Source organism: Nymphalis io, chromosome 1 (genome assembly GCF_905147045.1).
Source record: "Nymphalis io chromosome 1, ilAglIoxx1.1, whole genome shotgun sequence".
In the NCBI taxonomy this organism is placed as follows: Eukaryota; Metazoa; Arthropoda; class Insecta; order Lepidoptera; family Nymphalidae; genus Nymphalis; species Nymphalis io.
In genome coordinates, this window is record NC_065888.1 from 8,942,614 (window position 1) to 9,086,792 (window position 144,179).

The window sequence follows — 144,179 nt, forward strand, 5'->3', positions numbered from 1 at the left end:
GGTGTCAGTGCCAAAAAACCTCGTCTTCTGCTTTTAACATCGGTGCTAACAAAAACCCCGCTGTGGTGAATTCCCTTCATTAGTTTAGTGCAAATTAGAAGGCGGTAGTTTGGAATGCATTCAAACTAGCCATATGCAAGTCATTATGCAGACGATCATTGAATTAACTATGCGAATCTCACGAAGGTGGTATAAGACGATAGTTTAACGACGCTACGTACTTCACTTGATGTTAAATTAAACGTAATTTCATGTCATTATTACTTATGTTTTTTTTCTTCTAAAAGAAAATTTTTATGCAATATAGTTTTGCTTAAAAATAAGTCTGGTGTGAAATAGTAAATTGATTGTCGTGATCCAACCGAGTTTGCATGTTTAAGTGTAGATAAGGGTTGTTACATTCTCTGGAACACGACTAGGCAGGGTCGACGTTGGCGGGCTTGGCGAGCTGCGGAAAGCGGGTGGATTGGTGAGGGTGGGATATATTGAGCTGGTAATAGTCTTTTTTTTATGTTGCATTGAAACCCATTTCGAAAGTGTTTTTTTTTAATCCTGCAGTAACAACATCTCTTATACATAACATAGATACGACGTTAAAGATGCATTCGTAAATTTTATGAAGATAAGTGATGACACATGAAATAAAGAATTTGTGTATTATAATGAAGAAAAACTCGATTTCGATGATTATAATTATGGAACAAGAACTATCCATTTGTTCCACCGACGAAATATTTTCAAATCTAGAACACAAAATATTTTATTATATTTCCGAGTCACCAATACTGAAATTTTCTATAATTTATGTATTTATTTAAAATTTATTTACTGCTATAATTATTACGATATGCTCGTCAAACGTCTATGTACTTTCTATATTAAACAATTAATCAATTATAACGATTTTAAATAAAATATTATTATATTTTATTATAGCAGTTAGGCAAAGGAATTCTTCCCTAATCACGGTACAAGTCACAAAGTTTTATTTATTTTATTTTCGGTTGTTCTATTTTTAATTATTTTAAAATACAACATGCGTGAAATGTCACAGTAACCTTGCTATTATAAATTAATAATAATATTAATAGGTAATACCAAAAGAAGTCTGAGACGTGAGCATATATTTTCAATAAAATAATATTATATATATTAATAGTATTTTTCTTTATAATTTTCTTTCATCCTTCTTGTTCCAGTCTTATCTAAAAGGTCGCCTTTTGTACATTATACTGGCTTGCATTTTTTTTAAGTTTCATGAGTGTACAATTAAGAGTATTTGTATGGTATTGTACGTGACCAAATAATATATAAATCAAGCAATCCTTTGTTCTGTAGAAATTTGAATAGTAATATAAAAATAGTTCATATTTCTTACTATTGAGTGTGTATATAGCTTTAAAAAGACTTCCTCATTCATCGAAGGTTTTATCCTGAAATTGGTTTACTGTAACGAGGTCCTAAGGACGGAAGCATGATAGTATCTCGGCATTGCGTCCGACCGATAACAGAATGTCTGAAGAGATACCGCGCGTTCATTTGCTTATTGCTCTCTGCCTGATGACTTCTTTAATGATACCAGAAGTTTTTGCCGTGCCTAATCTGCCTTGTAAATGTAACTAGTCTTGATAAATTGTTCCATTTGATTTGACATTTATTGGGTTGTACCTACTGAGTCCGGCTTAAATTATTGATTTTTACTTAATACGAACGAACATTCTATATTGTTTCATTTTAGAAACGGTTTGTAAAGGCCCATCTCGTAACTGGTACTGGAGGAGGCACAGTTGTTCTTCCAAATAGAAATACTTTGTAATACTGTATTCTGATTTAAATCAGTGAATCAGTGTAAATTGTATCTGTGTATAGTATAATCTGTTATGTGAGTCAAGTAACTGTTTCACTAAATTATTAGAGTTTTTTCCAATCATTTTTCATTTCATTTCAATACAATCAATATACTAAATGGTATTTGTTAAAAATGGCCGCCAAATAAGTTTTTACTTTTATTGCATCCTTTTTTATGTAGATATAAAAAGTAAAAAAACAATTTTGCAACGTATTTATATTACATTAAATTGATATAACTAACAATATTTTGCACTGCTTGCATAAACTGATATAACTTAATAATATAATAGACACGTTAAAGTGATTAAAATCGAGTTTGAAGTGCAAGCAACTTCTTTATAAGAGATCGTTTTATGGTTCAGACGGTATTCTTATGGCTTGGAAGTCAAGTCAATAGTAAATTGTTCATTATCTTCAACCAATTGTCCTTATTCGTTAGAAAAATAAATTAAATTTTACTTCGAATCTCTCGTACAACGTATTTAATCAGACAAGGATGACATACTGTCTTTATCATTTCGTGTCCCCTTTTGGCTTGCTCTCAGTTAGAGAGCGTCCATTAAAAGTTTAACCCGCCCTCCCGAGCAATATGTAACGCTTATGTGACATAACTAATATCAATAGACTCATAAAATTTTTCTATCAGTTAAAAAACAAAAAAAAAATACTTTACGCTTGACTTATGTTTCAAATAAAACTATAAAAACCATGAAACGAATATGTCAGGTTATGCAACTAAAAACTAAAAAAGGCTTCCATTGCCTTTATGGGGGGGGGGGGGGGTAAAGTTGTAAGATGTTAGGTAGCTCATGTGTAAGCTTATTAGAATTTCAATACAATCAATATACTAAATGGTATTTGTTAAAAATGGCCGCCAAATAAGTTTTTACTTTTATTGCATCCTTTTTTATGTAGATATAAAAAGTAAAAAAACAATTTTGCAACGTATTTATATTACATTAAATTGATATAACTAACAATATTTTGCACTGCTTGCATAAACTGATATAACTTAATAATATAATAGACACGTTAAAGTGATTAAAATCGAGTTTGAAGTGCAAGCAACTTCTTTATAAGAGATCGTTTTATGGTTCAGACGGTATTCTTATGGCTTGGAAGGTGTAGTATAAATTGTTCAAGATAATTACAGTGGTAAAAGTTTACAGAAGTAATTTATAAAACAGCGCTCACAGAATATTCATGATAACTTTGTTATGTTAAGCTTATGTTATACTATTTTAGCACTCTATTTAAAGCGTTAAGGAGCTTATAACAAGCACTAGGTAGGATTTGACTATTATAGAAAATTATTGTCTTTACATTTGTACACACACTCTACACACACACACTAACGAAAATAGTTTTCTTTTGGAATATGAAGTGTAGAACTTGTATTTTATTTAAAGTAATTTAATAACAGCCAAAGTAAGCCCAGGTATCCCAATGATTAGAACACATAAAGCTAATTCACACTTATTAACACAACTAACTTTTCAAGAGCTTAATTTGTGTCTATAATAATAATAATAAAAACATAAATGTCTTGTAGGTTTACACGTTTTGGATGAAATTTTGCCACATGTGTATCCATCGACGCGCATTGGAGTAGCATGGTGTATTAGGCTCCAAACCTTCTCAAGATATAAGGAGGTCCTTTGCCCACCAGTCATATTTACAGATGTTATTTTTTTCAACCCTTAACAGCTTGTTAGTGTCGCATTAGTGGCTAAATGTCAATTATCCTATTAAACATAAGGTTATAGATTTTGTGTGTTTTACTGCACATTAGCAAATTGCCTTCAAATTTACAAACAAAGTTATCATTAAACCTACATAACGAAATATAAACACAAGTTTAGTTAATCCTTAAGAATAGTCTATAGTATTTACCAGAGTCTGAATCCATTACAATTTATGAAACATATAACCCTTATGAATTACTTACAAGTTAATAGTAAATTGTTCATTATCTTCAACCAATTGTCCTTATTCGTTAGAAAAATAAATTAAATTTTACTTCGAATCTCTCGTACAACGTATTTAATCAGACAAGGATGACATACTGTCTTTATCATTTCGTGTCCCCTTTTGGCTTGCTCTCAGTTAGAGAGCGTCCATTAAAAGTTTAACCCGCCCTCCCGAGCAATATGTAACGCTTATGTGACATAACTAATATCAATAGACTCATAAAATTTTTCTATCAGTTAAAAAACAAAAAAAAATACTTTACGCTTGACTTATGTTTCAAATAAAACTATAAAAAACATGAAACGAATATGTCAGGTTATGCAACTAAAAACTAAAAAAGGCTTCCATCGCCTTTAAGGGGGGGGGGGGGTAAAGTTGTAAGATGTTAGGTAGCTCATGTGTAAGCTTATTAGAATTTTATTCAAATCCTCCAATCAGCTTTTCAATAGGATTACCACGTAATACTACGTTTGTCAATGTTTGGTAGAGGTTATTTAAATAAAGTAGTTTTTAAATGTGAATAATTTGTAAATAAGCTTCGTTGAAGGTATCTGGTTTTCAGATTTCATTATATAATGCATACGGACATTACAATTAAAGATGTATTTATTTAATAATAATATTTAATAAAGTTCAATATTATCACGATATGGAAATTATATATGCTTAATCTACCACTATAGCGCTAATTATTACTGCTGTGTTCCGATTTGGAGGGTGAATGAGGTTAGCATGTCTCGGCTTCCATTATACTATGACCGTGGCGACTACTTGCCACCGTGAGGTAGCAAATTTGCCAGTTCGATTACTAATTAACAGTTATTCCATAGGCTATAACCTAGTAGCAAAACATTGAAAATATTTACTTTACAAATATAAAAATGCTCATAATTATTGTACTTTAACAGTAAGCGGATTTTTATAAAAATCATTTGTTAGATCCCTTGTTTCGTAACACTCACTCGAGATGATTTTTAAAACGTATAATAAAAGTGTGGGAGTGATCTCAACTGGTCCCAAATAAGCCCCTTGATCTGTTACTGTGACGACGATATTCCCTCGAAAATTACTTTTCTCGCGTGAATTCCTGATAAAGAGTTCCTTACTATCGGGTAACCCGAAATCCGAGCTTGAAAATAGTCAATAACAAACAGGGTGAGCTTCTTTTTTATGTAAATCTTAAGTAACAACGGATCCGGCCGTACTAAAATTAATTTGGTTAATATTTTATATAGTGTTACTTAATTTTTGTTTTTTATCCGTCTATTTATGTTAAATTATTTAGCGAAACAAATAAAAATGATTTTTATGTTTGTATTTTCAAAATAACTGAATTTTTAGTCAATATGGAAATTTGCAAGTTACCAAAACTGAAACAACCATTTTTTTTATTTTTGAATATCTGTGTATTGTTCGGTGTAAAAATACATGTAAATATGTATTGTAATATTGGACTTTTACAGGTAATATTTCAAGGTACCGTTTAGTTATTATTTTATCAAAATTAGTTGCGTCTATCTATAGTTTTTTTTTTTTGTTTTTAAAATAAACAAACTCACATTCGCATTATAATTCTGTCGGAGGAGCCTATTTAGAAATCTACGTGATTTATAAAACAGTTCGAAACAGTTTTTTTTAAATATTACCTATTTATTGTGTACGAATCGTTTAGTCGACATTAAATTCAACGTTCGTTTAACGTACATAATTGAACGTAATTTAATAACTATGCTTTAACTAGTAATGCAGTAAGCGTACGCTTGATAAAGCAATAAAGCGCTGTTTATTTTAAATATTTATTATGTGTATATTTTCAAATGTCTAAATATCAGATAGTAAATGTTTTTTTCTGAATAGGTCTACTGAACTGTTTACGTGTTGGACTTTGTGCAAGCCCGTCTGGGTACCACCCACTCCTCACATATCCTGCCGCAAAACAATAATACTTAATATTGTTGTGTTCCGGTTTGAAGAGTGAGTTAGTCAGTGTAATTACATGCACAAGATACATAATATCTTAATTCCCAAGGTTGTTGGCGAAGTATCGAATAGTTAATATTTCTTACAGCACCTATGTCTATGGGTGATGGAGACCACTTATAATCAGGTGGCCCGTTTGCTCGCCGCCTATATATTTTACATATAAAGTAAAAAAAATATAATATTTTTAAGCTACATATTTTTACACTTTTCTATTTGATGAAGTTCGATGTAGAAAGTGTAAATTTTAATGTAAGCCTTAAAAACTGTATTATTAATTTGATGCTTATGTGATATGTACATTGATTAAATAATATTAAATAAACAATATCCAATTACATGGAAATAATAGAAAGTCAATAGTCAAGTCATGCCGTACACCGTCACGGCATACGAATATGTCGTATTCCCAACGGACGCCATTAGATGTTTCAAGTGTAAAGTACAAAGCTATCATATAGTCTAACTCTTTGTTTATAAAATATCAAAATCTAAATACATATATCTAAAATTAAATTTCACAGTCAGCTACGTACAATTAATTTGATACACATTATATCCTGTGTGATAATAACTTGTATTGTGTAATAAGTCTTACTTTGACCAGGAATACTTTCCACCAAGAAGGATGTATTGTTTTTGCGGAGTCGGAAACTTGTTACAAGCTTATCTATTATACCCTATTATAGTACCTTTATTTTTCGTTTCAGATTGTACCCGATTATACAAAAACATTTATTTTCTTGTGAATAATAATTATTTATTGTACCTGTACATAATAATATCATAGTGAGGCTTATTTAATGTTTAGCTTCTAATTCAAAATATTTTATCCGAACCGTATACTCAGTAAGCTATTTATCAAGTGCATAAGTTCTTGTATTTTCTCGTAAGTATAATATAGGAGCTTCCATGGCCCGATGAGACGTATCATTACAACTAAAAGGAAAGGTTGATAAATGACAAACGCCTGTATAACTTACCTCATCTGCCTTGAGCGTGCACCAGTTTCATAACCAGGGGAGCACTTCCGCCTCGGTATGAATTACTAGCGAACTCATTAACCCATATAAGCTTCCATACTTAGATCACCAAGGCATTAGCAATTAAACGAGGCGCACGAGCGATATTGCCAATTTAAGTCTTATGATGGATATTTTAGTAAAATATGTTATTAATTTTACAATACGTTGTATAATATTCTTTACATCTATTTAAAATATTGAAAAAATGCATGCTAAAGAAGGTTATATATGTATGTTCACATACTTGTTTCTATAAAAGTATCTCTAAATTATTCAATTAATTATCGCTCATTTCTGTTCTACGCAAGAATTAAAGTACGTTGAGTACCTGTTTCGTACTTGTAGATTGTCAGCGATTTTAATAATTTACATGGCAACCAATTATGTGCTGCCATTAAACGGACTCGGTCGTCCGTTGATTGAGTCGTTTTATAAATGTAAATTCCTATTAAGTTGTTTTGGTTTAATTTACGTACGAATAATCCGAAGATGATTTGGGTACATTTAATTTATACTAATACTTAAGTCGTGAGTAGAAATAATTCAGACATGTATATTAATATTAAGGCTTTATTATTTATTTATTAAATAAAACATTTTACTCGGTGATAGGACTTTGCGCAAGCCCGTCTAGGTGGGTACCACTCAGATATTTTACTGTGAGTAATACTTAGTATTATTGTTTTCCGGTTTGAAGGGTTACTGAGCCAGTGTATCTAACTAGGTACTAGTGAAATAAGATCTTCCAAGATTGGTTATTTTAAATTAATTAAAAAACAAACACTAAAAAGGAACCCTAGTAAAAATAACTCAAAAAAGGTTTAAATAAACAATATCCAATTATATGGAAGTAATAAAAAGCTAATAGTCAAAACAGAATCAACGGCTACCCACGTAGGGTTTTGTTAAGGTGAAATGAATAGCCATTTATTTCTATACGCTCTTCAGAGACCGCTTCAATCAATCACTTTGAAATTCGTGAAGTGGGTCATTAAGTATAATTATTAATTTTGTTAAAAGGAAAATTCAAATTAATGCCAGTTATAACAAATGACGTATTAGACACTGATGCCATTTATTTACAAAATATTTGTAAACGTACAAAACGTTCGTTTTAAGGTATTATTCAAACATTGTCTTGTATCTTGCTTTTATGTTTATTCATTTGTTTGATATATATTTAACAAATTCAAGGTTTCACGTTGTTATTAGCAAATTTATTATATAACAATTGTCAACAAGTTTATGCGACAAACAAAATCAATTGTTTCAAACAGAATTCCGTATCCGAAATCGAGAAAATCAGTAACCCAAGTAAAACTCATGCAAGGCTCGAACCGTCAATAAATAAAAACTGTTTTTAATAAAAGCTCTGCGTGCAGCGGGAGCGATCCGCAGGCATATTGCATCCGAACGTATAAATTCGCTAATACGCCTGAACTTGCACGATAAAGTCTAAAATCGCACAAGTTATTTTACTGCCGGAATAATTCTTGGGATTTTTGACAGCGCAATCGAAGTTTGCCGGTAGGCTTTGCTTGCTTTAATTAAGAGCGATACCTCCGATACCCTTACCACCTACGTGGGTATCGCTACGAGGATTGTCGGTTATCGGTTACGCTTTCCCATTAAGCTGGCGCTTAAAGGGTATCAGGTTTTGACTTTGTCGAGTATAAAGTAATAGTCTGTTATAACTTATATCTCCTGGGCATATCATTTTCAGATTGAAATAATTTTGCAAGATAATTACTTTTACTTGTACGAATAACTGTATAACATTATATTTTGCGTTTGATTTAAATTTTATTAAGGTACGTTCATAATACGAATAAAAAGAAAAACACAACACTTTTATGCAAATACTTTGGTGAATTCTTGGATATTAAATTATCACAATTAACAATTTGTATTCATTTAATGTAAACGAGCTGCTAGAATTGGGCCGAAATTGGTTTGATTATACGAAATGAATCCCGTATAATCGATGGTCGAACGCCTGAGAGTACAAATCGTTTACAAAAAGGGAACGATTACAGTAATTCGGTCGAATCGCAACGTGCACAATCAGCTAAAAAGGAATGAAGTTTTTATCGGCTGTCCGAGGCCCGTGTCCGGGCCGATTCTAACGAGCTCATTGGAAATTCAAATCGGCTGGACCGCCGCTCCCTGTAATCAATAATATTACATGTACGTGTTTCCTGAAGCCGTGGCTTCAAGACCGTTCATCGCATTACACTGAAGTGAACGCAATGATACCATATAAATATTTAATTATTTAAGTTTGTACAACAGATATGCTGAAATACTTTTCAAGACGCATTTGTGAGGTTTCGATTACTAACAATTGGAAGTATACACATTATTAAAAATATTAAATATGAAGTACACCTTTTTTATTTATTGATATACTCAATAAATAAAAAAGGTGTACTTCATATATTTTTATTCAGTATGATATATATGGAATTAAACCAGTTTTTTTTTTGCTTAAATAGTATAACTTTTCTTTTTTATAAAAATAATTTTAAGCACACGAAATTCGTTCTACCGCTACGGGAGTTAAATCTGGCGTATTTACTGAAGTCTTTTTATTGGCATTGTTCCAGAGCCGATTGAGTTAATAGCTTCAGAAGTCTTTGACAAGGTTTCAGTTTTTAACAAACGATTTTTATGTGTTACTGTCATTAGGTTATTAATTTTACTTTAAAAACAGTGAATTTCCATTAAATAAGCCGTTATATCGTGTAAAATATGTATATGAAGAGTAATAAGCAATTTAAAATACTATGCATGCATTTATATAGCTTCGTATAATCAGTGGATTTGCAAAGCAGCCACAACGCTAATGATGTTTTATCAACCAATGCATTATTAATAGAGTAACATTGGAGCCGTCCCGTTAAAAGTATCTGAATGTACATTTCATATCACAGAGAATACATTATATTACTTGGTAGTCGCGAAACACAATTTTATTAAGAATATGACCGTGAAGAGACACATTTTTGTCGATTAGCATTACATTAAGAGGTGTTGAGGAACTTACTTATCTTAACGGATGTAATGAATTGATATTTCTTATAGATCGTGTATTAAGAGTTAATAAGTTCGATTGATATGTAAATTTGAATGCGTTTTCTGTTGAGATTATGTATCTTAAATGCATATAAGATGCCATTTTGATATTTTTTAAAACGGTTTTAATTTTCGTAGCTTACCCAGGTAATCTAACTAAAATTATTAACTGTTGCTTTTAAATATTATATTTTTGTTAATGTTATGTATGTATGTGAAACTAAAAAACATTTTTTTACTTACTTAGTTAACTAAGAAAATAGATGCACTCGAAACCTCTGTTATCTACTGTCATCGATTACACAGCCCTATGATCATCAGGTCGATGGATTCTGTGTACGCAACGTATACCCACTAAAAAAACAAGTGGTAACAACTTCGTAACTCGGATGGAGTTATGAAATCGCTTGCGCACGCTACCGTGACGCCCCGAGCCTCCATTTCTAGGGGTATTTTATTATTGTAAGCATAATTTATCAATGAAAAAAAGTTATATCACTGAATTTCTTTTGTTCCTTTCGAGTCTGAGGTATTTTTTTAACCGTTGTTAATCAATTTTAGGCTTGAGCAAGAATTTTGAATTTATATTTTGACTACATAAAAATAGCAAAATAAAAAAAGTTATTTGTGGATATTGTGAAAGTTTATGTTTTATAAAAAGAAGTAGTTGATGGACTTGTTGAAAATAAAATATAAGATTTACTTTTAGGTATGAACTATTTTACCTTCAAAGTTCTCTCATTTATGTAGTCTAGTCTAGGACTGTTGAGTATATTTTACAATTTGCATAATAAAATACAACGGTGTATTAAAAATATAAAGACAACAATTATATTAAGGTCGGTAAATTATCGCTAAAGAATAGGTTTAACAATGTTAATTCTAGTAGTCGCTTATTATGTATAAAGCGAAATACTCTTGCTGAATTTAATTAATACCTGTACAATTATTCTACAAGACGAGCGTAACGAGACCGCAAAGCGGAGGTAACTGTACTGCTTATTATCAAAGTCCAGCGAAACTTGATTTCCAAGACCGATGCCAAAAGCAATTATTAAGTATTATTCATTCCGCCCGTAACGCTCTCGATTCGTGTATAGGACGCGAAGAAAATTGCACTAACTAATGATCGTATCGTTTCTTGAATACGAATTTGAATCTTTCAGAACATAACGTTGGCCTATTACTACTGTGTTACAGAGTAAATTGAAATGGCGTTATGATTTATAGTGGGACTTCACGAACTAGTATTACGGTCAGCTTTCCGCATGTACGTGACATGAAATTAAAACGCTTGCTCCAAATTATATTTGTTACATATTATATAATAAGGAGGTATCAAAGCAATTTTAATTAAATAGAGCCCAGTTATTGTGTTTTATATTTTTTAAATATCACGTTTTTTATCAATTTGAGCCGATTATGAACGATAAATGTCTTTATTGATACTTAAAATAATTTTAAATACACAATAAAAAACTTGTATTTTTGAACTTAAACAAAAGAAACATCATGTTATTCTCTCTTCACAGACATTAAGTAACTATTAAATAAATTTATGATTTTACTCAGTGTCGCTAGACACGCTTCATTCTACAAAAAAAATGGACTAATTTAGTAGGTAAAACATAGGTTTTAAGCCAGTCTGGGTAGGTAGGTACCACCCTGTTATCAGATATTCTACCACCAAATTTGGTCAATGGAATAGTGGTTAATATTTTGAACATCGCCAATGTTTATCAGCGGTGGTGACCACTTACCAACAGGTGGCCCAGTTGCCCGACCGTCCGAAAAAAAAGTAAAAGCTCTTAAGGCTTCTCTGGTAGGCAAATATCTCTAAAAGCCAGGACGAGACATGGTTACCATCGTATCATTTCCAAGATGTGCAATCATCATCAAGGATTTACTAGTAGTGTGATAAAATTAATCTTTCGCACAAAACTTAGATATCTAAGCAAAATGATGACGTCATTATTTAAAAATTGAGATGAGCTTGCATAAGCTGTTGTGAACCCTCCCAAACGTAAAACTAAAATGTAAAGAGTCAAATATAATAGAGGGAATAACTATAATAATAAATTAAATAATTAATATTTTTTCTAAGAATTATTAATAACAAAAACTTTAGTAATTAATTCAAAGTAATTTTCTTATACGATATGTTGAGCCCAAAACTGAAATTTACCTTTAATATTCACACTTTATAACTTATAACAGTAAGTTTTCTTCTCAAGCAGCAGAGATTTTTTTAATTAAAAAATAAATAGAATGTATTTACCGGGTTAACGTTAGGAGTCATTAGTTTAGTTATAAGCCTGCTTGCCTTTTCTCTACCTTAATATTTCTCTCTAAGCTGGCTCAAGTCGACGTAATAACATAAGTAAGACACTATTTGTTATTATTAGGTCTTATCAAAAATTTTATCATTAGACTTCAGGAAAGCTTGGGAAGGTTAAAAAAAATGTTGCTTACATATATAAAAATAATGTTGGTTTGGTATATGTTTGAGACAGATTTTGACCGATTGCCATTAAAATATCTGATGTACGTATGTTTTCATAGTGAACAATTGTCCCAACTTCCAAATGCTTAATTAAATATAAAAACCTATTTTAATAAAAGTTCATTACTGGGATATTGTATGGCGTCGATATTTATGTATAACATATTTCCGAATTTTCGGTAAAATGTCCTTACGGAATTTTTATTGCATGTATTTTTTTACGCACCAAATTTTGTATTTGTTATTTGGTTTAGTTTAGCTTAATAACACCGTAAAAAGGTCTTCTTAAGGATTTGGTTATAAGGATTAAATGCTTAGTGCAGTGGATTGTGAAAAACTGTAATAAAACTAAGTAAAGTAAGTTAAAAAGAAGGACAAAGATACATTTGACGGGAGTAATACGAATATTTGATTTGTAAATAGTAATAGGAGTTACCAATGAAAATTTTCGATACTTAATCCATTAAATATATATTAATATATAATACCATAGTTTGTCAATTTTACTATAATTACCATGGCAGTAAATATAGCTGAATTTACTTTAAAAGTTTACTAAACTAAGATAAGCAATTTCTGTTAAAATGGTACAATATGTATTTTTATGTATGTAGGAAATTGCGAATATATAATTTAACGATGATAAGATACAGATTTGTACAAAAAAAATGCTTTTAATTTACACATCAATGTTATGAAAAACGAAATGATTTTTGGAATACTGGATTATTGGATGGGGGTGTACAACGAACAACATACATTATATGGCATTTAGTGACGGGTTCGAATGTATTTGCTATGAAGAATAAATCAAAAACAGTCATTTTATACATAGGCAAAAAATCACTATGGGAAGCATCCTTTTCAATATCCTTTATCCTTTGAGCCGGTTGGCGTGGTTGGTAGAACACTTGCCTTTCACGCCGAAGGTTGTGGGTTCGATTCCCACCCAGGACAGACATTTGTGTGCATGAACATGTCTGTTTGTCCTGAGTCTGGGTGTAATTATCTATATAAGTATGTATTTACAAAAGAAAAGTAGTATATGTAGTATATCAGTTGTCTGGTTTCCATAGCACAAGTTTGTACAAGCTTAATTTGGGATCAGATGGACGTGTGTGAAAAATGTCCCAGGATATTATTATAATATTAATAATATATATATATATATATATTGAAAAGAAGCCAATGTCTTTAAATTGTGAGCTATGAACATTCAAAATGCCGAGATGGCCTGGTGGTCAGAACGCGTGAATCTTAACCGATGACCGTGGGTTCAAACCTGGGCAAGCACCACTGAATTTTCATGTGCTTAATTTGTGTTTTTAATTCATTTCGTGCTTGACGGGGAAGGAATACATCGTGAGGAAACCTGCATGTGTCTAATTTCATTTAAATTATGGCACACGTGTATTTTACCAGCCCGCATTGGAGCAGCGTTGTGGAATAAGCTCCAAACCTTCTCCTCAAAAGGGTGAGGAGGCCTTAGCCCAGCAGTGGGACATTAATAGGTTGTTACTGGAACATACAAAATTAAGCAACCAAATTATTATTCACAAGTTTTATTATAATAAATATGTTTGTAAAATACAAATTTAACTAAAGTATAAAGTAAATATTAATTATTCATCGTCGTCGAAAGCCAACGAAACCAATTGGACAGAGTATAAATAAATTATTTTTGTTCATAGTTGATTTCGCAACTTTAATAATGCCAAAGTTGTTAAGGTTTTTCTAATCTGCCAATTCTAATAGTGCATAATAATATATAATAGATTTGTCTATTATATCGGGTTATCTGACGGTAAGTCGCAACTGCTAATAGACATTGGTAGCGTAAGAAATAATTAACCATTTAACCATTTCTTACATCTTCAATGCTTCACCAACCTTGGTAACTAAGATATTATGTCCCCTGTCCTTGTGGTTATTCTGGCTCAGTCACCCTTCAAACCGGAATACAACAATATTAAATATTCTTGTTAACTATTTGATGAGCAGGTTTCGTTTACCCAGGCAGACTCGTACAAACACTTACCACCTACTAAATAATGAACGGTTATAATAAAACATCTATACATTAAGTGAAAGTCTTATAATGTCTTATAATTGTTATTTTCACCAGGGAAAAAATTGAGAATCGAATCATAATACTTTTAATTTTATCGAGACTTAAAAGAGAAAATAATGAATATTTAAGGGAAAAATAGTAATTGTAATATGTGGTTACATAGGCTGTAACTGATAACGTCTTTATACAATTAAAACTATATACTACAAAATCATTGGGTTCTTAATAGCGTTTGAAAATGTGGAGTTTATCTGAAAATATGCCCCGAAAAGGTTCGGAATACGAAGAGGCTTCTGTCGACGTGCTCTTAGTTTAAAAGTCATATTTAGCTAATTACGCTGCGGCCTGCGGTCGTCCGGCTGCTGGCGGCACTGCGAGATAATTCCACTTAAAATTGTCACCGGTTATACATAATACCCACTATAATTTAAAAACGCTGTCATTCCCATTTTATATAACACGTGTAATAAATTGCATGAATTGACAGAGGTCTGAAAAAGTTATGGTGTTTTTTGGCAATGTACGATGCATTTTTTTTCGACGTTTGCGCGTGTGGATAATTGATACTTCATGGCGGTATAGACAATTTTAATAAACTGCATATGCCGCATACATTTATGTTTATAAAAAATATTTATTGCTTGAAAGTATCTGTTAATTTCAATAAATGTGAATCAGTTTGCCGCCGGCAGCATCATATTTAAGGAATGCTAAAAATAATACTTTAAAATTGTTTTTAATTTCATTTAATGTAAATACTATCATTACACCAAGTTAAATCAATAAATAAAATATGATCGGACTTAATTGGTTAGAATGTATAAGCATCATTTAATAAGTTAAATAGTAATATAAAAAACATTTAAATGTCCTCAAATTATGTAATAAAGTATTAAATTATAGCAAAAAATAAAGAAAAGATAACAATTTTTTATTATTTAATTCTGTACCTGGAATTTCCTTTGTAAGCTTGCTACGTAAGCTTTTTATTAGATATCAAAGCCATCTAAGTGAGCGCTTCAAAAATTGTAATAATGGAATGGAATCTTCAAAGGTTGAAGATTCGAGTTATGAAACTATCATTGAAAGTAAAAATTGTGAAACTTGTGATTACGAGACAATTCCTGTTATTTGAGAAACGAAATGACGCAATTGTAACATGTGAATCTTAATGGATTAGCTTAAGTTTATAATACACTCTAGCGCTTGGCGGACAAGATAAACATCGTAAGACGTTACATATGTATTGGTATATCTACTAAACTGATGAGAGGGGGGAGGCTTTTGCCATTGCAATTTAAGTACCTTTACTATGACTTGTGTTCGCTCAGTGGTCGAAATTTGACCATCAAAAAAACGATATGAATTTACATGTTTCGAATTTTTCTTTTGTCTAATTACAATTCTTTATTTTTGATAACACTAAAGTTTGTTAGTAGCTACCAAACATAAAAAAGTAATTCGCTTTACAAAAATTTTATTGGTGGGCTTTATGCAAGCCCTGGATAGTTACCAGGTACTCATTACCTATTCTACTTATTTCTCAAGATTGGTGGCGCGTTTTATATAAAAAAAGAACAGAAAAATGTACTGAACTGTTTTGTTTCTGCCTATTTATATACAAATAGATATAGCGATTTTAATATTCGATAGCTTAAACAAGTATGACCGTAATAGTCGGTTACCTTACGAACGCACCTTATTGCGGTACTTGTACAAGTGTCTAGAGAAACTGTAAGCTGTTATTACACGAAATTTATGGGTTGAATTGTTCCTGCTAAGTTCCGAATTTACCGTAAACAACAATGTAGAACTTAGCCTGTGTTTAGGCGGCGCCGACCTAATGTGACACGGAAAATGGAAAGAAATCCACGTTGAAAAATTTGTGTAACGCTCTGTTATGAAACTTTATTCGCCGTTTTATAAAAGTTTTCTTCGTGATAAATTAAAACTCTACTCCAGAATTTCGAAATATGGTGCCTATTTTTAGGTTTACATTATAATGTTTTGATTTTCATCGGCTTAATATTATATTAAAGCAATAGATGGATGAAAAATTGGATGTATTTTATGTTAGTATAATAATAATCTTTTAAACAAAACATAAAATTCTTATCAGGGAAAATCGATAGAACTCTTGCTTTATAGATGAAGTACTTAAATGAAGTCACTAAAACAATCTCGTGTTTGATATCGTAAATATACTATTCACATTTGAATCCCTTATCAAATATAACAAATGCATTGCCGATGTTACATTATTAAACCCATTACTAGCGTAGCAATCAACGGCTTAAGCGTGCTGAACACGCCATTTAACAATTAGCTATTCTAACTCTTCACGGAATGTTCAAACGATGATATATTATGATGTCCCTTGTCATTTTTTACCAAAGCGCTGTTCTATTAAATTATGTTACGCTGAAATTCGCGACGGATACGTTCAACGACTCTAGTGCGGTTTCTTATATGAATAGGTAAATCAAATTACGCAGTTTTATAGATATGGAAAATCAATATTTCTGAATATTATGTTAACCTGAAAGAGCTTACTCGATAGGCCAACGGAGACTGTTCGAAAACGCCCCTTCTGTCGGTTATTAATTGCACGAGAACAAAAGCAAATGACTCGATGGTGGTGATCCTGTGAGGGAGGGTCGACGTTATCCATTCATCTACCAGACGCGGAAGAGAAATGTTAATTTAAGATAAGAGAATTTATGCGTATGATTTTTGCGATATTTTCACACAGTTTTCTCGCCAACCCCGTTTCGTGAATAGAAAAGGGTCGAAGATTGACACTTGAACAATTCGTTATTATTGCACGATAGTGCCGAGTGCTGTTGTCACTATTCAGCTTCCATCGACCGTGCCGAATTGATATAGGATCCGGACAAACACGAGTGCACATTTACATACTGTTCGCGTTTCAGTGATCGTCAAACTGAAACGTACCGGCAGTGTTTAAACGAAATAATATTTTTACTATAAATTATTTTATTACTGCGGTCTATTGAATGTATTGAAAAGTGTTTATGAACACTTTAAAGTGCATTTATCAAAATCAAAATAATTCAGTTGGGAAACATCCAACGCAAAATGATTACGTACTTGTTGTCATCACATTGTTCGCGCAGCAGTGCAGCGGCAGTTAGGTAGTTTTATCTCACACAATTTCAATTTTTCATCTGCAGCTGTCAGCTCGGCAGCGGCAGATAAGTAACGTCCGCGTTCGCGTCGCGTCCCGGCAGAAAAGTTTGTTACCCGCCAGTTTGTTCGCTCTATTTCCTTTAACAAACTTTTTGTATGAGTCGCTACCCACGCGATATCAATAATTCTTACTATTTCTGCTGCTTTTCAATCGATAACGACCCACCCGCATTCGTGATATTAAAAGTCCAACTATATAGAATAATATAGTAGTAATGTAAAAAAAAATGTCTTAACAGTCTGTAAGTTTTAATGTTTTATCTAAATACTTATTAGGACAAAAGTAGTATGAATTTTGATGTATTTTTCAGTTATATATAATTAAATATAATAAAAACATCTACATCAAAATCAAACGTATTCACAAAGTCACATGATACAAGATAATCACGACACACGATTTACCTTACATATATTTATTTGTATAGTGAGGATTATATTAAAATGTATCAAATACTTAAACAATACCCGATCCCCTATAATTATAGTGGCTAGGATATAATAGGTTCAATAATGTAATAAATACGTTGTTCCGTATGCCATTACATATATGTCGACGTTCAAATACCTACAAAGGCTAAAAGTAATGGTTGAAAGTAAAAATTCCTAAAAATTAAAACGTGAAAGAGAACATGGTTAGCTTGATGCTCAAAAATACGTTTAAACAATTGTGTGACAAATGTCTATGAGAACTGTTCTGAGGAAAAAAAATCGCATAAAGATATTATTTATGACTAATGAAACATGTACTAAAGAAAGGTAATTTAAAGTTTGTCATTTTAGAAATATTGAAGCGACAAGTCAAATTTTAATCGAAATTGTCAAAAGGTCGAAAACTGATAATATTGCTCGTTTAAAGTTATCGAATCTTTATTTGTTTGTCTTTGGTTATTTCACGGACATTTAATTAAAGCTGTAGGTTCTTAGTTTATCTTGGCCGAACTTTACACCGATAACAACATTAATGAAAACTCGTCTGGATTTGGGCAAGTGGCGGTGACAGAGGAGGAGGGCAGGGCGGGCGGGGGCGTCGTAGTACTTGCTGCCAGTCCGCGCCGCGCTACGGCGACGTTACGTCGACGCTACGCAGCCTTCCGGCGATATCGGGACCGCGAACCACATGTCATTAGCAACTTAATTTTTAACCGAAGTTTCCGTTGTCATGATTGTTATGGGGGCTCTTAACAACATGAGTACAGTATGATGGACATATGTGTTCAGTGTTTCGCGTGGAAGTGTTTTAAGTCATTATATGTGAAGTCGCAAGTTTCGTTTATATGGGTGCATTGGTTGATTACCCGATGCGGTCCGTCACTCACTTTCGATTATTAGTATGACCTAGTTTGTGTTACTTAATGTATCTACTTATATTGTGGTAAATATTATGATGCTGTTTTCGTCAACGCGAAATGAAACATACCCCTCTAACATGAGTTCATAAATTCCTGTACTTACTTCCCAATTGTCTTTAGGGTAGTTTAATTAATGTCATACTTTTTAAATCGCATGTCTTTATTAATTTTATAATAAGATCTAAAAATTAAAGAAATTAAAGAACTTTATAGGTTTTATAAAATATTGTAGATTTTTCCGAGAAGAATCGGCACGAAAGCTCTTAATAGTTACTCCTTTTCTCTTATTAAAGAAGTAAGTATATACTTTACATAATACTTGTATAAAAATCAACGAATACAAACTCCACACTTTATCATCTATATATCTTAATATCGTGTAATATATATTAACGTTTTTAACATAAGATTTAAATTTAAGAACTTTAAAAATAGCTTTGAAATTTCATCACAGATATATATACCCCATAATTATTGTAATTTTGAAATTCAGGTTGTTATTTTAATTAAAAAAAAACAATTGTTATATTAGAACCAGGAAGGATAAATAGACTTTTCGTCAGACATTAGTGTTATTAAATTACTTTTACTTTTCGTATTTATAAAATGATTGTAGCTGATTCGAGTTAAACTGTTTATATTATTGTAAATAATTATAATATCCTTGTAACCATATCATGACGGAATTGTAGGAATTGCTACTTTGTTAAAATCATTTCGAAGACCTCCGTTGCGAGCTCGAAGACTATAAATGAACAGAAAAATAATTATAATTATTTTTAAGCTATTTCATGTTAGTGCTATGTAATTACTATAAATTTTAAATTTAAATACAGCACTAATAACATTATATCTATTATTGTTAAATAAAATATTAAATAAAAGTAAATTTTATACGTACTAAAAACATATTTGTTCAAATATGTATCTTGCATTAAAAATTTATATACCTATGTTTAAAAATAGGGCGAATTTAACGACACGAACAAATAAAAAAAAATAAAGTTATTTTAAATTATAAGTCGATTTAAATTTTGATTTATATTTTGTATATACTTTACAATAGTAAATATCTAGGTTGATTTTTAAATAATCAAGAACCATTGTATGCTATAATGATATTCTCACACCAGCGTAGGGTTAGGTTTTCTCTTTACTTTTTGCCCCGCGGCATTTGCCTCATCGTATTTTCTGCGGGAAGTTACATAAATAACTTTTAAACGATATTTTTTCTACTTTAATTATTTTAGCTTAACTTTATGTAATATATTCCTTCTCAAAAACAAAAAATTAAAGTATGTCACAATCGTCGTTGTTACTATTTCTTGATATAACCACGCTATTGATAAACAAACTTACGTTCAAAACGTAAGATATATAAGTCGGCTTTATAGTCTGATTACACTACTGTAGAGCTATTCTGTAAGAACTCACTTCATTACTCACCCGTGAAATGTGGCCAGCCGACTTATGGTGATATAGACGAATCAGTACAAACACGAAACTCGCCACAGAAAACGGTTTTGAAATATAGAAAGTAATATAATAAATAAATAAATATGCAACATTGACCATAATAATTTTAGCATATAAAGAATACATGCATCAGAAGTTAAGACTCACAAGTTCTAACCACTGGGCAATCTCAGCTCTTAATTATTGTATTGTATTGTGGATACAATAATTAAGTTTAAAAAAACTTAAAAAATGAGTCCCTGTTGAAAACTGATAATAATAATTTGGACTAGTCTTTTCAAAAACATTATGAAGACAATTAATACAACGTATAAGATATAAACGAGTACGGTATTTTCGAACACTGCGGGAGGATAACCCGCGAGGCCTCGATACAAAATGAGAGATCGCTTGGAACAATACACTATAATAGGAAGGCGGACGAGCATATGGGCCACCTGATGGTAAGTGGTCACCAAACGCCCTTAGACATTGGCATTGTAAGAAATGTCAACCATCGCTTATAGCCAATGCGCCACCAACCTTGGGAACTAAGATTTTATGTCCTTGTCCCACCCTTCAAACCGGAACACAACAATATCAAGTATTGCTGTTTTGCGGTAGAATATCTGATGAGTGGGTGGTACCTACCCAGACGAGCTTGCACAAAGCCCTACCACCAGTAAACACCACCTCTCCACCATATATTAGAATAGTACAAAATTTATTGCAGGTACAATCAAATGGATATATGGAGTAGGTATAATATAATCTGTTATAGCATTGGAATCATAAGGCAAGAAATTCAGGTAATCTGCTTCATCAAATTTCGTACAGATCTTTTGTATATTTTAATCATGGAAACAATCGAATTAATATTTTATGGCAACAATATTAAAATTTCTAACTATTCCTCGAGTTTCGAGCTTAATTAAGTATAATCATAAGTTGAAACCCCATAATTACTGTAAACACATTTTCTTTCAGTTTTGTTTTGTAACAAGCTGGGTTACATGTTTTAGCTTCTATTGTTTTAATTACAACCAAAAGGAGTAGTTACGTATTTTGTATTCTAAATTGTTGTATTTTAAATAGTATACATTTTGAGAAACGACTCATCATTCTTCAATACGGACGCAATATTTTACGAGACATGTAAGATTATACAAGAGTAAAACGTACCGATTCGTTGGCTTTAAGCCAGATACATGCGACATTTTTATATGTATATTTTATATTTTTATTGGTGTGTATGTACACTGAAACTAAATTAAGTATTCATGGGATATATTCAAGCACTACAAATATAAATTGAAAATATATGAATATAATATATCGACGTACAAAATATACTTGTAATCAAATGATGACATTTAAAATTTAAGATTATATTTTTACATTACGTATTACGGTCGTTTTCGTATGTGTGACCATTCCTGTTAATTGCCTGCTACAATAGGATTTTTTTTAAACAAAAAAAAACCTGATACGGTATAATCGACTTTAATAATACATTTTATTAAAATGTAATTCGGGTGTGATTCTGTAACAGTCATCTACACACATGGGACATTAAAATCTAAATAAAATACTTGTATAAATTGCATACTATTTCTAAAACATATTTCAAATTAAGTAATTATTATAGCGGACAAATACAAAACGATCCTAAGTTCTGTAAACAAGAGAATTATGCGGAGTTTAGTGTTGAATTATAGTCACATACGCGTTTCACACAATAAGTAACTACGTGCTTATTTAAATGTTTTGGCTATTTGCATACATTTACACGTTCAGGTGCCGGCTACCGATCGTTCTAAAACACGTCTGTGACCCAAACCGTTCCGTCGAAACTGCTGAATGGTGCGTTATTCCCCTACTTTATTGACTTTACGTCACCGCCTACTAGTCTTATTCAAGATAATATTGCTGACTGAAGTAAAAATGGGGTATTTGAGGACCCCTTTTATGACCCTTGGTAGTGAAGGAATACAAAATACTTTTATTTGAAGAATTAAGTTATATAAGTGAGACCAAAATAACCAAAAATTGAGAAAAATAATTTTTGCTGTTGTCTTTAAGAATTTATTTTTTAAGTATATTTGTTTCTTTTAATCGGTATGAGTATTGTAAAAAAATACGTTTTATATGTTTGAAAATATAAGAGGCTGAATTTATTGGTTAATCAGATAATCAATTGTAAGCTAACTAAAAGTAGTCTAGTTTTTCTCACCTGTTACTAAAGGCTCGAGTTATATGTTTTATGAAAATATGTTAAGGAAAATATAATCGGCTCCAAACCTTACAATTATGGATATTTAATACATGTAGATTTTTATAGTCCACCCAACACATCAATTTTGATTATCCACGAACTTTGAATATCATTTAGGATATTTCTTTTTTAAATTTTATTTAATAGATTTTTTTAGAAATCGTATCAGAAACTATTCTTATAATAACTACTAGTATACCGTCAATATATGATATTATGACGAGCCGGTTGGCGTGGTTGGTAGACACTTGCCTTTCACGCCGAAGGTTGTGGGTTCGATTCCCACCCAGGACAGACATTTGTGTGCATGAACATGTCTGTTTGTCCTGAGTCTGGGTGTAATTTTCTATATAATTATGTATTTACAAAAGAAAAGTAGTATATGTAGTATATCAGTTGTCTGGTTCCCATAGCACAAGCTTTGTACAAGCTTAATTTGGGATCAGATGGCCGTGTGTGAAAAATGTCCCAGGATATTATTATTATTATTATTATTATTATTATTATTATCAATAAATTGTTAATTTTAATAATTATATTTGGACCGGGTGGAACCTTGTTGCTAAGCCTACGTCGCCTTTTCGTTTATCAGTCATAAGTTGTATCTCAATCTTGATATCTAACCAAATAACATTTTCACAAAATACTTGCAATGATATATTGATAAATAATAACACAATCGAATAAATAACGTCAGTTTTTAATTGTCACTGTTATGTACGTTTAGTTTAAAAAAAAAGTTTAACTATAAATTGTTTCTAAAAAATACTAGCGCTAAAATAAGAGCCGTTTCCATATAAAAAGAATCTGGACAGACGTTATATCATACACATTGTTGTGGCGCCGGAACCTTTAGACAGTTTTTCATATAAATTTCAACATTTTTTAGAGTTGAATATATATATTTTTTTGTTTTATTGTTACTGGCTGATGGACGAATAAAAGAAAAATAGTAAAGTCTTTAAATGTCCCACTGCTGGGTTAAGATTTCTCATTTTCGAGAATTAGGTTTGGAGCTTATTCATATACACTAATCAATGCGAGTACGTTGATACAACTGTCGCAATTTTTCATCAGACACATACAGGTTTCCTCACGAGGTTTTCCTTCACTGCTGAAAACAAGATGTATTATAATAAACACAAATTAAAGCCCATGAAAATTTCAAGCACAAGGGATAAAACTTTTTACATACCTAGATTGGTCATTCGTCGCATTGGCGATATTATAAGTAATTGATAATATTTTTTATAGTACCAATGTCTAGATATTGGTGTGAACTTCCCATCATCTGGAATCGTATTCATTCATAGTCTGTCATAATAAATAAATTGTTTTCATAAAAATATTAAAATAATAGCTTAAATATAAGCAGCATATATAAACAATAATAAAATGTATCTTATATGAAATACGTTTTAGATAAAATAGTTCGCTCAGTAATTGCGCATAAAGTGTGAAACGTGTAAACAAGGCACTAGAAAATAGCTCTTGCGGTAAATAGGAGGTGGCTTCAATGTGCCTCTTTACATGTTCAACAGTTTAGTCTTAGAGGTGTTTTGCATGGCTTTGCGTGACCTGCTCTAGATATAAACTGAAGTAAGATAGAGAGAAACAGCTTAGCCATCGCTTACACAACATTGTCATATATTACGGAATTTAAGTTATCAAATCTATATATTTTTTTATTATTTTTAAAGCAATAAGATCACCCATCTCATATTTTTATACATTTAATAAAAATATTAGCAAACGTAACCAAAAGGTTTCTCGATGTAAATTTGTATTCTTTTAATTGTATATAATATTCGATATATGCTTTTACATTTACTAAATAGCACTTTACCCGCGGCTTCGCTCGAGTCAAAATTCAGAATTGCTAAATATCAATTTACGTAGCTCTTTACAAAAGAATTTAATATAAACTTTCATCCCAGTAATCACTACCATAGGGGTTAAATTAAAAAAAAATCTTTCTTTGTGCTACTACCTACTGTATAAAAGAACCGGTATGCAAATTTTCATGGTGCTAAATCCAGTAGTTTGGGCTGAGCGTTGATGTCAGTCAGTTATTGTTTTATATATTTCTTAATATTTTAAAGTTAATTTTGTAAAAAAAGTATTATTCAATATCCTATATTGTCCAATAATATTATATAGATAATAATAACGCGTGGAGTTAGGATTCGTTGTTGTTATACAGGATATGTAGGAATTAGGATTATTAAAAAGAGTAACTACTAAGTTTCCGAACCAGCGTGGTGGTACAATTGCATTACAATTATATATTCGTTTTGATGGTTGCTTGAGCTAGTGTAACTACAGGTACAAGGGACATAACATCTTTGTACCCAAGTTTGGCGCATTGGCGATGAAAGGAACGTTTAATATTTATTACGCCACAATAACTGTGCCTGTTATACAAAACACAGGTACGGTCTTGCGTTGAATATTGCTCGCACCTTTGGGATGGCTCCGCTAAGTACCTACTGGAGGCCTTGGACCGGTTGCAGCGACGTGCGGTACACATTATTGACGACGTAAAGGTCACAAACACCCTTGAACCTTTACAATTGCGTCGTGAGATAGCAGCACTGAGCGCTTTCTATCGACTGTATCACGGCGAGTGCTCTGAGGAATTATTCTCTCTAATTCCTGCTTCCCCCTTCCTTCTTAAGTCCACGCGAGCTGGTTCTCGATGTCACCGCCTAACTGCGACATCAATTCCATCGCGCACAAAGAAATTTGGCAACTCCTTTCTTTGTCGCACTTCCAAAAAACGGAATTCCTTACCAGCTCACGTGTTCCCCTCCTCTTACAACCCGGGTTCCTTCAAACGAGGCGTGAAGAGGCATCTTGCGGGCCGGCAAGGCGGGGACGGCTAATACAGAACATTCTGCCCGAGTGTACTGGCCGTCGTCGCATTTGGACTCTACTACCACTTACCATCAGGTGGAGTAGAGTCATTTGCCATCCCGGCGCATACAAAAAAAAAAAATACAGCGACAACGCATACGGGCGTTAGTGACCACTTACTATCAGGTCAGATGAATCGATCTTATAAAAAAATATTAAGTATGAAAACTAGGCAATAACATGTATATCGTTTGCATAACTTTAATTTCAAAATCTAATATTTATTTATAATTGAACTAATTAATGGTACGAGTTAATACACATATAGTACCGTAGGGGACTCAATTCGCCTAACGTACCTTCTCAGTAGGACATGAAGCTAATCAGCTTATAGAATTAAAGTAAATATTGAATTACGCCACCGTATCTCTAGTTTGTGTAATCTAAAATGCTATATTTATATTAGTTCGTCGCAGCGCATTTGTTACATATTTATTAAAATAAGTTATTTGTTTTATACACGCCCTATTACAATCATTGCATCAATCAGTACAGTATCAGTACAGTAACAGTAACAGCCTGTTAATGTCCCACTGATGGGCTAAGGCCTCTTCTCCCTTTTGAGGAGAAGGTTTGGAGCTTATTCCACCACGCTGCTCCAATGCGGGTTGGTAGAATACACATGTGGCATAATTTCAATGAAATTAGACACATGCAGGTTTCCTCACGATGTTTTCCTTCACCGTCAAGCACGAGATGAATTATAAACACAAATTAAGCACATGAAAATTCAGTGGTGCTTGCCCGGGTTTGAACCCATGATCATCGGTTAAGATTCACGCGTTCTAACCACTAGGCCATCTCGGCTTTTTTGCATCAATCATAGTAATATTATTTTACTACTAATAAACGTTGTATAACAGCTGCAATAGTTACTCATAATGCTTTGTCTTCTTTTTTCGAATGGCATATTACTGGTGATAGTAAAAGAGAAAACACGCTTCTAATGTATACGTTTGTTATTAAGGCCGTAAAGTTTCGTTTGTCTTTTTTTGTATTCTTGTATTGACTACTAATCCAACTGATATGTGATCAGTTTATGTAATTTGATATAGTTTGAGATATAGCTTATTATGTCACCGTTGTACGAGAAACTTGTCAGTACGGTTTGTTTATATACGAATGTTGTAAAAGATTTTGTAAAAAATCTAGGACACCATATTTTATTCATCTCTTATAGATACAGAACAGTACCCCAACAGTTTTGTCTTTACTATTAAAATTGGAGAATATTTCAAGCTCGTTTTTTTATCTGACAGCATTATGTCTTATCAAAGCAAATTTAACTAGTACATTTGGAACAAAGGTTAAAAATCTTTGAAATAGCCCATAATAGAAAGGTTCGAGCTGCGCTACGTCTTTAAACGTATTGACCAAGTGAACTATTTAATTTTTCACTCTAAATATAGATTTACTATTATTAATTCACTTAGAACACATACATATAATACATATGAAATTTAACTTCCTTGTAATATCTCAATACACTTTTTAATTTTTTAAAACTCTGAAGTAAATTTATAGGAAAATTGCTTTAATACAAAGAAATTCGTTTTCCATTCATATATATGGTACGCGTTAAGCCTTAATTTTTCAAAACAGAAATGAATTTACTCAATCGTAGAGTATCTTTCGTGTATAACTAACGCAAGCAGCGATAGATCCCTTTATGGAACTAAACTACAGCTAAGCGTGAAATGTTACCGCTTCAAGAGTTTGACCGTAACAGTGGATACGGTCAGTTTAGTGACTGAAGCAAATAGGGTAGCGTGAAGGATGTAGGTTAGGAAGATAGTAATTATGCAGCTTTAGCGCTTTTTAGCGCTTTTTAGCGCTTCATTAGACTAGCTGCGTTCAGTGGAGTAGCTTGCGATATAGATCTATTTTGAAAAATAATATTTGCTTATTACAATGTGAATAAAATAAAATCTAAATTTTAAATTCAGTAAATATTTTCTCTTTGTAGTAAATAATAATTAATACGTTATATTACATGTATGTTTATACAAACATAAACTAAGTTAACATCTAATGTTTATTATATAAAACCAAAAGAAAATAAAATGTTACACAAATTAACGAATGGGACGAGGTAAATTTAATCTAAAAGGATTTCCTGTAGCAATTTACTTACAAGGCAAATACTTTTAATCCATGTCAAGTCTCGCTAAGGAGGTTTTAATTAGGATAATTGGTAAAAGGATTAGAATATAAATATTATTACGATCAAAGCAAATATGTCTTTGATAAATAAATATGTTTACTAATCTTATTAGGATGAATCTTGTTGGCTAATTGTAATAATAGTGGTTTGAGATTCAGGAAAATATAGTAGAATGTTAGTTATGTTGTCTTTTATTATTTATCTTAATCATTATTTACAAACTTTTATGTTTATGGTTTATCTATAATTTACTTTAATAAATTTTATTAATAAATCTACGAAATAATCCTACATCATTCAAAGTTAATTCCAAAAATAAATTCCAAGGAGTATATTATATTTTTAATAAAGATCAAAGACATTCTCGCAGTCAATTTTCTAAATATTTTTAGTATGATTATAATATTATGATACTAAATTAAAATAGCAAAGAAAGAAATTTAACTAAAAATAATTATTATTTATGTATTTTTTATTAGTTTGTTTGTCTATAATTTACTTAAACAAATTCTGTTTATAGCTCTACAAAATAATCCTACATAAAAGATAAGATTAAATATTATAAAATAGAAAAGCAGGTCAAAAGCATTTTCTTTTTCAATTTTCTAAATATTTTTATTATGGTTATACCATTACGGTACCAAATTAAAATAGCAAAGAACAAAATTACACTCACTAAACATACTAATGTGTTATTTAAATTCACGTGCTTGTTATAATATTAGTCTGTAAAACGCAATCCAGTTTCATGTTACGACTTTGTTGACTAGTTTGCTTTTAATTTAATTAATTATGACAGGACGTACTATTGACCGCAGGGATTAACACTCCATTAAATAATTGACTTAGCGGTCTAACTAATTTTTATTAGCCGCGAATTAAAATCAAATTTTAAAATTATCGTAGACGAATGATAGTCATAATTTAACGAACTATAGTTACTAAAATGTTTACAATGAATAGTTTTATTTATATATAGTCAGTAAACTTCTAAGAAATATTTGCTCACTCTGCTACTCCCTTGTTCTATCTTATTCTGTAGCGGGTGAGGAAAGGGGCGTTTGTCCTAACACAAAAGATAAATACCACCGCTGAACAAGAGGAGTAATTGAGATAAACAGATGTGTATTCAACTCTATAACTTTCTGCCTCCGAATGTAACACATAACAAAATCAACAAAGTTTGTGTTCTAACTTATATTCGCCTTTCTATCGCCCCGATTTCATATTATATGAATACATTTTCGTATTTACGTATTCATATTTTATCATAGATATGACGCTATTTGACGAAAAAAACATTGTAATATTTATCAATTCATTTATATATTTTAGACCACTTATACAACCAGTGAAAGTGATGTTGTTTTGGCAGAAAGTAAATTCAAATGTGGCGGATAAGGACTGAAGATGAACAGGTCAGGCTACGAATATACCGTGCCTGTATCTACAACCTACTACGCAACGAATTCAAGGCCTCCGCAATATGATCGAGGGTACGGACAGCTTGCGCCTATACCAGTTTACAGTCCCTCCTCTCACCCCCTCTCAAACTACGCAGACGTTTACGAAGGGAATAACGACACTACACTTAGAGCGGAGGAGAGGCACTGGTATATAGAAAATCATAAGAACTTGCAAAATTATAGTTCGAATAATGATACCGTATCACAAGACAATAAAATTAAAAAGGAGGAAGAGAAAAAAGTTGATGTTCATATCACGAGATCTGATGCGGCACAGATTAGGCAAAGACGAAAAGAAGACCGATGTTCATGCGAGTGTTGGCCTACATCAGACAATAATGGCGCGCAAGATAGTGGAAACGATACCACGAGGTCACTTTCGGGAGTCGATATGGTGGCATCGTATGGAGTGTATGGTCATTCACAGGATGAAGATAGCTCAGGTTTTGCACGCATATCTGAAAAAAATGCTACATACAGTCAGAGAAATGAAACTCCGGTGCAGGGTGTGATAGTTAATCAGCAAGGAAACAGTGCGGTCGTGCGGCCTACGAATCCATCAGATGCGACATGCAGGAAGTGCTGTTCGTGGTCTTCAAATGACCAAGCAGCGAACTCTGAAGACTATTGTTGGATTCATTATTGCAGACCAGCACTTATAATTCTTCTGCTGTTATTTTTTTTAATATTGTTGGGCGTTTCGACAGGGTTCTTATTGACTAATAACTGTAAGTAATGCTTTATAATTATTTACGTAGTAAATATGAAATAGTATAGATGCAGTTACTTTAATAGTATGAATTTAAGTTTATTCTCTGAGCGATTACTAATCGTGACAGAAATATTATGGTGGTGTACATAAATAAGGGAAAGCTTAAATCGTGCATTGCCAAAGCAATATAAATGATAAGTACCGTTTGTATGGCCTACGCCCTTAATTCGCAGTTGATTCTGTTGAAATGAAATAGTGAGGTGAACGAGTGTGGGGCGCGGGCGTGGGGAGTAACGTTCCGCTCGTTTTTCTCTCTGACAGAACATTTATTTTAGTGGCACTTGGCCGCCATGTAGAGGATTTTCAAATTGCGATGAAACTATTTGGTGAAATTTAACTACTAATCTGCAAACAAAACTATCGATTTACTCTAAATTTTTTTTTTTAAATGGAATACTAAAATTGAATTTATGAAAGTAATAACCGAATTAATTATTATGGAAGGGGATATTTATTGGGATTTGATAATAACTTTATAAAACAGTTAATATTATTTATTAACTGAACTATTTTTTGAATCTTTATTTTGATAGCTTCAAATATAAAAAAAAACTGAAAAATATTTAAGATTGATATTTTTGTCAGAGTTGATATGTTGATTTTGTCATCATTTCAAGATATCTGTTGAATCCATGTATAAATCTTTTTATTTGATACAATAAAACATACTGATCATTTTTATATATGTCATAAATCTGTTCACTCTGTTTCATTTGTATTTGCAAGTATATTTCAATAAAAAAAGATACAAATCGTACTTTGAAAATTTGTAAATTGCGGATATATTATCAAAAAAAAAAAAACTAATAAGTGCATAAAAAACTATAATGACGTCCGACAGATTGTAATGTATCTCGCTGAAACCACTGAATGTATGTCATAACCTGAAAACAACGATCGTTTTAGTAATACGGTATTATTCACATAAATTGTATAACCGTGAATAAACCATATGATGTAATCGGTGGTACCAACGTACAAGGGCAAATTAATAAAGTTATATTTATAGTATAAAAATAATAAACATAGTCAATTATATTCGACCTTTGTGCTACTAATTATATGCAAACGTCACTTTTTTATTAAACAATACATAAGGTATACCAACATTTAAATAAGCAGCGAAGAAGCCTTAAACTAAGATATTAATTGGCTGCCTATACAATAACGTCGTTTCAAAAAAATTAATGTTCTACTTTTAATTGATATTGTATCGAGACATTTTAGGGGTTCTTAGCCATAAAAATAAAACCGGAAGACTAAATCCAAAAAATCTGTCACAAGCTTACAAATTAGAACTTTGGGAAGAAATAAAAATATTAGTAAAAAGCATCTAATTATACGTATATATATAGTGGAATATTTTTATTCAATACTTGCAGATTTACTCGAGACCTTTTCCCTTACCGTGGAGCTCTATATAAATTATACACACAAATTAATCACATTCAAATTCACTAGTACGTACTCAAACTTATGAAAATATAAGCAAACGCTTAAAAACTTTTGGTAGGTATCTAATTCAGTGTCATACATAGTATATAATACGGGACCATCAGTGTTCGTTATACACTTGACCGTTTTTTTTCATTCTCCGACATAATTAATTTCTACCGGCAGTGCCTGGGGACTGATTCACGGGTCACGTTCAACCTTAGCTTCGGAGCGAATGGCTAATCGATCGATTAATTTTCACGCTGCTCGAGCACAAAATTCTTCAGGAATATATGAACTGGTTTGAAATATTTAGTTCACTAGAAAATTCAATTTATGCTTTTAAATATTACTGCAGTCATCGTTACGTACCATACAATTTTTCAATCTTATTATTGAATTTTATGAAATGCATCTGATGTTTTTAAATTATAAAGTTTTTTTATATATTTTAGTATTCAGAAATCCTACATTAATATGCAATTTATTTAAACTTTCAGTCTCATAGTTTCAAAATAGATACAAAATAGTGTTATAGTTATTTATATTAAAAAAAAAATATATTTTTAAGATATAACATTGTAAAACAGACAATTTACAATTTATAAAATATTTACATTAAGCCTAATTAAGATTTTATTAATTTTTAAGATATTCGTTAAAACAAATACTTAGTTACCTTAGTAAAAGCGAAATTCTTTTTCAACAGAAAATATTTGAAAAAAATATATGTTAAAGGTAAATTATTTAATAGATCATATTAATACTTTTTTGCCAATACTCATTACTAACGCAATTCACCGGGTAATGATTTGATGAATGAATTAATGAATCAATAAATATATTTAATTATTTAACTAAACAGTTATAACAAGTTACAAGGTAAATAAAAAACGTTTAAATAATAAAAGTAAACATTTATGTTGGAGCATAAATTTTTAGTTGGCTGCTCTGTTCATAAGGAACATGCTATAGGCTGTTTTTGTATACTTGTTTGTGAAAATATTATTGAATTCATAGAATATAAAAATGTTGGGATGAATCTGTAAATAACATAACTGTCTAATTATTGTTTGCACACACAACTATCATTTTAGGTGGGTTATATACATTATTTTTATAATTATTAATTATATTTCTTTTTTAAATAATTTTTTTGATAAAATACGAAATGAGTTAAAATGAGTTGTTGACACAATTTAAGCTCATGGAAGCTCAATGGTATTTGCCAGGATTGGGGCGCGCGTTCTTTAGCTAAAATTCACGTTCTTTTCATTAGGCCGTGCAAGCTCTCAAATGATGCTTCAGCTATTAAAAATATTTGCTAAAATTCCAATTTTGGTTATTAAGTACCTTATTACGAAAAAGTAATAGTTGAAATACTATATTAGGAATATTACTGTATTTATAACAACAGATATATCCCAACAAAATAAAAAAAAAATTAAAAGATTATTAACCAGTTCAATGACCTTACGAATAAGGTTTTTCTATTATATTATTTAATTTAATACAAGCTATGATAATATCTGTAGAATAAATGTTCTATAGTTTGGGTAAATTTTAACAAATAGTTATTCATATAATGAAACCAACGCGTTTATTTTTGTATCATTAACAGACTGACTCAGTTTAAGGGTAAAGTCTCTGAATCACGCACACAGCCACACTTGTGTCCTTTACAATAATTGAGTATAATTTATACAAAAATGAAAATGAAAAACGGTAGCTTGACACGCAAGTTTTTAGACTAATAAGTAGCGTCAAGCTACCACTTTTTAAACGGTTAATATATTTTAGTTTTGCATAATGTAAACTAGATTAGATAAATATATTTATTTTTTGTGAAACCAGTTTTTCGCCTGCTTCTTCCTTTTGTACCCCTTAAAACGTGTATGTATAATTTAATAATGATCAGTTGAGTAGTTAAAATGTGACAACGCAATAAACATACTCACTTTCACATTTATAATATAAGTTTTGATTTCACTTGAGGAAGTAACAGCAATAAATAAGCTTAGATCGTTCGGTTGTAAGATAGTTAGGTAAATATATAAAATCAGTGCAAGTTAAAGATCTGAAGATATAGATCGCACTTAGACCTGCTGGTGCGTGATTGCGCTTGACACCCGTAATATCCGGTAGCTGCCCACCGATGATATCAATTTCAATTTGTTGCGGCGCTGTACCGGCCGCCTCGATTCCTTGTAAATCGATACCACTTCAGTTTCCTGTTGCGTCCCTACCGGATTTAATCTCGTACTCGATTGAAATGCTCTATCTGATATCTTTTTAATTTTACATTCAACTCAATTTGATAATCGTTGGATTATTATTAAAAAGTATTTGAAATTTATTGAAAGTGATTAAAATAATTAAACGAATAAACATTACTCAGTACTGTTTGAATGATACATCGATTGTTATATACAGATACTTTGCTAGATTTTATTCCTCTAACTACAGATCTTACGAAATAATGAATCAGTATAATTTTAATCAAATCGTAGAAAGATAAATAACAGCCTGTGAAAGCTCGACTGCATGGATTAGGCTTCCAATTCTTTTGAGGAGAAGGTTTGGAGCATATTTAAGCACAATGCTCTAATACGGGTTGTTAGATTCACATTAAGATATATTATAAACATATAATTAAATTATCCTTGGCCGGTTTGAATCTTCGCCTTCGACTTCGATTGATATTCACGCGTTCTAACTACTGGGTCATATCAGCTTTATTAAATTGACTTCTAATTAACGACTGTGCAATAATTATGAAAACGAAAAGTTAATATTACTCTTTAATTTATACATGAAGTTAGTTGCACTACGAACAGTTTACCTTTTTGGCAAACGTAGAGTATGTTTTTAGATTGCATGGCCACAGATTTGAACGTGGAATTGAGTTTGATATTTGCATAACGTTTTTTCGAACCTTAGTTACGTGTCATGAGAGTCGATGCCCGTTCTCCGTCTAACATTGTGCAGCGATTGGATTCGTTTAACACGTGACTGGGCACCGGTCGTAGTTTAATAGCCTCGTATATGTAAAGGACAGGCGCGGTACATCCAACCAATTTGCAATAAAACAATATGGCGCTCAGCATACCCCGGCCTATGACCGCACGTTTTGCCAGCCTCTTGTATTTTATATTTATCCGGACTGCGAACCCATTAGGCGCGACCTCTTTGTGTCACATTCCGAAATGTTATGTTCCGTGCTAAGGTGGTGTGTGTGCGTAAATTAATTCGTGTGGACTAAAAACATTTGTGTTGGTTTTGTTCAAGCACGTGGTAGTTACAAAGGACATTTTTAAATTACTATTAATTATTTTTAAACGCTTTACACTCTGCAATTAACATGCCCAGACCTAATTCACTTGTTAAAAGTAAAATAATTGTTTATTCATGTTGCAAAAATAAATAGCTGTTATTTTTTTCTAGTTCCGCTTTGAGTATTTGTTTAACGGTGTTATTAAATAAAGAATGAGCTGCTTGAAAATATATGGAACAATCTACTACAAAATTAGACTAAGCTTGGCTTTTCTGTTTTAACTTTAAAAATAAAAGTATTTTCTCATTCCTATTTTGTAAACGCTGTTTGGTTAGTTTTAAAATCACATCACAATAAATATTGTTAAACAAAAGAGGATTAATTGATGATAAGGTAGTTAAATAGTTTATTTAATTAAACTATTAATTTAACCTAAGAAAAATTTACACATAAATAGGCAAAGATAACAATTTAGTACGTCTCCTTTGTTTATCAGCCGATTCGTTTTTTTTATTTGGTATCTATTAACGAACTTAAGTGTTACCAGCAGAAATAAGACTAAGAAAATATACATTCGATACAGGCAAATTCTGATGTTTTCCGCAAATTTTCAATAATTGTTTTTGTCGAATTTGCACACAAGAAAATGTCACAAAACACAGTGTAAGTATGTACCGGCAAACTGGTACTACTGGTAATACTCGACAACATTATTTATTTGTTTTATGTACAAAAAAGAAACAATTTGTTTGAACTCAAACTAATATATCTTTACAAAACCTGGTTCCATTCCAACAATTCGTGTACATATTGTTCTGCCTACAGCCTCCAACGCAAATATATCACATTTAGTACCACTAAAAACTATTGGAGCATAGACCGTGTAAAGTTAAAACATTGTGGCGCATATGCACGGGCTTAATAATTAGATTATTGTGGCTTCTGCTCTAAATAACAATCCGAATGGATTTACTAAATGAACTAGGGGACGGAAACAGTTATTTTGGATATTTAGTAGCTGTAATAATGCTTTTTTGATTTAATTACACAATTCTATTTACATATCGAATATTCGTTTTGAATTCTCGCAATTGATTGATTATTATTAGAAGTAGAATTGATTAAATAAATTTTTGAAGCTTCATTCTTGATTATAAATCTTTATTGGATCGGGATTCATTACTAATTTCAATTTGAAATGATTGAGACTACTCTTATTTACTTTTATTTATATACCATATATAATGATAATTAAAGAACTATTTTTTTATGTTTCAGATTTACACTATCAACCAAGACCTCCCGCCCCCGAAGGTAAGATATTTTTATAATTATATATATCTGTGGTAGCTATCTGAAGCTAATTTCCGTGTTTCAGCATATAGTGTCAGTTTAATTACACCACAATGGGCATGATATCTTAGATCCCATGGTTATGCGCATTGAGAACGGAAGAAGTGTAATACATACTTAGGAGTAGTATATACTTCTTGTATGACCAGTTTCAAGGTCCTACCCCCAGATGACGTATTTTTTCAACTACCATCTCTAAAAATAAAAAAATAAATTATGTATTTACCTATTTCAATAAAATATTTGTTATCACGTTGTATTATATTGAAAGTTAGTTCCTAAGACAGCTTATATCACAAATTCAGATCAATCTTTTCAAATTGTACTCCTTAACTGGGTTTGAGTTTTCGAAGCTCTTTCGTCGAGTAAGTATTCTATTAACATAAATGGCAGGACTATTTGATGATGACGACTACATTGCTTAAGGTTCTATTCATACTAAGCGATGAATTCTGCGTTCAATGGCTGGCGTTTTTAAAAGAGAAACTTCTGTATAAAAGATTTTTTAATATAATTAAATATAACTTGAAGGCTTTGCAGCTTAATGATTGCTTTATGTTAAAATTAAAACTACTTTTAATTATCATTATAGATATTTACATTTATTTTAATAAATTGCGATAAATGGTATCTACCATTATAATTTGCACGAGATGAATAAATTAGCAAGTTTCAAAAAGTTGTAGAAAACTCTTACAAAATGTAAATAAAATTTCAGTGAAATTGTAATACCACTGAGCATATTTAGTATCAAGGTAAATAAGTAATCATAGATAAATATATCAATGGTAGCAACTCGCCCGTTTTGATTGGTCGATACCTTTATAGTAACTGTACCCATAACTTGGTTACATAAATAATTATGTAATTTGAACATCGCACTGTTTGATATACCCATTTTTAAGGAATTACTAATATTTCTATTTAACTACTAAATAAACGTAAAGCTTAAAAGTATTAGGAGTGGGGACGACAATAAACCAAGTCCTAAGGATCAAATCTGCGACTTTTACATCGTTAGACGGCCCATGAAACATTGCGCTATTGACGCCTCAAAATATAGTCAAATAATAAATACATTTATTCATAATATAACAATGTGTTCAGTGAAATTATAATTTAACTGGTAGTATTCGTAGTCGTTGATTTTGTATGAAATCGAAACGATTGGCAAATTATTGTGTCATTATGTCACTAGAAAAATGATTATTTCACGGCTTCGATAATAATCCTGCGATGTAAATGTAAGGTACATACGAACGTAGCAAATGCATTAACCTAAATATCCGCCTAAAAATAGACATAATTACACTATTCCACAACTCTGTTCTGTTTAGAACTTCGCATGCCTTATCTTTGGTCCACACGTGTACATTGTGCGGGTGACATGCCAACTAAGTCGAGAGCCAGCAAAATTGCTTTGTTCAGACTTTGAGAGGGCGCGTCCCGCATTAACCTCCTAAGTCCGCACAATATTATATTTTAACATCCAGTACTATGTCAAACTTAAAGTAATTATTCATGATTTTCGCTTAGAGTTGACGGATTAATATTTCGATACGTTTCACCCAAGGGACTGCGAAACAAATTTGTTATTGAGCAATAAATCATGAAAAAGGTAGTCTAGTGCCATATAAATGTGCATTACATTGCTTGCTAGTGATTTATTTCGCCCTGTTTTTTATTAACTCGATTGAAGTTACAAACATTCAATAAACATTTTTTTAACGAATAAAATATCTCGGTGAAATTTAAATTGAAACTTTATTTGTGAAATAATTTACCGTCGAAAGTTCCTATCGGAGTAATTGAGCGTACTTGTATATACTTAATTATATTTATAATTTTGGTAGTCAAAGCAAGTTCAATGAATATATGAGATCATATTTTACGTTATCATAAATTTAGATGAAAGTGTTTAGTTAACAAATTTCCTTTAATGAAAAATAAAGAACTGTATTTTATGAATGCCTCCTTAATTTTCAAAAATGAAAAAAAATATCCTTTGACTATTAATGTGTTATATATCGGTGAATTTTTCGAATGGGTGGACAAACCTGGTTCTTAACCAATTTTAATTCCTTGCGAACCACGGCATGACGCGTTGAGACGTGGTTTGAGCAAACAGTTAACAACCATTTTGCCGAAACTGTTATACACCCGTTTAATCATTATAATCTTTTTAACATAATATGTAAAATACTGTTATTATAAATTTAGTTAGCAAGACGTATCAATCTATAGATTGTAAAAACACATACAGTAATAGTTCGATTGTTGCAAAATATTGAAAAAAGCAGATAATAGATAGTAAAACCTATTTTATAGAAACAAGGTTTCGTTACAGTCACAATTTATGTCTATATTTGTAATTTATATTCGTCCGTGTGCATATAATTTACAAAAAACAGCGAGTAGCGAGCTATTTATCGATAATTTAAACAGTTCAAGCGAGGCTGAAAGAGCAGCGCGGTGAATATCCTAATTTTGCCTCAATTCACGAGGCATCCGCCATCATTTTTATCTCCCCTCTTGTCTCCATTTATATCAGACGTCTACAGCGATTCGCGTTCTAGAATTTTGTTTGTTTCTTTCGAATTGTTATTTCCGACTGCTTTCGTTTCTTTAAACGGATTCGTCTACAGCCTTTATAAAAGTAAAGGAAATGAATTCTTGGTTAATATACCAATGCTTGATCTCATTTTCTTTTGGGATAAATCTTGTGTATTTGGTGTGAAAATAATATTTTCAGATTAATCATAGAAATATCTTTGTCAAATGTCAGTTATCTGCCTTAATAAAAGAAGATTTTTAACCTCATATTTATAAACTAATAAATAAACTAGTTGCCTGCGTGTTTTTAGGTATAACGTATCCTTGTCCTTGTATCATGTATGATGTTTTATGTACACCTGACATTTTGTATGCAAAATTTCATGATGATTGGTTGACGTGATAGCGTAACAAATAAAAAAAAATACTCACTTTCACATTAATAATACCTATTAGTAAGTATTTAACGAAGGCTTTTTATTTTGTATAATATTTTCACTAATTATTCGGCGAAATAGTTGGACCAATTTTGATTATTGAAATCATTTTTATTAGATTGTCAATGTAGGCTTTTCATGGATTTTATTTTATCTCTCGATAAAATGACAACCGGTTTTTTTACTAAACTGCGTTATATGATAGGGATTTGGGTAGAACATAAACATGTAATCATACATGGCTTAGTATTTAATATATTATATATTGGTAATATTTACAGACATACGAATACTTTGAAATTAGTCTGATTACTGATCACGTAAGTTAAACGAACAAGAGTTGTGGAATACAACAAAAGCATTTTCAACTTCAGAATCGAGAAGAAAATTGTAAATTAACTTTTGCTAAAGCGTTGTGTGACTTCGCGCTCGACAATCTCTGCTCGGAATTTTAACTAGGCGATATAGATCGGTAATCCCAAAGCCTGCTAACACAATGCGGTGGAAAAGCGGATATTCGCATCTTATTTTAGATGGCATTAATAATTTAGTCACGGACTTCGTTTTTCAGGTAGAAAATTGAGAATTGTGTGATTTTTCAGGGTTAGACCTTAATCATGTATTTGTTCAGATCACTATGTTTGTCTTTAAGTTTTAATGTTATACTGGAAATTGAACTTTTATTTCAAGGCTATTTTGCTTAAACTATAAGTATTATTAATTAAAATATGATTCTATTTTAGAAGCATGTGAGAAGACATTCTGCAGGTGGGGCGCGGAATGCGTGTCACTAGGCGACGGTCGTGCCCACTGCGCGTGTCCCACCAGCTGTCCGTCCTCAGCGGCACCCGTTTGCTCCACCGCTGGTCGAACATACCGCAACCATTGCTTTTTGCGTAAAGAAGCCTGTGAAAGAAGGCTGAACTTAAGAATCAAACATGAGGGAGAATGTGGTAAGTGACTCGTCAAACACAAATTTAAGCATTTAGTTGTTATATTTAATTTTTGTGCTTACGTTAGCACTTAGGAAAATGTAATCATATATTTATATTTATTTTTCGAACATGTTACAAATGCAATTGTACGTCTACAAATATTGCAAATATCAAACAAGCCTTCCTAATTGCTTTTTAATTACAAATTAAAAAACCGAGATGGCTTAGTGGTTAGAACGCGTGATTCTTAGCCGATGACACTTGACGGTGAAGGAAAACATCGTGAGGAAAACTGCATGTGTCTAATTTCATTGAAATTATGCCACATGTGTATTCTAATAACCCGCATTGAAGCAGCGTGGTGGAATAAGCTCCAAACCTTCTCCTCAAAAGGGAGAGGAGGCCTTAGGGCAGTAGTGGGACATTAACAGGCTGTTATTGTACTGTACACATCAAAAGGGTAAAGGGCAAATATTTATTTCAACTGTCCACGCTTTGTCGTACATAGTGCTTTACGCTTAATTCAAGGTGTATACATAAATACCAGGAACTCCTTACAAAAAGAGCGATTATTATTAGTCTGTGTTTTTTTAAACGTCATAGTAGTTTATAAACATAACATATTGTATGGTTTTTATTATTTTAAGTTGTATCAATGTTACCCTAAGTATGACTACAAAAGACTTATTTAAGGATAAAAAGCGAAAAATATAGCGCATTCTTGAATAAATTTCAACGAAAATTAGTGTAGGAGGTAAATAACAAAACATGAATAACCCCTTACCCCAAGTCATCTCGTAAAATATGTCGTCTCGCGACAGCAATTGCGAGTATTTTGCCACGGTAAATTGAACTGAAGTTTTAGTTCATTTAACATCTCGAATAGGATTTTTAAAAATACTCTTAAAGTTAGCGTTGCAGGCATTTTATTTATGCTTGCATTATCTTTGTTAATACACCTCGTTTGAAGTTATGTGGAAATGTATGTAGTTTTATTTTTATCTATTAAAGTAATAAATAATAATATAAATAAATAAATAATAAAACTCGTTTCTTAAACAAATAAATTATAAAAGATTGCGAGTAGTTTCTGCAATTACTAATGTTGCTAATTAATAACTATACTTTTGTGTATGGTTGAAATTTTACCATTCTTGAATATAGATCTACCAATCGGTTGTACATCTATAATAATAATAATACTATATGATTTTAAAGGTATTATTATATTCTAATTTTATAATAAACACAAAAATTAATAAATATGCTTATTAAAAACAAACGAACTGCTGAGTGTGTCTTAGTTTATATACTAAAAATAACATATTTAAGTTTTTAGGAATCTAATTACTATAATAATAAAAACCAAACAGCTTTCATTATATGCAATACAATAATAATAGCCTATAATCAATAATCATAGCCTAGCCTTTATTAATATTTCAAAAATTACAGCTTTCTTGCAATTTTATTAATGTGAAATATATATTAGCGCACCTCGGGGTTAAGACTGATTCTGCTGGGCATGATGTTTTTTATGCCGCCTTGCTCTCTTTCCACGGCCGCTCTATATGTGTGGCACGTATACTATATAATATACTTAAAAAAATATTTATTTCACTAACGAATCTCTATGTTTTATTAATTTTTTAAACTGCTGGGCATGCCATGATGGCATCGTTTATGTGTAACCAGTTTTAAAAAGTGGGCTGTGGGCTAGCTTGAAAAGAGGTGTTATGTATAACATAGCCAATCGTTGCTTGTATTATACCAATCTTCATCAAATTCGGTTCAATAGCTTAGTCGTGAAAGCGTAACAGACAGACAAAGTTTGTATAGATTATGTTTATAGATTAAGAATAAAAAACCCTTTATCATAATGCACTCCGATTCAATAGAAGCGGGCGATCCATGCAGCGCCGTGACATGTCCAACGGGTGCCAGATGTATAGTAACCTATGGCCAGCCCGAATGCCGGTGTCCACGGAGCTGTCAAAGACGCAAGACTGTTTGCGGAAGCGACGGTCACGAGTATCCATCTGCTTGTCATCTCGACAAACACGCTTGTGACAATCAACTTAACATAACTATCAAATATCATGGAAAATGTGGTAAGTAGATTGACAAACCTTTGTTTTAGGCATATAAATGTAGCTGTTATTTGGCCTAGTGGCTACGTTGTAGCTTCAGATTACAAGTGTCAGATTTAAATCTCGGATCGTGATATAATGCTATTGTTTTATGTCTAAAAATCGGCAATAACTGCCTGTTTAGAAGTTTTCAGTGCAAGAAAGTCCGAGGAAAGAAATAATTCGTTAGAACTACGATATACGAGAATAAGGGAGATTAGGTTGTATCTATAATTGCACATAAACTAGTGCACTTTAATGTGATATCTGCGTGTTTTTTTGGTTGGGAGGATATTATTGTTTATGTAAAGGTTGAAAAGGGAAAATAATCCTTTGTTTTTGTATGAAATTGAAATATTTTTGGACAAAGTGTTAATACAACCGTAACAAATAAATACTGGAGATTAACGTTTGTAAAGGAAATTATTCAAAACAAATGACTTTATATTGTTCCGTCTCAAGTTTGAAAACGTGAATAAAACTCGTTAAGATGAGGTCGTTATTAATGAAAGGAACGGAGTACGTAAAAAGGGTCAACATATTTTTTGTGCGTGTGTTTCATAAAGATTTGATCAAAATTTGTCCATAAGAACAGCGGCATTTGTTTTTTAAACATAATGAGGGATTATTATTTTGATGTTCAATGTAAACTTAATCTTGTTTGATATGAAATAAGACCTGTAATTAGATAATAGGCGAGAATGAGACGTAGAATACATGAATCTATACCGAAAAGTACCGTGGAGTACCGGCTTAGAATAGTACTCCCCCAATCTCATCCCGTGGGTGTCGTAAGAGGCGACTGAGGGACGGGGAAAAGGGGGGATGGGCAGCAGCGTCCCCCCTCCCATAAACATCTTACCCCCTACTGCGCTCGCCAACACGCCTGCCCAGCGCGGCGAGTATGGGCAAACCCCTCCCTTAATGGCAGATGCGCCCAAAAAAAGGCCCCCAGTTACCGGCAAGCCCGCTAGGCCCGACCAAGGTAGCGGTCGCGGTATCGGCAGGGCAGGGGGTGCTAAGAATCACCGGTTCACGGCAGGCTACCGTATAAAACGACTGAAAATGGCAACGTATAATGGACGCTCGATGAGGCTGGACCATCACCTCGCCGAATTAGAAGTAGAGTTAAGTCATATAAACTGGCATATACTGGGGTTATCTGAAGTCCGAAGACAGGGGGAGGACACGATAACTCTAGAGTCCGGTAACTTACTCTACTTCCGCGAAGGTGATAACCTCTCCCAGGGTGGTGTCGGTTTTCTAGTCAAAAAGGATCTCATTAGCAGCATTGTGGAAATCAGTAGTGTGTCGAACCGGGTAGCGTACCTTGTCCTAAAACTTTCCGACAGGTACTCCCTGAAGGTTGTACAGGTATATGCGCCAACTTCGACATACTCTGATGATGTGGTCGAAGCGATGTACGAGGACATCGCAAAGGCCCTCAACGACACCTCGAGGGCCCACTACAATGTTGTTATGGGAGACTTTAATGCTAAAGTGGGAGTACAAGATAGCGGTGAATCGAAAGTCGGACCTTACGGCTTGGGCTGCAGAAATCACAGGGGGCAAATGCTGGTAAACTTTCTCGAAGCGCAGGGGCTTTTTTTGATGAATTCTTTCTTTCAAAAGAAGCCTCAGAGGAGGTGGACCTGGCGAAGCCCCGATAACGTGACAAGGAACGAGATAGACTTTATCATTTCGAATAAAAGGCACATATTTAGAGATGTTTCAGTGATCAACAGGTTTAATACCGGAAGTGATCACCGCTTGGTTCGAGGCACTCTAAATATCAACTTAAAAGCCGAAAGATCGAGAATGATGAGGTCTACTCTCCGACCTACCATGCTCCAAGCTGCTCAAGGCTCCGAAAAGTTCCAAATGGAACTTCAAAATCAATTCACCGCGTTGGAAACCATAAGCAGCATTGATGAGAGAACCGACACGCTGGTCAAAATACTGCAAAACACATCCCGCAAGTGGTTTCCGCCACAGAGAAGAGACAACGCACCAAAACTCTCTGCTGAGACACTCGAGCTCATGAGAAAACGACGAGAACTACCATCGTTTTTGTCAGATAAGGCCTTAAACCGAACAATAAAAACGCTGACGCGACGCGATCTCCGACGCTCCAATACCCGTGCCATCAAGGCTGCGATTGAGCAAAATCGGGGATCGAAAGTGTTCGCTCGCAAGTTTGGGAGGCCGCGTCTGACAAAACTTAAAACTGAAAATAGTGGGGTCGTTACCTCTAGGCCTGAGATTATCGGAGAAGTAGAGAGGTTTTATGGGCAGTTGTTCTCTTCAAGATCGGATAAACCCGTGGGAATCAGTATTGATGACCAGCGCGCCCCTCTTATGCGCCATTACTCCGAGGAGCTCCCGGTCGTTGACCAAGGAGAGATTAGGGCGGCTCTAGAACAGCTTAAAAACAACAAAGCTCCGGGAGATGACGGAATCACAACAGAGTTGCTTAAGGCAGGCGGGACTCCGGTCCTGAAAGAGCTAGCAAGCCTCTTTAATTCCGTCATCCAACATGGCAAGACCCCGGAAACGTGGAGAGGGAGTGAGGTGGTACTGTTTTTCAAGAAAGGTGATAAAACCCTCTTGAAAAACTACAAACCAATCTCCCTCCTGAGTCACGTGTATAAACTGTTCTCAAGAGTCGTCACGAACCGTCTCGCCAGACGACTTGACGAGTTCCAGCCCCCAGAGCAAGCCGGCTTTCGATCAGGCTACAGCACCGTGGACCACATCCATACTGTTCGGCAGATTGTGCAGAAGACCGAAGAGTACAATCAGCCGCTGTGTATGGCATTCGTGGACTACGAGAAAGCCTTCGACTCCATCGAAACCTGGGCAGTGCTCGACTCATTGCAGAGATGTCATATCGATTGGAGATATATCAAGGTAAGGTAGGAGATGTCTGTACAACGCCGCTACAATGACTGTCCACATCCAGGACTGTAAGACGAAGGCGATCCAACTGCGCAGAGGGGTGAGACAGGGGGATGTAATATCCCCGAAACTGTTCACCAACGCGTTGGAAGACGTTTTCAAAACGCTGGATTGGACTATGTATGGAGTCAATGTAAACGGCGAGTACATCTCACACCTTCGATTTGCCGACGATATCGTCATCGTAGCAGAGTCGCTGGAACAACTCACCGAAATGCTGCGTAGCCTAGGCGAGTCTTCCCGGTGTGTCGGTCTCGGTATGAACTTGGACAAGACCAAGGTCATGTTCAATAGGCATGTCGTGCCGGGACCGATATACGTCGAGGGGAAACCTCTCGAAGTTGTTAGTGAATATACCTACCTAGGACAGATAATACAAGTCGGTAGGAACATCTTCGAGAAGGAAGCCGATCGAAGAATTCGCTTGGGATGGGCAGCATTTGGCAACCTTCGTCAAGTCCTCAAGTCGTCTATACCGCAATGTTTGAAGACGAAAGTCTTCAACCAATGCGTCTTACCTGCCATGACATACGGTGCCGAAACGTGGACACTAACTGCGGGACTAGTCCACAAATTCAAAGTCGCTCAGCGTGCTATGGAGCGAGCTATGCTCGGAGTATCTTTGAAGGATAAGATCAGAAATGAGATTATCCGGAAAAGAACCGGAGTCACCGACATAGCTTGCAAAATTAGCAGGCTGAAGTGGCAGTGGGCTGGTCACGTATGTCGTAGGACCGATGGCCGTTGGAGCAGACGAGTCCTAGAGTGGAGACCGCGAATCGGCAAGCGCAGCGTAGGGCGCCCTCCAGCCGGGTGGACCGACGACCTTAAGAAGGTGGCGGGCACCAACTGGATGCGGAAGGCGGAGGACAGGGAGCTTTGGCGCACCTTGGGAGAGGCCTATGTTCAGCAGTGGACAACGATTGGCTGTTGATTTGATACCGAAAAGCACGACTAATTTTTCATTTGCTTAATTTGGATTTTTATAATTCATTTTGTACTCGTTGGTAGAAGTACCTCGTAAAAAAATCAGCACGTGTTGGATGAAAATTTGCCACATTTGCATCCGCCGATCCATTAGAGCAGCGTGGTGGAAAGCTCAAAAACTAAGCTCAAAACTTTTACTTAACAGTAAAGGAAGATCAGTAGAGGAATAATTTTAGGCTACAACTTACTGTCTCTTTATCATCATTTTGATAATATTCTAAAGTCTATATTACGACATGCTCAGTTAAGCATACGAGTGATGGTCAAAAAAACACCCATGACTTATATTATATATTTTACCCATAAGCTTATATTTTTTTATAACTGTACTATTCGTTGTGTTTGGTTTTTGCTATTTTTAGGTTAATCGTATTAAATTATTTATACTTATTATCTATTAACTAACCTTACCATTGACTATTTATATAAACATCGATTATTATCATTACTTATAAGAAATAAAATAACAGTAAGTAAATTATTCAAGAATGAAATTACATTACGAAAAAAAGTTGCTTTTGAGTATAAATAAATTCACAGAAAGTCTTTTCTTTGAGAGTAATTTAATCTCTTCTACTCTATCTACGTACGTTTTGTGAACCCTTTTCACAAAAGTTGTCCCGGAACATTCGATCTGGACTGAATTTGTACAAGACCGAATGCCCGCACATTCCAACATCCTTTGTGAATTTTACTGTGTACTTTACTAGCTCACTTTGTTCTTATATTAAATTGTTTATCTTGAATTTTGCATTCCTCTTAAGAATATCAAATTTTAAATAAATGTAATATAATTTTAACAAGGAACGTGGAGTTAATTTTGTTTGATTATTACAAGCTAAGTCATCTAAGGATTTATGCCTAGGCCTAAAAAGCACCGGCAAGCCAATAATAATATTATAATCAGGGCCTCAAATCAAAATCAAAATACCTAGACGATCCAGGACGGATCTGTAAGTCCCATGACCTGAGTAAAGTAATAGACCGGAAATGTCCCACAGCTTAATAGACATGTAGATATTCTATCGCAAAACAGCACTTGTATTGTACTTGGTATTATACTTGGTGTAGTACTTGGTATTTTTGTCTTCCGGTTTGAAGAGTGAGTGAGCCAGTTTAATAGCAGGCACAAGGGACATATCATCTAGTTCCCAAGGTTGATGGTGCAATGGTTAACATTTCTTATAATGCCAATGTGGCGTTGGTGATCACTTAACGTCACGTGGCCCATATGCTCGTCCACTTACCTGTTCTATAAAAAACGCTGAACAATTCATCTAAAGAAGAGGTTTGAAGTTTATTTGACCACTTCTCCACATCTTCACAGCTCCTGTGCAATGGGATACATATGTGCCGCAATTTACATGCATTTATTATACAGTTGTTACAGAAAAACTAAAACTAACTAAACTCGTATCTATTATACAAAAAAAGAAACAAAAGAGAAATTCGTATACAAAGCAAGCTGATGAATAATACCTACAAGAGATTTCTTCCAGCACACAAAAGAAGGAAAAACTATTTAGACTAATAAATAAGATATCTCCAATCATACAAAAAAAAAAATATTTGAAAAAGCTATGCAGTTTTCTTCGCAATGTTTACAACTGAGTATGATATGAATTATAACCATAAAAATTTAGCACATAAAAAATTCAGCTGTACTTGACCGGATTTAAGCCCGTGACCTTCGGTTAAGATGTACTTCCTCTATCCGCTGGGCCAGCTCTGCTCTCATTTAATTAAAAACGAAATTATCTTTTAAATAGAAAATCCTACTAAAACGATAAATGTTAAAAAAATTAGATTAGACCACTGCGCTTTAATTTAAGTATTATTTGTTCCAAAAGCTTCTACACACATTTATTAAAACATTTTATCGATGCGAAAATTTTTCCATTAAACATCACGTTACAGGTAATTACATTTTTTTATTCGTTCAGCCATTTGATGAGATTGGTGTGTAATTTATTTACAATGCATATGACAAGTAATCATTTGAAACAATGCTGACGAGCTATCTTTACAGTCCTTGACATTGGAAATCGGTCTTGACATTGGAAATCGGTCATTGGAAACTGTCAAAAATAACAAACAGTCATTGTTGATTATCAATCATAATTTTATGCTTAGTTAAAATATAGTTTATTAACAGTGAATGTTTTGAAAATAAGAACAATGCTTTATATTAATAAAAAGTACTTTGTTAGATTTCCAATTTACTCTAAATTGTCGTAAGTGCATTAATTATTTAAATCTATGCTCACTGAGAATAAGGGAGATAATGTGCGTTTAATGTCCAAATATTACTGGGCCATTTTGTTTCGAATTTTAAAAATACAGTAAAGTTTTTGTTATGTAGATCCATGTTTGGAACACGAGTGCGCCGATGGGGGTATCTGCCAGCTGAACGAAGTCCGTGCACCCGTATGTAGATGTGGGCCTCCGTGCGACTTAGTCGTGCGTCCAGGCTCCGCTGTCTGTGGGTCCGACTACAACGACTATGTCAGTGAATGCGCACTTCGTCGAGAATCTTGCCGAACCAAACAGGAGCTATCAATTGCTTACAGAGGGGAGTGCGCTTCAGGTTTGTAAATGAAACTGATTATATTATCTGTAATGAATGTTTATTTATGACGACGCTATATTAGAAGAATCAGGGTTATTGTAGACCATATATTAATATGTAGAATTTATATCAAAAGTTCATTCAAGTTAATTATAAATTAATATTCACTAGCAAATGTACATATATAATTATTAATAATTTTTACAAATAAGAAAACTGGCAACTCTATTGATAATTTAATTAATAAAATTGCTTTTTGTATTAGAATACTTTTATCGATTTGATTACAGTTTGCGTCAACGTAAACCATGTCTAAAAACGTATCAATTTAAGTGTTGCCGTAACTGACACTTCGACCAATAGATTATATACACATAGATAGATAGAGGTGTGTTTGAAAGTCTTTTTGTATTCTAATTTTATAATTTTTAAACATAGTGTAAAATGTTACTGACTAATTTGGTGTGTGTGGAAATTCCTTTCGTATATCTTTTCGGTGACAATTTTAAAATGCCAATGTAACTTAAATACTCTAAAATTTTACCAATTAATATCCTCTTAATTTATTTACATCATTTATCTTAAGTAAATAACGCGCTTGGATTTATAACATTAAGATATTTCGATGATTTATTATTTATCATCTAAAACATTACTTTTGTGATAATAAAATGTTTTTGTAATGCTATCAGAACTGTAAACATTTAAAACTCGATCCGTGCTAAAATTCCTTTTTAATATAACAAGTAGTTACCTCGATTTCTTGTCTAATCTAAAATTAAATCTTTATTTGGAAACGCAAGGAGGCCCCTCGGTGAGGTTCCCGTTGAGGAGACATTTTGTTTTAAAGAAAGTAATTGGAGACGAGCAACGAAGCGTAGTCTTCCGAAAAGCAATTGTGACAGCAACGATATAATTCAATTTTCTAGAGTTATTAACTCAATATTTGAAGGGTTATTATCTTTTATCTATCCTTTTATCAATAAATGGAACGTCTCTTTGCTTGATTGAAATAATAGTATGTTAGAAATTTTCCGTTATTTAGTTCAATAAATATTATTAAGTTAATATTTTAAAGTTAATAACGGATCGTCTGTGAGATTATTATTACAAAAATAAACTTTATATTTTAACTGCCTCGTTGTTCTAGTGGCTTGATGTAAGACCGCAGGTCCGGAAGCCCTGGGTTCAATTCCCAGGTCGGGCCAATAAAAAGTTTTTTCTGTCAGAAAATTCTCAGTAGCAGCCCGAAGTCTGGAAGTTGGAAGTGTTGTCCCGTGCCTTGGAAAGCACTCTCTCTCTCTGGACTCTTTCTGGTCGTGTTGGATTGCCGTCCCATTGGATTATTAGAGTTAGGGAATAGAGAGTGCACCTGAGTTTCCGCACACACTTGTGCACTATAATATCTCCAGCGTAGTTGGCTAATCTCTCTTGAGAATGGCCGCAGTGGCCAAAATTAGTCTGGAGGACATTATTATTACTTTTAGTTGTAAGTTTATTTGCTTTTTCGTGTGTTACTTTGCTGTAGATATAGTTTAGTATATGTTGTCTATTTTATTTAAAAAAACGACACCTGAAAGTATCATAGCACGCAAAGGTATAATAACGATATCACGGTAAGGAAGAAAAATCAAATAAGTTGTATAAAATTGACACAAATTTCGTATAGCTCAACATCCTTGTGAGTCCGTGAAATGCGGCGTGCGCGAGCGTTGTACTCTGGACGCACGCGGCGTAGCCGTGTGTGGGTGCGGGCCCGATTGTGACGACGTGATGCGGCCCGTGTGTGGTTCGGACGAGCGCACGTACGACAGCCCCTGCATGCTCGACCGAACAGCGTGCTTGGACAATCGAGACATACGAGTCGCATATATGGGAGCATGTGGTAAGCAGATTTCTAATTTATTTATAAGTTGTGTAAGTATGCAATAATTAAAAAATCAATAGACTTGTGACAAAATTGTGGGTAATATGTAATAAATAAATGTAAAATGTAATAGTAATGAGTTTACTCACAATAAATGCTTCAATAAATAGTTTTTATTAATTTCTATTAAATAAAGAAAGAATTAAATATATTATTTCTATACATACATTTTGTAACAATAATAAAATTATCTTAACAATTTCGGTATGAAATTCGCTTACAGATATTGTAGGCGTAAGTTTATCTTAGTTCTTGATGCCTGTTTAGTATAATAGTGAGTTAAAAATTGCTATTTATCAAATCAAATACTTGTACCTTTATGTAATATAAAAGTAAATAATGTAATTTTAATACAAATGTCCTACAAGATACAACTTTCTCGTTAGGCGTGGAAAATCCATGCGCGCGGGCAACATGTCCGTGGGGCGGTGCCTGCGTAACACGGGGCGGTGCCGCACACTGCTCTTGTCCTGTTTGCGATTCCACACTAGCGCCCGTTTGCGCCTCCGATCGCAATACGTACGGCAGCGAGTGCAAGATGCGTATGCACGCATGCCAGACCAGTCTCAGGGACGGCGAGTTGCGCGTGCTTTATAATGGAACTTGCCGTGAGTGTAGTTTTTTTATTCATACTATAAAAGCAGCAGCATGAGATCAAATCGATCATCATCAGTTATATATAGTTTCAGTATGATTTTTCGTATAGTTAAGCGTTATATAGATGAAAATTGAATACACATGACAATAAATATATTATACGCGGCCCAAGATTTAAGCTAATAGCCTAACACCATGCCAACAATCCAATTTAATATGCTCTCTTTATTTTTGCTTCTGTATCAAAAGTAATGTCTACTGTAAAATGTATTATGTGCACAATATATTGTTTATGTAATTTGGCGGTAATCTAGATTATTTATGTTTAAATATATCATTTTATATTTCAATCTATTTAATAGAGCACGCGAGCACGTAAATCATATTTGATTTATACCGTGTGAAATATAAGTATCTCATCAAAATGATTGATTTTCATTTTTCCATGTATTTTTATAACCTATTCAGCTATTCAAATCTGATATCAATGAGCACAAAGGTAGAGATGAAATCAATTATAAAATACCCTCTTTAGAAAAATCACAATCTATTTTCTGTTATTAAAGTCTTTTCCTTTTATAAAGTTGTCAATAAAAAGATCGCGATCGCTTTAGCACAAAAAAATTGTAAATATGTCTTATATAATTCAAAATTACGTTTGACTATTTTTCACCTAGATAAACGCATGTGCCTAAAATCCGTTAAAATTACGTGCGAGCTTTAAAGTTTGACAATATTTGTTAAAAACAAAATATTTGATCTTTGAATAGTATTGTTACAAATTATTTGTTCTTAGCTTAAAGTCTTAGAAAAGTTTGTTAATTATGCTAATAGGATAAGCGAATATTAATAACAATGAACTCATCACTTCTGTTCCCCGTTGGAAATGTCAATTAGAGATTTAAACGGTCCTAGTGAATAATGAAACGCGACGCAGATTAATGGAAGAAGACAAAGGATTAATTTTACAGAATCTTATTGGTTATTGAATCAATATTGAACAGCTATGTCTGCTTATAATCGCTATCATATTTTAATGAAATCTCATTCAGGGGATTTCAATTTTGCACTTAGAAAATCATTTACTACCAACTGTATTCCCTGGATCGAGATTAAGCTCTCTCGCCGTAATCCGCTAGAGAATTGCTTAAACACGCGGTCTTAAAATATTAATTATAAGCGAGGATACTTGGAACGGGATAAAAATATCGAAATATATTTACTTAACGGCTTATTTACGAGCGAAGTAATCGTTTTTCATCGGTCGAAACGCGTCAGCTAACAAACGTCCTGAACAAATTTTTCATATAATATAAATTCGCTGAGAGTTTTAAAAACAAAAATTATATAATTTAATTTACGAAATTTTTATTGGTCGATAAATTTATTTGATTACTTCAATTTACATCTGCAAATACTTTTGTCGAGTTGTCGGGATTACAAGGCCAATAAAAGTTATTAAAGTATTTTGCATCTTGGGCAAAATCCACTCAGCGAAAACATTAATATTATGTTTTTCTCGAGTATCGAAATAGTTATCGATAATTGAAATTCAGAATCAATGAATATTTATTGTCAGCATTGTTGCCAACATTCCATGCGATCACCAGTTATTTTTAAAACTTGATCTTCATACATTCAAATCAAATCAAATCAAATCAAATCAAATGTATTTATTCAAGTAAGCTTTTTTATTATAAGCGTTTCTGAATAGTCAATATTTTAACTTTACCACCGTTTCGGAGAGTAGCTTCTTGCGAGTAGAAACGGCAAGTAACTCGCGTAACTGCTCTTTTAAAATAAACCATATGTTTTTGATTAGCCCTGCATTGGAATCCCAGCCTAAATCCAAGCATCTTTATACGATTCTATTCTTCTATTCTTTAAGTACATAAATATTAAAAAAAAAAAACAATTTGATTTCAAAGAGTTATTAAAAACAAATAAATGAAGTAATAGTATGAAGTTGTTTTATTTTTATATAGAAACATGCGCAGACGTGATATGCGAGGGTGGAGGAGACTGCGACGTGGACTCTGACTCTGGTCGACCTGTTTGCCACTGCAATCATAACTGCACGAACACACAGGTAAATTAAGCAAAATAATAGCCTTTAAATGTCCCACTGCTGGACTAAAGTCTTCGATACTGGACACCTACACACGTGACGGAGTTTTATTCGACACATGTTACTTTACACATTTTTTTTCTTTTACTGTTAAGTATGGTATAATTATAAACACATCAAAATTCAGTGTTTGCGTAGATTTGAAAACGCAATCTTTGTTGAAGATCCGTCTAATCCACTACCACCACACAAAAACAAACATTAAAAAACAAAAAAATAAATTACGAATCTGACTAATCATCTTATAATTAAATATCGAATTAAACTGAAATCATTGAATCATTCATCATTTGTAGGTTCAGCATTGATCATATTGTATTACTTTAATTAAATACAGCGCTGATTTTAAAACCTTGAAAACAAAAGCAGGTAATTTCCGCCAATATAGTGATTATGTTGCGGCGTTTCGTGTTCCCGGATTAAAATTATTGCGGGGATCAGTTATTATGATTGCAAAACAACTGACATTAATTTTGTTCATTTAATATTTATTTAGTAGGTAAATGTTCGAAACGAGTCAATATTAACTAGTATTAAGTGTTGGGATTCATATTATTTAGTCGCTCGTGTAATATTGATTACACTTAAATATTTTTCAAACTGTTCTTATGTCGCTCATCAAACAATAATATTGCATAAGATTTAATTTCTACAACTTTATCCAATACCAAACAAACATGATTGAATGTATTTTTTTTATAGAAGTTCATACGTTCGTTTTTAGTCTATCAACATTTTTTATTTAGCAAATAATTGAGAACGATATGAAAGAATATATTATTATGGCAAATGGATTTAAAATTTGCATTAAGATGGTGGAAATTAAATACGTACTTTAAATCAATAAATGCTTTTAGTCTTTATCGTTTTTATTTACTGTCATTTTATAAACTTCTTCTTAATAATAAATAAAAATAATTATTTGTACATCTGTCCGTTATGTGTTTTTAAACCATTCTTCCTATTGTGATGAAACTTTGCGCATGCCAGTGGAGATTTCTGATCCAAAAAAAAAACAAGAATATTTCTTTGCATGACCTTTCAACATACGGTTAATGTATATCCTTATTACCCACGCGAAGCCGGCTAGATACTTATGTATAAAATAAAAGGCATCAATAAAACGCGATCGCTGGTGTCGGTGTAAATACTTTAATAAACGATTGCATCAATAAAAATTCAGATGCAAGCTTTTGTTCAGTTGTTTTCGTAACTTCACTTTGATCAAAGATCAGTTTATACGGTTTGAATCACAGTCGATCATCTAAAATAAATTCGCATATTGCATATTTCATAGAAATATTACAACTTTCGGGTTTGTTATTATTTACTATTTATTCATTCAAAATGTTAACATCGGATGGAAATTAAAACATTTATATACATATTTTGCTTTAATTTTTTTACGACCTTCTAAATTTGGAACATTAATATGGGGATACATTTATTTATCTATTTCGATGTATAAGTCCTACTATATAAGTTACCATATCGAGCTTACAATTACATATTATGTGTAAGTACACTAAGACCTTAATCCTGATCTGTCGAATTTATACAAAACAATTTTAAAGGAATCTGGCGTCGTGTGTGGAACTGACGGTCAGACGTACCCGTCACGGTGTGAGTTGGACTTGACGACGTGTCGTGAGCAGAGCACACTGCGACTCGCGTACAGAGGAGACTGTGGTGAGTAACGATTACTGTGTTTCTAGTTAATCTACGATACTAAATATTTACTGTTTTTTTATGTGTATGAATAACAATAATAGGAAATTTAAATTTAAAATCAATTTCATCTGCAATTGGATGCATTTAAAGAGCTTGTTGCTCCTATCAAGATATTTGGTATGAAATAATATTGAGAAGATTGTTACTATAATTATTGTGTTTAAATTAAAGGTGGTTTTAAATTGTGGCTCATTGAATTCAATGTAGATAAGTTTAGTCACATTTTCTTAGCTAAGAGGTTATGTGCCTTGTGCCTGTAATTACGGGCACAAAGGACATTTATATACAAGATAAGTGAGCTAGTGTAGTTACACTGGCACGCGTTTCGAACTGGAACTGGTAGATGCCCTGGACACAAAGGCCTACCGCCGTTTACAAAGAGCGATTTCGATTATTAATTATAAATAAAATTTTCAGTGAGTTGAATAGTTTTGTTTAACCTGAGTTTGATAGAATAAAAAAATATATTCGTATGCTTGCTCATTTACAGTATTAACTATACCCAAAGGCGTGGATAGACGACCGGGGTATTTAAGTATATATAAATATTTTTTTCTTCAAGCCATCTAATCACTATAAAATATATTAAGTGAAACTAAAAGAATTCACAGTAAGTTCACTGATGATTATTAGAAGAATAATCATCAATTAAAAATAAAACAATCCCAAATATATTTTAATCTAACCAGAATGACATTTCTAGCTTCTTATTTTAAAATCAGACATCCATACAACCATTTATCCTTTTTCTATACTAAGGCGCGAGTTAAACCGCGGGCTAGCTAGTTAAATATATAATATCGGAAAACAAAATAAATGTGTATAACATATATTGTTATTTTTTTTTAATCCGTTGTTCGATTTTTTTATTGGGCTACTACCCTAACCTAACAAAATATATTACAAACGAATACAGACAGAGGTTTACCAGGTCCCTGTTACCAGAAAGCCCCGTGCCTCTCCGACATAAGTGCGTTTGCTGTAAATAACTCCATGCTTTAGGCAACAACGCGGCTCGTGTGTGTCCAGCATAAGCTTAACCCTATTTAATATGGTTGATCTGAGCTCAACTTACATTGGAAGAATCCTAAATCTCTGAAATTTTCCATTCTTTAACTGCCTTGTCAACTTCAACTTTCAATCGTCATAATTTTACAAACTATTTTTTTTGTGACTATGTTTCAGCCAATTCAACTGAAAAAGTAATTTTATAGCATTTTTATGGAATAATTGTTCGACATGATTATTTAAATTGACATAACTTTTTTTAGTTATAAGCCGATTGAAATAAAACAAACACTTAAAATTTAAGTGAAGTTTGCCACAATGCATTAGTGGACACTGCATGCAAGTCAGTTAAGCCGTTTCTAAGATTAGTGTGCGCAAACGTACAGACTAAAATTCTTACAACATTTGTTTCGGGTTTTATTGCGTTAACAAAGGCCCCTATAATAGTTTTACTCTTATATCTTCCATGTAAAGAAAGCGATCAGTTAAATTTTTATTATATGTATAGAATAGGCAGAAGAAATCGTTCCATCATGTGTTCTATATTTAAAAAATGGTACTGGCAAATTAGACTCGTAACTGACACGGCTTAAGGGAAAAGTATATTTCGTTTGGCTTGAAGTCGTTTCTCATTAGATCGTGACGGTCCTATATTTATCGTTTGCCGATCTAACAATTTCCACTAGGCATGATGACACTTTTAGTCCACTATAAACATATATTGCTGTAATAGTAATAATGGCGCAATAAAAAATCTTGACAAATCGCAAAGTAAAGTGCTCTCAATATGTTTTATATTTACTGCCTATCTTGTGAAACGTTCTATTTTCACACACTTTAATACTTTTACTCGGTCTAAAGGGATCCAGTTCTTAAGAGTATTTTCAGTTATAGATAAAAGTTTATTTAGATTTTGTTGTCTTAAGTTAAAAAATATAGTGTTTTGTCTACATCAAAACAATTTGATTTACAATTATAATTCAATGGTATTACTCTGTTTATTCTAAAGTACAAGTACTGATACAACAACAGTATGCTTAGATCAAAATTATATTAAAAACAAATTTTTATGTAACAAGTAGATAGAAGTGGATAAGAATATAAATATACAGATTATTATGTATGCGTTTGGATCACAATTTGTGTGGCTAAGTCGCCTAAATGCTTCTGTTTGAACAAGCTTAGTCACACAACTCATGTCAAGCTGGACCTAATAATATACGCTCCATTACACTTTGACAGAATAGGCCGGCAGTAAATCCATATTATTATAGATTGCACCGACGTTTCAGGATGAGAGTCAGCCTGGTGTTATGTTGAAGATATTGATTTATTGAAATCTATTGATATTATAATGGCTATTAATATATTATAAGTAGTACGCTAAAGGTTTTAAATGCATTGATAAAATATAGTGGATATAACATAGTGAATATAAATGATTGTTATCAAAGTTTATACATGTTTTATCTTTATGCATCTATAAGACAAAGTCATTAAAATGAGACGACATTTTAGTGAAACAAAAAAAACGTGATAGTCCGTTTTCATTACTATATAATACTTTGTAATAATGTAATTAAATTTGAAGGTGAGTGAGCCAGTGTATTTGCAGTTTAATACTTTGACGGTATTTGAAATGTTTTTTTACCATTCGCTTGTCTCGTTTGCTTTCCTAAAATAAGTTAAAAACATCTGTTTTCACTCGAACCTCAACAAATTAAATTAGGAAATTGAGTGTAGTTACACTAAATTCAGGAATGTATTTGGTTTAAAATCTAAAGCTAAAATTATGGTCAGCTAGAAGTTCCGTTGACCACTTTACAAGCTAATTATGAGAATAGTGATAATTTTATAAAAATAAAACGGAATTGTATTTTAAATTGAGTTGAAATTAAAATAATTAAGCCAAATTGATCCGTCGATCATTTAGAGTATAGTAATGTAAAAGTCGAAGGTTCGACCCTGAATCCTGGGCCTGTTTCACCACTTCTAATAGAAGTTTCGCTTAATTAGAGGGATAATTATAAATAACGTACATGGTGTATACACAAGTATTGCTCTTCCTTTAATATCTATATAATAATTCAAATCAATTTATTCAATTAAATTTCCAGTCTATACTACATTATGTTAGTAATTATTATTAATAATACGTTATTAATATTTGCGAAATAATTAGTAAAATAATAATAAGCTTATTTACTAAATTAGAAGCTATATTTTCTAAAATTTTAATTAAACTTTGTCAGCGTGTAAAGTATAATAGACCTGAGGCACAAAGGACTTTCATATGAAGATTGACGTGCTATATGAAATAATATCTGATTATGTTCAGACATCAAAGGCCATGTAAGTAATGTAGAACCTTAAGCGCTTAATAACAAAGGCTAAAATGTATAATCTCAAAAACTATGCGCCGTCATATAAAACAGAGATGAAAAAATTCTGATGGCTTAATGTAGCTTTCCCGTTTGAAAGTAAATTTAGTTTTAATGATTTCATTTCACCTATTATTTATGTATTTGATATAAATTTGATGTTACTATAGTTCACTTGGCTTTGAAATAGATGATTTTAATAACCTATTGGAAACATGTTTTTTATTCGCAGAAAGAAATATATTACCACAAAGTATATACGAAGTAAACTTGTATAAATGTCCAGTGTAACGATTGATATTCTCTTCCTACCGTTCAACTTAAATTATTCAATCTAATCATTTTTGATTAATTTATACAATGGTAATTAACTACGTAGTACAATGTAATTTTATTTTAACTTTTATTTAAGAATAAATACCCAAACACAAAACAATTTACTGTTTTTTCCCCTCTTTTTTTAATTGATTTCCTTTTTTTTATCTGTAAGCTTTAGTATTGTCAACAAATAAAATTTGGAAGTAAAAGTAGAATAAAATGTTCGAAATTAAATTTTCAATTAATTAATTAACTATGGTTGAATTCCAAACACTAGTTACATTCAATTAATTAAAATCCAAACTCAATGGAGGTGTTTATCTAATGATACGAACGCTTTCATATGTATATGTATATGTTTATTCTATCTAAGATTCCAGTCAAGTTAATGCAAACGTGCTTCGTAGACGCTTAATGGCCTTTTAAATACCGTAAGGGTATTTTAAACCTACGAATAGTCTGAAAAATATACGGTTAATGTTATGTCTGTGGGACTTATTGCGTTTTTTATTTCCTTTATGAAGGCAACGTCAAATCAAGACGCAACCTAAGAAATAAATCAATAATTATATATGTTCATCAATTAATTTTGAAACATGTCTTCGAAAAATTTAAGATGTCTGATCAAAATAAATGTAAAATGTTAACATTGTAATTTAAAATAAAATGAAAATTATTGTTGTCTTATAAAAACATTTATTTGTTATAATTTTAGATAATTTGTCTTCTATTAAAACCGTTAATAATTTAACTGAGACGTAGGCTGTCACGGGATTCCTTTGAAAGCTTAACGCTTGTTTCTTTACAAGGGTACAAATCGATAAGGGATTGAAGTGTTTTATATTTAGCTACGACCTAAAAACTAAGACAGATAAAGTTAATCGTCTATTATGGTTGATTTTAGATTACTTTGTCACAATTCAATTTATCGACCTCAGCTACTACTATTTAAATAAATACTAGTAAAATTCTATTAATTATTTATATCAAAGGCTTCTGTAAGTTCATTAATAGCTTTATAAATTTAAAGCATTATATAACAAAAATATTTTTTTCATTGTTACATTGCATTAGTGATCTCCTAATTTTTTTTTAATATAGAAGCATTTATTCTTATCATCAAATTCAAATTTGTTTTTATTTACAAAACTGTATTGTTATATAATATTTATCAAAGAAACTGTTTGTAACTTACATAGATAAGTTTATTATACTATTTAAAACTGTAAAATAACAAAAGCATCAATTGTAATGAACGCCAATTCGCCTCTTTCAAATTTGTTGCTATAATCTTATGACGTCATTTGTATTATGTCATTAGGCTCTAAGAGGAATATAATATATTGAAACCAATTAAATTTTATTACATAAATATGAAAAAATTAACTTATATCGATAGCAATTCTTTACAGTTAAATGACAAATAATTGCATAGTTTGTATATAAGGATTTCAGAAAATAATATTTTCTTGTTTTGTATTTTTCTCGTATTTTATTTTCCAGTGAAAGTGTATGTAGTGACGCTGTACAATTTATTCTAGGTTTAACGTTTTTTAAATTAGTATTTAAACATTTTAATTTTGATAAGGTTTGTAAAAACTAGCGTTTCGCATAAGTTATATAAATAAATATAAGTATAAAGAAATCGACTATCCATCACGTTTTTTATAGCCTATATGAACATCTGCAACGTAATTTTACAAACTATGTATAAGCAATTATCGATTTAACGCAAGGAAAACGACGAGTAAGAGCTAGTTTGAAATGTGCTGATTGCACTCTTTCATTTGGTATCCAACACGGGTTACATTTTTAAATTAAGAATCGTATACCTAGAGAGCTCCATATTAATTTACTTTAATATTTGTTACATTTTTACGTCTGTAATATTAGTCATTACATGAGTGCTCTCGAAAGGTTAAAGTGAAGGAAATATCTGATTCCAAACTGTTACAAAAATTCTAATGAGTTACAGTGTAGTTGTTCTCAAACTTTTTAATTAGCTACCGTACCTATTTTATTTTCCTTTTCTCTTGCCCACGGGCAAATATATTTTTAATTCTAGCAACCTATTTCTCTTTTCTCAGTGGCTAGTAATCGACCGCTCTTACAAGGCTTTCATTTTGCGCAGAAGTTGTAAACAATCGTTATTAAATTTTCACGGATGTCTTCTCTTATCCTTCATTTCAGTAAATGGAAACCAGAACATGTCTCGTACAGTAATGGCGTTGTATGCGGGAAATTTATTGTTTTATTGGATCATCTTAAACTGTTGGGAATATGTGAAAGCGCGAAACTGTTATCTTTTATACAAGGATTTTCTTTGTCGATATAGAAAATTATTTTTGTAGTCTTCTGGATTTGTTTAAGTTGTTTGTAATTATTCTTTCATAAATGGAATAGTAACACGGAGCATTTCTATTTATAGAGCATGAGCTGAATGTTTGATATAACTTAGTATGCAAAATCGTATATGCAAATGTAGCTTTTACGGTTTTCGAAATAAAAAGAAACCATTTCATTTATTTTGTTTCACCTTTCGCGAGGCTTATAATAAAAACCCAATCGGTTAGCCAAATTCCGATTTAAAAGTTTTCCGATTAAAAAATTCACTGGACTACCAATTGGGAATTGTATCATTTTCCACGATAAAAAGTATCTTATACTAAAATTGACCTTATATTTTTATTTGTGTAAAATTAGCAGCTTAAAGTAACGTACACTTTGTTACAGCGTTGTGCGAAGGTGTACAGTGCTCATTTGGGGCTCACTGTGTGGCCGGTGAATGCTTGTGTCCAACCGATTGTACAAGTGCGCCGCGTGAACCCGTTTGCGGTAGCACTATGCAGACTTATCCTAATGAATGTGAACTACAAAAAGCAGCATGCCGTTTACCACCTCCAGCCAAACTTCACGTCATCTTCTACGGTGACTGCAAAGATAGACTCGCTGTCGTGCCACCGATTGCAATGAGTACGTGTAACGAACTTCGCTGCTTTTTTTAAACTTTCAAATTAACTACTAATATTATTAACATAACAAACTTATCCTCTAATATAAAAAATACGTCATTGTTCTAAAGTCAATATAAAAATTTATGACGGTAAAACATCGAAAATGTTTACTATCGTACCGTCCTCAATCCCAGTCGTTATCAGTAATTTCAATATAGCGACCCATCCCCGATCAATTAACAAACTTTACGCTTTGCCGCTTGACTAACACACAAATATTTGACTCGGTGCGGGGTAGCTACGACCGCGATGACCACAACGGAGGCCGAGGAGGGTTCGACGGATTTCTTGGGCGCAACTGAGTTCGGTGGCAGCACGAGTGCTTCAGCGTGCCGTGACATCCGCTGTGACTTCGACGCCAGCTGCGAGGTCGGCTTCGATGGCTACCCGCGCTGCTCTTGCCTTTTCGAATGTCCGGTTGATGATGAATACTTTCCGGTTTGCGCATCCGACTTTCGGCTCTACCCAAGTTTGTGTGCCATGCGGAAGGAAGGCTGTCAGAAGCAGTTAGAGCTAAGACTAAGACCTTTGGATTTGTGCAAAGGTTGGTTGCAATTGCATGATTTACTAAAAATGGTTCCTTTCGGAAATGGGTTTACTACCAAATAACATTTAATCAATTTCAAATCGCTTATGAATATTTAGTTTATCGATGAATTTATATTCAGGTATGGAAGTCAGGCCGTGCGGTAATAACAAGGCAATGATAGATATGTCCACGGGACTGGAAATCGACTGCGGTAATGGCCCCCACCGCCAGGATTGCCCACCGGGGAGTTATTGCCACATAACGTTAACTGCCGCTAGATGTTGTCCTAAGAGTGAGTTTACATCAAATATATTACAATCATCATTTATTCAAATATATTTTTACGATTTTAATAATAATTCATTAATATACATACTATTACTAAAATGAGAAAATAATAACGTAATTACCGATGTTTTAGCAGTAATTGCCAATACAATTTGAATGAACATTCATTTACTCAACACACATGAAACAGTAGTAAATTTATCCTTTATCCGGCTACTATTTACCTAAACGTAGCTTATTATATAAATTTATAATAAAGTACTTTTATTCTATAGAGCGAAATATAACTACTTATTTATGAAATGTCGTAGCGAGAATGGTTAAGGTACAAGACGCTACGAGTAAATTGGATACAATCACGCTAGCTGTTACCGCTTTGAGTCCTTTGTTACCATCTTATAAAATGCAACGTGAATAAAATATGCGTTTTATAAAGTTTTATTCATAAGTTTTCATGATTTATTCCAACCAGATGACACAAAACAAGTAGATGACAGGAGAAGTGCACACTGCTCGGAGAGTGCTCATGGTTGTTGCCCGGATGGCTCGACCGCGGCCACCGGTCCGGGCGAAGACGGCTGTCCGGTAACTACTTCGACATGTGGTTGTAACCGGCTCGGCTCCATGTCTGATAGATGCGATGACAGCGGACAGTGCGTTTGTCGTCCGGGCGTGGGCGGCCTTAAATGCGATAGATGCGAGCCCGGTTATTGGGGACTGCCTCGCATAGGATCCGGTCATACTGGATGCATACGTGAGTTTGATATTGTACCTTATCTTGTGCCTTAAACTCATATTAATATGATTATTGAAAACAGATATAATTTTTGTGTTTTTACACTCAATGTTTTCTTATAATTAATTTTATTTAAAGCGAACATTGTCTAGGGAAAAAAAACCTCGAATACAATTGATGTCTTACGATATTAAGTTTCATTCAAATGAATACAAAATACCATACTTTATAATAATTCTAACAATCGTGGTTTAGTTTTGTTTCAAAAACAATATTGCTGTCATTTTTTTAAAATAACATGTGATGAACAATGAACAAATGATCCATTGCGGCTATGATGTGTATGGATAACGGAATCTTGTTTTTATACGTGATAGCATGCGGGTGTTCAGCGTTCGGTTCAGTCCGTGAAGACTGTGAGCAAATGACGGGGCGCTGCGTGTGCCGCGCCGGCGTGCAGGGCCAGAAGTGTACGGTGTGCGCCGACCACCGCCGCCGGTTAGGACCCAACGGCTGTTCCGATCGTAAGTGCGCGATAATCCTGATATATTGCTTTTTATATTGGGATATCTTCCCTCTACGATCACTTTTTATGCCCTTTATATCCGGCGTAGCTCTGTTAAGAATGAATATGTAACGCTTATTATAATTTATAGTGTTATAAAGCGTGAATTTAGTCATTTATGGAGAATAATGGTAATTGACTTTGGATCTTAACCACGGAAGTAGTATCAAAAAGGAAAAAGATCTCGTTTGAACCTTAATTACGCAAAAACCTTAGAACACTAACGAAAATGGCTGCGTTTAAATCGATTTTTGTCCGTACATAATTAGTAACTAGGAAAATTAATTTGAAATTATTAAAAAATCCTACACAATAGGACTTGAATTCTTATTTCCGAAAGTGCTTTTTATAATTAAAGAATGTGTTTGATATGTGGGCACGTGTGGTAGTGGGTGTGGTTTATACGATCTTAAACGAACATTGTTTTGTAATTTAATTCTCTTTAAATTACATATTTTATATACAAGTTTAGACTTAAAGAAAGTAAAAAAGACCTCAATACATAGAGGATTCCGCTTAAACAGATCCATGGATAGAAGATTTTATTTTGATACTTGTATGTTAGCTCACGATTTTTCACGAATCCTGTCTTACGAAGCTCAGGTTAGATTTACCCCCATTTAACTATCAACAACAATAACAAAACAATAAACGTTTGATTCTGAGGCCACCCAGAATGATTAGATTCAAGTCACATTCGTATAACATTGATATATCATTAGCTGAAATCGGAGGCGTAGTGGATTCTTGTGCGGAATTGTCGTGTTACTTCGGAGCGGTGTGTACGGAGCGGACGGGCGGAGCGCTGTGCGAGTGTGCTGCCGCCGCTTGCCCCGATAGCGACCTAAACATGTTGGTAAGAGCTTAGCATTTTTTTTAAATTATTTAGATAGTTAAGTGAAGGAACGTACTGCCATCCAAATAATGAATAACAGTTAAATAATAAATAAAACCTCGTTGGTCTATTGGCTTGATGTAAGGCCGCAGAACCGGAGGTCCTGGGTTCAATTCCCAGGTCAGGCCAATAAAAAGTTATTGGGTTTTTCTGTCAGAAAATTCTTAATAGCAGCCCGGAGTCTGGAAGTTGGAAGTGTGTACATTCCCGTGCCTCGGAAAGCACGTAAAGCCGTTGGTCCTGCACACTTGAACTCTTTCCAGTCGTATCGGATTGACGTCCCTTCGGATTATGAGAGTTAGGGAATAGAGAGTGCACATGTGTTTGCGCACACTTATGCAGAATAGTATCTCCTGCGTAGTTGGCTAATCTCTCTTGAGATTGGCCGTGGCCGAAATCGGTCTACAAGACATTTTTATTACGGTTAAGTATAAGCTGTTTTATCAACATCTCTTTCAGTTGTCATTCTGAGTAAGCCAGTTTAATTATAGTATATAAATAATAAATATATAAATTAGACGTTTGAGATTAGATTATATGGAGGGAGTTAAGTATTGAAGTAGAATTTCAGTCAGCAGTAACAGCAGAAGTGTATCAAATAACATAAATGTATATTTAGAAACCAGAAGTGAAACTGATTTTAGAAAAACCTCGATTTGGTCTTTTTAAAAATAGAACACCAAGTCTTACTAGTTATAGCCAATGTAAATTACTTACTCAATTACTCTTAAAAATTACACTTAACAAATAATTATGTGCACGACTGTACTACAGTAAGAGTGAAATATTTTAGTAAAAACGATTATATATGTTCGAAAAAAAGATTCATATACATAAATTTATGCCGTGTGTCTAATATTTTAATTGATGATAAGAGTGTAGTAATTATTTTAATTTATTATGAGCATGACAGTACTGAAATCATAGCGACAATAATAGGATTGGATACACTTGACTTACTGCGCTGTATTCCGTCAGTAAGCTCATTCTAATTAGAAGAATTTAATTAAAATCTAAAACCCTTAATAATAATATCATTACATTTATCAGTTATCAGTACAACTATCTGCCTTAATTCGTATATTACATTCGAATTGGAATAATTACTTTCATTTTTGCTTATTTATGTATTACGTTTGTTAAAATCTTATGATGCCGTAGCGATAAATATACATTAATGAAAGAAGTAATTGGGAGAAAACCTCAATCGCACTAAATCAGACTTAAGCCCCTACTTACCGTTATTACGGCTTAACTTAATATATTTTAGTTTTTAGTCATAGTCACACTCCCACTAAAATAACATAAGAAGAAAGTGTATTTGTATGAGGTTTTAATATCGCCCGCTCAAAGTTACGATACTAAAAAAGTTTATTTAAATCTTCAGTTGCAACAGGTGCAGACTGCTTATTAGTCTCTCAGCGTTCAAAACTAGAGTTCATTTACAAACTAAATTCCTTCCAACTTAGTTACACTCCAATAAAAATCAACAGGTATGCGGGAGCGACGGCAAAACTTACGAATCTGAGTGTCATCTAAAGTTGCAAGCTTGTCGGACGCAAGAAGATATCGTTGTGCAAGCCTTCGGGCCTTGTAAGCTGTCTGAAGTAGCTGGTACAGCGGGACCCCCGCGGCCTTCCTCCCCTATACAGTTTACACAACAGGACGATGGAGCTGCTTCCAAGTCCACAAGGCACTTACTCAACCCCGACAAGTACTACAACAAATATGAATGGACGAGAAAAGAGACACCTAGTGATTTTGACAGCATTATATCAGGACAAAAACTGAAGGGTAAGTGAAGGGGAAACAATTGGCACCTATTGTCTATCATTTCAAAAGCAATTTCAAAATTTCAAATGTTTTATTATATCCTCAAAAGACGACGCTAAGTGGTTTTTTCACTTTCATCGAGCATTTAATCTTTGGTATAATTGTGTTGGTATTATTTATCAAAACTGAAAAAAAAACATAGTATTGACTATTTATTTGATTTTTTAATTTTCAGTAACAAGCTGGAATAGCACTTTTGCAGAATTCACAAATAATGCGATAGTCGAAAGTTTTGAAATTTGTAGTTACGAAATTACTTAATTAACTGTCGACCATCATCCGGCTCTTGTATTTAAGTAACAGCTCAATTCATCTTAATCACGTTAATTTTGTGGAGATTACAGTTCGGCTTGTTGTGTGAGCAGTTTCCCTTGTCACTTCGTGACACTGCTCCTCGTATCCTTAACTTAGTTACCGATTTATCTTACTTATTTGTTGGACCGATGTAATGATGGAGAATTTGTTGATGTTTTCTTAATACTTAGATAACTTCATTTATATAATAAGTTTATTTGTAATTTTCTAATAACTGATATTTATGTATGTAATATAATATTCAAGTTATCGATGAAGTTATTGAAGAACTTGGACATGACACTGTTTTCTTGCTTATATACATTTCTTAGAATTAAATGTGTCACAACAATTGATAATTTAATTGAACTTTTGGAACTAATTATTAATTAATATTAAATAATAAGGAACATTGTTCTTTTTTGCCACCAGTTTCAAATAAATTAGTTTGTTTATGAACACATGTTCATAAACATACATATGTTCAATTGGCATGTTTATTTAATTTTTATTTCTAGTAATATTTACTACTTCTAGTAATACGTACTATTTATAACAAAAAGATAGATATTTAATAGACATTTGGTAGGTATATGATAAAAAATGTTTTCGGGAGGTTAAATATTTTGTTCATACTAGGGTCACAAACAGCTACAACAGCGACCGTGGGCGTGGTAGGCGCTTTGCTCGGAGACCTGTGCGTGGAAGACGCGGATTGTGAGGCGCTACCCGGCGCACACTGTGCGCGTGGTGGATGTGTGTGCCGCCCTGGATATACACCAACAGAACACAGAAAGGCTTGTGTTGGTAAGTCAGTTACACTATTATTCATGGACACCATACATGCCCTCGGAAGGCTTAAGTGCACGCATTAAGAAGGACTTTAAGCAATTTGAACATGATTTATACACTTTATTCATCACGAGTGCGCTTGTATTTTCTTTTTCAAAGAATTGAACTAAGGCACATGTAATGCTTGAAAGCTTGAAGGATTAAAAATGTTGATCTTAAATAAAATTTAATTAGGAATCGGCTAAAACTATGATTTAATAAGGAGAATAAATATGATAGTAAATAAATAAACATATTAAATGCAAAAGTAAAAACGATTTTACTTAAAAGAAATACAATTGATTACATTTATAAAGTAAAACAAATACGGTGAACGCTATAATTTCGTATAGTGTACTCACTAAAGTATTTGCTTTTAAATTTTTAATGCTCTTATTTTTGATTGGCCCAAATTACCTTATATTTCGATGTGACAGTAAAAAAAAAATTAATAATATGTACCTACATAAATTATTATTTATTTTATAAATAGAACATCAATGTCCGTTTTACGGTTTTACTAATATTCATATGTATACCTCCAGTTAAGCGTAAAGCTTGTGATTGGAATGAAGACAACAATGTTAAATTGCTATGCGACCCGTAAACCTTTGTACTACTGACAGTATTTAGATATTTATAAAGACCCAAGAAGTTACTTTTCAATCTATATTATTGGAACATATTTTCGAACTTTTCGACATATGTCAAATTGTTACAGAGGAAATGATACAAGAAACAACAGAGGAATACAGCGCATGTTTGTCCGAGCCGTGCTACAATCTCGGTACTTGCATAGACTTACCCGGTTCAACGTATACATGTGTATGTCCTGATATGTACACCGGAGTTAACTGTGAATTTCATATCAAAGACGCTCTGCCAACAACTTACATCGAAACTCCATCGTTCGACGGCACGTCCTATATACGCCTAAAACCGTTAAAGGCTTACCATAAGTTGAACATCGATATTGAATTTAAGGCATTCTCTGAGAATGGGGTCATATTGTACAATCAGCAGAAATCCGACGGAACGGGCGATTTTGTTTCGCTCGCGTTGGTTAACGGGTATTTGGAGTTCAGGTAAGTCCTTTTTTTATTCGTATCTTAATTTACGAATTTTAAATTTAATTTACGAATTTTACGAATGTTAAATTTAAGTTCAATATTTTCTATTTATCTTAATATTGTTAAATTTTAATTCCATAATGAGTTTGAATATTTACCAAATAGCATAAATAAAAGTAACCGAAGATCATAAAAAAATATATTCGGTACATTTATATTTACGGTTTAATAATTTTCTTGCTAGGTACAATCTTGGAAATGGTGTAATAATTCTGACATCACTCGAAAAAATAACGTTAAACGAGTATCATAAAGTTTCTGCGAAACGATATCATCGAGACGGCATTCTATCTGTTGACGATATGGAAGATGTGGTCGGTCAGTCGAGCGGTAGTTTGAAGGCTTTAGACCTCGCTGAGGACGCTTATATTGGTAGTGTTGCTACCAATTATTCCAGGTATATTTTTAAGCAAATTATTACAATTAAAACTATCAGGTTGAACTATATTAGATTCTAAAATAAATTGCAAGTAAAAAACAAAGTTATAATGAAATGCATCGTTACGACGCCGTCATAGCGTGTAATAAATACATATTGTATTGTATTATTAAATGTACGTAATGCTTGTAGAATATACGCTTAATTAAATCCAATATATTTCGATAGTGTAATGAAATATTGACGATTCAATTTCGAATATAATATTCGCTATTATTTAAAATACACAAAAATGATTATTTGTTCCCATTCAGAGTTTACGACAATATCGGGACGCGAACTGGATTTATCGGCTGCGTGAAGTACTTGAGAATAATACGTCATCAAGTCACAAAGAAATTGGGTCGTCCGGACTCATTAGTCGTGTCTATAGATAACGTACGCGAGTGTGAATCTAATCCCTGCATGAGTATGCCCTGTAGAAACGGAGCCACGTGTAGGGCAGTTGAGGGTTCGGCGACTGAATACACTTGTAACTGTGCCGTCGGATTTCAAGGAGCCAATTGTGATGAGAGATTAGATCCTTGCGAATCAAATCCGTGCGGGTATGATGAGGGGCTATTGTGCGATATTGGTCCAGACGGCGGGCACGTTTGCCGATGTTTGTTCGGAGGCGACCCCGATTCCAATGGAAACACGTGCAATAACGGTAATTGCTTTTCTTTGTCTTATTAATCCACCGAGTCCGGATCAATATTTTATAATAAGAATTTTTTTGCAGGTGCAAATGTTGTCCAAGAAACTTGGTCACCGCAGTTCAACGGGACCAGTTATGTCGAATTGCCACCCCTCGAAGGTGTAGGGAAGGCGTTTCGAATCGAAATTTGGTTTTTAACGAACCGATTTTCCGGAATGCTCCTTTACACCGGCCAGTCCAATAAAGCCAGGGGAGATTTTATAGCGATTAACTTAGTTAATGGATACCTACAGTTTAGGTACAATTTGGGGAGCGGAATAGCCAATATCACGTAAGTAAGGCTTAGGGGCCGAAGAATTAATTTAACGAATTAAGTGAACTCGGTCTCGTTTCGCGAGCAATTATATATTATTACTTGATGTAAATAGAATCTCTGGCAAGTTCAGGGTTTAGAGGAGATGGTATGAAAATTAATAGTTTAATAGCGTGATGAATTATGGCCAAATTGTAATTACACCGAGGGAGCTGTTATAGTGCCTTTGCTTAGTAGCGTGAGACACATTTAATATATACTGCGTGTATTCGAACAGTATTAAGGTACAAAGACGTATTCCCTTTATGCTTATTAAGTTGTTGTTATATTTGATGTGTGAGACGTTTGATATCATAAGAGCAAACGAGCTCTAAGACTATAATGCTCCAAAATTGTGTTAACTGCGATGTTACACTACGGATGTAATTAAAAGTAATATAATATTATTGTACTGCCACGTAAGTTATAAATAAAGACAAAAGCTTATTATACAATGTATGAATGGCCCCATTATTGAAGTTAATATGGTAAGTTCGATACTGACGCTTATTTTTCAGTAAAAATTTGTCATTTTCAAAGTCAGTGTTACACGTTTTAAATTAAGCGTAAAAATCTGTGTAGGGTAAAAGTAATTAAAGGACAATTTACTTTTAGTGAGGATAAAAGTATATTTCACTTAGCAAACGAACTTTGTCGACTTATCCCTGAACTTCGAGGTAAGTTTTAGTTAGTAGGTTAAATACAGATAGTTGTGACGTCATAGCCCTGAGCCATTTTAGTCTAATATTTAAGATTGTTTATTAAATAGCATTTCTTAACAATCTTAATTCATTTTCTAAAAATTTAGAGTTTTTTTTAATAATATACGTTTATTGCTTAAATTATATAAGAACATCGTCAACGTAAACGTAAGTCGGCATAATTCTTAATAAATATTGTTCATTAAAAATGTATCGGAGAGTATGTAAATACTTTCAGTAGGTTATTAGTACCAAGGCATATTAAGACAGTAAAAAATCATCAGATGAAATATTCCACATGTCATTTTAGTCATTTTTGAATGTTTACATAAATATGCCAATAAATTGTGTACTAGGTCTCCGGTAGCGATAACAAAAGGTAGGTGGCATCGGGTGCGCGCGTCCCGCTCGGGGCGTCACGGCAGCCTGCAGCTCGACCAGCTGCCCGCACTGCGCGGCGCCTCCGCGCCACCTCTTACGCACCTTGAACTCACCTTACCACTATTTATCGGCTCATTACCGTGAGTAGTAGCATTAAAATATTATGTAATTTGTATGTTCCTTGTAAATTTCCACAATACCCATCTCCAGTTGAATTATAGATATAAAATTAACTGGTATTGTCTTAGTTAATTTCGTTCGAAATTTGTTTTGAGCGAATTCAATTCGGTAAAACGAGCCGATGTAGCTTTCTACATTTTGGTATAAACAGCTCTTATTTATTTGACCAATTTAAACTGATCATTTTTAATAAAATTAATTAAAGCAATTTAAAGTATAATAAATATTTGAAATATCATTTTTAATCCATTAGTCAGTTCGTGTACTGATTCTAAAATTAGAATGTGACAGTCTTATTTGAATCGATAACGGCCTGGAGTCTGTAATACAATTAAGAACTACTATTCGTTAGCTCCATTACTTTATTGCAATGTTCATTAAATTCAAGTGCCTTGAATCCGACTTAATGTTTTTGTCAAGCACATTTTACTTTGAAACGTAATAAGGCTTTAAATAAATAAAATGTATGTTGTTGTAATGTTAAATGTGTTTCATTATTTACTTGTTTCAATCATATATGTATAATTGGAGAATATTAACTACAAGGTAATTTACTGGCGCATTCCACAAAAATAACTTTCATATTAAATAAACGCAATTTATCTATTTAAAAAAAGGAAAAAAATATATATTATCAGGCAGCCATCAATATCACTTATATTATTATGCGCAATCTTTCTTGGCGTTGAAATAAGTTATCTTTCCCAGTGCCTACGTCCGTCCTCACAAAATGTCCGGGGTGACCAGCAGTTTCATAGGCGCAGTGCAACAGGTTTTTGTGAACGGCAATCCACTATCGTTGTACGCCGGGGATATAGCCAAGTGTTCTGTAGTGGCTGAGGAAGATAGACTGCCTTGCGCTACGAGCGGTGTGACTAAGTACACCGGACCGCCTTGCGGCGACGGTGAGTGCATTGTATGAGTTATGTTTACAACCATCGCTTATCTTACTTGATAGCTTTCATTAAGGACATCGATCTCCTTTAAATAACTACCAAAATTTAGATACATAAAATACACATCTGAATTTATTTTTAATTATTAAAATGCAACTAGGTCTGACTCCATGCAAAAACAATGGCACGTGCATACCTCTACTGAACGAATACAAATGTATATGCCCAGACGGTTACCAGGGAAGGAATTGCGAGGTGCAATTAAAAGTGGAGATGTTAAACGATGGAGCGCCCATTAAGTTCGACGGAAATAATTATTACTCGTACAGAAGTCGGGGCGGCCGCAGGTAAGTTGGAAACGAATTAATATTCATAATAGCAACGAAATTACTTTTCCCATTATCTGTTATGTTTTATCAATAATGAAAACTATTATGACAATAACGATCATTATTGTTTCGTGTCAATTTATTATTAGTCGAGTTAAAATTAATTAAACATTGTCATACGATTGATTTGTTTAATTTTAAAATAAATTGATGAGAACGAAACCGCGGTGTAATAAAGTAATTGCAGCAGAAAAATGAAGAATAAATCAATGGACAATTTGATTATTACATCACATTAAGGCATATATAAATAATATAAGCGATCGTGCGTATCGTTTGATCACATTTAACATCATTTACTACAATTGTATTAACAGTTTTATCACATTGATTGCATTTTGTTTTTCAATATTTTGTGATTCAAATTATAATATTAAGGTTCGGGACTTTGTAACAACATTTGTATAAAGGTTTTTTTTAATATTGCTGCACTTAATTGTTATTGGTTAATTAACTTTAGATTTCATCGAAAATTATATATAAGTGCTGGCAAATATAAAAAAAGATAATATTTTTTTATTTTTTGTCTATATATGATAAGATCCTTAAACTAATTTTAAAATTAAATTTAACTAATTTTTAATAATACCTATTCTGTCTGAGCTAAATTATTATTTTTTCATTTTATACTAACTAACTTTGTCTCTTTCTAGCCTACAAACTAACGGTGGTGAAGGAAATTATGATGTAAGATAGCATTTGAAGGATGTACTCAGTAATTCTTTTAGATATAAGTACTAATGAATCTATCTACACTATAACATAGATTAGGTAATTAATTTTTCTTTGTTAATACAATAATTTACATATATTTTAACAATGTATATTTTGTCACACATTTTACTTATTAATATTGAACAGATTTTAACCGAACTTTTGTATAGATTTATAAAATAAGATTTAATAACATCGAAACTGAGATGTCGTGATACTTCAGAATCATTGCTATGTATCGATTTTAATGCGTTCGATTCATATGGCTTATACTTAAGCACATATTAGAAGTAGTTTATTTTTTTTTTTGAAAAAAATATTAATTAAAACTAGACCCATCATCAGAAGTATCAAAGGTTCAATAAAATTGATGCATAGTTCGTAACTCAAACTTTTCGTATTTATTATTCTATAAATGCATGCTTGGTAACTATTAATGTGTTTTGCCTAAAATGTCACTTGCCAATATTGCGAGCGCCGTCTTAATACAATATACATATTGTTTAATTTAGTTTGCGACTTAGTGAATTATCGCTCCCCGCATTATACATTCGAAGCTTATTCCAGTAGTGGGACTTCATTAGCCTTTGTAAATTGAGTTGAATCTATCAGATCACGCCAAAGTGCTCGTACGTGACTCGGTTCAGACCGCTGGAATATGCGAAACTCGTAACGTCCTTTCAATGACATCAACTTGTGTCAAACTGTTATTCGCTGAAATAACTTACTTCGTTAAGACAGCGTTTCTCGACCTTTTAATATTCAATTCTAGTGTTCTCGTTTTGAACAAAACGTTTCTAATGGGGTTTTTCGTAACTGTTTCGATATTTTACAACAAGGTGCAACGAACTAAAGGTAGCGAATCATTATCTATTAAGTTTCACGTTTAGTTAAGCGACGCGCACATTATTGACGAAGCGGTCGGAGCGTAACGCGAAATCCGTTCGGATGTTTTCATGCATTTTATATGATGCGGTGCGATCCGTCCACTGGATAATATTATAATCTGCGTGAGCATTCGTGTGAAAGAGAATTGCATTGTTGGCGTTATTGCCGACCAATGTTGCCAATAAAATCGCTTAATCGTTGCAAACTCCGTTTAAATAGTCAGTTTTAAAATTTTATTTTTATATAATACCACTAAATGTTGCTTTAGAAAAATAATTATTTTATAAAAAAGAGGTGGACGTTTGCAAATTTACATTGAAAAATAAAATTAAACAAAAGAGAGAATACAAATACCTTGTTTGCATTTATATTCAGCGAATATTTTTACCATTACATAATACCCTTGTTAAATATTCCTGCCTTTGCTACTGACTGTTGAAATCGCAGCGGGCGCCATAATAAAAGTTGAATCTATGTCCGTCGTTTGCATAAAAGCATAAATTCTAAGCACTGCTTCCTATTAGACGAGTTGGTGTTGAGTTCCATTATACATGTCAATAACGTTAATTATTTGCATACAGATGGATTAATAATAGCCTTAAAAACTAAACAGAATAATAATAATATATAAGGTTTTACTAGCACAATACTTCCAAAATGTTCTATAATATACATTTCAACAAAAAGCTTTGCGTATATAATAATTTATTTCATTCTTTTATTTAAATATTATTACAAATAGGTTGCAAATATATATAGAATAAAAATAAGTTGTGAAATGATACAAACGATATCTGAATTATAGCACATTATAAATTTTAGGAATCGCAGCCTCCGCGGCATTAGATACGAGATCAAATTTAGTACGCATAACGACTCTGGCCTTTTGATGTGGAGACGGAAAATCGGTATACGACCCCGCGACTTCATCGGACTCGGAATTAGTTTCGGAAAATTACAATTAATCTACACGGACACGGATTCAAAGGAGAACTCAGCCACACACGAGGACTGGTTCCAAAGTGTGGAGTCTCAAGAAAGAGTGGACGACGGACTATGGCACACGGCCGTAGTGAGGCGACGCAAGAGACTAGCGATGTTGCAAGTGGACGATCTACCGCCTGTTAGAGGCTACTCGCAGTCGCTGCTGGTACCCTCGAAAGCGAACCCTAAACTGTGGATCGGTGAGTTCTATGCATTTGTTATGTGTTTTATTATAAAAATCACAAATTGCTTGTCGGCCAGTAAATTTGATTTAACACTGACCTATGTGAGGTAAATTAAAAACACAAAGTTAAGCTGTTAAAAAAACCCTTGTGTTTATCATATTTACTGTAACGATCAAATTAATAGTCAGTTATTTAGCTTATTTACATTTTATTTATTAAATATAAAACGATTACTTTTTATCTATTTTTATACTATTTCGACAATTGGTTTACCACAAAACAATTACTTTTTGTGGCTTTTTATAGCTATTTACCGTTATCGAATTTGTATAAAACGATTTAAATACTTGCGAAAAACTAAACGTCAGCTCCGCAAAGCAACAAAGGCATATCAAGTACAAAAAACGTTAATCGTAGTCTTTTTCAAGCACGCAATAATCCTATTCCACAAGACGTTTTCCTGTACCATTTTATTTTATAAAGTGAATTAATTCGACGCAACAACATACTAGGTGATAGGGCTTTTTGCAAGCCCGTCTGGATAGGTACCACCCACTCATTACATTTTTTACCGCTAAACATGTTCTGTTTCGAAGGGTAAGTGAATCAGTGTAACTACAAGAGACATAACATCTTCGTTCCCAAGGTTGATGGCGCATTGGCGATTTAGGATTGGTTAATATTTCTTACATCGCCAATGACTGAGCGGTTGTAACAACTTAACATTAGCTCATTTGCCCATCCCACCTAAAACATAAAAAAAACGTTTCAATAGGAGGAGCACCTTCGCTACCGCTGGGTCTACCGGCGGCTCTCTACTCGGGATTGCGTGGTTGCATTGCGAGTGTGAAGTCCGGAGGCCGACACGTTGACGTCAAGGCGCCCATACGACCGATGACCACGGTACGATATTGCGACTAATTCAAATAAAGCTGATCGGCCACTGAATACACTACGACGTGCAGCGATATATAAAGCGATTGAATTCGAACAGTGCGTTCATCAATATTGCTTAAGTTTGCAGTAGTGTAGTGTGTTCTTTGAAACTTGTGGCATGACTAATTTGAAAGATATCTGGTTAACGGACAGCGAAGTTAATTGTTTAATAAAACACATTGTCATATCTAAATCATATCTTTCAAAGGGTGAAATAATAAGTATTATTTTTGTGTCTACATAGTATTAGTGTATATATCAGGCGTATATATTCGTCATCTTTATGTGTTACGTGCAATAATGCATATATAGATTGTTGTTAGTGTTTTAGAAAGTCGTCAATATCAATAAAATAATTGAAATTATGTTTTACATACTTCAAATACATTTTATTGCCATTGAATGTTTGTATACACGTAAACATGTAATGTATACACATACGTAAACACGCGAAATATGTAGCACTACGCAGCGCAAATTGAAGAGTATTCAAATAATTTCATGAATATTGACGTATTTCGCTTGCCATTTGTAATTATATTATATAATCTTGTGGTCATATCACCAAATATAAGTTGAGCGGTGGATTCAAGTCCCATTATTTACTTTAATTTTCGCTGCCTAATGTACAATAAGCTTTATTTTTAAAGGATTTTTTTCGAAAAATATCGCTACAAAATTCAACGCCTTAGAGAATCTACCTACCGATACATAACTGTTTCTCAATCGTATCATATAACTGTATTGATTGCTTAAGATATTTTAAATATATCTGATGTTTATGAATAAGTAGCAGGAAATGTATTCACATCTATAACCAAAAGATAATGTTGCCATAATAATTTATATTAATAGCTTAAGGATACGTAGTATTAAATAAATTGAAATTTCTTAAGTCGGTGCTCGGTTTACACATCAGAGGTTTATTAAAATTGTGAACAAAGTACGTAAGTGCTGAAGAAATTATAATGTGTTGTTATGATATTATATTTAATAAATGGAACTCGGACGAGTTTTCTTAGCAACTAATCTACATCTGAGAGTGATGTGAGCTGAACATAAATGAATATTAGAAAAGGTATTCAAAGTAAGAAATGATGTTAAGCAGGCTTTAATATTAACATTCCGTATTGTAATTATAACGCTATTAATATTTATTTACTCGAGAAGCGCTGATATTAAATAGAAGCGGCTGAGCAAAATGCTATTTGAACACGCGGCGAGATTTTTAAGACCGTTCGAACTACCTACACGTTTATTATTTAGCGATTCCATTGTTATCATTCCATTTTAAATAAGATATATAATTAAAATAATACTTTGAACAGTGCCATAGTTGTACAGTAGACGATTTTATTAGATTTTAGATATAGTGTAATATTATATGCTTCTTAATATTATGTTTTAAATATAACAAAGCATATTTTAATTCTCTTTCGTTTTTAATATCACTAACTGCGGTATTTTTATTTTTAAACCTGACTCTAAATTATTTTTTTTTGTTACTTTGTAGTAATACTAAAATTCAAACTCTTAAAATAAAAATCCGTGATCGTATTTGAAAGAAAAATAGGTTTTAGTATGTATTTATGCATTTATTTGCAGTATATAATGCAATATAATTTGTTGTTGTTGAGTCAAGTTTTTCGGTTGTGTAAAGTCTAACAGACTGTAGAGCCTGTCTCATGGCAAAGTCAAATATGTCTAGACAAACCACAAAACACTTCCATACAACATTCGAATGTAGATTAGCAACATTTCCAAGTCACGCGAACCTTCAGACGGTGCGATAGAAATCACCTAACGTTTAGTACTTTTTAATAGCTGTTTCGATTCATGGGGATAATGCACGTGACGATACATCACCAGCCGTGGGTTAGATGCACACGATTATCACGACATTTTTATATATTTTCATGACATTTCCATACAATTTCAAGTTACTCGTCTGAATGTTTGGACCTTTTTATATTAAAGCAAACTTCTTTTCGATGAGAATAAAATAACTAAGTCTAATTCGAAGGCAAGTTTTCTATTAACATGTAACGTTTGTGTGAAACGATTCTGACGCGATTCAGTTCTTACATGCTACATAAAACACTCGCTTTATTTATTTTGGCATTTGGTTCAGTTTATAATATATGTGTTTTTTATTGTATTTTCATATGAATATTTTTATTTTATTAAAAAATAAAATATATTTTATTAAAAAATAAAATATAAATATCTTTATTTGTCCCAAAATGTAAAATAGGTTTGGTTTTAATCAAATTACCCAATACACTAAGTGATAACTCATGATTGGAGGTTAAAAATTGTTTTTAAAGTTATATATTAATTTGAATTTTGTTAGTTTATGTAGCCGTCAGTAAAATAGCCATTTCATGTCTGATACTCAAAAACACTATGAGATAACATTTCTTTGTAATAATAAATTCAAAATCAACATTTTTTTTATTTAAGCTTAGTAGAAAATGAATTCCGATAAGATTTTTTTACGCTTATTTATATTCCCGTAATAGTATTAAATAAAATGGATTTCGATGTATTACATATGTTATTAGCTAAATTTACATAAAAAATGTCTTGAAATGCCCTAGGTAATTATATTTATACTAAAACAATTCAAATATCAGCTATAATTTATTTGAAATAATTCGTATTGCTTCGCGTAAATCCGATATATAATTTTTTTTATATTATTTTACATTTATATTTTTTTCTGGTACTTAAAAACGTTTTGTAATATATGTAAATAGTTATAGACTAGATTTTTTTACAAGAAGCTTAAACGTTGCTTATTGAAAGTCCATAATTTATATGAAGATTTTTTTTAAACTGCTATATAATATTCAAAGGGGTAATTTGGAGTCTGATAAATTTATTCGACTGCAGTATTTCGAGTACGAATTTATAATGAATATTGTATTGTGTTCGTGAATATATTTGAACAATTTTGGTTTATATCGCATAAACTAATTAAATAATAATAATAACAATGACATTTTGTACTCAATTTTATTTAAATTGTTTTGTAATATTAATAATTTTTTCTACTCTAGCTGTATACATGTAATATATTATACGTAAATGCTAATTAAAAGTAAACAATGACAATATTAAAATATCTACACATCATTTTAGTGTTACTTTTTTAAATTGATAATTCATCGTGGCGGGACGATATAACCATTTCTACACTAGATTTAGGTTAGGCTTCCTGCCGTTGGTACGAGAAATATTTCGGACGATTGGAAAATCAATTTGTAGATATTTGCATACGCTCTGTACGCAGAGAGTATCCAGCCGTGAAGCCTATTTCTAACCGACTGTGTATAATCGAATTTGACTATTTGCAAGAATATGTCCATATTAATACTAGTTGTATTATGTCTTAAGTGAAAAATTGATATCGCTTAAAACAGTTCATAAATAGTGCCGCTAGACAAACAAACTGCGGCACTGAATTTTTAATTTGGACGGTTAATAATAGGTTTGACGGATTATTTCGTCCGGGTATGCGATTGAAGTACAGCAATAAGTGACCTATGGTAGTATGTTGTGTCGCTGGTTCTTAACATATCTTCCGATCTTATTTGTTACGCATGTGTGTTTTGATGTACCCATATTAGTTAATACAAATGATAAATTAAATGAGACTGCAGATACTATCTTGTTTTATTTCTAAAAATCCTTATAACATAATTATATTGATTAGGTAACAACCTGTGTGTTATATTATTCATTTGAAAATTGTACGATGATATTTGATTAATTTCAATATAAGATGTAATGTACGAGATTTTATGGATAAGCGATAAATCTGTTTTTGATTCTATGTTCATAACTAATTTCTTAATGCGTGATTTGGAATTTTTAAAATTGATATATTGTGTGGTAAAATGTTCAAGATTGCCTGGAAATTTTCAAGTTATTGTAACAAAAAAATCTCGAATACAGCGTTTTTTTCTCGTTTTTATCACGTGGTAAATGTAGTGCTTCAGTAATTCGTCTGTGTCACTCACTGATGGATTTTCTTGCATACAGTCTCAGGCAGGTCATAAAAACTTTACTTGGTGGTAGGGCTTTGTCATCACAAACCGCAAATCTTATTATTTTTGTGCTCCGGCTTAAAAAGCGAGTGAACCAGTGCTATTACAGGCATGAGAGTGATACCATCTTAGTTCACAAGGTTGGTGGTCTGTTGCCAATGTAAGTAATGATGAATGATATTTCTTAAAGCGTCAATGTATATGACCTACCTTTTTTATTTAAAACAAAAATACATTTCATTCAAGTTTTTTTCCATATGCTATATCTACTTTGTTTGGACAGTCCTAAATCTACATACTAAAACTAAATATTGGATAACGTGTCCAGGGGGTATTTACTCACGAAATGTAGTTGTTCTATAACATTAAATATATGTACCTTTTTGGAAGAAAATGCCCGATCCATGTATCTAACACTGTTTCTTAATATAAGGGACACTATCACTTTTTAAATGCTTATATTTTGAAAAACAAATTTTTGGGCTGTTTAAATCGACACCAAAAAACTTTTGAAATATTGTTTATCTGTCTGTTATCACTTTAATCGGGACAAATCTAAGTTAATCCTCCCAAATAAAAAAATATTTATTCGAAACGGTTCCTAAAGCACGAAGTTCTGGGGTGACAAAAAAAATACCACCGGATTGAAAACCTCCTCCTTTTTTGAAGCCAGTTCAAAATAGTCGAGAACTGGTTGAAAAATGTGTATTGTTTATGTTGATCCGACCTAGTCGTCAGTTTAAGCTCAAAGTATAAGGACTATGCAAATATTACTTCAGCATCAAACAATATTTTTCATAACCAAGCGTTGCCTTAATTGAATTCGAATTTTCGAATGCTTTTGTGCTCTCTAATTAATAAATAAATACATTCTTTATTTCAAAAATTAAAAGAATACAAAATGTTTTTCTTAAAAGTAATTGTTTACTTAGATATAAAATTAAAAGCAAAGCATCTGCACTAGGAGGAGCCCTTTCCGTCAGCTGTCAGCGCCTTTCACTTTGTTTTTAGAATATAATCAGAATCAGTTACACGTTTTTCTAAAAATGTGGAACGCTTCATGATTTTGCGTATCATCCTAGCGCAAGGGGCATGCGATTTTTTTCTATATCGTTCCAATTTAAGTATATGTACTGCCGAAGCGAGTACAAATAAAATAATTTACAAAATAATCCAAATAGTTCGTTCCGAACCGGAATAAACCTGAATAAATTCAAATGAAGTACTTATCAGAACTTATACTACAAATTAAATTATTAATTTTCATTTTTATTTCTAAGACAACACAATAATTAGAAACAAGATTTTTCTAGTATTTTATTTCGTTTTTAGGAACGAGTGGGTACTTTCTTCATTCTGAATATAAACGTTCCTACTGGTTGGAGGCGCGACTGCAGCGCCACATCCGTTGAACTCATCGTTGTATATTTTCTATGTTCTCATCGATATCCGATCTGATCGGTCGATATTTTACGCGCTCTCATAAAAAACTATAATACGTGTTATTTGTGAGTTCTATCATTCATACATATAAGTGTAACGACACTCCGTGGTTCCTTCAGCAACGGGTAGCCTGTGGAAGACATGTACTGGGCGCAGTTTACGTAAGCTGGTTCGTGCTGTTGAAGGTAGGTGCTTAGACTTAATTCCATATTACATAATCTAAGTAGTTGCAATTACTGAAGCGAGTCACGGTAGCTTTAAATAGATGGCTGTAGCGATAACGATTTTCCACGTTTTTATTTCAGATGCTCGCAAAAAATTAAGCGATTAATATTAAAATGAAATCCTAATAGTCTTTCGTTTTTTTATATAGTATTATATTATGTACTCGAAGTAGTTTGAGAGAAAATTGTTTGTCCGGACCCTTTCTAAGCGAAGCTGCCAAAACTTTAACAAATACACGAAAACTTTGTACTAAAGATATGTAGACACGTGATCAATAGAAAAGTCCGTACCATCATAACATCTATTTTAAAATTAAACTAATAATTTTCATTTTAAAAACTTGAAATAATATATATATATATATAATATAAACTAATATAATATACTAATATAAACAACTGCGATGAAAATAAATAGAAAAAGTTACTAACTATTACTACTAAAAGTAACTGTTAATACATGTATGTGGTTTTGTATACTTAAAAAAAAAAAGATCGTTAGCGTGCCTGGGCACAATTTTTATATTTTTTTAATTTTTAAATTTGTAAATAGTTTTACATTGTACTCAGCACTTAGGTTGGTCACGTATGTCGAATGACTGATGACGGAGCAAACGAGTCTTACAGTGGAGACCACATATTGTCAAATGGTAGGGCCCAGGGCGGTACGATCCAGCTAGGCGGATCAATGATCTGAACGTGATGATGACGGGACCCGAATGGATGCCGGCAGATTACCGGCAGCTGTCGCACACCTTGGAAGAGGCGTACGACTAGCAGTGTACACATAGTATAGCTTAATAAAATATTTCTTTATTTTATTTATGTGAATATACCATTATGTAGACTTCTTAGTCGGTTTTCATTCAAGGCATTGGTGACGTAGCAAATATATTGAAGCATTAAAATGGGACATCGTGGACCAATTTATTGTATAGAATTGTTGAAATTACTATTTCATAAGTGCTTTTCTATTTCATAAGTGCTTTTCTTAAGTCACTTTACTATTATTATTCTGTAAGGTTAAAATTTGATATATATACATATATACAAAGTTTAATTCTTGTTTATTAAAGTAGCTAGCGTATAAGTTTGCAGATCCTATGGTATAATATTCATGTATGACGCAAATTCTTTATATGTTTAAAACTAGGGCACACATAGGCACATACAAATTTTGTACACCACATAATTATGATTAGATAAAAACGTTTTTCGTTAAAATAAATTATATAATGTCATCGTAAATAAATTAACCTTATTTCAAAATATATCAAGCAGATACATAAACATCCGTTTTGATAAAACATTTTTCATTTTTCTCAGATAACTAAACAATATCGTTAATTTATCTATTCGTATAAAATATAGATAAAATAAGTTACCTGTCTCATGAATTCTTTGAAGCAAAACTTCTTAGTCAATTCCTATCGTCGTCTTGAGTTCTATTGAAGTAAAATATCAAATTGTATAAAAGAAAACGTTTGGCGGAACGAGGAGCGAACAATGTAACATCCACAACAAATAAACGAGGTCACAAAAGAAAAAGTATTCACACATAAAACAGATTGATATATCATCCTTTACATGGTCCGCCTCTAATCTCAACTAGGCTGAATTATGGTGTAGAAAATATCCTCTCATTCTTTGCATAAGCCATAAATCACGCGAACCACCGGAATCCCTCGAGGCATTATGAGAGGGGAAAATAAGCAATAGATATTAAGCAAAATGTGTTAGGACTGAATATTTTTGGCTTTAAGTCTAAAGATTTTTGGTTTGTATGTTATTATTTGTATGTATGTAAATAATACTAGAAAATTAATTTTAATATAATTCAAATTGTCACATCGATTTAAAAATTTTCAAGCTTGTAATTAAAACAAACGAATTTGTGAATTTGACACCACAGTTCTGATGATAGTGCTGATTAAAAAAAAAATTTTTTTGTTAATATTTTTAAATAATTTGGACAAATAAAAATGTAATAAAACATAAATAGTTTAAAGTAACATAAACAACAGAGCATTTTTTTATTATAACAAAAATATGAATATAATAGTCCAATTATAAACACGATGAACAACAACTGATATAACTATTTTATTTTTTTCCTAATAAAATTAACCCTGATGATAAAAAGGTAGGTTGATTGAAAAATAATATTCATATTTATTATTGAGCAAATCGAAATAATGTGAACAGTATTAGATATAAAATCAAATAAGAAGGAGCAAATTATTAATATAAGACTTATAGGTGTATTAAAGCGAATTAAAATAACCCTTATGTTAAATGAAAGCTACGTTTTTAATTAATGTTTCTCGAACCATGAGGTCCTCCAGACTGATTTCGGCCACGGCGGCCAATCTCAAGAAATATTAACCAACTGCACAGGACATAGTATAACGCACAAGCGCGTGCAAACACAGGTGCACTATCTATTCCCTAACTCTCATAATCCAATGGGACGGCAATCCGACACGATCGGAAAGAGTTCAGGCGCAGGACCAACAGCTTTACGTATTTCCTGAGGCATGGAAGTGTACACACTACCAACTTCCAGACTCCGGGCTGCTACTGAGAATTTTCGACAGAAAAACCCCATAACTTTTATTTGTCCGACCTGGGATTTGCACCCAGGACCTTCGGGTTTACGGTCTTTTATCTAGCCACTAGACCGAAAAGGCTGTTATTTTCGAGCCATAACGTACATAAGGATATCCATATTATTTGTCTTGATGCTAAGAATGACACTTTGAATTGGTAGATTGAGTAAAGATGAAAAAGAAAACTTAACGTCTCTCTTAAAATAATTTTCAGTAGATTAAGCTTCTCGATGATATATAATCATATATCATCGAATATCTTATAAAATCTCTCTCTTAATATAATATGTCCCTTTTGTGAATTAAAGGATGATGAGAGGGTACAGTGAATCATCTCATTGATCCGGATCATGTAGGATATTACGGTTCTAAGAAATTGAGAAGAGATGTTGTTATTGAAAGGATCAAGTACTATCTAATATATAAACATTTAGGTACAATATATTTATAAATTCTTATTTATTGTTTCTGAAATAATACAATAATCTATTTTCCCATTGTAAATATAATATTTGTATTCCAATGACAAAGCTAGACGTATTTTGTTATCGTAGCCAATAATACAAGTCTATGGAGCTGGTTAAAAATAAATTTTTATTTTTTAAGTTAATTGTTATAAAACGCTCAAAAGGCTAAAGAAAGTGAAATTTTTGTACACAAATATACGAATATTATCAAATAAGTTGTGATTTAAAATTAAATTTGATATATTTCAAATTAAATTATGATTATAACGGAATTGATTTTTTAACTTTGTCAAATTATATTGAGATTTTATAATATACCTAGTCAATAATATTATAATTACTTTAATGATGAACTATGTAGTAATTTCCACTTATTCATTATATAAATTCATTTTTATAAACCAATAAAATTATTATAAAATAACTCGAGCATAAAATCTATAAAAAAACCGATATGTTCATCATTATTGACTAAAATAATGTTGAAAAAATATTGCGAAATAGCTACAAGAAATTATAAAGAGCATCGCGTGTTTGGTGCAAACGTTTTATCACTTTATTAAAAGCTGATATTGTGAAAGCAAAGTGCTCGTAGCTAGTAGCGCTTCGTGCAAAAATATTTTTCATTCGTTACCCTAAAGTTCCTATCACATTCTTTGAAATTTCTCTTTTATCAAGGAATCTCTTTATGATTTTAAGCGTTTTTCAATTAAACTATTTCAAACGAATGTATCGTTTGAAAATGTTTTATAAAATATCTAATTTTTCTATAGCTCGTAGCTTAATTGTTGAGTAATTTGAGATATAAAACCGTTAAAATATTTCAATGAGATTCATGATTAAATCATAATTTAACCGTAGAAAATACTTTGATTTGTATTCATATAGTGTTTGTCGAGCTGGTTTAGGGACTTATTCGTTTGGACTTTTACTTTTTTATTCGCTTGATTCGCGACACAATTTTTCACTTTCTTCTGGGAATACTGTCAGTTTCGGGCATATACTATCCAATATGTTAGATACTATTACTTATGTTGAATTTTATTAAAGTTATCCACAATTGAATATTGCCATTGGTTTGCGTAATTGTGAAGTGTCTCTTAGAAATGTATTTTTATCGATAAAAATGTTCTCACAAATAATATGTGTGCTTAAAAATATATTTTCTAAGAAGGAAAGAAACCTTTTAGTTTTATTACGTGGGTATAATATAGAAGGAAATTTTTTATTAAATTTTTCATCTATACAAATTAATAAAATTGAAGTGTCTGTCAGTGATTTCAAAATAATTGCCTCTTTTTATGTTATAAAATCCTTTATAATAATTGCCTCTTTTTATGTTATATGACTAAGTGCCAGTTAATAAAACCATTTTATTTTTTTTCGTCTGTTCATCTGTCTGTCTATTGTTTTCATATATTCTATATGTTCGGTGTAATCTTTACAAATACAAATAACCTATTTATTGTACGGAGTATTTTAAGGTATAGGCTTAGTTTAAATTTCATCAAAATTAAGTAAATTATTAAATTTTATAACAACTTACAGTTCACGTACGTATTTTTGTAACAAAAATACTTACTTTTTAAATGTCCGTATTAATAAATACGGAAATTTCAAAGCAAGGATTTTTCCAACGGTACGAACAAATACGTAGCAGTCTAGCCACTAGACTACTGCTGCTTTCTAATGTTTTATTGAAATGAGCATTATTACAAGAAAATAATAATTTTCATAAATTAAAATGGCAGCTTTTGAAGGATTTTCATTCCAAAAACTGATTTTTAACGCTAGCAAAGGTGCGAGTTCAGTTAGTATCCAATAAAATATAGTTAATTACTGGAGTATTTTATTTAAAAAAGAAAAACAATGAAACGATTTTGGCAAAATTATTAACTCTTTTCATTTAAATTCAAAGCAATTTAGTACAGTGATATCATAATCAATACGAGAATAGAATTAATTCAATAAATAATTTCTTAATAATAAGCTTCAGTACCCATTTTTCATAAAATCTCTAACATCAACATGACATGCGATCATGCACATATTTTTCATTCAATCGCGTATAAATAAGGCTAAGGTGAACATAAAAGTGTACGCTGCGAACAGATTCTTTGCATCCCCGAGGATTTGTATCTCGTCTCCCCGCAGCGAGAGACGTGTTTTGAATAACCGTTTCTATCTAAAGAATTTCGTATACACTACCTGGGAAACTCTATTTGAAGATTTGCTATGCGTGATCTACATAAAGGAGTTTAATATCTCGCAAAGATTATCAATAAATATCACTTTCGTGAACGCTTAACAAACTATGTTCGTAATAATTTATATAAAGATAATATTACGTCTTACGGAACCACACGAGTGGACAGAGAATACGAGGTTATGAAAGGTTACTGAAGAAAATAAATTGGGGTTGATATATTATCCCTATGGAGTCGCACACGGAATGAGACACATTGAAATATGATTGCTGAAAGCTACCAAATCCAAGGCGAGATAAATAATTTTCGCGAGTAAATATCAGCTCTACGGCAACGTTCGTTTATATGTCTTCGTTTTATTTTAAGTAATAAAATGTAGTATTTACACTTATTTTATTTTATATAGTATTTATAAGTAGTAATTTAATTTAATTTTTTCATCTAAATTAAATTGGTGATACCACAAAAACAAAAAACAAAAATTTAGTTTGCTATATCTAAATAAGAAAGGATTTTATAACAATAACGTTAAATCCAACTTCATACAGAACTGCAGCCCGACCGAGCTTTTGTTAGTAGGAAGTTCGATAACAACCACCAAAATATGGAATTAAAAATTCCAGTAGGAACTATTCGTTACTCTTTTTCCTCATAATAATGAGCTTTCGAACTTTGTGGACTTCCACGTCCACAAAGTTCGAAAGCTCAAGCTCAAGCGATGATCACATAAAACAAAGCGATAGAAAGCCTTATAAAAAATATTTGAACTTACTTATAGTCTGATTATATCTGACAGAGGATGCAGTGGATATAATACGGATATGATATTACTAGAAATCAAGATAGAAATAAGTTTTTAAAAAGAGATAAATCAAAATAACAATACAACAATAAAGTAAACATATATCGACACGTACAATTTACAAACAAAAATAGAACAAAGGAATCAAAACTTAGCAACTGAAATATTATTTATTAGATATCCGCAACAATCGAGAGTCCAAGCAGAGGTGTCTTAAAGCCAGCCTGGCCGGCCGATGAGCTCGGCAGGGCCAGTCCACACTATGATGATCATCACGTGATCAAGTCGCGCCGCTAGGCCACGCCCCGTCGGAAGACATTCCTAACAATATCATAATACGTCGTACCTGTATTATATTACTAATTAAAAACATCGAAACGATATAAATCTTTCATAATAAAATGGATAAATATACAGTCGATATTATAGAACAAAAAAGAATCATATCCCCCATTGTTCCGTATAAAATATGAGGGTACAATAAACTCACCTACTCAAAAGGACTGTCCAGTAAACACGAAATTAAAATTATGTGCGCTTAGAATGAGCCATACAACAACAATATTGCGATTTGTGACAGCGATCCCTGAAAATCGGAGTCCGTGACGATAAATCGTTTAATTCCACCCCGGTGACTCGACCGATTGCGAGGGGTCAGGCCACCATTACAATTTACTGCGATCCAGTCTCGATATGTACCTGCTGTGACAACAATTGTGTAGTTCGGAACGCCATCCGTTGGACGTCCGATCGCTGATAAGTATGTAGAGCGTCTTCAAACACGAGTATTGATCTTACACGAACAACTTTGACATCGTTTGAGTGAATTCACAGCATACATAGGCAGATATATATTTCAATGCAATCGATTTATGTAATGATCTTTAAAAAATTAATGATAAATAATTCGTTAACTAGAATACGTGTTGGCTTATCAAACTTATGTTTTAATTATTACAAAAGAAACTAAGCATAAAATTGTATTTTCTTTCGTATTTGTTCACGTTCGCGAATAAAATGCAGATTTTATTATTAGCAATTTAAATATATGTTAATAGGCTCTTCCATCTATACCTGTTAAAGGCCTCGAAGCAAAGATTATTTTGCTTGAGTTATTATGCGTAAAACTCTGAAAATCCTCCGGATGCAAGATATTTCAAAGCTTTTAAATGTAAAATTACAAAGGGATACTAATTAATATATAAAGCCGGTAAAAGCCATAATTTATCGTGATTAACAATATATTAAATATTAATAATTAATTCTACATGATATAGATACATAGAGAGGTTTTTTCATATTTATACGTCATTTTGATAAATAGAATAGTTAAAATTTCAATATGAAATTGAACAATTTACTTGTTTTACTCGTGTTGCAATATATCGTATATGATCCTGTCGTAATATCGATGATAAGCTCACGTTTGCATACTTTGTAGCCTCTATTAATCATTATATGGGTTAAATTATTTATTCTTATACAAAATTAATATCTTTTGAAATATTTACTGAAATTTTATTTAATTTTATACTCCGACAACATCTCATTAGTTATTTTACCGCTAATGATCAATGTTTTGTGAAGGTGTGTTATATCAGTGAGACAATAATTTTACAGGTAATTTTAAGATGGTATTGGCAGCGCGTTGACGTTGATATTTATATTTATTTATGTTTATATTCAAGCTACCTAACTAAAAGGGAAAACATTATAAAACTGTCATCATGTTTTTATTTATGGATGGGAGTGTTAGACTATTAGTAAGTGACGGATGAAAAGCGAATGCAATTTATCGAGATGAAAACGTTGGATGTGAAAGGACGTGAATGTATAGAATACGAAACATTTTTATATGTTTATTTTGCGAGGAAACGAGCATACGGGTCACCTGCTTTTAAGTGATTAACGTTATCGAACGAACGAAAGATTTTTTTTAAAGTCGCTCCCGTGACAGACAGGTTGAAATGAAACAGATAATCTTATACGGCCATATAATGTTTAGGAATGATACAATATAAGTCAAGAGGAGGATGAGACATGAAACACATGTTTATAGTAAGAAAGACCAAAAGGTAATGAATGGAATTTGTGAGTCAATTAGTCTTGTACTAGAAATATAAATTAATGTTATAAATACACAGTAGATATATTAATATTTAACAATAATTAACTGCCTCGTTGGTCTAGTGGCTTGATGTAAGGCCGTAGACCCGGAGGTCCTGGGTTCAATTCCAAGGTCGGCCCAATATAAAGTTATTGGGTTTTTCTGTCAGAAAATTCTCAGTAGCAGCCCGGAGTCTGGAAGTTGGCAGTGTGTGTACACTCCCGAGCCTCGGAAAGCACGTAAAGCCGTTGGTCCTGCGCCTAAACTATTTCCGGTCGTGTTGGATTGCCGTCCCATCGGATTATGAGAATAAGGGAATAGAGAGTGCACCTGTGTGTGTGCACACACTTGTGCACTATAATATCTCCTGCGTAGTTGGCTAATCTCTTTTAAGATTGGCCGCCGTGGTCGGTTCGAAAAGCGAAATCGATTTGAAGGACATTATTATTATTATGTTAATAGTTCCGTACTTAGTATGTTTTACTTTTCTTATATATTCATACATCAAAAAATAAAATATATCACTTATTTCCTTACCATTTATTAAAAAACGAGGGAAATGTCATTCAAAAGGTACATATATGTGCAGTAAACCGAGTTGGTCTATCGTTAAAAATAACGGTGGTAATTACGATACTGAATTACTACAATACGTCAATGCGACGAATTACACAGTACAATACTTTTTTAATTATTTAATAATAATGAGTTACTTTTTAGTTTTCGAATATTTATTTTAGTTCAAACAAATTTTAATTTAATAATAAGCATGTTTTATTTATTTAATTATCGGTTTTACGTACTTGAATTATGATTTCATATCCGAGCTGTTGTATATCAACTAATGATATGTTTATGTTAAATAAACATACATATGATATCAAAGAGGTGACACTGACGTCTTATTAGAACTTAGCGTGTATTAATATCTCACAAGAAGATGTCGGACTAAGGCCTTAGAGAATCCACTATTATCTCGTTCTCCCCATTGCCCATTAAATATAAATATTAAATTTACATTCAGCAACTTGAGCTACCTACTGTTTTGTTCAACTATTTTATATTATATATGTGCCTGTAACATTGTAGTTACCCTTACACCCTTATTCTTTGGGGGTTTGAGTAACTTTTAATATATTGTTTTGAATATAATGATCACCATCTTACTATACTTTATAGATAAAATTACATCTGCATATATAAATGTCGTGTATAATTTTTCGTATAAGCTTCGTGTTCAGACCAATGGTATAGAAGTCGTAGAATTTCACATAATACTTGATGTGATACAGATTGTTGTGAATGTATTATGTGAAATATGATATAATATTTCACCAATATACAGTTAGGTTAAAGTACCTTTATACATCTGCCACTAGAATGAAATATTTAAGTGAACAATGTTACGTCTTATCCATCACAAATATTATATATATAATATAGCGTGATATGTAATCATCTTAAAGTGCTTAAATTTGTATAAAAAGATTAAGACCAAATCAAAACAAAAAAAATCAAAGTCCAAGTAGATATCGATGGATATAAATTACTTAAAATGTATAAATACTTAAATTAGTACTTATAAATACAATGTTGCCAGTTTCACAGCCAGATCTGGCATCTTAGTTTAGTTCACAATGTTACAAGAACTTTGCCTAAGTCGTATTTAACTTGTGTGAACACAGCCTGTGTCATAACCGCATACCAACAAATTTTGACAGTGTATTCTTAACTACAACTTCAACTGACAGTGTTGTATAAACAGGGTTAAGAATTAAACTTGCTTTTGAAATGATTGTTACGAAATACGATAAATTAATAATTAATAATTTTTCAAATAATATATTTTAGACACAAAGACAGAACTTGTTTTTTTTTAGTAAGCATTGTTTCAAAAATAATAAATTTAACTTGTCTTGTATGAAAAACGACTTTAGCTTACTTTTAGTGAAAACGTTTCTTAGACTTACCTTTAAATTAGGAATTATGGACACTAATCTCACTTCATGTAGTAGGCACAATTCTTCATTGAGGTCTGAAACTGCCTGAAAGTAATATTGTTTTACAATTATTACCGGTGCTCTGTTTTCTAAAAACATTAATATTTATAAAAAGAATATAAAAGTACAAGACTATTCAAACAAGAGAAACAACAAACATGTATGTTGGTTAATTTAGCGACCATTTCTTGTCGGTTCTGTCAACATTGCCATTAGTTAAGCTAATAAATTGCAATGTATGTTTGTATTCAACTTATAATGTAAATATAAAATCGTTTTTAATCAATCATAATGTCTATTCGCTATTTTTATCAACTTACAGTCTTTGTGTGTTTGGCTGTGGTATCATTACTCCCCAAGAAAATAATCCGATAGTATTAGTTGGCTGAATGTTGAATGGTTTTGTTTCATACAATGGCTGTTGTGAATTTGTTAAGCTTTTTAAAGAAATCAAACCCACTTCTTGTTGGGGATAGCGTGTCAAGCGTCGCGTGTCTAAATTTAAATATAACAATATTATTATTATAATGCTACGGCTTAATAATATTTTAAAATTAAATAAAAGCGCTAAAATAAATGAAGTTTTTAAAATCTATTATTATTTAACATTTTAATTATAAGTCATAACAAAGTAATTTTATAAGCAAATGTATGCCATATTTATTAATTCATCGACGTCAATTATGGTCGGGTATTTGATCTCAACCAAATATACCCAGACCTTCACGTTGCGTGAATGATTAGATTTACATATTAAAATTTTATAACACAGTTGCAATGTGAATAACTGAAAGCGTACATCTTTATTTGGGTAGTTAAAGTCTTAATTTAGTAACTGCTGGACTACTAGTGGAATTAAATCAACTGTTGTTAGTTTATTTGTTGATATGAGTTATTATGTTTATAAATACTTGTAAAATAATTAATGCCTTTCATTGAATGTTATAATTATTTAGTTACACACACACATACATGTTACACTCAGTATAAATATATTTAATGAATTGATATTATTATAAATATGAAATTGAAAATTATAAAAGGTGAAATAAGTATTTTATCCCGTACTATTTTTTAAGCAATTATAGATATACATTCGCGAACCGATTCATTCGTATTTATGTATTCGTATCGTATTCGTATCGTGAACCACACTCCGCGTAATCATTTTTAAAGATAAAATAAAAAGAAATACTGTGTTTCATTGATATATACGTATATGATGTCGCTTATTTTTCTGTAGACGTTTTAGAGATTTTCAAATTTCTTATATATTTTTTTCTTCCACTATGTTGATATATTAAGATATATCTCAAAGAATGTTTAATATATATGTACGTAAAATATGTCTGTCTTCAAACTATAAACTAAAATAATAAAGAATCTCGATTTCAATTATAATTTTTAATATATCATGAGTATATTAAAATGGTACGCTAGAATATCGATCGAATTTTACCATGTAATAAATTTTAATAGAACGTCGGTTGAAGGAATCAGTACAAGCCCGTCGGGATAGGTACACTTAATTAGCGTTTAACAGTTATTCTAGTGATAAGAAATTATGGTTCTTATTGCTGAGTAATTACAGATACAAATAACATAACAAGATTTAGTTATTCTGGTTGATTTTAAGTACTATATTTTTAGAATGGCATAAAAGTATATTGTTCGCCTGATTGTAAATGTAATTTGTCTGGTACTGCAACTAATATAAACTACTCCTTGTATGATTAATGTGCCGCCAATAATGAAATCTGAGTTTTTTTGTTCCTCGTGCCTGTAATTATTGAAATACAACAACACAAAATATTAATAGTTGGAGTAAAAAAACTGATTGACGGGACAGGACCATAAGGTGGTACCGATCAAATATTAGTATGCATTTTGTTAAGTTTTCTAGAATTATTAATATTAGTAACTAATAATATTCGCATCCACCCATTTCCAATAGTAATGGGTTAACCTCAACAAAGGCCCGACTAAAATCATGGCATTATTGATGAAGCATCACTATGCATGCATATCCATTAGCGGTTAGACGTTACGAACGCTAATACTTACCATACTTGATTGTGGTTTCCAGGCAAAGCCATGACTTAATAAAATCGCTTATATCCTTAATAGCTGAAATAGTACTCAGGTCAATACAAATTAACACTATAAACACCGCCAAAAGATAAGGTTAGGATAAGGATGATAGATGGAGAATTATGAGGAAAACTCTCAAAATAATCATTTCGCTTGTTTTTAAGAGTATTTTAAAAACATAGTTCGGTTTAGGTTTTCTATTTTTATACTACGCTACATTGACGATTTTGAGGACAATGCCATTTAAATGTATACAAACCTAGGAGATTAATCAATCGTTTGTATATTATTCACGTTCTTCGGGGATTATGAATCGATTTCTCGATAAGAGTAACATTCAAATTTGAAGAAAAAATATCATCCTAAGCACTGAAATAAAGGTGAAAAATTGGGAGATTCATTCGACTGTCTTATTTCAGAAACAAATTTCTACCTCTAATTCGGGTTCTATATACTATAATTTTAAATAAAAAAATAATGATGTTACAAAAATAAAATCTGTTTTTTTTTATTTTAGTTTGAAATGGAATTAAACTAAGAATTAAACAATATCTATATATATATGAAATATATAATATAATTAAAACATATTATAAATTTTACTGAAACCAAATTATAATCATCATTATTATAATTATAATAAAGTCTAAGAAACCTTCTTGGGCGAGGATTATTTGCGTACGGATTACTTCCCAAAGTTTCATAACAATCCAATATGTTGAGGATAAACGTACACATATATCTGTAATATTGCAGTTTGCTTCAACTGTTCTAATTAATAATAAAATCGTAATATTTGACTATAAATTCTTGGATGGTAATAATAACCTCTTAAGGTTTAAGAGAGCAAACTCAAAAGCGTTCGAAGACGAAAATTAATTTCACGGCCAGTGACTGCGCTTCAGAACTCATCTCGATAGTACATTCTACGAGAGGGAACATTAATCATCACTAGTAGAAATTGAACTATTTTTCTTTCTTTAATGTTCTGAATGAATTGAAACAAAAACAAATCGTTTCTCCTACATTTTTATCGATAAAATATTAACGGAAAACTTATTGTTCTAAAATATTAAACTTTAGGTCGTTGATTATTATTATATACCATTAATTAAACATAATAATTTAATATTAACAATGTAAAAAGACCAAGCAATTATCTTCATATTAATTTGACATCAGATATCGTGAATTAATAGAACTTAATCGACATACAGTTGAAATTTTCTTCAGAACTTTTTAATAAGTCTTGAGACGAGCGACGTAATCTCTCTCCTTTTATCGGCTACTATACAACATTTTCTTATATAACTAATATTTTTATAAAATCGTTGTTCTTTAATTACTAAGCAAACTAAAATATTTAATCTAAAAAATGCAATAAAAAGTATTACTATTGTTGGCCAAGGCATTGGAATCCTTAAGACACTTAAGCACTGATTATGACATAATGTTCTCTTGATAGATTTCGGCCATGGTGTTCAATCTCAAGAGCATTTAGCCAATTGCGAAGGATATATTAGAGTTAACCAGTATGTGCGCTAAAATAAATGCACTCTCTATTCCTTTACGCTTATAATCCAATGGGATGATAATCCGACACGACCGGAAAGAGTTGAGACGCAGAAGCAGCAGCTTCATGTGCTTTCCGTAGATTGCGGTTTACCTTATCAAACACCACTGTGTTCCATGTATACTTGGGCTTTGTGAAAGCTGTGTGCGTAGGTACCACCTAATTATAACATATTCTACCATCAACGGGCAATATCTAGTATTATTGAGTTCCGGTTTGAAGGGCATTTGGTGTTTGTGATTGGGCATAACATCTTATTTCCCAAGGTAGGAAGCACATTAGAGACATAAGGGATGGTTAATATTTCTTACAATTCCAATGTCTATGTGGTAACCATTTGCCACCAGGTGGACCACGCCCAATGTATAAGACGAGATAAAACCTTTGCCCAGTTTAGTTGCTGTTGCTTTTCAAACTTTGTAAGGCATTAGGGCGTTCTATTTACGCCATTGTTATTATTACTTTATCTTTATTTCTTTTGTATTTTGTACCAGACAAAGGTTTTATAGGACTAAACAAAATTATGACGTACATTATTACGTTGTGATAATATTTTAATATCTTTGACATTAACATTGTCCATTGAAAAATAAATCTTCCTACTAAAAATAGCTCATATGGGAATCTGCGTACTGGTACGTATTTAAAAGTAATAAGAAGGGTTATCGGAAGTTAAATACTATGGATTCTAAGAAAATAACAATGAATTGTCTTCGAGAGTTGGAGCATCTCTAGTGCTGAGTGAACAAAACGTTTCTGAACAATCCCGAGGGATATCCAAGAGCAGTTAACTGGCTCCGTTCCTTCCAGTTTCCTTTAACAAAACGCTGCGTGTTTATTCGCTGACATGAATGAAATCTTTTCATTTTTAAATACCATAGAATTACGCTATTCTTAGACGTCTCAACGGTGTTCAAGAATCAATTTTCAGAAAACCACTTTTAATGTATTAAAGTTTAATAATAATAATAATTAAATGTATATATTTGAATTTTGGACACCTTACAAACTTTACAAGTTTATAAATTGAAAGATACCCTAAATTTACTTATTTGTTTTTATCTTTGTTCGTATAATAAAATTAAAGTATTCTTTGATTTTTAGAATTACTTATATTTTCAAGAAATGTAAGATAATTTGTGATAGATACCTTACGTTTTACTTCAATTATTTGTTTATTTGTTTATTTGTTTATTTGTAAGTAAGTGAAACAAACAGCATATTTTATATTACATAAAACTTATAAAAACCTTAAATAACACACATGCCAATACAGTTTCCACAAATAATTAATCTGGAAGTGAACATATATATAAAATAGATAAAACAGTAAAATTAAATGTATGGTAATTAAAAAAAAAAAAAAAAAACTAACAAGTGTAAAAATGTATATAAACCAAACCTATATCATGTGAAATATGAAAAAGGAAAAAAAAAAAGTTAATAACAAATCTTAATCTAATTATTTTAAGTATTTTTAAGTATCGAGTTAAACTTACCGAGACCGCTGCTGAACAAATCTATGTGGTTATATTTATCGTTATAGTTGCTACACGATCTTACTATAAAACTATTTTTGTAATAATTTGTTTGATGATTTGGAGTTGCGAAAGTGGCTTTGTACCGAGCACTTAAGCGAGGACAGTTAAATAATATTTTATTTAGGAGATAAGGCGAATCTATAAGGCTGTTAATAATTTTAAATAGAAACAATTGGTCTCTATGTTCTCGTCTAGTTTTCAAGGACAGTAGAGTAGGCAAATCGTGACCAAATTTATATTTTAATTTTTTAATAAATAAATTTATTTTGAATTGTTTCGATTGCTTGAATATACTTAGCATAACATGGATTCCATACAGTCGATGCATATTCCAAGTGTGACCGAACGTAAGCATTATAAAGTATAATGTGTGTATTAGGGTTCCTAAAGTCAGTACCTTGCCTTGAGATGAAGCCCAACATTTGGTAAGATTTTAAAGTAATTTTTTCAATATGCTTATCGAACACGAGTTGGCTATCAAGGTGTACACCAAGATCCCGTACCTCAGTTACCCTTCGCAATTTAACACCAAACATTGAATAACTGAAAGAATGTTGCATTTTTTTTCTTGAAAATGTTATAATACAACATTTAGCCAAATTTAGTTGTAAACCATTAGATTTGCAGTACTGTCCTAACCTATTTAGATCATTTTGGAGTTCGATACAATCCTGGTTATCCCTTATAACTTTGAAAATTTTTGTATCATCGGCATAGAGTAAAAACTGTGAGTTTAAGAAGCAGCATGTTAAGTCATCGATAAAGACGTTAAATAATAAGGGACCAAGGTGGGAACCCTGAGGCACACCGGATGTTATAGGTACAAAAGTAGAAGTAAACCCTTTAACTGCGACAGCTTGAGTACGATCACGAAGGTAGGATGTCAACCATCGCAAAAGATCGCCGTGTACACCGATGTTTTCTAGTTTTTTTTGCAACAGATTATGAGAAATTTTATCAAAAGCTTTCGAATAATCGGTGTACACGGCATCTACCTGGTGACCATCTTCCATAGCTTTCAATACTATATCAAGAAATTCGCAAAGATTTGACTCAGTTGAGCGTTTATTGATGAATCCATGTTGATTTGGTATAAGTAAAGGCCTTAATAATGGAAACAAGGTATCAAAAATAATTTTTTCAAACATCTTAGGAATCACAGACAATTTTGAAATGCCACGGTAGTTTTTAACATTATTTTTATCGCCTTGTTTAAAAATAGGTGTGATTAAAGATCTCTTCCACTCCTTTGGCATACAACCCGTGTTCAAGGACTTTGTAAAGAGAATAGTTAAAGGAGTGCAAAGTGCCTTGCTGCAATTTTTTAGAAAAATAGGATGTAGGCCATCTGGGCCGCTACCCTTAGATATCTTCAGCTTTGAAAGATAATGCTCTACTTTGTTATTAGTAATTTCAATTGAATTTATTATTGTCTGATTGCAAGAGTTGTTAGACGATATGATCGACATGGACCCTGAATCCAATTCAAAAACAGAATTAAAAAAGTGATTAAACATATTCGAGATTTGTTGTCCATCAGAACTGAATTCATTATTATAATATAAAGTATCCGGCAGAATGTTATGACCTTTCTTAGATTTTATGAAAGTCCAGAAATGCTTAGAATTAAAACATATATTCAGTTCTGCTCTCTCTACGAATAAATTGTAACAATCAGTTTCAATATTTTTTGTTTGAGCCCGAAGGTCCGAAAATTTATTGTAATCATATATTCGTCCATAAATTTTCCACTTCCTATGCCATTTTAATTTTTTATTTATTAAGGTAATTAGTGTCCGAGAATACCAACAAGGATATTTGTTGTTTTCAGTAATTACTTTTGATGGAATAAAATGTTGTATGATCTGGTCCACGATTTGATAAAACATATCAACTGCTTCGGTTATATTTTTATTATTTAACTGAAGCTCCCAATTAACTTTGTTTAATTCAGCACCAATAACCTCATAGTCAGCCTTATGATATAAACGAACAATACGCCTATTAGGTCTTAAATTCCTTTCAATTGAACAAATATCTATCATAAGACAGAGAGCAGGGTGGTGGGCATCCTCTGGTTCAGATAAAGGGGCGGTACGAGATACATCACAGTGTAAATTTGAAAGAATTAAATCCAATAACCTACCGTTTACATTAAGAACGTGATTAAACTGACGCAAGCTTGTAAAATTTATAAATGCAGATAACTGATATGTTATAACATCCACAGAAGGATTTGAAATATTAAGAGAGCTGTTATCATCACTATATAACCAAACCGATTTACGTATGTTAAAATCACCCACCATCACAATGTCTTGATATGGATGATGAATAATTAAGTCAGAAACAAACTCGAAAAATTCCAATTGTGACTCAGCCTGGTAACAATTTTGTGGAAAATAGCAACAGAAAAGAAGTATTGACTTATGTGGTAAATTGTGCCGCAATATAATTTTTAAGTATGTAATATCGACATGAGGATGAGTTGGTAAAAATTCTTTAATACACATGTCTACAGAAAATTCCTTACGAATAGCTATTAATGTTCCACCCCCTCTCTCCATATCAAGACAGTCATATTTACGGTCATTACGATATACAGTATATCGGGTATCAAATAATTCCTCGTCAAAAATACCTTCCAAAAGCCACGTTTCTGTTAGGCAGATAATGTCATAGTTATGATTTAATACATTAAGATAAAATTGTTTTGTCTTAGTACGTAAACCACGAACGTTGTGGTAAAAAATATTCAAAATCATGGCGGATATAGAAAAATATACAAATTTGCATTCTGTTTATTACGAATTATCCAATTAAAGTTTTCGAATAACATTATCCAATACTTAAGTAGAGTACTTATATCTGAGCAATTACCCCTAAGCGTATTATTATTAAATAGAAGAAGTACAATTAACTTATCACTAGATTTAGACTCATAACCACCGACAAGCACAGCAATCTCATCAAATTTAACTCGATTATACGGTATAAAGTATGATATAATGCAAAGAATTACATAAAAAATATAAGAATATAAAAAATATAACGATTGCCTATAATAAATTAAGTAAGTAAAAAAAATATTAAATAACGAGTTAACGCTTATGAAATTTTTTTTAAAGATTCCTCAGATGTAATGTGGAGTACCGGCGAGTTATCGGTTCTTCGTACCATAATCGTGCAATTCCGGACCCAACAATAGACATAACCTTTTTCCTTAGAAAGACGTTTGGCTTCTCTCAATAATGCTTTGTTACGCGTGGAGAGGTGATCATTAACATATATTTGATTTTGCACCCCTGGAAATCCAATGTCAGACGCCTTGATGCTTCCTAATTTGCGAAGTGATGACAAGAAATCATCCTTTTTATACCGAGACTGCATCTTCACAATAATAGGTTTAGGCTTTTTAATGTCTAAATCATTTTTGGTGGCTACTCGAGTAACAAAGTCAATGTCAGTGTCAGGGCACAATTTAAAGTTTGATCTTTCAGCAAGTAATTTAACTATATTTATTAAATTCTCACCCTTTTTTTGAGGTATGCCATTAATCTGTATATTAGAGCGCCGAACCCATTGCTCATTCTTACAGTGGCTTTCCTTTAAGTCCTTGATCGATGTCTTTAAGTAATTAAATTCCGCTTGCAAACTATGGATTTTAGATAATTCGACCTCAAAATTATCTATTCTTTCATTAACACTTTTTACAGATGACTCGATGTTTACAATTCTTTCAGTCCACTTCTTGACCGTATCAGTAACTTTTTTCAATTCCTCAGTTATAAAAGTTTTGAATGACTCGATAGTTGAGCTTAATCTATTAAAACGCTCATCGAAATGAGACATTAAAGAGTTTGCATCAACGTTTAAAATAGAATGCTGTTGAGACGCGGTCAGCTCCTGGGGACTGCTTTGACCAATCTTTTTAGAAATTTTACAATTAGGACACTTCCATTTGGCCTTATTCATTGGCAACATTTTCTTAAAATCACCTTCTGATAATCCAATACATTCGTGATGGAAGTTACCTTGACATCTAACGCATTTAATAGATACTTCAGGTTTTAACATATCCATACATTGTTTACAATCCATTTTGTTTTATAATGTGAGGCAGGTAAACAAAAAGAAACACTGCATAAGTATTACTTTGCTTAATAAAAATGTCACGTCCAAAACGTCGTAAGCGCCGTGTATTCCGTGTCGCTTACGCGTTTTATACAACACACTGGCCACTCCACTAGTTTACACCAATTATTTCGATATTTTCGTTAATTTTAAGTTTTAATGTTTATTATTTTAGTTTTTATCAAGCACATATAAACTTGAGTATCTAATACACTTTAAAATAGTTGTTCACTTCAAAAATATATCTTTTAATTTGTTATAATTAATTAATTAGTACGAATGGGTAGACGACGTATTGTTTTGTCGACGTAAGATCGAGTATGAGAATAAGAATTATAATGTGAACTAAGAATTATAATGTGAAATAAGAATTATAATGTGAACATAATATCTACATGGATCTTAACTCGAACTAGCATACATTGGAGCTACATAAGTACTGAGATGCAACTAACTTTACATTTAATCTACTTACTTTAACTGCTCTAGCTCAGCAAGGTAAACATTGCGAAGAAAACTGTATTGTGTTAGAAGGTATTATGTAATATGTGTCAATAAATATGAACTTATTATACTACAAATAAATTTTAATTAACAAGACTTTATATCAACTATATTAAATTTTGATGTTGTTATGTAATGGAAACCATGTTAAAAAACAATGCTGATTCATTGACTGATGGCTTGGACACCGTAAACATTATTTCATTATGCTTTGTCTTTGCATATCCCTTACTCGTTACAATATTCAAGCACTCTGCTATAGTTTCTATTTAATAATACTTTTGGTGAATATATAGTGGCAAGCTACTCTTCGCTAGTGAAAATCATTTACTGGTACACAATTTTTTTTAACCGGTTTGAATTATCATCGAAGGTATAAAAGTCTACGTAATATTACTACTATGTAATAGCTTAATATAATCGTAATTGGAAACTCATTAAAACTTTAAATATCACGTTTTATATGATGCCATTTAAATATAAGTAATCATTGAACAAATTGGTTAAATGCCATAATGGAGAACATTGAACATATTTTTTATGAAATATAAAAATAAAACTCACTGTCCTGGTAATCCATGACTGACATGTGGTGTGCTGTGTTTTAACAATATCGAGAATCGATTGAAAGAGATTCCATATCATCACGTAAAAAGTAAAATAAAATATTTTTTTACTAAATTCAGTCCACTCAGCTAAAAGGATTCTTATTTTTCAATCATTAGATTTTGAAACAATCTAGTTTAATTTTTTAAGCATTTTGCTTATATCAAGAAATATAATTAAATTTGCCTTCTCAGCTGAGTTCCAGTTGAACCTGGATCACTTTTAATTAATCATTCTCTTGTCTTTTCCTCATCCATTTTAATTCTATAAACTTTTCAATTCTATAAGGCATAGACAGCCATTTTTTGTTAATTTGATTGATAATATTTCATTAGCTGTTTTTTTGTGAATTTTGGAGAAATAGATTCAGATTATTAAATTATAATTATAAACGATGTTTTATTTACAGCGTTGAACCAACTGCACAGGACATATTATAATGCACAAGTGTGTGCGCAAACACAAGTGCACTCCCTATCCCCTCACTTTCAGGCGCAGTACTAAAGGCTTTATGTGCTTTCCGAAGCACCGACACACTTCCAACTCCAAACTTTTTATAGTTCGACCTGGGGTTTGAACAATATGAATAGCCGAAGCCGTCATAGGCTTCGGCTATTCGGCTTTATATCTACTAGACTAACGACGCAGTCCGAAATTAAAAATACTGAATAATAAGAAAATTCCCCATTCGATTTTTTATTAAATTTATAAATCTATTAAAAACCAAAATAAAAAATTAAAAATATTTTCCTTCATTAGCAACGACAAATCTTTTGGTTGTATTTTTCAATCTAATTGCAACATTAGGAAAGAAGAATGAGCTATTGAGTCACACTGGCCGGCGCTGCAGCGCTTCGTCGAATTTGTTTTATTTTAAACGAGAACACAATGCTTGGCTTCGATCGCTTTAAGGTTAACTTTTGTTAAAAACACAATGGTTTGTACAGTTTGTACGTCACGTTTATTTTTATATTTTAAATACGTTTCGATTATGTACACGTTTCAATGTACTTATTTACGATATATTTTTCAAAATTCATGAAATATTTTTGTTGTAATATCTTTCATAATATATAATTTATATCACTAAATTATACAAAATATATTTGACTTTAAAGACTTATTATATGAAATACTTTCGACATATACGATTGAAGATAATTCAGAATTTCGTTTGGAAGACATATTTACAGTTGAACAAGAAGTAGGAGTGTGTTCGGGTCGGCAGCGCGACGGATGTATGGGGGAGCTCGTTTAGACAGGATCGGTTTAAGTTAGCGCGAGGGATCACACGCTCCATCGCGTGTAACGCTTCGTGGTATATCCTTATAGAGCACCCCTACTAATTTGAAATAGCGTACTGGAGTCAATGAATTGCTACGAAACAAAAAAAAAGATATTTTATGTCGATAACAAGTTTGATTTATGTATTCTTAAATAAATTTAAACTGTGACCATGACAAATATATGAAAATTACCCAATCATAGTTTAAATAACTAATAAAATATTAAAAATGAACATAAATACTTGTTACGTAAGAAATCTTTTACTTGCGTTATTTTATTTATTACGTTTTGTTTTTAACATTTCCTTGAAATGTTTGTTTCGACAAACTATGCTGTGATCGATAATATTAAAGCATTGGAATGGCAAGCAGAGTGCACGCGAGACTCAACGTGAGTGCATTTTGTCGTCGAGAAAATCGGTGAAGCGTACCCGCTGCATAAACACAAGCCTGGAATTGAACAAATACGCTTTTTCCTGCCAACTATTACGTTTAACTACTAGAAAAAATTGATGTGATTTGTCCTGGATTTCTCATATGTTTTGTCATAAATTTAAAGAGAAATGTTCCAAAATTGTAGCGCGAAATATTTATGTACTAGGTTACCCAAGTAATTCAAATAACAGAATGTCAAGGGAATAATACTGCCACGATATCATTCGGTTAATTGAGTAACGATCTGGTGATTGATTATATCTTCAACAAACACAGATTATAACCTGCCTAGAAACTACTGGCGCAAATTTTGCGTCTTAAGTTATATATATTTATGATAATTTTTTAATATTTTTTAAGATTTTATTAAATGGTTTAGTGCAACCCCTTAGATAGGTACCACCCACTCATCGGATATTCTATCGCCAAACAGCAATACTTACTATTGTTGCATTACGGTTTGAAGGATGTATGAGCGAGTGTAACTACACAAGGGACACAACATCTTCGTTCCCAAGATTGGTGGCGCATTATCGATGTAAGGAATTCTTTTATACTTCTAGTAGTCAGCACTTCTTACATAATAATCATTGTATAATTGTTTAAAGTTCTAATTTTAATAAACTTTGTCTCCCTATTTACTTTCTGCTTCTTATTTTTATTAGATATTAGTGGAAACTTGATTGTTTTATATGTTATTTTATTGTTTATTTCTGTGAGCGATGGTGAATATAACATCGAGTGGTAATGGGCCACCCGCCCGCCTACGTAAAAAATAAATAAACAAAATTAGAAAAAAAACTAACACCGACAATAAATATATATTAATAGGGATTAAACTAATAATTAATTAATACTATTTAAAAAACCAATTAAGATTATATTACGGTTTTATCATTTGTACATTATAATGTATGTATAAAGCTAAAATAATTTACTGTAGTATTTTAAAATTGTACATATTTTATTGTAAGCCCTATTCAGGCGTTCGATATTTAAGTAATAAAAAATAAAAAACATACATAAAGAGAGTGCATCAATGCAAGTCGGTACATGTAAGAGAAGTAAAATATCAGAAATGTCAGTTTTAATCGTTATATAGAAAAGTAGCACATGAAGGCGACATTGAAATTTTATATTACGTATCATTACGTTTAAATAAGTTTTACATGTAAATATTTCGGTGCCTGTGTAAATTTTTTTCACATTTCGTTTCGCGCTCCAGGTTGCCAAACGGTTAGTAACATAATTTTCAAAGTTTAGTTAGCGACAGCCCGCAGGTTTATGCGCATCTGAAGTATTATTTTATTTAAATAATTATTAACGATATAATCACTTGGGAAAGCATACGTCTAAGAAGTGTTTTCATCAAATAATATAAGTAAGACCTGCTTAGTTGAATCTCATTACAACCGATAATTACCGGGCACGGTCCGTTTCTACGTGCAGTTGTTGGAATTGGTATATATATATATATTGTTGTTATTAAAATTTACATATATATACATGTTTCTATTTTAAACAAAACTCGTGTGGATCGTAACAGATTAAATATTTATTCTAATAGGCATATATGTAAATTATATTATGTTTTCTAGCAATTTCACTAAAAATCTTCAAACTTTCTTAATCAGATTGTATTTATCTACAAGTCAATGATGGCTGATCCATAACAAGTCATTTGATGTATTTATATATACGGACTTATAATATATAATTTATATTTAAATACAACAATGTACTAGTATTACATAATAGTTGAAGTAAATGAATACAGAAATATGGTTATCGGAAATTTAAAACTATATAATAATGGGATATCTATTTGATAATAATACTAAATGATAACAATAAGAAACCATCGATTCGAAATGAGGAAATTTCACGCGTTTTTTATGAAGGGAAATTCTGTTGCCGGGAGCGATTTTCACAACAGCGAGAAGCTTTCAATGTCTTTAATATCTTTTACATAACATAACAGAAAACATTATACAGAAGCAAGCTTTTTAAGTGTTAAAAGCACTTACATTATTCACATAATAATTCAGTAACATGTTATATTATATATATATAATAAAAATCTTTTCCCTTACTTTCCTCAGTTCTTTTTATTATTTAATAACTTATTAAATAACAGAAAGTACTATTCGCCAACTATTATAACAATATGTATTTATTTATAAATCATCATAACTGATAGTTCACAATATATTATAAGATATTTAATACGATACTATTATGTAACAAATAACGATAGTTAAATTGTTTACTGAGTATAAATTTCTCAAATTCGTCTTTACGAAATTTAATAACAAAGTTACAATATAAGTTTAGAACTATTAATTTATTACATTAAATATTTAAAATTAGACCAATAACATTTTAAAGAATTAGTCATAGAACGTTGATTTTTCAAATGTAGCTACTATTTGTATTTCAAATTAAAGCTCGCCAGTAATCCAATTTATTTTTCAAACAGATGTAGTTTTTTTATTGCATCAACATTTTCACAAAAACATTTTATAATCCATATATATCTTATAAAATATTATGGCTTTTTTAAAAGTCAATAGTACAAATAATCAAATAAAATAATAAAACCTAGTAAAGTTTTACTTCAATCTATAATTATTATTATTAAAACTTATAATACGCTAATCAAATCCTTATTCTATATCTTTTTTAAGGATCCTAAATAAAACTTGGTACCCTACTTAATATAATATATAAATACGTAGAAAATACACATAGTGCTTGAGGTTTTCTTTACTTAATCCTTCACGAGGTCGAGCTAACAACCGGGGCTCGGGACAGAAGGTCGTATTCACGGCTGGTTGATTTTCTTCTACGACAAAATGCACTCACGCCTCCACTGAGCCGCGTGCACTCACGATGCATTTACATATTGATCTCGGAATCAAAGTGTCTCTTTGAATCACAGATAAATGTATTTAAAACGGGTTTTTAAACTCAATATTAAGAATAAAAAGAAATAAATAATTCTGTAAAACGAAAAATAAAATTGAAATATCCATACTCCGTAATAAATTGTTGTTTTCTGCGACAACGCTCGGATTCGGCTCGGGATATTGACTCATGGATATCTTCCTGTGAGTATTTCAATATCCCAGAATAAAATATACATTAAATACTAGTTTCCACCCGTTGCTTCGCCCGCGTGGGATCGGGGCCCGCATTGTGTATCCTACGTAGTTTTATGACAATGTGTATGCAAATTTCTATAATTAAAAATTATGTATGATGATCGGTTAAGTAGTTAAAATATGAAGGCGAAACAGACAAATTATTTAACTCACATTTGCATTAATTATAATATAAGTAAGGAATAAATGTGAGTCATACTTATGGTCAGCTGTCACCATGACAAGTGTCTTTAAATTACTTTTTTAGCAACATATAGAGACCTCTATGATTTGATGCAAAAAAAAGAATGGTCCATTTTCATATATAATAATTAAGATATTTAACAATAATAAATAAATTTTTCATCGTTGAACGTATGTAGGTTGGTCGTCGTCATCTTTCTAACGTAAAAAGTTTAAATTTTCTTCAGAACTTTTGCTAAGAGCTCGTGGATGACATGCGAAAGTTTTAAAAGTTCTCCTATAAATCATACGAACGTACCGTAATGTGAAATATTAGGTATACTGAGGAAATCTTAATCCACTTTTCCTGTAAAAACGCCACGAGATCTAACTTTGTAATCTTGAAAGAGTTTTAGACATACGAGTTGGAAATAAATCTGCCATGTTGTCTCGGTACAAGATAAATGCATATTTCTTCAACACATTCAGCATTTAAAAGTAAGAATTTTACGTTAAATACCTTTAATTGTACAGAAAAAAAGAATATTTTAAAGGAATGGTAAAAATTTAAATCCAATGGAATTCGAATGAAAAAATCCTGGTACAATTTTTCTGTAGATAAAATTATTTTATTGATATCACTCACAGGATTTAAGCGTCAACCTTAAAAGCCTTATTGTTCAACATATCGTAGTAAATTGAAATTATATGTCAGCTTTATTGGAAGCTCTATAGCCAAGGAAAAGAATAGTGAAATTGTCTTTGAGAGTTGGAGCCTCTCTAGTGCTGAGTGAACGAAACGTGTTTGAACAATCCCGAGGGATATCTAAGAGCATTTAACTGGTTACATTCCATCCAGTTTTCTTTAAGAACTTGTCGTGTGTTTATTCGCTGACGAGACTAAAACGAAATCAATTTATAATATCAATTCCATTGTCAAATAGTTTTATTTAAAATAATATTAGTTTTGGTAAGAATTTTCTCAGTTACTTAATATATTATGTGAGGCGCGTTCTTATAATGGCTTCGTTACTTTTTTTGTATATAACAAATGAAAAAAAAAGAAAAGGCATTTAAACAATTAAGTTGTTGCCTTCGCTACCGGAGACAAATACTTTTAGTTGTTTTTTTTTTGTTCTAATTGCAGCATTAGGGAAGTAGAATGAGCTACTGTGGAGTTGCACTTGCCGTCGTTGCGTCGTTCTGGCAGATCTGTTTTATTTTAAACGTTTTTGAGAAAACGACCGTGTGTTCGAGTCTATGAAGGTTTAATTTGTTTTGGAAATAAAATGTTGCTATTAATAGAAAAATATAATTTTCACCAATTTGGGTGTTATTTTGTTCACTTCTTTTTAAAGTTTTTCTGTAGGATATTCATTACGTAAATCAATAATATACTGTTTTTATTTTAAATAAATCGTTGAACGAATGATTGAATAATTGTATTGTAAAGACATTGTATTTACGATTCATTGAAGTTGTCTTAGATTAACTTAAGAATAGTCAGTTTTGTTTGTAATTACAGTTAAGTTTGAATTTCCATTGAGTTCAAAGGAAGATGAGGAGAGGAAATCTATTTTAGCCTGAATTGACTTACCTTAGCGCACTGGATCACACGCTTCATCGCTTACAACATTTCATGGTGGTTCCGCATCTTGCACCCATATTATTTGAAATTACGTATAAATTACTTTGGATATTAATTCAAAGTATTTTTGATTTTACAGATGCTTGCACAAAAAGTACCGACTCCATATTAAATATTGATAATCTTTTATTGCAGTCATTGGTCACAAACAATATAGTCTTATATTATATCGATCATTATTATTTAAATTAACTCTATCTAAATACATCAAATCAAAATCCCTTATTCAACATACAAACATTACACTTACTTGATATCAAATTAAAAACTACCAGCGACATATGTAGTATATATGAGCCGACATACCGAAAACAAATGAAAATACATGTTATTTTTATATCGCTTAGAAATCTTTTGCTTAAATACTGGTGGTAGGGCTTTGTGTAAGCTCGTCTGGGTAGGTACCACCCACTCATCAGATATTCTACCGCAAAACAGCAATACTTGATATTGTTGTGTTCCGGTTTGAAGGGTGAGTGAGCCAGTGTAATTACAGGCACAAGGGACATAAAATCTTAGTTCCCAAGGTTGGTGGCTCATTGGCTATAAGCGATGGTTGACATTTCTTACAATGCCAATGTCTAAGGGCGTTTGGTGACCACTTACCATAAGGTGGCCCATATGCTCGTCCACCTTCCTATTCTATAAAAAAAAAAAAATACAAAGCATTATATTGTTATTGTGTTTTAATAAGGGCACTTACTACTATTAGTTATTGTACTATTGTTGTTGTTATAAACGTTCGATTATTGTAAGTATAATATAATTATGTTTTATATGTTTTTATAATTTTCCGGATTTACGTATAACTATTAATCTCATTAGACCTTTCATTTTATAATAGCTTTAGGACGGAGAAAGATTATATAATGCGTTTATGAATATATTTACTAATTAAGATGTTTTAGAAAGATACGTTTTTTTGGATTATTCGAACTAAAAAGTTGTCGGCTTTTTTTCTGATATTTGGTTTACTCAATATTATTATAAATTTAAAAAATCTTACTTTCAAAACTACCCGTATACGTCTGAGCATATTTTTTATCAAGTCGGCAATAATTCTGTTCCATTCTTCTACCCATGAACCCCTGAGCTCTTGTATTTATTATAACTATAGCTATAGTGGATTTCTTTAAGCTGTATTTTGAGTTTAATTCAGATATCTATCACCAAACGCTATTGAATGTTGTCGAGACATATGATGCACTAGCTGTGCCCGCGGTTACACTTACGTATAACTTAAAGAAATTACTAAGCAGACTTATAGTATTTCATACAACATTATTGCTTTTATTTTCGTGGGATATTACTATTTATTGGTTTTCTACGCTACCAGATATATATATCTTAATTAGTTAATAATAATAATATAATAATAATAAATAATAATTAAGTTTGTTCTATATAAATTGTTTTGTATGGTAATTTAATTTGTATATAGAACAAATTTAATTACCATACAAAAGGTTAAAGTGAGTCTTGAACTTTTCAAGAGGAATAATTCCGTCATACATGACTGTTGGATAACTTTAACCGTTTACGCAGCGCAGCGCACGCAACGGAAGCTCTAAAAAGGAATAAATTTTCCCCGTTTTTGCAACATTTTTCATTGATGTTGAACTCTTATTGTTCGTAGCGTGATGTTATAGCCCATAGCTTCCCTCGATAAATGAGCTATCCAACACTGAAATAATTTTTCAATTCGACCAGCATGTCCTGAGATTAGCGCGTTCAACCAAATAAACTCTTCAGCTTTATAATATTAACTATCGATAAATAAAGTTTTCAGTGAGTTTAATAGTTTTGTTTAATCTTAATATTTTGGAATAAAAATTTTTGAGCACTTGATCATTTACAGTATTAACAATGACGTAGATGACGAGGATATCTGAGCAACAGCATCATAGATCGGAAGACTTGTATAAAATAAATTTTCATTCAATCCATTTAGGTCACTATAAAATATATAAAGTCAAACAACAGGCATCACTATAACTTCACTAATGTAAAAATCGCCTTAATATACTTTTTTCTAACCAGAGTGACATTTCATGCTTCTTACTTTAAAATCACAGACTTTTAATACTTACGCGTCTAATTCAATATATAGCATCGAAAAACAAAAGAAATGTGCATAACATATATTGTTATATTTTTTTAAATTATAATGCGTACAGTTTTTTTAATAAGCTACTACCCTAACCTAAAAAAACTATCAAGTATCTTTAATATCGGTTAGTTGTCGTATGACTACGAGATGGCTTAATGGTTAGAACACACGCAACGAACCGCAGTTCACGCCCAAGCAAGTAACACTAACGACAAGTATATTTGTATCACTTGGGCTTATAATATATCTTCATGGTGAAAGAAATATTGTGGAGAAACCTATATGTGACAGATGACATGCTAACACATGTGTACACACAACATGTAGTGTATAGTAAATATATAGTGTATAATATAATAAATTTCCCACATATTTACAGACTGGTATTTTATTATTTTATAACATTTATATTATTATTGTTCTACATAACTAAAGTTTATACTTAAAACACATTTAAAATTGTTTAAAAAAACGTACATTTCTATTAGGGTAATGATATTTGAAGAAATAATCTCGTTTAAAAGGCTTCATCACTTGAAATGATAAAAACGAGAATATGTTAAAGAGAAAATTTAAATTTGGCAACGACTTATCTTTCCTCATAACGAATGTCGACTCTGGCACCTCAGGGGTTCCTAAATAAATCTCGACGCTGCGAAAAATTTCATTCACATTTGTTTCTTTCTAGAATCTCTTTTATCTTGCAGTCACATCAAAGCAAATGAACAAAATTACCAAACACACTTTTCTTATATATACATATATTTAACATAATAAAAACATACAAATTTTATGGTTTTTAACGAAAATCTATGCTTTTATAAGAAATTTATATACGAAATAAGTAATAATAATGTCCTCCAGACCGATTTCGGCCACGGCAACCAATCTCAGAGAGATTAGCCAACTACACAGGAGATATTATAGTGCACAAGTGTGTGCGCAAACACAGGTGCACTCTCTATTCCCTAACTCTCATAATCCGATGGGACGGCAATCTGACACGACCGAAAAGAGTTCTGGCGCAGGACCAACGGCTTTACGTGCTTTCCGAGGCACGGGAGTGTACACGCTTCCAACTTCCAGACCCCGGGCTACTACTGAGAATTTTCTGACAGAAAAACCCAATAACTTTTTATTGGCCCGACCTGGGAATTGAACCCAGGACCTCCGGGTCTGCGGCCTTATATCAAGCCACTAGACCAACGAGACAGTTTACGAAATAAGTACATATGATGATGATGTAAAAAGCCGAGATGGCTTAGTGGTAAGAACGCGTGAATCTTAGCCGATGATCGTGGGTTCCAACCCGGGCAAGCACCAGTGAATTTTTATGTACTTAATCTTTGATTATAATTCATCTCGTGCTTTACGGTGAAGGAATACATCGTGAGGAAACCTGCATATGTCTAATTTCACTGAAATTCTGCCACATGTATATTCCACGCATTGGAGCAGTGTGGAGGAATAAGCTCCATACATTTTTCTCAAAAAAAAGGGAGAGGAGGCCTTAGCCCAGCAGTGGGCTGTTACTGTACATATGATGTGTTTACTGATGACGATGTAAACTCGTGATAAATGTCCGTATGGCATGATACTTCTCTGCTCTTCCAAGTGTTTTAACAGTAACTATTCTGTGTTAAATTTTTTTATAACTCTAACAACCTTCAAGTTTTCTACCACGGATAAAATGGTTAAGATTAAAAAATTCAAAAGTATTTATTTAAAACCATCGGTCGTCAACAGGAATATTAAATTGAAATTCTTATAATTTTCTTCCTTGCCGAAGGATCAATTGGTACATGGAAACTTATTTAACCCGATTTATTGGTGTGAGAAACTCTTAAACACTGACAGGATTTTTTGAATCGGCTCTCATTGAATTCGCTTTAAAGAAACGAAATAAAAGGAAATTTCATTTCGCAAATACTAAAAGATAAATCCGCAAAAAATATAGACGTTGCTTAATGAAATCTCGAAGTCTCATGCAAATTAAAAATTCTCAGTGACTTATTTGCTTTATTAAATAATGGAAGCGGTGGAAAGGATGCGAAAAAGACAACCATTATTAACCTATTTCAGAATGCTGAGAAAAGAGACAGCTAGGATGATTAATTAACAGTGAGCCAGCCTCAAGCAAAACTCGTCTACTAAGGAAAACTTAATTACTTTTCTCGGTTGAATCATAACTCTGAATAATAAGTACACTAGCTACGAGGACAGTCTTGAGTGTATGACATCACAATACATTCCTTACGTACAATACATTCGTTATGCGATGAACTAGTTTTTTAAAAGTAAAAATCTAAACATTTTTATTGAAGCAAGTTACTAGCAAGTTGTTCATATATTATTAAGAATTATTATTAAAAACTTGTGGTCCGTTACATTCGATGATAAATCAATAAAAATCAAGTTATACACTATTCAAAATAATAAAGCAAAAGTATGCGAAATTGATGCTTTGTAATACCTATGATTTATCCCTAAGAATTTAACAGTTAATTTGAATAACAAGAGTATCTGAATTTATTAAAATTGAATGGTTTCTTAAGCTATAATTCCTAGGTAAGACATATTGTGCTGACAAAAACTTGAATATACAAGTTTAACTTTTCTTTGTTCAAATGTTCTACAAAGTGAGTTATTGAAGTTGACTCAAATGTAATTGAATTGAAGGAGAAAAGATAAAATGAAAATGTGACAAATACACGTTAGAGTACAAGCCATAAATAAATGTAAATAATAAAAAAATGCTACAGTCATAATATGGTATTGTAGCCTTATTGATGAAATCGTTTGAGAAGATTGGAGTCTGTAATAAATCTTAAATAGATACAATAGCATTACGTGCATCTATAAAAATTCTTACAAGTAAGTACATTCATAAAAACTTTGCCGTCACGGGACGCCCCGCCCGACAGATATATGAATGAAACATCGAAGTTTATGGCTTTTATAAGAATGAATAACTAAAGAAAACCAATTATGCATATGAAGCAAATTAAATTAAAATTAAAGTTTCATTAATAAAATAAATATTTTTTATATATAGCAACGAATTGTATTATTAATGCGCCACATACCAGTCAGAATAATCACAACGTACGCCAATAGATGTACACACACATTTACACCAATCAAATCAATATACGTCTATAAAGGCTTAACATTGGTTATTTCTTTACTACGAAGGATATTCTTCATTCCAACTTAAAAGTTCTGGATCTGAAAGTCTAGGAGATTCTGACCTAAAAATGGCGATCCATAATAGAGAAGACTGGGTTATGATAACACCGAATACCATCCAGACCAGGGAAATCCAGAATCCCACTAAGACAACTAGCACCGCATAAAGCGAGCGAGAGCGACTGCCACACATTCTGACTCATAAAGTAGTCATCTAAATCTTTTTAATCCTGAAACGAAGATTGCGATGTTGCCTATTAATAAAATTGCAGATATAATAAAATAAAATTAATTTAAATGAAAGACAAGGCACCAACCCCACGCACGGATAATACGGCGGTGTACTTATAATAATATAGGCTTTATGTACGACGTAATTAAATTCTAATATTGTCTTCAGCTTATACCATATTATCTTATAATACGTGCTGCATATCTAATCATCTCAGTAATTCATAGTAAGTTATTATGGAAGCCTGAAAGTAACTAAGCCAACTAACTACTCTTTATTATCCTTAGGGATTCAGAAATGTTTCGTTCACTTAACTTTAGTGACGCTCAAATTGTTTTTATCAAAAAATGTCGTCGCTATTCTTTCTCTAAGTATAAGGTTTCCAATATAGCTGACGTATTGACATTTCAAATTGATACGAAAAGTCAAATACTTTAAGATAAGAATCGGAAAATCCGTTGAGGTATGTAAAAAATATGTAAAACGAAAAATATACAACACTCCAAAATAAATATGTAAATGTTAATTTTTTTACACCAAAAAAAAACTGTAAAAACAAAAAATACAAAGCGTGGTAATATTTATGCATAACAATAAGAAAAAAAAGAATTTACAAACGAAAACTGTAAAATTATTTCTTAATTACTGTCACAATACTTATTTTCACCGCTGAAGTATATGGCACGAAAAATTATTGATTTGTCCCGATTTGATGCTGCTATCTTAGGTAAATCCACGTGTTCCTATTCGCTAGGTAACCTCCGCTCTAAAAGTTTCTATTAAATTAGACTGGAACCTCTTTGACGTCTTAGGTTTATTCAGTTGAAAAGCGGATAGCACCCTGACGAAGGAAAGGAAATGGTTTTTGTCTGTTAGTGGTGATTAATGTTGACCGCCTTGCGGATTGTTCGAGCAAGATGAATTCTGAAGTGCATCCACTATCCGTGAAATTAACTTACGTCTTAGAACGTCGTTTAGTTTGCTTTATAGGAAATTGTGTCTATACAGAAATATTTTGAAAAAGGATACAAGATTTATTTTACTAACCAAAACTGGGCCATATTAGAAACCAATCTATACAAACAAACGAAATTGAAGTGTCTCTATGAAAATAACTGCCTCTTTTTAAGTTAATATGGCTGCTTGGCAAAAACAAAACAATGATTTTTTTTTTGTTTGTCTGTGTGTTTCTTGGGGATATCTCTTAAAGCGGCTAAAAATTTCAAACACCAAAATTATCATCTATTTTTATTTTAATCTTCAGCTTCTACCTGATGTGTAAATATGTATAATTCAAATAGGCATTATGTACGTTAAATGAATTCCAAGCTGGCGAAGCCGTGAGTTTCGCGAGTAATGAATATGTACATATTAATATTTATATTAATTTTTAAATATACATGTTTAACTAAAGCTCAGCCGAATAAGCGTATTAATGGGAAATGATGGCCGAGGGCTTAAATAAAGCATGCTGTTTTTTTATTTATAAATAAAAAAAATCATTTCAGCATGTAGCTTCTGTACAAATAATGAGCATTTTGTATATAAAATTGACTTAAAAAACGAAGGTTCTTTGTTTCCTGAATTTTTGTTGACCCATCTTTTTAACTCTTTCTCTAGTACAATTTAGATTTTCTCTATCTCTAATCAAGACAATAGAATGCCTCAGTATATACTTATTTAGGTACATACATTAATAATAATCTGTATCAATAATAATCTTATGGACAAAGCTGCCTAATTTACAAAAAAAAAAATTAAACATCACTATCTACAGATCCAAATCCCCGTATGAATATAATTTAATTTTTTTTATACACGAAATAAAAAATTTACTTGTGTGCGTCGAGTAAACCAATTGAGTTGTATATAGTAACGATGTAAACATTATTTTTATATAGGCTCTTAATCTACTTATGCGTAGGGTGGGTAGCTAGTACGAACTACGTAAAAACATAGAAAGTCTACTATTCTAATACTATTCTAATAGTAGACTTTCTATGTTTAATTTTCTGTCTGTTTTGATATATTTATAGATGGTAGTTTGGTGGCCCACGGGACATCTAACCACTAATGGATGGGCAGCATGCATCATGACGCTACGTCAATAACGCCACGGCTTTTAGTAGCAGTATTAGTTAGCCTTTGTTGAAGTAGGCCAATTACTATTGGTGATAGCTATTACAATTTCAATGCTGCAATGGCTTTTTTGAACATAATATATATTTTTAGGAATCAAGATGGAAACAGGTTTTTTAAAAGGTTGAATCAAAACAACTATACAACAATAAAGTAAACGTATATCGACACGTACAATTTAGACACAAAAATAGAACAAAAGAATCAACACGGAGCAACTGAAATATTATTTATGAGATATTCGCCACAACCGAGAGTCCAAGCTGAAGTGACGTAACGCCAGCCTGGCCGGCCGATGAGCTTGGCAGGGCCAGTCCCCACCACGATGACCATCACGTGATCAATTCGGGTCTCTAAGCCACACTCTTTCGGAAGATATTTCTAACAAGATATAATATGTCACTTCGAATATTAATATTTTACTTTGAATTATACATAAAATACGTAATTGTAGTTGTTTAATGTTCATGATACTTCTTTATTCTTGGTTTTGGTATGAAATCTAACTATAAAACTCTGAGGACATGGATTAATTAAAGCCTCTGTGCCTAAATCATGAACATTTTAAATCGTTATTTATATAAAATATTACTTAATGTAAAACAGGCTAACTTGAAATAACATGAGCTTACTAAGCTCTTATTATAAGAAAATAATAGATGGACATCTATGTTGCAAATTGTTCCATTGGGTGTGACGCCTACCAGTTTTCCCCTCTTATATATAAAGAACAAAATTTTATTAACCTAGCCAGACCTGTTCTAAGTTCAACGGCTAATTAAACCGTAACCGTAACAGCCTGTGAATGTCCCACTGCTGGGCTAAAGGCCTCCTCTCCTCTTTTTGAGGAGAAGGTTTGGAGCTTATTCCACCACGCTGCGCCAATGCGGGTTGGTGGAAGGCTAATTAAAAATAACTCTTTATTAAGAGATTCCATTTAATACAAACTTTGCTGAAAATACTAATATAACTAATATAATAAATGTATTTAAATTTGTGTTCCATAAGCGTTATACGGAATCATGAAGTATTTTAAATTCACTGGGAGCTCAATTTTTGAGTCATTGTGACGACATTTCAAATATCAGGAGTGAGGCCCAGTTAGTGGGGCATATCAGCCAACTTCTTTTTAAAGATCGAATAAACTGTTTCAGCTATGCTGTGCAATAAATTCTAATTTAGCTGAAAATGATAGTCTATATAATAATATATAAGAAATGACAAAAATAATTATGTGTCAAGATAAATTTCATGAATTATGAAACAATACATTAAATTTGATTGAATCGGTGCATGTTTTCAAATATTAAATGCTTGACTGTTGTTGTAGCTAGGTGTCATAAGTCAGACTTAATTTTCACCGAAAACCGCAGACGGCTTCGAAAGCGGCATAAGCAGATTTAATTGTTATTCAAATAACAGTCGTTTTTTTTAATGTATAATAAATATTTATATTTCTTAAATGTTGTTTTTATTTATGCTTTCAATGTTATATTGATAAAGATTTTCGATATTTCGGAATTATTTATGTAATCCAACTGTAAACTGTAACGTAAACTACACACGATACATAATATTTTTTTTAGTCAAAACTAAAGAAAGCTTATTGTAATCCCGATTTTTTATGAAATTAAAACATGCCTGCACCAAATACACTATAGGTACAAAACGTATATTTTGTACCTATAGTGGATTAGAAGGATTAAATACAAACAAAGTAAATATATTTAGTCTTGAAAATCATATAATATATAGAAGAATTTGCCTGCCTCGTTGGTCTTGTGGCTTGAGGTAAGACCGCAAACCCGGAGGTCCTAGGTTCAATGCCCAGGTCGGGCCAATAAAAAAAATGTTGTTGGGTTTTTCTGTGAGAAAACTTTCAGTAGCAGCTCGGAGTCTGGAAGTTGGAAGTGCGTACACTCCCGTACCACGGAAAGCATGTAAATCTGTTGGTCCTGCGCCTGAACTCTTTCCGGTCGTGTCAGATTTCCGTCCCATCGGATTATGAGGATTAGGGAAAAGAGAGTGCACCTGCGCACACACTTGAGCATTATAATATCTCCTGCGTAGTTGGCTAATCTCTATTAATATTGGCCGCCGTGGCCGATATCGGTCTGGAGGATATTATTATTATATATAAGAAAACCTATATTTTTAGTAAATAGTATTGCCAATCAACGTTTTCTTTATTACGTAGTAGTTACGTGGTTAAAGCAGAAATTGTTAATTAAAATATTTATCTCGAGTATTAATAAATGTTCGAATTAATATGTTTACAACAATAATTTTAATTGCTTTCCATCATGTACGAAGCAATTAAAATGATTGTAAAACACTTAAATAAATGTCCAACATTTATTTACGTAATAGTTGTACTAAGAGTGCTGTAGTGTAGATAATATGTTAAACTGTCAGTCTCAGATTTAATAAATTCATTTTTTAGATTTATTAAGATTATATATTACAGGTTAGTTTTTTCCAGAATTCACGCAATAATATTAATCTTATACAATATATATGTAACTATTGCATTATAGTAATTTGTAATGTTAAAACGGATCCTATATTCTGTATAGAATTTTTTTGAGATGTCAATGTAGTCGATGAGAAAATTCGTTTTCTACTTTTCGCTATTTAATGTTGAGCAGATATATAAAAAGTTTTGTCTGTTCAATTTGTAGGTGCCTGCAGAAAATGTCGCAACAGCATTATTACCTTAAAATTGTGGAGTACATAAAGCTAAATTCAAATCATTTGTCCTATAGTTATATAATATAAGACCGGTTGGCGTGGCGTAAACTTTAAATTAACGTATTATTTGTTTTTATAAAAATACTATATAATAATAATATAAAAATACCCTGGGATATTATTCACACACGGCCATGTGATCCCAAATTAAGCAGAGCTTGTACTATGGAAACCAGACAACTGATATACTACATTTCTTTTGTAAATACATACTTATATAGATATTGACATCCATACTCAGGACAAACAGACAGGATCATCCATACAAATGTCTGTCCTGGGTGGGAATCGAACCCACAATCTTCGGCGTGAAAGGCAAGTACCTACCAACCACGATCAACTCGTCAAGCTTTTTTAAATCCTTGTTATTTTCGATTATAATAGTACGAAACATTTTCATAGAAGTACGACTCATACTTGTACGGTTCTTTTATACGCATCAATACAATAATTTTACACTAAAACTTTGAGTATATCTGACTAGCGAACACTGATTACTCGGCAACATCAAAATACAAAACAGTACAAACATTAAAGCAATGTTTAGTGAAAAAATTATATAGCTTTCCAGTTGAATAATTATAACAATATTTAGCTATTTCACAGAAATGTTTTGATTTGCATAGGGAAACAAAATGTAATGAATTTAAAACAACATTCGTAAAATTTTATATTGTTACATCATTTTGTAAAATATTCAAAACCTTTTCTGATTTTAAAAACGTTTTTATTATGTTATCACGTGTTTTTGGTCATGTTACTTGGAGAGATAAAAGGCATTGAAAGTTTGTTACTTTTGTCGAAATCGTTTACATTAAGATACCTCATAAAATCATAAGAAATTTCATCAATGAGAAAAAGAAATAATACTTTCTTGTTGTAAAAGTAATATTTTTGTTAATTTTATATTGTTGAGCTAAAGTTTTTAAAAACATAAGTACTTAAATATATTTAGTTTATGAGGTAGCAGCGAAAGTAAAAAAATAAGGTGCAGTGAAATTTTGTATTTATAAACTTTCTTTACTAGCTGACTAGCATAAAACGCTGCAGCCAGAAGTCGCTCCTGGGGAAGAGGCGTGGGCGGCCAGACACGTTTAGTTTTAATCAAAATAAAAACATTCTGTTATGAAAATTTATATAGTTTTAATTTTCAACTTGTAAGGAATTCCGTTAAATTATTTATAGAAGTCCTGCTCGGGAATACAACATTTTCAGAAAACGATAAAATTATAAGATATACACAATGATTTCATTTTAATTAAAAATAAACGGAATTTATCGCCTATACGAGAGAGAACTAGTTGCAGCGCTATGTGCTTAATTTGAAGATATATAAGATTTTCTTATACATATGTTTATCGTGTCTTATAACAAAGTATTATTTAAATAAAGAAAATAGTATTAAATTCTTGTACTTTTTATATCTGCTTATATTTTTATTGAAACTATTAACTTTATTTTCATATATGATGTATGTATATACTTAATACAATATGGATGCAATTTACGAAAACAGACTTCCCACAAATGGTTTATTGGTATATATACCTACCAATAGTTGAAGATGAAGGCAATCGCAGGATCGATAATTAGTTAGCTGGATGATGATCGTGTTTCGTAGTAGGTATATTCCCTGGGCATTGTTCGCAAAGCTTATTTGCTTTTATATACTAAGAAATCTGCAATATATGCGATTCATATTAATATAATCTCTGTGTTTTCCTTTTCGTAGACGGGCAATATCGTGAGTTGTAAGCACCAATTGTAATCACAAAATAAATTTACTGTAATTAATTTAATGTTATTTGCAAAAGGGTTTGTCTAAAGTGAAAATAATATTATTTGAGTAAAGAGATAGGATTTTGTATTTTTTTGAATAGCTACATGTATTTTATGATCTGAAAATCGCTCGCTTCAATGATTTCCCTTTCAGTCGGAAGTCGTTGACATAAAAATTCTGAAGCTATCATATATCGGAATGTGAAAATGTCAATTTAATAGACAGCTTTATGTAATATGTAAGAAATTAAAATTTACATATTCATTTTTAATGATAACCCTGGATACCAATAATAAGAATATTTTTATATTGAAAAAGTAACAAAAGCTTAGCAGCGTTTCTAGATTTGTGTTTATGCAGACGGTACGCTTCACTTGTTTTCTCGGCGACAAAATGCACTCACATTTAGTCTCGCGTGCATTCAGCTTGCCATTCCGATGTTGTATTATTGATCATAGCATCTTTCGTCGCGACATTCACGTTTCAAAGTTTTCAAACACATATTTCATCGAAATATTACATTTCGGATTTTTATAATATGATTGAACGAAAGAAAATTTTTTCTATTAGATAAAAGATTATGAAAACTTATGGAACTTAAAAATACTTTAAACGAAGGTAAAATGTTGTAGCCAAAAGGACCTAAATACATTTAATTTAAATATGAAGGCTATATGCGAAGATAATTTATTAATCAAACCCTTCGAACCCTTGAATATAATATGATTTACATTATGAACGTTTGTCATAGTTTATCTTAAGTATTTAGTTGTTAGATCAAAAACACTCTATAGATATATGCATCTATTATATCATCAATGTCCATTCTATTAATTTTAAATATCTATATCATAAAGGCGAAATGAATCACCGAGCAATCGCATAGTACTAGTTAATTCATGTTTTAATCAAAATATTGCAAGTAACGTCATATGAAAATACTTATATCAAGTTTATTAATGAATACATAAAAAATTACATATTAATTGATTGCAACGTTGTGTTTGATATATTTTTATATTGTGTACAAACAACATTAAAACGCGAATCTGCTATTCCCGGGCAATGTTTAAGATAAAACCAAATGATAAAGTGCCGAGCGACGAAGCGCAAAGCGATGAAGCGACGCGCCCTGTACAGCGCAGATCCACAATGGCTCATTCTACTCCCCTAATGCTGCAATTAGAACAAGAAGTACTAATGAAAGGATTTGTCTCCGTTAATGAACGCAACAGCTAATTGTTTTAGTCTCTACTTTGATATCGTATTTTTTAACGTAGATATCATTTGCTGCTTCGTTAATTAATTTGATTTCATTTGTTTGATGCGATCTGCATAACTTTTGGAGACTTTTTCCATCTGTAACTTTCCCTTGTAGAAAGCAATCCATCATTGGGACAATTATATTTAAAATGCCAGTATAATTTAATGTTTTTATTGAGGAAACGATGTACTGAAAAACTGAATTTTAATGCCAAAATATATTCAGACTTATATCTGTGTATGCAAATATTCGAGACACACATTATTTAGATTTAAATAATAAAACTTGAAGTATCATGATGTAACTATCGAACTACGTTATAATATCAGAGCAATCTAATGGTAAATCAGTGTTCAGTGGAATCAACTCATCCCATTAGAGTATTAAAGGCGCAAAATTGTGCAACGCAACGCTCGTGTCATGATTACCTCTGTTTCCGAACTGTACGTAATCAAGGATCGCGGCTAACTGCCAGTTTAGTACACAAGCTCTACAATGGTCTTTGATTGCTGAATTTTGACTCCCGTTCATGAATATTGCTGGGTTTTATGTATTGAAATATTTTGCGTTCAATGTTCTACATCAAATTCAAAGATTAAATTTTGATGAAATAAATTGTATAATTTACTTATATACATTATATATTTTGGAAAGTTATAGCTTCGTAATCTTCTTTTATAATCGATTATTTTGTAAATAATAATAGTGGCAGCGTACAAATGCGCAAACAAGTTTAGTATATAAACTATAAGAAAATGTCTATTACATAACTATTTTTATAATTCTTTCACTTAGAATCGCAAAAGATATTTATATAATAAAAATACTATATAAAATGTTTATAGGCACGTCAAGTAAAAGTTGATAATTTACAGGCTAATTTTATCACCTTGAAATAGTATTTGACAACAAGTTATAAATCATAATTGAGGAAATATATAAGTTTCTGTGTAACGTATGTTGTTGTTCTTGTATTAAAAGGATGAAATAGTTACAAATTAGAAGCTCTCATGTGGAGTAGTGGACATTAGAAAGCAGATCACGTGCTGACCCGATCTAATTTAACGTCCCCAAAAAGTCTTCCTTGAATTTCAACCATCGAAACGAGTTTGTACGAGACACTAATTTGTAGCAGCTGCGTAGCTTGCGTAAGCTTGGTGCTGCATTTTTCATACCAAAATTATAGAGGTCCTCTGAGTCTCCTTGACACAAAGCTTGAAACTTATATCAGGACGTTACTCCAATGCGCATTGGTGGATAAGCATGTGGTGATGTTTTCCTTCACCGCCGAGTACGAGACGAATACAATTTAAGCACATTTATACTCAGCGATAGCGTAGGAACCCGCGATCTTCGTTTAAGATTTATGTATTCTATTCCACTGGGCCATTTTGGAAAATTAAGGGTCTAACTTATAAACGTTGCTAGCAGCTGTTTTATTAAACATTGATTTCGCTCTTTCTATGATTATTGATTTGACATTCGAAAAACAAAGGCATTAAGTACTGTTTAACTAATCAACGTTAACATAATTGAAGTGAGGCCGTATATTTTTAAATATACAACTAAATACTTAATAAAATGACAGATTATACCATAAATATGAAATAGGCTGGCTGGTTATTAACACCTCGTAAATGTCTTACTGCAATGCCAAGGCCTCTTCTCATATTAACGAGTAGGTTTGGCTTATTCCACCACGCTGCTCCGCCGCGGTTAGTGAATATACATGTGGCAGGAATTCACCCGACTTTATACGAGTAATATGAGAAAAGCTCACGATGTTTGACGTGCAAACTCGGTCGTTCGTGCCGGATTTAACCCGCGATATTCGGTTAATATCCACGTGTTTCATCCATGGCATACTAGGCCATCTCAATTATAATAGGACGAAGACTTCTACGATTCGAAGCTGTACTACGTCTTATACTACATACATAAATAGGTTCTATCTACGTATGTGTACTTTTTATTAAGAGTCTCAATACTAGAATATAGGTGTTTATTATTTATAAATAAATATGAAAGGAAAAGGAAATATATGTTCTGTGGAGTCAACTTGTTAATTTTATTTCCTGCAATGCGAAGATGCGGGATGTTGAATTTGTATTGTTTTTATTTCTTAAATCGTCTTGTTTTTTAATAATACCGAGAGAGCGTTTTGATTCGCGTAACTTCGGAAGTGTAATTTCTATGTAAACAGTTAATATGACACTGGCCCTTAGTTCTATATTCACAAGTAGGTAATTGATATATTGCTGTCATTTAGTTAGTAGTTAGTAGATCAATTCTCGGGAAAACCTCTAGTTTCTGAGTTACAAAACAGCTTGTGAATAACAGGAATGCTAGAGTTGCAAGCGCCACAGCTCATAATTGATTTTGTAATCGACATTTATAATAAATAAATAAAACAAGTCACAAAATCTTTGCAGTTAAACAATATCAATAATAATGATGTCCCCCAGGCTGATTTCGGCCAGGGCGGCCAATCTCAAGATATTAATATAATTCGCAGGAGATATTATAGTGCACAAGTGTGTGCGCAAAAATAGGTGCACAGTCTATTCCCTTACTATCATAATATGATGGGAGGGCAATCCGACATGACCGAAAAGAGTTCAGCAGGACGTAGGACCAACGGCTTTACGTACTTTCCAGGGCGTGGAAGTGTACACACTTCTAACTTCCGGACTCCGGGCTGCTACTAAGAATTTTCAGACAGAAAAACCCATTATTTTTATTGGCCCGACCTGGGAATGGAACCCAGGACCTCCGGGTCAGCGCCCTTTTTTTTAGTCACTAGACCAATGAGGCAATTAAACAATATTATATATAATAACTAGAAAACTATATTTTCGATAACAAAATGTGTTTAAATTTAATACAAACATATAAAACAAAAAAAAAATATTTTTTATAATATACAAAAACGCATACGGTACGCGATTAATTCTTATGCCTATAAGCTCAATTAATAAGTAATTTGAAATATGAAATAATTAATTTAAGGGTTGAAAAAACAACGAAATTTCAAAGTAATTTGAATGCGGTAGATTTAAGCTTCTAAAATAATAAATAAGCGAAAAGGTTAAAGATAATTTAAATTAGAGTCGGTCTTATCTTTCTCCGTGGTGAATTTTTGATGCTCGAGGAGTCTTATTCTGAATAAATTTAAATATAGTTTATATATAAAAGCTATCACTAACAAATCAAATAAAGATTTCATTAACTTAGCGTTTCCATACACTTAATAAAATAAATTCAGCTTATTTCAATAGAAGTAGTCTAGCGTTAAAATCCAAAACGATGAACATGTAGTTTGAGGTAATCGTATGATTGAGAGCTTTTGAAAATTACTGGTAGGTGGACTGCGCTACCGTTTACTACTATGTTACCGTACTGCTATGTTTATTGGTGGTGTGGTTGGGTACGTCTGTCTGAAGGTATCATCCTACTAATAATCAATATTTTGGATTACTTGCAGGGCATCGACTATATAAAAATCTTAAAGTTAATATAAAAAAAGTGTCAGCTTAATTTAAAACAAAACTGATTACTAATAAAACTCAATTTAGTATTTATTTCGATTAGCATCTCATATAATTATTTTTATATGCCTTTTTACAGTTTTGCCAAATTACAATAACTAAGTTTAAACTTCAGATAAGATGTAAATTGTGATTCATTTGATAACTTTTAAATTAATTCACCGAAATATTTAATCAAACATAACAAGTAAACATTTTCTTAGTCTGACAAATATTTGAAATTTAAATTAAGCAATCGCAGACAGTAATTCAATTTGCTCGACAAATATACGCCATTACAGCATGCGTCTCTTATAGGTGTAATGGTTTGTTTATTTGAAGCAAGAGGCGATGGAGTTTCAATCTCAATCTTTCGATGATAGAACGTTCTCGAAGTGTTCGGAATGTTTTGTTCATTTGCTTTATATAATTACTTGATATTTAAGATAATTGATTAAAGTAAATTCAGTCAATAATTAAACTTAAGAAAACAATTATGTATAGAAAGCTATTATCAATTATTAAGATTTTGCCATTATTATAGCTAAACATCAACATGGTATTTAAAAAAATCAATTGAATGACTACACATATTTATATTATTAAGTACAAGATTATGTAGATGTTAAAAATGAAGCTGATTTTAAAATTTTTGTTGTTAGCAATTAGTTATTAGTAATATATTACTTTTAATAAATAAAATAATTTCATCTTTGAAATAACATAACAGTTTAAATTTTGATTTAAAAAAAGAACTAAGAAAAGCCACGTCATGTCAAGTATTTTTATAGCTGATCCAAGAGTAATAAATGATTTAAAAATAAACCATAGCAATTTGTTAAGTGTTATAAGAATTTAAATTATGTTTTTAGATACAACATTTTCAGCCGTATCTCCCGGCATTTGTATTGTTTTTATTTCTTAAATCGTCTTGTTTTTTAATAATACCGAGAGAGCGTTTTGATTCGCGTAACTTCGGAAGTGTAATTTCTATGTAAACAGTTAATATGACACTGGCCCTTAGTTCTATATTCACAAGTAGGTAATTGATATATTGCTGTCATTTAGTTAGTAGTTAGTAGATCAATTCTCGGGAAAACCTCTAGTTTCTGAGTTACAAAACAGCTTGTGAATAACAGGAATGCTAGAGTTGCAAGCGCCACAGCTCATAATTGATTTTGTAATCGACATTTATAATAAATAAATAAAACAAGTCACAAAAACTTTGCAAAAACCAATTGCAATTTGTTAAGTGTTATAAGAATTTAAATTATGTTTTTAGATACAACATTTTCAGCCGTATCTCCCGGCATTTAGTAAAAGTATAATGTTATGGTCACGCCAAGCGTTTGGTCGGGTAGTTAGATAGATGTGCCAAGGAATTACATTATGTTACATGATATGAATTTTATAATTCAAAACGAATTGATGATAAATAATTAACAAATTAAAACAAATAAATAAATCAACTTACTTAAAAACGATGCATGAAAACGCAAATATTATTGAAAAAACGATTTAAACTTCATAAAAATTAATTACATGACATCGAAAGAACACTTTGAGTAAAGGATTGACAGATTATCATGATGTATGTTGAAGATCGAAATAATCTTGGATTGTAGATATACATACATTATATCTAACATGACTCAGGACAAACAGACATGTTCATGCACACAAATGTCCTGAGTGGGAGGAATCAAACCCACAAACTTTGGCGTGAAAGGCAAGTATCTACAAACCACGCCAGCTGGCCCACCAAACTTAACGTTTGATGATAACTGGGCTTAAAGAAAATTGAAAATGATTATGTGAGATGAATTTCAATGAAAGTAATTACTCGTATTTAATATATTTAGCTCAAAATTTCTTTTCTTGTATAAAATTCAGTGACTAAAAATATATATAATCAATAAGGTTAATATTTAATCAAGTGAGCACAGCTTTTTTTTTTTTATATTCTCCGGGAGGGCAAATGACTCTACTCCACCTGTTGGTAAGTGGTAGTAGAGTCCAAACGTGACGACGGCCAGTACAGACGGGAAAAACGTTCTGCACTAGCCGCCTTCGCCTTGCCAGCCCGCAAGATGCCTCTTCACGCCTCGTTTGAAGGAACCCGGGTTCGAACGATTCTCCATGCTTGTCGATAGCTTCACCCCAGAGGTGCGTTACGTACGCTAGAAGATCACCTGTGGACCGTTTTGGTCGAAACCCGTCGATCATTAATTAAAGAGTGATCTTCTAGGTAATGGATCAGTTGGTTGTTTAAAATCCGTTCCATCACCTTACAAAGTACTGAGGTGATAGCTATTGGCCGAAAATTTGCCGGGTCAGACCGATCCCCTTTTTTGGGAACCGCTTGCACATTAGCTCTTCTCCAAGCCTCCGGCACACTTCCCGAAGAGAGAGAAAGTTGGAACAGGCGCGTTAACACAGGAGACAGCTCCGCTGCGCACTTCTTCAGCACTATGGCTGGTATTCCATCGGGACCGCTAGCTTTCAGTACATCAAGTGATTGCAGCTCCGCACGCACATCACGTTGCCTGATTTTAATGTCAGGCATCGTATGGCTACATGCAGGTATTGTAAGTGGCAGTGCACTACAATCATCGATGACGGAATTGTCGGCAAAGAATTTAGCCAGGAGATCAGCTTGCTCTTGCGGACTGTGAGCTAGCGATCCGTCCGGATTTCTGAGCGGTGGCAGCGAAGGTTGGCAGAAATTGTTTTGCACAGACTTGGTCAGACGCCAGAAGCTACGGGAGCCCCTAGGATGCGAAACAAGGTCATGACCAATCTGTACAATGCGCTGTGCATCCGCTCTCGTGTATGCCTTTCTACAGGACTTGGAATTTTTATTATAGTTTGCTTTCAGTGAGTCAATGTTAGATGCCCCGCTAATGCAGCCGTTGATCCACTTGCGATATGCCGCCTGCTTACAGAAAACGTCATCATTGTTATGTAAGAATTTACAATACATAGTTATTTTTGGAGTTAGGACATGTAGTCTTTGCCACAGATCTTAATCAGAATAAAGGATTCTTATGTTTGAAAAAAACATATTTTTAACATTGATTATGTTGATATATATTTTTTCACTCGCGACTTTGCCCGTGCGTGAGGGGCAGACCAACACCACTTGTACGCAAAATTACACGATGATCAGTTAAATAGATAAAATTTTAAATCGAAACAAACATTCGAATTAATAATATAGGTATAGATTAATTATTATTATTAGTATCATTAATCCTTACCAATATTACATACATTCAAGTTGAACCTGACTATTGAGTTCACACGTTGAAATTCACACAATTTTCAAAAAGTATGACTGTTTCAAATACTAAGACAAATATATTTATAGTAACTTAGATTTACTCCAAAGAAATACATTACCCTAATGCTTGTGCTTGTTCGAGTACATTATCTGCACACCTTGTACATTCGACATGTAAATGTTACATTGTACAATCTAACCTACTCATACGGTCACTATCAAAGCGTACGCATAATTGTACGCTACACAATCGGGCCCCAGTCAATGATTACCTGGTACGGTGTAATCAAGGATCGAAACTAAACACTGGTTGATGAATACAACGCACAATGTGCTGTTTGATTGAACCGAACATACAGCGAAACACGAGAACAAAGAGAACGGCTATGAAAGAAAATATTATTGTATCGAAAAATAAATGGATTTCATGAAGAAACTATTTCTTATTGTTGTCTAAGTTTTGATTGTTCACGTTTATCGAAAAAAAAAAAACTTTTAAAGAATTAAAATGTATACTACATATTTATTTTAAAGATTTTTGTTTTCAACAAACACCCAAAAACTACAAGTCCAATTATATTGAGCTTTCATGTTACAATGGTTTACAGTTTCAACCAACTTCGCAGTGCAAATTATAGTGAACAAGTACAGGTGCACTCTCAATACCGTCACTCGCATAATCATTATCCGATGGGACGACAAATCCGACACGGCCGAAAAGAGTTGAGGCGCCGGACCAACGGCTTTACGTGGTTTCCGAGCCACGTGAGTGTATACGCTTACAACTTCCAGACTCCTATAGGCTGCTACTGAGAACTTTTCGACAGAAAAACTCAGTAATTTTTATTGGCCTGACCTGCCTGAATGTGAACTTAACCTCAGGACGCGTGGCCTTACATGTCAACGAAGCAGTCAGTTGTTTGTAGCTTAGAAAAAGTAGTTATTATAATGTAGTGCTTATTTTTTCAATCTCAATTTTTCAAATATGAAATCTAAATCTGGCACAAAAATCGCAGCAACTAAATATATTTTAATAAATATTAAAAACAAAACGGTTATGCTTTAGTTTAATATTATATTTTATTAATATTATATATATTTTATCTATCATTGATTATTTTCAAAATAACTAACTTAAAATTAATTTTAAATTTTTACATTTTGCAAAGATATTTAAAATACCACATGAAGCAATGATTGGACGGGTAAAATAAATATTTGATATATATAATATGGAATCGGGATGGAGAGCTATTATAATATATATTATAGAATTAATAATTATTATACAAATGAAAATTACAGTGTAATTACAGGCACAAGGGACATAAAATCTTAGTTCCCAAGGTTGGTGGCGCATTGGCTATAAGCGATGGTTGACATTTCTTACAATGCCAATGTCTAAGGGCGTTTGGTGACCACTTACCATCAGGTGGTCCATATGCTCGTCCACCTTCCTATTCTATATAAAAAAAAAGAAATTAAGCATGGAATTTTCTGGTCATAAATTGTAGAATTTCATAGGACAAAACAGTTTTAAATTTGGTTTTAGCAAGACGAACTAACCCAATTTAGGTGAACAGTGAGAGTTATGACATTTAAAAAGTAAACAACCAACAGTGTTAAATAAATATTATAACACTGAGCTACCATTATGAATGTGGATAATATTATTTGTATTGAAGTGTAACAATCGTACAATGTAACAGAATTACGAAGTCTATGTTAAGTCGGTTGATTGCAAGAAATTTAGATGGAATAGAATAGTATTTTAATTTGGTAAGGTTTCACTATTCTAATGTAAAAATATTTAATAGTACTGTAACGTTTCTAACTAGCCTTTTCAAGACATCAATTTAAACTTATACTTCAAAGTGGAAAGGTTTTAGTATTAAATCCAATTACAAGTACTTCCTCGTTTTACGCGGAAAGTGTTAATCCAACAAAGTTTATTGGTTGCGAAGAGATCTAATTTGTTCTTTTGTGACAATGACTGAGAGTTGTGGCTTTGCAGCAAACCCTCGCATTTAAATATATTACATTTATAATTTTATAACTATTTATTTATGTTTCCTTGAATTCAGTCCAATTAACAGAACGTAAATACGTAAAGTTATATACAGTACAGTACAGTAACAGCCTGTGAATGTCCCACTGCTGGGCTAAGGCCTCCTCTTCCTTTTTGAGGAGAAGGCTTGGATATTATTCCACCACGTTGCTACAATGCGGGTTGGTGGAATACACATGTGGCAGAATTTCAGTGAAATTCGACACATGCAGGTTTCCTCACGATGTTTTCTTTCACCGTCAAGCACGAGATGAATTTAGCACATGAAAATTCAGCGATGCTTGCCCGGATATAAACCCACGATCATCGGTTACGATTCACGCGTTCTTACCACTGGGCCATCTCGACTCTTAAGTTATATACATAATATAATAAATGTTTTAACTTTAATTATATACAAATTAATGACCAATAACAATAACATAATAAATTACCAAAAACTGCTATGGGCGCAACAGTCAGTCTAGTCGACAAAGAAGCAATCTCTATACTTTATTATTTTATTTAACTATCCGCTGGCGTAGTTGGCAGTGACTGTGCCTTCCGCTCTGGGTTTGCAAGTTTGAATCCCGACCTGGGTATAGGTATATAGTAAATATTTTACTTTTAATAACATATTTTACTTTTTTATAATTTAGAATACATACGAGAGATACAGCTAGCAAATTCGAATATAAGTAACAATAATATACTAATACTAAAAATTTGAGCATAGTTTTGTCTAATATCACTATCGCAAGATTTCGTAGGCTGTCACTTAAGTTATCTGGAAGCCACTGGGTAATATAATGAAGTATTGGCACATGAGATATAAAATAAGCCCCAGGTGCAGTTAATGGTTTATATCCAGTAAAAGTAATAAAATATTCGCGTTGTTTACACTCATTTTTATAATTTATTTAGTAATTGATTAATTGACGGTCGAGTTAACGTAGCCAAATTGTTTATTTGAATTATAGTATTATTTTAATATTACATGTAAGTCATTAAATGTTTACGTATTTATGTTATTGTATAAGTTAGATATTATCATCATCGACTGATAATTCGTTTCTAGCCTTTCCGAAGCTTTGCTAAAGCTGATGAATCAACCTTCCGCATCCAGTCGGATCCTTCTTTAGGTAATATTTTTTTAGCTATTTAATTTTATGAATCTGCCAAATGAGCTTGGCTTAATCCTATTTATTTAATATTAGCGCAATACATAACTTTCTCTTACCTACTCCTCAAAATGGGAGAGGAGACCTTAGCCCAGCAGTGAGACATTCACAGGCTGTTACTGTTACTTTACAAAACTGCATGAAAAGAAAATTGAACAGATTTTTGTCTGTTTGTTGCAAATCCTTCTTGGAAAAGCTTGTTCTGGGCTGGTTTCCTTGCATCATATTTGAGGTTGACGAGTTAAGTACTCAATTAATTGGTTGGTCTTAACAAAATTTATCTTTATCGTTTCTCACGACTATATTAGAACCACACTACATAATGTGTTTCTTATATATTATGTCGCGTCTTATATATTAAAATTTTAATTATATTTTATATAAATATCATGTTGAAAATTAATTCTATATAATAAATTATGATTTTATACTAAATGTGAATAATAAAATAAAGAAGGTAGGTATTTTATACAATTATTATAGCCAAGAGAATATAGAGAATTCTTAACCATGGGATTATGAGAGCCGGAGAATAGAGAGTATTCAAATTGACGATTCTCAAAGGTTAGATTACTTTTACTATAAATAGAAGATTTTGGTCCAAAAAGAAAATTAACTAACTTCATCAATATTACTATGCCTAACAACACTATAGGCTCGAAAATGCTTAGATTTAAATCCGAGCCCGCATATAGTTGACGTCCTCTTTTTATGTAGAGAGTATAAGGAGGCGAAGTAGTTTGCAAAGTAAATAGAAAAGCAAATAGCTGTATGGAACAGTGGACGTCCTAAACTAGGACGTGTTCCAGCAATTTAATTCAACGTTTTCGGCGTCAAACTAACTACCTAAAAACACAAGTTAAATCACAATGTTATCAGAAAATATGATAGAATACTCAACATGACTTAACGATCTTAAAAATAACAACTTATTTATTAGTCCTGACGATGCACTAATATATTTAAGCCCGTGTGATATTGTTTAAATTATGATAAATACTATAATAGAATACCAACTATTTATTTCTGCCAAATATTTCTGCTCAGCGCAGTGAGTATTGGCAATATCTCCAAAAGCTAAGTGCGCATTTAAATAGGTTCCGTTTTCGGGAAAGGGTGGTCTTTATTGAAGTAGGAGTAGATTAAAGTCTCGCATATTCTGGAGATATGTGAAGTCCGATGACAGGAGAAGGATACAATATTCCTAGTCTAGCCCAGCTTCATCCAGGAAGCCAAGACTACTCCAAGAAAGGCCATGTTTGAGGAGCTGACCAAATTTAGAGTTGCTTAAATCCATCGTATTTAGTGTATCATTGTCAGTCCTTTTGGTTACATTACAAAGACGCAAACGAATGTAAGCACATAAAAAAGCTTTCTTTTATTTTGACTAAAAAAAATATTATGTATAGTTTACGTTACAGTTTACAGTTGGATTACATAAATAATTCCGAAATATCGAAAATCTTTATTAATATAACATTGAAAGCATAAATAAAAACAACATTTAAGAAATATAAATATTTATTATACATTAAAAAAAACGACTATTATTTGAATAACAATTAAATCTGCTTATGCCGCTTTCGAAACCGTCTGCGGTTTTCGGTGAAAATTAAGTCTGACTTATGACACCTAGCTACGACAACAGTCAAGCATTTAATATTTGAAAACATGCACCGATTCAATCAAATTTAATGTAGTAGTGCACAAGTGTGTGCGCAAACATAGGTGCACAGTCTATTCCTTAACTCTCATAATATGATGGGAGGGCAATCCGACATGACCGAAAAGAGTTCAGCAGGACGCAGGACCAACGGCTTTACGTGCTTTCCGAGGCACGGGAGTGTACACACTTCCAACTTCCAGACTCCGGGCTGCTACTGAGAATTTTCTGACAGAAAAAACCCAATAACTTTTTATTGGCCCGACCTGGGAACTTAACTCAGGACCTCCGGGTCTGCGGCCTTATATCAAGCCACTAGACCAACGAGGCAGTCACTATATTACGTTTAAGTACGTTGAAAACTTATCAAAAAGAAAATATTCGTGAATTTATGAAAACAATTTCGAAAATATTAAAAGATATTTGATAATATATATCAGAAAAAGGGCCAACGTCGTATTAGCAACGGGTTTGACCGGTGAGAAATGGGATGATTGCTTTGCGTGGAATTAAGCAATGTAATAAAAATATACAGGATAAAACTAAGTTATACTTGTGAGAATTAAGATTAGATTGTTTATAAACGAATATTTCATTTTAATAAAAATTACCATAAATATTATTAACCTTAAAGTGAGTCTAGTACAGTTAAGTTTTAAGCTTATAATGGATTATATCATTAGGTCACGTATTGGATATTATTATTGACAAAAACTGTTAACGAAGTCAGTTTCGCTTTTGCAACATATATATTTAAATGATGTCGCTAAGCTGAATTTCGAATACGGTTTAAACAATTTTAATTGACAAACGTTATTTCATTGTGCAGATAATAAGCATTTTTTAATGTTTAAAAATGTTCATTGGTACATACGAGACGAAAACTTCTAAGTTTAACTAGTAGAGTATTAACAATTCACCTGTTTGTTGGTGAAGGGCAACATTATCCGGTATCCTGTATGTGTCGGAAGTTGATAGAACATAGGCATCCCTCAAGCTGTTGTAGACAAACGACAATACTTTAAATAAAGGAGGGTTAACATAATATTTAGAATATCTTTATCAAATATATATGAATAAGTAATTAACTGAATTTATAAGTATTAACTAAAATTCATGATAAAATATTTAAAATGTTTAAGGACTTTCTGTCAATCGTACATCCAACGTACTTACGAATATCGTAATAGCGAAGCCATACTCGTACGAAGCGTAACATTTTTCTTGAAAGAGAAGGTATCAATGAGTTATTCGGGGCACATAGAACGCGAGCGATATCCGACGCCTTAGTGCATACGAGATGTGTGCAAATTGATCGAATACGAATACCCTTTGAAAACCTTCTTGGATAGCTTATTCGTATAGTAGAAACTAGATGTAACGTATTGGCAGCATTCCTTTACTAGAAGACCGAAAGGAGCACATTAATATTTCATAATATAATACCTAAAATTTCGATGTCATTCAATCGAATCTTAATGCCAACGGAAACATCAAAACGACAAGTACCTTATTTTATTTAGTATTAATCTTAATACTATATGTATATATATATATATGGATGTAAAATTTATTGAGTTCTATGATTTTTAAGGGCTAGATGAACTAATTTTACTGTTAACTATACTTAGTAAGTATTTATGGGTATTTAAAAAGAAATTTCCTAAAAACAAAATGTAAAGGTTTATTTTGTTATGCAACTCCACTGGGATAACATTTATTTAAAATATTAAAACCCGCTTATACTTGCCCAGATTTCAACTTATTAGATGCAATTAAACGTTACCCATGAGTCACTGTAGTAACTGAGTTATAATATATGAGGCATCAAATTCATAGTCAGAAACATATATAAGTAAGCAAAAAAATCCGAAATTCTCCTTCTTCTTCCTGCCCTTATTCCGCTACGTGAGGCCGACACAAAATGTATTTTCCTTCCAGTTCTCTCTGTCTCTCGTCATCTCAGTACTTACCCCTTTCATACACATATCCGAAATTCTCACTAACATATATGATATGACGAATTTCGCAAAATATTGTCATTTGTACTATTTATACGAATTATGTGATTTATATAGAAAATTATCCGCGAACCCTCCAGGTATTCACGTAGCAACGTAATAGGAATATTGGCACACGAGGCATAAAATAAGACTCAGGTGTAGTTGATAGCTTTTATCCGCCAAAACTGATAAAATACGCTCCTCGTCCCGACCCTCGTATTATGTTTAGTTTATATTGTAAATTATAGAAATTGATAAAACTTTTGATTTTATTATTTTAAATATATTTCAGTAAATAGGAGTAGTAGTCTGTAAATATCCCACTTCTGGGCATAACCTACCTTCTTCACGCTTCATGCTTTTCTTCACGCTGTTTCAATAACGATTGGTAAATACACGATTACATCCGGCCCATGCAGTTTCTTCTAGATGCCCTTCACGATGGCTAAGCAGGAGACGAATTATTAACACAATTTAAGCAAATTAAAATTATTGATGCTTACGTTAATCGTTCAATAGAAGCTTAAAAAATATCTGTTATATATAAGTGTAGTATGAAAATTATGAAATAAACTAACTTTTTTATTTTAAAAACCTCTTAACATCATGGCGTACAAGGATTTTTTTACGTAAATTGACAACATGAGTGAAAATTTTACGGAAGGATTAACACAGTGAACTAATTATAAAGTATGATTGCGATTAATAACTTCAACGATGTACATTATGTTCAAATTGAAAATCAAAAAAAAAGGTTGAGCACAATTTCCCACTTAAGAAATCTTGTCTAAAATTAAACCAAGTTAGTTCTCAATTTAATTCAATTTTAATCAAGTAAGCATACATATTGAAAACCTTCCTATCTTCTCAAATAATACGTTAACTCAAATTCAATACGTTAAATTAATAAAATAAAACACACCACACACTATCATGCATTTGACGCACACATACGCATATATATCACACACATCCATCCTTTTGCTAATGGTTATAGTCTGTGGTCAAATTGAGAAGAGATTAAATATTATCCGTAATATACTCTTTTGTTTATGATTTATTCTATTATTTGTCGAATAGATATTTTTGCTTTTGTTAAGAAATAATCGCAAGACCTCCCCGAACATCGAGCGCTACCAAGAAATACCATACCGTGAGAAATAATCACACCATGCATTCCTTGAAGCTACCACCTGTTGCCAGCGTCGCTGCTTTGTTTCGCAAGACCTCCCGAACATCGAGTGCTACCAAGAATTACCATACCGTGGGGACCATTCAGTGATTCACCGATTTCGTTATAAATATGTAATTCAGACTACAGATCTTCACTTTTTGTTCTGATATCGAACAGACTGTCACGTATTAGAAATTAGAAATAATTACTTAAATAAACGTATAAGTTAAATTCGTTCGGTTTCATTCTGCATCCTCAACGGCAGCCCTACGTAATTGGCGCAGTCGGTAGGATGCTCGCGGAACGTTTCGCGTAGAAGATTTCCGTAATCGTGTGAAGCCCCGCCGTAGCTTGTCTAGCTGCTGCATCCAGAGCATCCGAATCTACGAGTAGTGCTGCACCAGAGGTATCCAGACATCGATAACGTAGAGAGACCGAAACATGTCCATGTGAGTACACTAGATTCTTTTTAGTGGTTGCTCAATCCTAGCCTAACTAACCTGTTAATAAAATTTGCCAAGATTTTTCATTTAAGAAAATCGAAGGAACCTAGGATAGTTATTAGTAGTAGGCAAACTTTCGTAGATAATAGAAGAGATATTAGTTTAAGTAGTATAGAAGAACAAACGGAAATGTCTGAGTTAGACACCATTTATAAAGCCTTAAGGTTGGTACCCGAGTTCGACGGGAACCCAAATGTACTTACTAGATTTTTAAAATTATGTGACCAATTGGTAGGACAGTTTTGTAGTGATAGTAGTAGTGAATTAAGTAGGTGTGCTCTTCTCAACGGAATTCTTAACAAAGTAACAGGCTCTGCTGCTCGCTTAATTAATTCTAATGGGATTCCATCCGACTGGCAAGGCATTCGAACTGCTTTAGTGAACAACTTCGCGGACCAACGAGATGAGACCGCTCTATATAACGATTTAGCTATTTTATCGCAAGGTTCTAGCACCGCGCAGGAGTATTATGAGCGTTGCCAGAATCTATACAGTACTATAATGACCTATGTAAACCTGCATGATACCCTTGAGACCACCATTAATGCTAAACGAGATCTTTATCGTAAATTAACGCTTCAAGCGTATTTGCGAGGTTTGAACGATCCCTTAGGATCGCGCATACGTTGCATGCGCCCTGAGAGCATCGAAAAGGCATTAGAATTCGTACATGAGGAGATGAATACTATGTACCTACAAAATCGGAACCAAAGATTACCTGACAAAAAATCTATAAATTCTATGTCCGTACCAAATCATTTTGTAAGTGCCTATAAAATGCCTAACCAACAGTTTTCAATGCCCGCGCCTAAACCTTTTAACTTTAATATACCTGGCCCTTCACGCCCTCATTTCGTTCCACCATCTACACCGCAATGGAGACAGAATCTGTATCAACCCCGCCAATTCGGTCCAACACGTACGCAACAAATTTTTAGATCGTCACCGCCAAATTATAACCCTCAACAAAATAACTTTCAAATAGGTTCACGTCTTAACCACCAAGCTGTTAACCAACCACGTCCTATGAGTGGAGTAAGCCATTATGTTACAAGACCATCGCCGCCTACACAACCAGCAATTACAGGACATAACTGGGCAAAATCCGGGAACCCACCCCCTACGAACTACTTTAAATCTAAAGAAGTAAATTACAATAGTTTCATTGACAATTCTATATACGATGAATATGCCGATTATTACGATCCTTATTACGATATTAGCGAGTACGTAGAATACCAGCAACCGTATGAATATTCCGTACAGGAACCTTTAGAAAATTATACAGAAACACCCCAAGTGGAAGCCGATAGTGTTAAAACAAACGAGCAGGATTTTTCGAAGGACCGGAAGTCCGACACCTTAAGATAGAAATTAATCTTCAAACCCAACGTCAGCTTCCGTACATTCAAATCGCATCACCTCCTACGAAACTATTAATAGATACAGGAGCAAATCAATCATTTCTGTGTCCCGAGGTAGTGGAAAGATACTATAGTAACTTACAAGTAAATTACGATCCTTTTGAAGTTAAGAATATTCACGCCACCTCTAGAAATTACTATTCAATTACGTTACCTAGCTTTAAAGAATTTAATGATTCGGATAATACGACATTTTACATTTATAAGTTCCATGATTATTTCGATGGGCTTATTGGTACAGACCTATTAGATAAGTGGGAGGCTGTAATAGATTATAAGAACAAATTGCTAAAAACTAAAACCGCTTCAAATCCTATTAAGGTGTATGATTCCCACAACGCGAATTTGTATGAGGACATTATACCAGCGAATACTTCGAAATTACTTAGGATTCCGATAAATATTCATGACGGACATGCATTTATAGAAGAACAAACCGTTTCAAATTGTATTATTGGCGAATGCTTAACCACCGTTTCGAATAATAGGGGAATAGTTGAAGTAACCAATCCAAGTCGAAGCGACGTCATATTCTCTATGGACCGAGCAATCTCTGCAGAAATGTATAACGTACAATGTACACCTGCCAATAAACAGCAAGATCGCATAAAGGAAGTAATTTCGCGTCTACGCACTGATCACTTAAATATCGAAGAACGTACGAACTTAGAGCTGCTTTGTGCGCAGTATGCCGATGTTTTCTACTTAGAAGGAGAGCCTTTAACTTTCACCAACAAAATAAAGCACTCGATTAAAACAACTGATGAGGTTCCGGTTTACACAAAAAGTTATCGGTATCCCTATGTCCACAGACAGAAAGTACAAGAACAGATAGGTAAGATGCTAGAACAGGGAATCATTAGGCCTTCGAATTCAGCGTGGAGCTCCCCAATTTGGGTTGTAGCTAAGAAAGCAGACGCGTCAGGGAAAGCTAAATGGCATATAGTAGTTGACTTCCGAAAGCTCAATGAAAAGACCGTAGACGACAAGTATCCCATTCCTAATATAGCCGACGTATTAGATAAATTAGGTAATTTCCAATATTTCACAACCTTAGACCTTGCTAGTGGCTTCTATCAAGTAGAAATGAACCCCCAAGATATACCTAAAACAGCTTTTAATGTTGAACATGGCCATTTTGAATTTTTACGCATGCCTATGGGCCTTAAAAATAGTCCATCCACTTTTCAGAGAGTCATGGACAATGTGTTGAGAGAGCTACAGAATACTATTTGTCTAGTGTACCTAGATGATATAATAGTATTTAGTACATCCCTTCAGGAGCACATAATTAACCTAGAAAAAGTATTTAAGTAATTACGTGAGTCCAATTTTAAAATACAGATGGACAAATCAGAATTCCTAAAACTAGAAACGGCGTACCTTGGGCATGTCATTAGCAAGGATGGTATAAAACCTAACCCTGACAAAATATCGGCAATTAAAAATTACCCCTTACCTAATACCCGTACAGAAATAAAACGCTTTTTAGGATTACTTGGTTATTATAGAAAATTCATACCAGACCTTGCTAAAATAACCAAGCCTCTGACCCAATGCTTGAAGAAAGGTTCCAAAATTGTCCAAGATCAAAATTATATCCAATGCTTTGAAAAGTGTAAAACTCTACTTGTCAATGATCCGATCCTTCAATATCCGGACTTTTCAAAGGAATTTATACTCACAACAGATGCTTCGAATTTAGCAATTGGAGCCGTTCTTTCTCAAGGCCCTATTGGATCAGATAAACCAATAGCATACGCATCGAGAACGCTTAATTCAAGTGAAATAAACTACAGTACGATAGAAAAGGAATTACTCGCCATTGTGTGGGCAACGAAGTACTTTCGACCCTATCTTTTTGGTAGGAAGTTTAAAATTATGACAGACCATCGGCCTTTGCAATGGGTAATGAACATGAAAGAGCCCAATTCGCGCTTAACACGTTGGAGACTACGCCTAAGTGAATATGATTACACAGTCATTTATAAACCAGGGAAAATTAATTCCAACGCCGACGCCCTATCACGAATAGAAATCCATAATGAAGAGTCTAGTTCTATTGTCGTTAACATCTCAGACAAATCTGATTCAGAAAGAACCAGAAGTATCGACTCAAGAACCGACAGTATTCATAGCGATGCAGAAAGCCCTATATTAGAAGTCCCTATTACTGATGATCCCCTTAACAGATTTAGCAGACAAATCGTATTTAACGTTGTTGGCGATATTAAAAGTAGACCTCACATAACTCACCCTTTTGAAACTTATACAAAAACTTGCATACAAATCTCCAAATCAAACCTAGAACAAGATGTAATAGATGCCATAAAAGAATACGTTACACCACGTATAAAAACAGGAATCTTAATTAATCCCCCACTTGAAATGTACAAAATTATACCGGTTATACAAAGATATTTCAAAAATTCCGCAATGAACCTAGTTCTTTCCAAATTAGAAGTTGAAAACGTTAAGGATTACCTAAAGCAACAAGAAATTATTAAGAACTATCATGAAGGCAAGACGAACCATAGAGGCATTAATGAATGTTGTTTAGCTCTGTCTAAACGTTATTTCTGGCCAAAAATGAAAAACCAAGTGACAAAATTCATTAATGAGTGTCTTATTTGCGGTCAGGCAAAATATGACCGAAATCCTGTAAGACCTAGATATGAAATTGTACCACCGCCTACCAAGCCTATGGAAGTTGTACACTTGGATCTATTCAGCGTAGATAGTAACAAGTACCTAACAATTATCGATGCATTCTCGAAATATGCACAAGCATATTCTTTGAGAGATGCTACAGCCGTTAGTGTAGTTCAGGCTTTATTAAAGTTCTCTTCCCATCATGGTATGGCTCTTAAATACATTACGGATAATGGCCCTGAATTTACAAATCAACTATTTTCTGAATTCACTAAATAACACAAAATTGAACATCATAGAATATGCCCCAATACACCCAATGAAAATGGAATGATAGAACGCTTTCATAATACCCTACTCGAACACTTGCGTATCTTAAAATTAGAACACCGCAATGAATCCGTTACCAACCTTATGACGTACGCTGTAATGGCTTATAATAGTTCAATCCATTCTTTCACGAAATGTCGCCCAATAGAAATAATTACTGGTCATTTAGATCCGCGAGATCCTTTAGACATGAATATAACAGAGCACCTATTGCAGGAATATATACTAGATCACCGTAAGCGAATGTTAAAGGTATACGAAATCATTAATGAAACCGCCCTTCAGCGTCGTACTGAAATAACCGAGAACATTAATAGAAATCGCGAGCCTGAGCAAACATATGCACCTGATCAACGAATCTATGTCAGAAATCCCCTAGCTAATAGACAGAAATTAGCTGCCCGCTATACGAACGATACGGTTGTAACAGATTTACCTATACATATTTATACAAAGAAAAAGAGAGAACCCGTACCCAAGTCGCGCCTGAAACGGGTACCTAATAGTGCTCGTTTGTTACAGGATACAGAAAACACTACTCGCGTTAATGCTGGCTCAGGTCCTGAAGCTGGGTCAAGCAGACGTGATAACACTTGAAAGCTTAAAAAATGGACCGGGTATTCTCCCCTTCAACCTAGGACCCACTAGAATAATTTCCCATTTCCATTCTTTTGTTCAAATTATAAATTTAAATAATGTGCGAAATAGGTTAGAATCCGTTCGAGAGAAGTTAAGCAATCTAGCACCTGACTTAAATAATAAAACGTCGTTACTTTACGCTCCGCATATCAAATATCTTGCAACGAAATTAAATGACATGTCAGAGCAACTGTTAACCTTTCAAGGAAAACGTTCAAAAAGAGGCCTCGTTAACGGTTTTGGTTTCATAATCAAAAGTATCTCCGGAAATTTAGATTATACGGACGCACTAAAGTACGAAAATGCCATTGCTATTCTACAAAAGAACGAAAATAACTTAGCCATTGAAATAAATCATCAAATAAGTTTAAGCAAGCAGTGGGCATCTCAGAGTTCAAATGTTACAGATAGGATAGTAGAAAACCAGAGGAAAATAGAGAACATTATTAAAACCATCTTAGATAATGATGTTAGGAAAGAAGAAGATGCAATTAAGTATTTTCATTTAGCCCAGCTACTTACAATACTAGGTGATGACATAGACAATTTGTCACAAGAGTTGTCAAAACTACAGAATCTATTGGCATTCATAAGAGCTAAAAGCATCCATTATTCCGTTCTCGATTACGAC

General features: G+C 32.4%; 2 protein-coding genes and 1 non-coding gene across 3 annotated transcripts; 1 reads left to right on the top strand and 2 right to left on the bottom strand.

Moving 5' to 3' along the window:
- Positions 1–18,832: 18,832 nt before the first annotated feature.
- On the top strand, positions 18,833–78,983 carry LOC126781143 (agrin-like). The gene is made up of 27 exons (XM_050505973.1): positions 18,833–19,017; positions 29,184–30,042; positions 36,073–36,108; positions 39,881–40,090; positions 41,971–42,183; positions 48,509–48,733; positions 50,385–50,600; positions 51,029–51,250; positions 53,225–53,328; positions 54,942–55,056; positions 61,539–61,778; positions 62,058–62,363; positions 62,488–62,640; positions 63,109–63,390; positions 63,750–63,896; positions 64,660–64,793; positions 66,326–66,626; positions 67,599–67,766; positions 68,512–68,875; positions 69,105–69,317; positions 69,614–70,008; positions 70,081–70,327; positions 71,406–71,570; positions 72,319–72,515; positions 72,667–72,853; positions 75,320–75,681; positions 76,442–78,983. Exons 2-27 carry the CDS (start codon positions 29,259–29,261, stop codon positions 76,585–76,587), a joined length of 6,132 nt encoding a protein of 2,043 aa, XP_050361930.1. The 5' UTR covers positions 18,833–19,017; positions 29,184–29,258; the 3' UTR covers positions 76,588–78,983.
- A 2,713-nt stretch (positions 78,984–81,696) lies between these two features.
- On the bottom strand, positions 81,697–81,803 carry LOC126772742 (U6 spliceosomal RNA). The gene has a single exon (XR_007669681.1). It is a non-coding gene; the product is annotated as a U6 spliceosomal RNA (small nuclear RNA).
- Positions 81,804–100,826: 19,023 nt separating this feature from the next.
- LOC126781642 (uncharacterized) lies at positions 100,827–101,819 on the bottom strand. Its single transcript, XM_050506582.1, has one exon. The coding sequence runs from the start codon at positions 101,817–101,819 to the stop codon at positions 100,827–100,829; it is 993 nt and encodes a 330-aa protein (XP_050362539.1).
- Between the last annotated feature and the right edge of the window lie 42,360 nt (positions 101,820–144,179).

Excerpts from the sequence above, each read along its gene's own strand:
- LOC126781143 (XM_050505973.1), top strand. The coding sequence starts at position 29,259 with ATGAACAGGTCAGGCTACGAATATACCGTGCCTGTATCTACAACCTAC. Across the intron at positions 42,184-48,508 it reads CAAATATCATGGAAAATGTG|ATCCATGTTTGGAACACGAG; the intron begins GTAAGTAGATTG and ends TTTGTTATGTAG. Across the intron at positions 48,734-50,384 it reads CAGAGGGGAGTGCGCTTCAG|CTCAACATCCTTGTGAGTCC; the intron begins GTTTGTAAATGA and ends AATTTCGTATAG.
- LOC126781642 (XM_050506582.1), bottom strand. The coding sequence starts at position 101,819 with ATGGATTGTAAACAATGTATGGATATGTTAAAACCTGAAGTATCTATT.